General features: G+C 44.9%; 1 protein-coding gene across 2 annotated transcripts; it reads left to right on the plus strand.

Annotated features, from left to right (window-relative positions):
- The first annotated feature begins 482 nt into the window (after nucleotides 1-482).
- On the plus strand, nucleotides 483-109,904 carry GANC (glucosidase alpha, neutral C). Of its 2 annotated transcripts, none has more exons than XM_030214423.1 (24): nucleotides 483-571; nucleotides 2,677-2,739; nucleotides 4,116-4,224; nucleotides 7,246-7,373; nucleotides 13,595-13,777; nucleotides 16,032-16,080; nucleotides 26,297-26,363; nucleotides 26,444-26,540; nucleotides 33,060-33,243; nucleotides 36,421-36,559; nucleotides 38,675-38,910; nucleotides 40,846-40,972; nucleotides 42,055-42,134; nucleotides 50,761-50,904; nucleotides 53,261-53,357; nucleotides 59,676-59,777; nucleotides 65,801-66,044; nucleotides 81,855-81,919; nucleotides 86,972-87,048; nucleotides 91,383-91,457; nucleotides 94,323-94,436; nucleotides 98,689-98,801; nucleotides 107,373-107,476; nucleotides 109,712-109,904. In XM_030214423.1, the coding sequence occupies exons 1-24, from the start codon at nucleotides 519-521 to the stop codon at nucleotides 109,819-109,821; spliced, it is 2,760 nt and encodes a 919-aa protein (XP_030070283.1). In that variant the 5' UTR covers nucleotides 483-518; the 3' UTR covers nucleotides 109,822-109,904. The 2 variants fall into 2 exon arrangements, with proteins under 2 accessions (XP_030070283.1, XP_030070284.1); XM_030214424.1 differs by having other exon boundaries at nucleotides 16,035-16,080.
- The last annotated feature ends 1,624 nt before the right edge of the window (nucleotides 109,905-111,528 follow it).

Raw genomic sequence — 111,528 nt, forward strand, 5'->3', positions numbered from 1 at the left:
AAGTCTGATTGTTAAGTACCTGATTCTCATAACATGATGTCTGTTTTGGTGGCTCTTTACTAGGTGAAAATATCTCTGCATGAATACGGGGAATGCCTATAGCTAGCCCCTCCAAATGACACAATGATTTAAAATGTAGAACAAATTAATACTCTAACCGATTAAACCAATACTTCCTCTGCGAACATCCGTATGCTGCACAAGCCGGCATGTTTGAAAATGCTACCAACAATAAAGAACGACAGCGAGGATGCAGAAGCAGCAGCTCATAGGTTTGCTTGCTTTGTTTAGAGAGTACGGCGATGACGGCAGAGCAGGGGAAGGGGAAACTGAAACTGACCCAATTGGTTTAAACGTTTTGACGTCACTTACTTGGTCTCCCATCTATTAAACCTCCTTGTGTTATAGTGTACAGCTATCTAATGAACTACATTACCCATATACCTCGAGAAAAAGCAGAGGCGGAGGTCAGAGGGTATAAGATCGGGCTGTAAAAAGCTCAAGCTGTGCAGAAAAGCATGTCTGCTCCGGGTCCCGGGGTACAGGCTGTGAGTGCCGGTGAGGGCATCAGGTAAAGGCCGAGTCAGACCCTTGCCCGAATCTCTCTTCTGCTGCTGGCTGCTCTCTCCAGACACTGTGCCTGCGCTATCTTAGCAAATATTGGAAGGGTGCAGATCCTCACCCAGACACTTTCTTGCACGGTTGAATATATTTCATCCAGTACCACTAAATTTAAGAAAAACACAAAAGCTTGCAGGCAGCTCAGAGGCTTGTGACCCATAGAGTGGAAATCTGGAGGGGGTGTCTAAGACTGTCCCCTGCTCCGATTGTGTCTTTTTCAAGCACGTCTAGGAATTTGGACTGCATGAGTGTTAGGATAAGGAAGTTAATTACTTGCTAGTGTTTGCTTCTTGCACTTTTGGACTTCCGGCGGGTTAGTTGTCAGATCTCATCTGGCATTGTGAGCCTTTCATTCGCAACTTCCAATGCTTTGTTTCCTCCTATTGTAAGCCTTTCCTAGTTGTTTTTTTTTTTTTGTCCCATTCATTGGAGCAGCAGTTCTCATCTTGAAGCCTTCTAGGGCTCTTGGGATCCCAGTAATTATGACTTTGTGAACACTTGCAAAACTCTCAAACCCAGATGGTCGGGGGGGGGGGGGGGGGCATTGGAAGACTCTTAAAATGGGGGGGGGGGGGGGCACTGCAGCTAGGCTGGCATGCTACAAACCCATTTTAAAATCAAAACAAAGACAGGACAGCTAGCATTTCTAGTGAAATAGAAAAATATTTTTCAGTTAAAAAATGCTTGTCCTACATTGTGCTGCAAAATCATTTATCTAGTCGTTGCACTGCAGTGGATCTTTACAGTTTTGCCTTTAATCCAGCTACACAGCTTGTAAAGTGTCCGTTGAAGATTGTTTTTGACTGATTTAGCCATAGCAGTGCAGAAACCTGCCCCTCTGGAACATGAAGTTCCATTGTGGTGAAGGAGGAAGTGTGAGGGAGTCTTTGTCACTTCAATTTATGATACAATATTTGCACAATAGTAAAATGACCAAAAGGCATATTTTCAAAGCACTTAGCCTTCCAAAGTTCCATAGGTTTCTATGGAACTTTGGAAGGCTAAGTGCTTTGAAAATATGCCTCCAAGTATAAACATAAATACAGTGAATGAGGTAAACTTGAAAACAGCAAATTGAAGCCTAATAATATGACTACCATGAAACAGGATAAAAAATATACACATTGAACAGCACTGAAATTCAAATACCAGATATATAATACGATGTCAGCATAATACTAATGAAATATCTAATAAGCACATAATTAGAACATTCAAATAACATTGCTATGATACTAATGCTTTTCTACAATACAGCTTACCATATAGCTGAGGAGCCAAATGCAGATGTATAGATGGGGACAAGATGGGTGGTACAGAGGTAGCTGGGATAAATAGATGGGTGGCTAAACTAAAAGGTTTTTTTGCACAGTTAAACAAGATATAAGGAACTGATCTAAGTTACAGTGTGTGTAGCAAGCTAGTCCCGGTGCAGAATGAGTGTATAGCCAGACACCCTATATATTAAAGGTTTGGGAGAAGAGCCAGGCTTTTACCTGCTTCCTGAAGTAGGGGTAGTCTCGAGTTGCATATAGCCCCTTTGGGAATAAATTCCAGGCATGGGTGCTACTCCTGAGAAGGCGCATGGTGGGTATCACATTGTACAATTTCTTTTGATGAGGGTAAAGATAGTGATGCTCCTTGAGAGGACCTTAGATGTATGTAAATGGCTAACTTATTCTTTAAGTACTCTGGCTTATGTTTTTTTTTTAAGGCCAGATAATGTAACATTATACATACTTTTTCACAAGCATGGAAAACTATTTAACTTAAAATGTACTTCTTGAAGGAGGAGGGGCTCTTAAATGTTACAGCTTAAGAGCCACATTACTCCTAAATCTAGCCCTACTGCTTCCCACTTCCTCCCAGTGCTGCCAACTAAAGTCATATCTTCAGGGCAGGGACACTGGAAGTGTGGGGGCCGAGGCAGTCATTCCAATTCCACCCTTCAGGGAACAAGGGTGTTGAATCCTCTCCAGATAAACAGCCCTATTCTCTTAAGTCTCCCCATCAGGTAACTTCCTTGTGTAGTAATAGCCCTGCTGTTTCTTCCAGTATCCTTGATGAAGCTGTGGACAAAAGCAAGTTCAAGACCTGCAGCCAGCTTTCTTTCTACAGGTGAGGCTCTCTGCCTGAATAGTATAGTATATGGGAAGTCAGTCCTGGCTCAAAGGTTTGCAATACCCTGAGCCAACTGTTCCTCTGACACCTCCCCACCCCAGCCCTCTGCCAGCATTGGTGCCCTCCCCACTCCTGCTGATATCAGCTCTATATTACTTTGCTCTGCTCTCATTGCTGTGCTCTCCTCTGCATTTGGCTGCCAGCATGCCATAGGTTTAAACATGAGAACAGTGGCCACACCAAGAAGAGAGCAGAGCAATGAGAGCAAAACACTTGTCGCCAATGTGAACATTGAGCCAGTGAGGCAGGCTGTTGGCGGCCTAAGCCAGTGCCTCACCTGGCTCATGCCTTGAGTTGGCCCTGATGGTAGTCACTCCTGTCCTTTGCTAGGATTTAAAATATAACATCTCTGGAAAAAACAAGTACAACCACTACCTTAGATCTTTTCAATTAATTTTGGTGATCTCCCTGTCCCCTGGTAGCAGGGCTTCTCAATCCAGTCCTTGGGACAGGCCTAGCCAGTCAGGTTTTCAGGATACCCACAATGAGTATGCATGATAAATTTGGCTTGGCTTAATTGAAGGTGGTTTGTCCTTGAAAAAGTATTTTAGGAAACATGAGTCATATCGGACCACTTACCCCTGAGCCGACAAATATAAGTGTTTTACATTCATATTTATGAGACAGAAGTCCGCAGAGGACAATGTTTAATATTTGGAAAAAAAAACCCCAATGTAAATATAAAGACCGACGATGAAGTGAGTGCTTGATGGTATGAGTGGATCCATCGAGTTGCACAGCTGAGGTCTTGATAAATTTATTCAGGATATATATTTGAAACTCCAGTGTATTTCACAGTGTATTTTCACAGAGGTAAGATAGGTGCACTTTTCTCCATTGTTGGCAAATATATCTGAAAAGAAAAAAGTCAGGTGCAATAGCCCCAACAATTGAAATAAAAAGCAGTCTAAAGATGAAGTACCAATAAGTTTACTAAAAGCTATCATGTTTGTTTGGACTGCTTTGTGTTGTATCTTGGTGCAAATCTATCTCATGCATATTCATTGTGGCTATCCTGAACTGGGACTAGCTGGGTGTGTTCTGAGGATTGGGTTGAAAACCTCTGCCTGGGGTGATCTCACTCAGGCAGTTTGCATTGTCGCTATGGTCACATATCCCCTGCAGAAAAGTCACTCAGAACAGCTCTTTTCAGAAAAGTAAATCTGTGCAGCTATGAACGTTTAGGGTCAGGTTTTACAAGGTTTTTGCAAAACATAACACCAGATCGGATTCAGCTGGGGTAAATGTAATTTTTTCCTGTTGGTTAATAACCAGTGTTTCTGAATCCAAGCACTGTCTTTTTATGGCTGTAGGCGCCAGAAACAACTGCTGCCTGGGAAGTCACTCTACAGAGCCCGTTTAGACTCGTTCACCTTACACAACGGCATTGCCAAGCTGCAAATCGTTCATGAGGAGAATAAGGTGAGGGCCAGCACTACTAATGGAGCAGTTCGTTAACTATTCAATCTGCAGCAAGCGTGTACCGGATGTATTATGTGCTCAGAATCCAGAGGCAGTCTCATGAACCATTTTGAGTCTTTCAGATACTCAAAGCACCACACATAGTTAAGATGGTTTTAATTGGGACATTTATGGCAATTTTCTTATCCACCACCTTCCTTTCCCCAAGGGGACCACCATAATGATAAATCCATTGCACGTAATGCAAAGTTCAAGACCAACTGGTGTGATGTTATATCCTATAGTCTTCAAGCAAATGTAATTTCTATCATATTCCATATCCTCTTTTCTTCTCCTTACCTCATGAGCCCTGCTGTTCTGTTATTTTAATTCCTCCCTTTTTTCCTACTCTCTGTCCTTTCTGAATAAATTGTAGCCTGGAATAACTATATCCCAATTTGATTAATTTCTTTGACTCGGTGACCAGAGAGTTGGATCAAGGGAGAGCGCTATATGTGGTGTATTTAGATTTTAGTAAAGCCTTTGACACGGTTCTGCATAGACGACTAATAAATAAACTGAGTGCCTTAGGTATGGGTCCTAAAGAGACTGACTGGCAGTGGCGTTCCTAGGGGGGCGGACACCCGGGGCGGTGCCCCGCCCCCCCCCCGGGTGCAGCACCCCCCCCCCCCCCCGATGCAGCGCGGAACCCCCCCCCCCCCCGGTTGCAGCACCCCCCCCCGATGCAGCGCGGAACCCCCCCCCGGGTGCACGCCGCTGGGGGGGGGTGCCGCAGCGCGCGCCTGCTCAGAGTTCCCTGACTTTGCGCGTTCGCTGGAGCTCCCTCTGACCCGGAACAGGAAGTAACCTGTTCCAGGGCAGGGGGAGCTGCAGCGAACGCGCAAAGTCAGCAAACTCAGAGCAGGCGCGCGCCGCGGCACCCCCCAGCGGCGTGCACCCGGGGCGGACCGCCCCCACCGCCCCCCTCTTGGTACGCCACTGCTGACTGGGTTAGGAACTGGTTGAGTGGAAGACGACAAAGGGTAGTGGTAAATTAAGCTCATTCTGACGAAAAGAATGTTACCAGTGGTGTGCCTCAAGTAGGCTAATTTTCGAAAGAGATGGATGTCCATCTTTCAACATAAATCGGAACATGGACGTCCATCTCCCAGGGACGTCCAAATCAGTATAATCGAAACCCGATTTTGGACGTCTCCAACTGCAGTCTGTCGCAAGGATGTCCAAATTTCAAGGGGGCGTGCCGGAGGCATGGTGAAGGCGGGACTTGGGCGTCTTTGAGCCATAATTGAAAAAAAGCAAAGATGTCCTAAAATGGGTAGTGGGGTTTGGGGGACTCAGCACACAAGGTAAGGGAGCTATGTACCTGGGAGCATTTTATGAAGTCCACTGCAGTGCCCCCTAGGGTTCCCGGTTGGTGTCCTGGCATGTCAGGGGGACCAGTGCACTAGAAATGCTGGCTCCTCCCATGTCCAAATAGCTTGCATTTGGACGTTTTTGACTTGGACGTCTTTGGTTTCGAAAATCGCAGAAAGTCAAAGACGTCTATGTCTAAGGACGTCCAAATTCAAGAACGTCCTTGGTATTTTCAAAATGAAAGATGGATGTCCATCTTTTTTTGAAAATATTGTTTTCCCCGCCCCCGGATTTGGACGTTTTACAAAGACGTCCACATCCAAACATAGGCGTTTCTTTCGAAAATCCCCCTCAAGGTTTGGTTCTTGAGCCTGTTCTTTTTAACATTTATGTAAAGTGATATTGCTGAAGGGCTGTCTGATAAGGTTTGCCTCTTTGCAGACTATATTGATGGTATGGATAACAAGAAGGACGAAGCTAGAGGAATGGTCTGGAATTTGGCAGCTTAGATTTAATGCTAAAAAATGCAGGGTCATGCATTTGGGCTGCAAAACCCCAAGGGAACGGTACAGTTTAGTGGGTGAAGAACTTTTGTGCACAAGAGTAACGGCCTGGGACTTGGTTGTGATCATATGTGATGAGCTTAAGTTGGCCAAACTGGTAGAAAAGGTGATGGTGAAAGCTAGAAGGATGCTTGGGTGCATAGGGAGAGGACTAGCCAGTAGGAAAAAGTAGGCGATGATGCCCCTGTATAAGACTTTGGCGAGACCTCATTTAGAATACTATGTACAATTCTGGAGACCACCTTCATTTCATTTTTGAGTTCTTTCAGTACCCTCGGGTATATACCATCCATTCCAGGTGGTTTACTACTCTTTAGTTTTTCGGTTTGGCTCATTACGTCTTTCAGGCTCACTGAGATTTCTTTCAGTTCCTCTGCATCTTCACCCTTGCAACCCATTTCTGGTACAGGTAGATCTCTTACATTTTCATCCATAGCCTTGTATTCCCTGAGTGCCCCTTTTGCTCCTTGATGATCTGACAGTCCCACGGATTCCCTCACATGCTGTCTGCTTTGCCTCTATTGTATGCAAATAGATCTCTTGCATATTCATTGGGGAAATCCTGAAAACCCGACTGGGTTGTGGCCCTTGAGGACTGAGGTTGCCCACCCCTAATCTAGCACCTAGAGAATGCAGAGGTGAAAAAGGTTTTGAGGGCTGCCTTAAACTGACTGTAGAAAGGTTCTGCTTTAAAGAGTAGGGAAGTATATTCCAGAGGCAAGGTGCTTTGGAGAAAAAAGGAGAAATAAGTACCTGTATACAATATGTAAGCCGCATTGAGCCTGCCATGAGTGGGAAAGCACGGGGTACAAATGTAACAAAAAATAAAGAAATAGCATCGCTTCTTTAATGGAACTGAACGTGCATAGTAAGGAAATTTAGCTAGTACAGTACCTGTTAGTTGACAGTGGCCAATCCAGGTATCTGTGACCTGGATTGGCCATTGCTGGAAGCAGGATACTGGACTAGATGGCTATTCCTATGTTCTTATGACTCCACATTCAAAGCAGACTTGTCATATTCAGGATCAGAGCTGTGACTTTGTGACTGTGGATATCTAAAATAAAGAAACATGTTCTGGTGTTTTCTCTCTGTTTGCTTTCAGGTTCCTCTTCTAGTAGAAATTTATGGAATAGTAGGGAACATATTGAGACTCAGAATTAACGAACTGTCTCCACTAAAACCAAGATATGAAGTCCCTGATGTGTCAGTCACAGAGCCTGCTCTTCATAGGTAAGGTAATGTTTGCTCTTTATGCCTGCCCTAAGGGATACATATTCAGAGGTTATATGGGTAGAGCATAACTATCTTAGCTTCTGTACAAAGCTGAAGGCACATGTATAGATGTGCCTTTAGATCATCAGGTTAGGAAAGGGGATCTTTGAATCATAAGAACATAAGCATCACCATACTGGGCTAGACCGAAGATCCATCAAGCCTAGTATCCTGTTTCCAAAAGTGGCCAATCTAGATCACGAGTATCTGGAAGGATCCCAAAAGAGTAAAATAGATTTCATGCAACTTATTCCCAGGGATAAACAGTGGATTTTCCCCAAGTCCACCTTAATAATGGTTTATAGACTTTTCTTCCAGGAACTTGACCAATCCTTATTTTTTATACCCTGCTAAGCCAACTACTTAGACCTCATTGTCTGGCACATTGAATGAAGAAATATTTCCTATGATTTTTTAAAAATGTATTACTTAGAAGCATCATTACATGCCCCCTAGTTCTTGTGCTTTCTGAAAGAGTAAACAAGTGATTCACATCTACCTGTTCCACTCCACTCAGTATTATATAGACCTCTATTATACCTCCCCTCAGCAGTCTCCTCTCAAAGCTCTTTTATTAAAGGATGATACTCCTATGACTTTTGATGTCGCTGTTGGGGTTTATGTGTTTTTATGTGATTTTACTGTGACTATGGTGCTTATTTTCAAAACATATGGACATCTCAAATGCTGAAACGGGCATCCATGTGCTTGAAATGTCCACATCCCGATTTGCAAAAGCAGGATTTGGACGTCTGACACTGCTGTATGTCCAAATAGCAAAGGGGAATACTGTGGGTGTGTTTGGGCGGGACTAGGGAGGACCCAAAATTAGGCAGGCCTATAGCAGTTACTGAAGAGAAGGAAACATTAAAGTCTAAAAAGGACATCCTTAGTTAGACCTATTTCATTAATTTCTAGGGTACAAAAAGGTGATCTGATCAAGCAGCTGGTCACTGGAGGGATTAAGGCATGACACCTCCTTAATTCCCCAGTGGTTGCTGTCCCCCTCCCTCTCCCTTGAAAGTGAAACTGGAAAGGAATACCAGTCTCTGTGACAGCTTCAGGTATCATGAGCATTCTGAACAAAACAGCATGCAGATCTGAAGAGTAGCCTAACAGTTAGTGTAGTGGACTGTAAACCAAGGGAACTAGGTTCAAATCCCACTTTAACTCTTTTTTTTTTTAATTGTTTGCCATCAAGGAACAGAAAAATACCTACTGTGTCTAAATATATAAGCCACCTGCAAGCCTGAAGGCTATTGAAGTGCTGTACATTCAAGTACAGGGAAACAAACCACCAAAGTGGAGGAACAAAGCCTGCCTAAGGGGTTTTCTGTTGTTACGGTTGTGCCCATGTTTCAGGCTCTCCTTCTTTTCGGCACCTGGTGGCCGGTGGCTGCAATGGACTGTCTGGCTATTGTCACCCATTCCAGATTTCAGCCCAGTCCGGTCTGGATCTTCCGGACTGCCAGACTTGCTTGTTTTGTTTGAACCTACACAGCACCCATAGTTGTCTGATGATTGCTGCATCTGAGTCTCAGTTGCTGCTGGGCTTATTAGCCATTTGGAAACTTTCTGCCTTTGCATCGCCTAAGGCCCTGGTTTGTTGGTGCTTGTTGCTCTCTTGCCTAGTTTGGGTTTTATTCTAGTTCCTTGTCTGATTTCTAGTTAGTCTATGTGTAGTTTAGCTTAGGGTTATTGTTTGTTTCCTAGACTTGTTCCTTGTTTGTCTTTTTGTGTTTAGTTTCTGTTTGTCTGTGTTTCTTGTTCAGTGGCTGCCTGGCAGCTTTCAGTTCTGCCTTTTGTTTTTTCAGTGTTTGTTCCCTGTTTTAGTGGCTGCTTGCAGCTTTCAGTTCTGTCTTTTGTCTGTCTGTGTTTGTGTCACGGCTGTGGCCGTGACCACCCTCATTCTTACCCTGTTTCTGGAAGTCAGTGGCTGTGCTGGCTTCTGCTTGTCTCTGTGTCTGTCTCTGTCTTAATTTCTCTCTGGCTCTGTGTGCTGATTGCCTTACTGGACCTCACCTGTGTGGGCTATGCCTCTTCCAAGATGGCTGCCGACTCCTCTATGCCAGTATCCAAGATGGCTCCCGCTGTTCCTTCCTGTGGGCTGACTTCTCTGTGTGTCAAGCCTCTGTTTGGAGGCAAGGAGATTGCTGCAGCTGTGCCTCTGGTGTTGAAGGGCTTTATTAATTACTTAGAGACTGCAGCCCTTGCCTTTGCATTTCGTCTAAGGGCCCTGGTATGTAGAGTGCTCTGTACACTGCTACATTGTTTGCTCTGTGTATGCTTCTGGTGTATGACTTGTTAGCTTGGGCACAGCTTTGTTTGTTAGCCTGTGTACAGCTTTATTAGTTCCCCTGTGTTTGCTCTGTGTATGTTTCTGGTGTTTGACTTGTTAGCTTGGGCACAGCTTTGTTTGTTAGCCTGTGTACAGCTTTATTAGTTCCCCTGTGTTTGCTCTGTGTATGTTTCTGGTGTTTGACTTGTTAGCTTGGGCACAGCTTTGTTTGTTAGCCTGTGTACAGTTTTACTACTTTCCCTGTGTTTGCTCTGTGTATGTTTCTGGTGTTTGACTTGTTAGCTTGGGCACAGCTTTGTTTGTTAGCCTGTGTACAGCTTTACTAGTTCCCCTGTGTTTGCTATGTGTATGTTTCTGGTGTTTGACTTGTTAGCCTGGACACAGCTTTACTAGTTCCCCTGTGTTTGCTCTGTGTATGTTTCTGGTGTTTGACTTGTTAGCTTGGGCACAGCTTTGCTTGTTAGCTTGTGTTCAGTTTCCTAGTCTTCTCGTGTTTTGCTTTCTGGTTTTCCCTGTGTGTGTTTTCTTTTGCTTCTGGAGCTTCAGCCCTTGTTTTGGCTGTTGCCAGTACTCTTTGATACTGGAGTAGCTGCCTTAGTCTTGCTCCTTGACCTGCCCAGAGAGTTTTGTTTTGAACCTGACTACTGCTTTGCTAGCCGCCAGCCCGGAGACTTTGCTTTGAACCTGACTACTGCTTTGCTAGCCGCCCGCCCTGAGACCTGCTTTGAACCTGCCTACTGCGGGAACCCGGACATTCCTTGCCTGTCTGCCTTGCTTTCGCCTAGGTGCCTGGGGGCACTTCTGTATCCTGATTCCTGCTGTTCCTGCTTGCAAGTTCCAGTTCCGGTTTTTCCTGTAAGTCCTGCCGGCTGCCCGAACCTGAGGGCTCAACCCTCGGGGAAAGGTGGCTAAGCGTAGGTGAAGCCAGTCCAGTGGGTTCCGCTCCAGTGGGTTCCAGTCCAGCGGGCTTCACTCCTATATGTTCCAGTCCAGTGGGTCCACTCCAGTGTGTTCCAGTCCAGCGGGCTCCACTCCAGTGCGCACCCGTCCGGTGCGTTCCAGTCCCGTGTATTCTGGTGTAGGACTCCAGTCCGGGGTTCCGGTCCAGTCTTGTTTCGTCTCTACCTTGAAGGTGATCTTGCCTGCCACTGCTGCTCCACGGTAGTGGCCCAAGGACTCACGAACCCAGTGCTCCCAGGGAAGAAGCCTGACAGTATGCCAAGGTCCTCGGGAACGCGACAGGGAACACAACAGTTTGTTCCTTGATTCAGTGGCTGCTTGCAGCTTCCAGTTCCTGCCCTGTCCTGTAAGTCCTGTCGGCCGCCTGCAGCCAGGGTCTCAACTCCTGGGGAAGGGCGGCTAGTGCAGGTGAAGTCTTGCTGATCCTATTTGAGTTCTGTCTTGTTCCTGGTGTGGGGTGGTTTTGCCTGCCACTGCCGCTCCTCGGCAGTGGCCCAAGGGCTCACAAACCTAGTTCCTGCTTTGGAAAATATGACATCTGTAAATAAGTCTGAAAAGGTACTATTCCATAGTTAGAAGCAAGAAAACATAAGACAGCAATATATTCACCTGCTGACTCTACGCTGTATCTGGCAAAAGCGTGGAAACATTCAAGTACTGTGGGTATTTTTCTGTTTCTGGAGAACTCACAATTACAAAAAAAAAAAAAAAAAAGAGCTAAAGTGGGATATGAACCTGGGTCTCTTGGTTTACAGTAGAGAATGACAAGGGAATGGGGAGCTGCGGTAAACCACAGTAATCCATGGTAAAAGAAAAAACTTTGGCCTGTTTACCGTGGGTGCAGGAGCAAAACTTTTTACCGCCCTGCGGGAATGGTAAAATGCTTTGCTCCCATGGTAAAAAAAAAAAGTTGCAATTACCATTCCCGTGGGTTCGGCGTCTCCGTGTCTGCCTTCCTCCCTCCCTCCTGCAGTAGCTCTACCTTAGACAGCAGCCAGCTGAGCCAAAACTGATCCCCACAGGCTTGCTCCAGGACCTTCTCTCTGCCAGGTCCTGCCTTCTGATGCAACTTCCTGTTTAGTAGAAACAGGAAGCTGTATCAGAAGACAGGTTCCAACAGAGAGAAGGCCCTGGAGCAAGCCTGTGGAGATCGCTGTCGGTAGAGAGCTACTGTGGGAGGAAGGCAAAAGTGCTGGACCTATGGGGGGGGGAGGGGGCTGCTGGACCCACAGAGAGAGGGCACTGGAAATGCAGGAGGGGGGGCTGCTGGTCCCACGGAGAGGGAGGGGGCACTGGAAATGAGGGAGGAGGCTGCTGGACCCAAAGGCGGAGCTGGGGAGATGGGAGAATGGCGCTGGACCATTGGGGGGAGGGAGGGCTGGTTGTTGGGAAGAGAGAGAGAGACGCTGGACCCATGGGAAGGCTGGAGGAAAGTGAGAGAGGTGCTGGGCCTATGGGGGGGGCTGGGGGCAGAGAGAGAAGCACTGGACCCATGGGAGGGGGGCTTCTGAAGGGAAGGGACAGAGGTGCTGGACCCTTGCTCAGCTGCTGGAGGGAAGGGAGAGAGGCACTGGGCCTGCAGAGGGGAAGGCAGAGAAGGGAAGGAGGGGTCACAGAGAGGTAATGCCAGACATGGTAGGGGTTATATGGATATGGACAGAAGATGCTAGACATGAGAGAGAATAGGAACGCAGAAAGGAGATGCTGGACTTATGGGTGGGACACAAGGAGAGAGGAGTGGTGCTGGACATAGGTGGAGGGGATAGGGACATAGAGTGGTGGTGATGAATGCGAAGAGATGGACACAGAGAAGATGCTGGACAGGGAAGTATATGGGACACAGAGAAGAGAGATGGGGAAAGACAGGTACACAGAGATGGAAAATGGATGGTGAGCATGGAGAAAGAAGAAATGTCAAATGGACAGGAATTACTGATGAGTGAGTTGAGAAGCTCAGTTTCACTTAAAGAAGCGTGCAGGACGTTAGGAGGAAGAAAGGGGAGGGAACGCAGCTGCGCCAGAGACTGGCGCTGAAGAATGCTTTGGCTGGCGGGGGTTGGGGACCCCCGACAGCAAAGGTATCTGCTGCTGTGGGGTGCGGAAGGGTGGGGGGGGGGAGTGGCGAGGCGGTGGAGGGGGGGGGGGGCGGCAGACTAAAATGTGCCCCCCACCCACCTTGGGCTCTGGCCGCCTCCCACCACGAGGTCTGGCTACTCCCTGGATGCAAGATGCAGTATATTTTTGAAATGTTGTGTTCTGGGCTCTGATTGGCCTGGAGTTTGAAGTTAACTAGCAGTTACTGGTCTTGAGTTCAGTCTTAGCCAGGAAGAAAAGAGATCAGGATGTCTTTTGCTGAGGCTCAGTAAACAACAGTTATATGCCCTGATCTTCCCAGTTACTTTTCAGAAAGTAAACAAATGTTTAGTTAGTGTTATAATTGATCAGTATTTCAGTTACCTGTTATTGTTTGCTGATTGCACATTTTTTGTTTGTTGTTCTATATATTTTTAAGTCGTAAACAATTGTTTATTGCCTCTGCCTGTCTGGACTGATAAGGAATCCTGGTGGTTTGTGTGTTAGGTCTGTGAGTGCTTTCTGGGAACTGTGGGACCCTGGGAGTATGGCTCCAGTAACCTAGAAAACACTGGGGATAATTTGAGAGCAGGAGACTCGCCCAGTGGTGGTTGTGACCCACTCGGTGGGAGGAGGGTACTAATGTAAAACACGAATGGCAGGTGCAGGTGGACCTGAGCTGTGCTGGGGATAGACACTCTTAAGTGGCCGCGGTGTAACCCCAGGCAGGTGGCTAGGCGTTCGTGACACTGTCTGATTCAATCTAACATTTGAGGGTTTGTGTTTTGAGTTGATGTATATATTGGGTTCCTAGCTGTTTCCTAATATCACTTCTTTCATGACACAGGTTGACTGTCATCCAAGAGGAGGCTGATGTTATAGTACTGGGCTGTGACCAGGGTGACCACAGGGTACATGTCGCAGCCAGTCCATTCCAGATCGATGTGCTTTCTAAGGAAGACACAGTCCTGAGGATTAACTCCCTTGGCCTGTTGTATTTTGAACACCTACAGCCACCACCCAAGGAAAGGTATCACTGAATTGTATTCTGAATCCCAGAGACACAAGTTCTCACTAATTATCGAAATTCCACCAGAAGTTACAACCATCTTACGAAATAAAAATAAAACATTGTCCGACAGTGTACAGTTTGTATTTTAGAATCATACTCCTTTTGTTCACCTTCTGATAAAGGGTACATGATCATTTTTAAACAAGGGAAAGTAACATAACACATTAATGTTACATCTGCACCAGCTGCCTCCCAGTCAACCACAAGTCAAAATACATTGTATTTTAGATTATTGCAAGCCAAAATAGGGCTACCCAAGCATTAGGTTTGCTGATATTAGGTTTTAAGTGATAAACACCAATAAACCACTCCAGTACAAAACAAACAATTTAAATAGATGTTTATTGGGTAAACACTTAAAATGCCACGCCCCCCCCCCCCCCCCCCCCACTGTTCTCTCACCCCTCCTCTTGCTTTTGTGTGCACAATGTATGTATTTGATTCCATTGGGAAAAAAATCCGGCAATGGCATCAGCACTACAAAAACTCTGATAAATAGAGAGAGGTGTGACCAGCAGAAGAAAGAAGGTGTTGATGCCTCAACTGGAGTATTGTGTTCAGTTTTGGAGGCCGTATCTTGCTAAGGATATAAAAAGAGTTGAAGCGGTGCAAAGAAAAGCTACAAGAATGGTGTGGGATTTGCATTACAAGTCGTATGAGGAGAGACTTGCTGACCTGAACATGTATACCCTGGAGGAAAGGAGAAACGGGTGATATGATACAGACGTTCAAATATTTGAAAGGTATTAATCCGCAAACGAACCTTTTCCGTAGATGGGAAGGCGGTAGAACTAGAGGACATGAAATGAGTTTGAAGGGGGGCAGACTCAAGAAAAATGTCAGGAAGTATTTTTTCACAGAGAGAGTGGTGGATGCTTGGAATGTCCTCCTGCGGGAGGTGGTGAAAATGAAAGCGGTAACGGAATTCAAAAATGCGTGGGATAAACATAAAGGAATCCTGTTCAGAAGGAATGGATCCTCAGAAGCTTAGCAGAGATTGGGTGGCAGAGCCGGTGGTGGGAGGCGGGGCTAGTGGTTGGGAGAAGGAGCTAGTGCTGGGCAGACTTCTACGGTCTGTGCCCTGAAAATGGCAGATACAAATCAAAGTCAGCACATGTGTTTATCTTTTTGGGCAGACTAGAAGGACCGTACAGGTCTTTCTCTGCCGTCATCTACTACGTTACTATCCAGCTCATTTTCGAAAGAGACCGCCGGCAGTCAGGGGCATGCCTAGCTGTTTCAAGCCCTGGTTAGAGAATAACCATGAGTTATGTGCCTAGGTATGAGCATTTACATCAGCCATTGAACTAGCGTAGGTGCTTACCCCTACAGTTAGCCACGGAACTGTGGACTTACACTAATATTCTATAAACAGTAATTGCCTGTGCAATTACTGTTGTAGAATTTGTGCATAGGGGCCCTTTTACTAAACCTCAGTAGGCACTAGCACATGCCTACTATGCGGTAAAAAGCACTGCCACGGGACATGCTAAGACGTCCCACAATAGTGTACCCATCAGTGTGCTCTAGTCCTTTGCTAAAAAATAATGTTATTTTTTGGCACGGACGGCGTGTCTATGGGTGGAGAGTAGGCATGTCCTGTGCTAATCGGGTAGTGCGGGTACATTACCACGCACTGCCTGATTAGCATGGGGTTAATACGGGAGCCGTTAGCGCCTTTTAAATAGGTGGTGGTTAGGGCTACTGTGGTAATGGCCATTATAGAAAATTGGCTGCGCTAAAAATGGCCTCAGTGCATGGGAAACCCATGCACTAAAAGTAACATGAGCTACATTTTAGCACAGCTTAGTAAAAGGACAGCTTAGTGCGCATCATCCCAGCACCTAACTTTAGGTGGTCTCCCCCCCCCCCCCCCCCCCCCCCAAGTCTTTCTGTACTTTATAGAAGAGCTTTATAGAAGAGTAGACTTATTGAGGACAAGAGTTCTCAAAAGATCAAGCTTCAGTAAATCTTCTCACCTATGAAGTGCTACCATATTGTGTGTGTTTGTATTGCTACAGAGCAACTCACCTACCCCTCTGGAAGTTATCTCACTGCAGTAAGAGTTGCCTTACAAGAAATGTTTTAGTTTGTGATGGTGTCTGCAGGTGCTGCCGATTTAAGTGGTCAGGTGGGTCGATGCAGAAGTTAACAGCCTGAGAAGACACTTTTAAAATGCTGAGATTGATTGTTTTTTTGCTTGTTTGTTTAGTAGGACTCAAACAGAAGAGAAAAGTGATGCGTCCTCCATTTCTTCTGAGGTAAGCTTAATGATTCTACCTTTTGGATATTAAGAAAAACTCCTGATGAATTAATCTCTGACCTCATGTGCAACTTTCTTTAAATTAGTCACCTGATTTTCTAACTTCTTTAATTCTCTTATCTATCTATACATTAACCTTCTCTCTGACCTCATGTGCAACTTCCTTTAAATTAGTTATCTTACTTTCTAACTCCTGTTACTCTCTTACCTTTGTATATGTTCCATCTTTGCTTATACCCTTCACTGTCAATTAAAATGTTCTATTACGTATTGTGTTGACATTGTAAGTAGTATACTATGAAACTTGTAGGTATTTGCTCTAAAAAAACTTTTTGTGTTACTTGAGCATATATAATTCTAAATACAGGCCTCACAAGCCAAGGGTACCAACTCAGTGGACACGCCCTTGGCTTGTGAGGCCTGTATTTAGAATTATACAAGAAGTAACCTTTAATATATGCTCACGTAATACAAAAAGGTTTTTTAGAGCAAATACCTACAAGTTTCTTGGTTTATTGGTCTAAGCAGATTTGTTAATTTTTTGATACTTCAAGTAGTATACTATTCTAATCCTTGTAATGTATACCACGTGGTATTCAAAACATTCTGCTCCAAACATCCACAGTTGATTGTTGATCACAATTCTTCCGCTTAATAAAATTAAGAATTAAGAATTGTGATCAACAATCAGCTGTGGATGTTTGGAGCAGAATATTTTGAATATCACGTGGTACACATTATAAGGATTAGAATAGAAAACCAGTGGTCCCTATTTTGAGCATATTGTGGTTTAACACAAAGTAGTATACTATGAGGCATATTTTCAAAGCACTTTGGGAGGCTAAGTTCCATAGGTTTCTATGGAACTGTGGGAGGCTAAGTGCTTTGAAAATGAGCCCGTATGTCATACTTTGTATTGTTTGAATATTTTTACTGCTGTAATTGCCTATTGCTCATGTTTGATTTATTCTTACTGTATACTGCCTTGAGTGAATTCCTTCAAAAGGGCAGTAAATAAATCCTAATAAAAATTATTCTCCTTTGTTTAGCTCCTTCCAATGTACTGTAGTGCAATTACTGTAGTGAAAGGTCTTTGTAGGTATCAGCAGGGGTCAAAGCACCAGGGCTCCTAGAACCCTGCAATCATGGAGTTTTAATCCCATTCTGATCCTTGACATCCGCATCATGAATAATGTCACAGTACTGACAAAGCCAGGTAGCCACGTCTTTATATTTATCCAATTCACTGTACATAAGCACATGTTTATACAGCCAAGGTCAGTGCTTCTCAAAACACTCTCCTGGAGGCACACCAGACAGTTGAGGTTTTAGGATTACCACAATGAATATGCATGAAATAAATCTGCATACATTGGAGACCCATTGGATGCAAATTGCTCTCATGCATATTGTTTGTGGGAATCCTGAAACTCTGTCTAGCTAGATGTGCCTCCAGGAAATATGCATCCAGGAGAGCATTGAGAATCAGTGTAGTAGGTGACACTGTTGCACAATACCTATGACACTTTTCCACATATTTATTTATTACATTTGTACCCCGCGCTTTCCCACACATGGCAGGCTCAATGCGGCTTACATAGTAACAGTATAAAGAATTACAAAGTCGTAAAAAGAGTAAGCAATATGTAGTAAACACAATATTAATGGGGTTAACGGATAAGTAAATTAAACATAGGAGGAATTGGGTGCAGATGGAAATGAGCGTTGGGAGCTAGGAGTAAAAAGATGGAGAGGAATGGATATGGGGTAGCAATAAGGATAATGGGAAACATGGTCAATGTATAACAATCGTCAATAAGAATCATGTGGGCAGGGTACATAAGTAATGCCACACTGGGAAAACACCAAGGGTCCTTCGAGCCCAGCATCCTGTCCACGGAAGCGGCCAACCCCTGGCAAGCTATCTTGAAGAGATGGGTCTTCAGTGCTTTTCTGAAGGGCAGAAGGCCATTGATGATACGGATGGGTCTTGGTAAAGCATTCCAAAACTGGCTACCTGAAAAGGAAAAATTGGATGCGTAGAAGGATTTGTACTTAATACCTTTGCAGGAGAGGTCACGTGGTGCCATGATCGGAGTTAGACGCGGGTAAGAGCTGCTCCGTTCCTCGGGGTTCCCCGCTCCCTGTATATCGCACCTCCGCGGATATTTTTCAAACCCAGAAGAAGCGCTGAAGTAGGAGCGTGTAAAAAAAGTTGTTAATATTTCCCGGAGGGGGAAGATGGCAACGAAATCCGCCCAAAAAGAAAAGGCACGAGGGAAAGACAAAATGGCGGTGCCGTCCAGCCCGGCGAACTCCTCGATATCATCTGCTTGGGTAGCAGAAATAACAGCTGAAATGTCGGCGGTATTTGTGACATCATTGGAATGACGATTGGCGCCTATAGATTTGAAATTGGAGACCCTAAGTGGCCAATTTGGTGAGTTTACCAAGGACTTAGTGAGCTGTCAGGAACGAGTGAATGCGGTGGAAGATCGCGCTACAAAATTGGAAGGCGGCCACGAACAGCTGAGGAAAACAGTAGCAGCCTTGGAAGCGAAGGTGGAAGACCTCGAGAACCGCTCGAGGAGGAATAACTTGTGGTTAATTGGTCTGCCTGAAGAGCTGGAAGATAGAGATTTAATATCATTTCTAGAAAGGTGGATTCCTAAAGAACTGGCCCTGGATGGGAACTTCAAGTCTCTGCAGATTGAGAGGGCACATAGAGTGGGTCCACGTGGCACGAGGCTAGAGGCACGGCCCAGAGTGGTTATTGTTCGGCTGTTGAATTTTCGCCAGAAACAGGAGATTTTACAGGCGCTGAGGTCGGGGAAAACACTGATGTATCAGTCAAAAAAAATCCTTTGTTTTCAAGATTATTTGGCCGGGGTGGTGGCACAACGTAAGATGTTTGCACCGATATGTTCACAACTATTCCAGCGGAAAGTGCGGTTTGCTTTAGTATACCCGGCTGTACTGAGAGTGACCTGGAATGGGACAACACGTATCATGCATTCGGTGGAAGAAGCTAAACTTTTTTTGGAGCAACTGAACAGCAGTGGACAAGCTACATGAATAGAACATGAGGATTGGTATGACCGGGGAATATCGGGTGCAAAGTCACAAGTCAGCGGTAGAGGTTGGGGAGAATATGTTTGTGATGGGGTTACTGGGGGTTGTGTGGGAGAGTTTGATGACACCCTGTAGTGGTTAACAATGGGTGCGGGGAATTGGTTTATTGTTTGGTTTCCATTTGAGGGGAGGGGGAACCTGGAGAGGCACTAGATGTGACGTTCCAGATGTGTGTTCTGGAACACGGGAAAGGGAGGAATAAAAGGGGGGGGAGGGGCGGGGGTGATTATTTGATATGTTTGCAAGTGGAGTGTGATGAGTGGAGAATCCGGAGGGGAGTTAGAAAGAGTTGGAGTCTGTATGGGAGGGGGTGGAGGCTGGGCTATCTCCTCCCAAATTCACAGAAAATATATTTTGATATGCTACTTTGGGGTCATTGGCTCATAGTGTGAAGGTGGTAACATGGAATGTGGGTGGCATAAATTCACCCATTAAGCGAACAAAAATATTACAACATTTACACAGGAATCACATTGATATTGCATTTTACAGGAGACCCATTTGGACGCTGGAGAACATGGTAAGCTTAAAACCTGGTGGGTAGGCGATTGCTGGGCTGCGGATGCCATCCATAAAAAAGGAGGAGTAGCCATTTTATGTAAGAAGGGTACTATTGATAGTCATCGGGTGTTATATGTAGACTCAGGGGGGAGATATATAATGGTGGAAGTAACAATAAAAGGTCGCCCCTATTTGCTATGCAACATTTATGCCCCGAATCACTATGACAAGCAGTTCTACAACCGTATAATACAGTTATTATTACAACAAAGGAATTTGGATAAGGTGGTGGGGGGAGATTTCAACGCAGTGTGGGACCCAGAGATGGACAGTACAGGGCGGAGGGCTCCAGAGACATATAGAGGGAATAGAGGTCTTAGGCAGCTGGTCCGTCTGTTTGATTTGGTGGACAGCTGGAGAGCGCTGCACCCCACTGAGAAAGACTATACTCACCTTTCGAGAGCACACTCCTCTCAGGCAAGGATAGATTATCTTCTAATTTCTAGGGGGGTATTTGGGAGGGTGGAGAAAGGGGAGTTGGGACCTTATGTGATATCAGACCACGCTTGGGTGCTAATGGAGTAGTCAGTGGGATTGGCAGATAGTAGACCCAAGAGCTGGCAATTCCCAATTGAATTATACAAAGATGCAAAATTTAGAGCACATATCATTGACTGCTGGCATCAGTATGCGAGTCACAATGAGGAACATACAAATGACCCGATTCTGTATTGGGAGGCCGCAAAGGCAGTTCTCAGGGGGGAAATAATTAACTTCACGTGTAGGAGTAGGAAGATTCGAGATAGGGAGATTTTGAGATTGGGGAGCAGTTGTGTAGGGCTAGGAAGAGATTTGGGGAGGAACAATCGGGGAAGACCAGGCAATTAGTACTCGAGACACAGGTGGCGTTGAACTCATTGCTCCATCAACGAGCAGTAAAGTCTCAAACATATTATAAATATCAGCTATATAAGCATGGTAATAAAACGGGGAGATTGTTGGCCAATTTGTTGAGACCTAGAGCCCGCCCTCAGGGGATACTGCAAATCCAGGAGTCGAGGGGCCATTTAGTCCGTACTGATCGGGAGATTTCTCAGGTATTTCACCGTTACTATACAGAATTATATAAAAGCCCTCCGGACTTAGGTTTGAGGGGGGACGTATATTTGGAGTCCAAGCTACTGCCCTTGATAGATGAGGGAACTAGAGGACAGTTGAATGAACAAATAAGTGTGGAAGAAGTGGAGGGGGCGATAGGGAAAAGTGCGTTGAACAAGGCACCTGGAGCTGACGGGTATAGAGCCGAGTTTTACAAACTAATGGGTACGGAGATCACAACCCCGTTGGCTGCTATGTTTAATAAAATTATAGAATTGGAATCTATGCCGCAGTCCTTAACGGTGGCACAAATAATTGTACTGCCAAAACCTGGTAGGGACCCGTTGTTGCCAGAATCTTATAGGCCGATCTCTTTGCTTAATTTTGAAGCGAAGTTGTTGGCAAAAGTTTTAGCTAATAGAATGGCTAAGGTGCTTCCGGAAATTATACATGAAGCACAGGTAGGATTCGTGAAGGGAAGATCAATCACCAAGAATGTAAGGAGAATTTTGACTTCTTTGGAGCAGAGATCAAAGAGAGGGATACCATCTATCCTAGTAAGTTTTGATGCAGAGAAAGCATTTGATAAGGTGAGATGGGACTTTATGTTTGAAGTATTGAGGGCATATGGCTTTGAGGGTCTCTTTGTTTCAGGAATAAGAGCATTGTATGAGGAGCCACAGGCAACAGTGTTGGTGAATGGAATGTCGTCAGCGATGTTTCCAGTCCTACGGGGTACCCGGCAGGGATGCCCTCTATCGCCGCTTCTTTTTGTGCTGACTTTAGATCCCTTAATTAGAGAGATACTGACAACAGACGATATTCAGGGGGTTCGAGTTGGGGAGGGTTGTTTCAAAGTAGCGGCATTTGCTGATGACATACTGGTACATCTGGAGAGTCCTCGAAGTTCCTTGGCGGCTCTTCTGGAAATCTTTGGTGAGTATGGAGACTTTGCAGGTCTCCAATTAAATTTGGGGAAATCGGAGGCTTTACCTTCCTCAGTCCAAGTGAAGGATGAATGGAGAGAGGGTTTCCCTTTGAGGTGGGCATCAGATTCATTTCGTTATTTGGGGATTAATTTAAGCATGGATGTGACAAATTTATATCAGCTTAATGTGGGGAAACTGATTGAAGATACCAAGGAGAAGTTGGAGCAGTGGCGTTTATTGCCAATTTCTTTAATGGGTAGAATTAATCTGATAAAGATGGTTCAGTTTCCAAAGTGGTTATATGTTCTTCAAATATTGCCTATACGCCTTCTTCAGAAAGATTTGAGATTATTTTATAAATGGGTGAGTGCTTTTTGTTGGGCAGGGAAAAAGCCGAGGCTGAGAATGGCACTATTGATAGGTCAATGGAGGCAAGGTAGTCTGGGACTGCCAGACTTGAAGTTATATAACCAAGCTTGTATGCTTCGGCATGTGGGAGATTGGATTGAGGGGACAACCGTTTACACACCATTATACTTAGAACAGGAACATTTTGCGCCTTATCTTTATTTTCTGTTGCACTGCAAAAAAAGTCAGTTGCCTGAGGGTATAAAGGGGAGTGTGCTCTTGAATTCATTGAGAGAGGGGTGGAAGGTTCTAGTGAGGCGGTTAGGTGGGGACCCTGAGGTGGCGGATCAGTTGCCTATTAGAGGAAATGGAAGGTTTAGATCAGGATGGGATAATGTTTGGTTTAAGAGATGGGAGCAAAAAGGGATATATCTTCTGGAGCACGTAATGGGAGCCACAGGGGAGTTGGAACCGTTAGGAACTTGGGAGGAAGAGTCTTCTGAGGGGTGGGGTGCACAGTTTGCCTACGCACAGCTAACACACTACATAAGGACCTTGGACAGGAATAAGTTGCAATTCAAGCTAGGAGTAGAGCTCAGGTTATTCTTTTCAAAGATTTCTGATAGTGGATTGTCCATCTCTGGGTTAGTGCAGGCCCTTGTTCAGTTATGTCCCGCTAGAAGGTTTGAGGGGATCAAGGCAAAATGGGAGGAGGAATCGGGGGTGGGGCTAGGTACTTGGGAAGTTTTGCAATCTTTAAAAGGAGTTTATACTTTAACATCTGATATGCGGTTGAGGGAATGTGGGGCTCGGGTGATCCTACGGGCATATATGACTAAGGCGATGTTAGCACATGTGGAAGGGGGCCAAGATTCGCAGTGTTCCAAATGTGGTCATCCTAGACATACATACTATCATGCATTTTGGGCTTGCCAGAAAGTGCAAAGTTTTTGGAACCAGGTGGTGCGTTTTTTGGAACGCCTGGTGGATAGATCTCTTCAAGGTTCAATGGAACAATTACTTTTGGATGTGCCTGGAGCATTTCGCAGCTTAAAGGGGCCTGGGCGGCTGCTTTGTAGGAAATTGTGCTTGGTGGCTCGGAAAACAATTTTACAATACTGGGTGGGGTCGGAGACTCCCGCATTGGGGCATTGGAGGAATCAGATACACCAATTGATGGCATGGGAAGCTCGAGATGCGAAAGGCACTTTAAGACGCAAGAAACAGTTTTTGACAATTTGGGTCCCTTATTTACAAATAATGAGCCCAAGAGGTAGGAGTTTCATTATTAACAATTTGTAAACTACCTGGGGTAAGGTTCATAAGAGGTGAAGGATAAGTTGCTCACACTCTAGACAATTGTAAGATGGTTTGGGAAGGGAGGGTAGGGAGGGGGCGAGGGAGAGGTTGGGGGGGAGGGGAATTGCTGTTTAGTAAGTCAAGATAAGGGTTGGTTAAGGAGTGGGGGGAACAGGGGGAGGAAACTAAAGTTTTGTGGAAACATTGTATTTTGGTTCACTGCTGGAGTTCCATGTCCTTTCTGGGGTAGACGGAGGGTATGCATCTTGTTCAATAATAGTGGAAGATACTGGAGTTTTCAGAGGGAGAGGCAGTTATGTGTGTATTAGTACGGACTGATAGACATTATGTTAAAAGTGGGTTTTGGGGATTCTGTTAACAAAAGGTTTAAAACTAAAAGGAGGGGAGGGTGGGGGGAGGGGGGTTGTTTGGGGATAAAAAGAAGAAAATGTTTTGACGTATGTGGATGGATTGATGTCTGTTGTATTAGGTTATTCGCTGAACATTATGTATATATGTTTTATATAATACGTCAATAAACAGATTTAAACATAATACCTTTGCAGTTGGGCAGGTGTAGATTAAGGTAAGTACAGGAAGACGTCAAAATGTTCCTGGTTGGGAGGTCGATAAGGTGATTCATGTAGGTGGGGGCTTCTCCGTGTAATATCTTGTAAATCATTGTGTGGACTTGAAAGTTAATTCTTTCTCTGATTGGGAGCCAGTGAAGCTTCTCTCGAAGAGGTGTTGCACTATCGAATCTTGACTTGCCAAAAATAAGTCTGGCTGCCATGTTTTGGGAAGTCTGGAGCTTTTTCAATATTAGGGACTTACAACCTAAAAAAAACGCTGTTGCAGTAATCTGGGCTTTGCCTCATCAACATTCCTAAATCTGGGGAATGAAAGTCGCATCTTAAAAGCGGATTTCAGGTGAAGGAGCAGTTTTGTTTTTCTTCTTCTTTTCACTTCTGTAGTTATTTTCTGCAGGTGTTTTTTATTTTGTCCTTTTTGTCTATGTGCATGATCCAGGAAGGTAGTTAGGTGCGTGCCCTAGTGCTCCTGCCTAGATTGGGGAGATAATTCGTATAATTTATGAGCTTCTATAAATTAACCCCCAAATTCTATAAAGCTGCACACCCAAATTTATGCCTAGCATGCAAATTTGCATGCACAAGTTATAGAATAAGGGCGGTTGTGCACACTACTTTTTTCATAATTGGAGTTAACAGCCAAATATTGGCTGCTAATGTTGTTAACTGGTGCTAATTGCCACCAATTAGCATTTGCACATACAATTGCTCTTAGTCGTTATTCTAGAAGTTGTGCACACTGATTCCATCACATGCAACTTCTGGGGGATGTGGATATGGGAGGGACCTGGCCAGGTCATGGCGTGCCTAGGAGTTAAACGCGCAGATTACAGAATACTAAGAGTTACACGCCTAACTACTAATAGACGTAAAGAGTTGCACCGGCCTTTGACATGGCATAAGTGTTTGCCCCTAAAGTTAGCATCCCATCACCTACATGTTGGTGCTTTTTCTTGAACCTATCCCTAAATGCTTAAATGTGAGGCCCGACCTAACACTACCCATGTGAACTCCCCCTATCAAAGATATATGCATATTTACAGAATAGTGCATAGTGAGACTTTGGGCATTTATGTGTGTAAATGCTGGGTAAACAATAGTGCTTTGTTTATAGAATTAGTGCCCAAATGCGGGAACGTCAGATGCAGGTTAGGCTGGGATATAGCATGGTATGGGCTGCTCCATGTGCTATTTTGATTATGCTTGTTAAAGCCTGAAATGTAATTCCCACTTTAGAATGGATGTTAAATATTAATGTACCCACAAGCAGGGGTGTAGCTACGTGGGGCCACGGGGGCCTGGGTCCCCATAGATTTGGCCCTGGACCCCCCTGCCAACAACCCTCTCGACCCCCCCCTCCCACCGTCGCCATCTGCTACCTTTGCTGGCAGGGGACCCCAACCCCTGCCAGCCGAGGTCCTCTTCTTCCTTCGTTCTGAGTCTGATGTGCAGGACGTCAGACTCAGAAACAGAACGAAGGAAGAAGAGGACCTCGGCTGGCAGGGGTTGGGGTCCCCCGCCAGCAAAGGTAGGCGGGGGAGGGTTGGCGGCAGGAGGGGGGGGGGTCAAAGTCGGTGGTGGTGGCGGCGGGGGGGGGGGGGGGGTGGCAATGGCCAGGGGGAAGTCGGCGGCGCCGGGGGGGGGGGCTAAAATGTGCCCCATCACCTGGGGGATCTGGACCCCCCTCCCGCCGAAGTCTGGCTACGCCCCTGCCCACAAGGCTTGCATGATAACAGTTAACATTGCACTGGGGGCTCTGTTATTGAGAGCTCCCTCTGATATTACACTGAAGAGACACCTGTGCCTTAATCCTTCATGGGGTCTTCATGCCCCAAAGTAACTCCCTACTCCTTATCCCCTTGGCACCACCAGTAAAGGCCCCAGTGACCTAATGTTTAACCCCCTTCCCTGACTCAACAGGCAAAGCACACCAGTTTTCTAAAACAAACTCCTACCTTGAGCTGCTTAGCATGGGAAATTGTGAAATGGTACTTTCATGAAAAGTACACATTTTCAGGGATCATGTATACTATGCTTGTGTGCCTGCTATAGTGGCAGTTTTCTAGTGAGTGTGCACAAATATTTAGTGCACTGTGCATTCAGCAGTTTTAGCACGTGTGCTAAATTTTTTGGTGCCTGCCACTAAATCCATTCTAGCCTATATTTTAGTGCTTAGGCCAGACAAATTAATGTTAAGACAGTTCATTTCTAGGCAGGTTAATTTTTTAATGTGAACTGTCATGCATTCATGTTTTGAAATTACTGTGTTGCAGAGGATATTTTTGGATGCACAATAAAACCTTATTTTTCTAAACAGACTGGTGAAGAAGATCTTGGCTTCTGGAAAGAACAGTTTGGCAATTTCATAGATTACAAAGCCAGTGGTAAGATGGATTCTAGTTCAACATTCAAATCAACCCCACAGGCTTTTCTCTGCATTTCTGTTTTTGTTTATCATCCTCAGGCCCCAGCTCTGTGGGACTTGATTTTTCTCTGCATGGATATGAACATGTGTATGGACTACCGGAGCGCACAGAGCCACTGCAGCTCCAAAGCACCAGGTAAAGCAGCAGAAATTTTTCTTCCTGCATTTATTTAAACTGGCATAGATTCAGGTGGACTTTGAGGGATAAAAGATAAACATAGAAGAAATGTTTGCTAATTGTATAGAAGAATTAGAGAGGTGTATAGTGCCAAGAACATTTTTGTGAATCCCCTGGGATGGTCTGTATTTTGGCTCAGCTGCAGCTCACAAACAGGTAGTATGACATTCTCCTCTAAAGCATTCAGGCGTAAAGCCGAATTTATGGTATTATCAATGATGCCAGGCTAAACAGCTGATGCAGCAAAGTGGCCTTGTCTCACTGTGGCTGATGCAAGAGTTCATGCATCCACCACCAAAAACGAAAAATACTGTTACACTTAGTTTATTCAACTTGCTATATCACTTGGCTTTATGCAGCATTAGAATGTAGTTGATGGGAAAATAACTCTCTAAAAAAACATTGCTGCCTGTCTCACATTTGTCAAAGAATGCTTAGATGATCCACAAGACTTCTGTAATAATATTCTCTAGATAAGTCAAAAACTGAACTTTTAGGTTACAGTAACTAGTGCTTTGTTTAGCAAAAGCCAAATTCTGCCTTCCAAAGTGAGAGCCTCAGGCATGGTGGTAGAGGTGTCATGATGTGGGACCGCTCTGCTGTATTAGGACCTTGACAGCTTGGCTTCGGGGAAGAAGCGATGAATTTTGCTTTATATGAGAATTCTAGAGAAAAATGTCAGGCAATCTACACAGCAAGGTAACCCCAAACATTCAAGTATATCCAGTACAGAATTGCTAAAGAAAAAGAAATTTTGTGTTTTGGATTGTCCAAGTCAAAGAGTTGTAAGCTTCTTGAAATGTTGTGGCAAAAGTTGAGGTGAGCTAGTCATGTGTGGAAACTATCAATGTGACACAAGTGAAACAGTTCTAGATGGAAGAATGGACAAAAATTCTTCAAGGGCAGCAACCCAATATTCAAAAACACTTGCTACTTGGATCAGTGCCGCTTACTGGGGCTGTCTGCTGATTTTCAGCAGCACTGTCCAGAAAACACTGGGGCAGTGTTTGAAATTGTCTGGATAACTATCCAAACAGCTCAGGACAGAAAAATAGATGTCCTAATGTATCCATATAGTTGTCTAAGTAACAGTACTGAGTATCGCTGTCCAGATCTCTTGCAGTTGGTGTGGTGGTCTATACTCCATTTACCATTAACTTTCTCTTTGCTTCTTGTACAATTTCTCATTCATAAAAGATTTTCTAAATGTTAAACATCCATAGCTATCCCAGAACATTTGATACTGTATTGTAAAGTTGGATTCTTACAACAAATTACTTTCTTATGTATTCTTTATGTATCCTATACTGTTTATTCTAAGCCAAATTGAACTCAAACTTGTTTGGGATAATGTGGGATACAAATGTCACAAATACGGATATTTAGTACTGCTGTTTGGCCAGTGCTGAATATTTCTTTGTTTTTGGTGGTTGATCCTACCCTCTAGAATAAACTCCCCTTGGCGCTCTGTCTAGAACCTTCCTATAAAGGAGATGGGATTTGATATAGCACCTTTCTATGGATACAATCAAAGGGATTTAAATATCATATACAGGTACTTATTTTGTACCTGGGGCAATGGAGGCTTAAGTGATTTGTCCAAAGTCACAAGAAGCTGCAGTGGGAATTGAACCCAATTCCCCTGGTTCTCAGGCCACTGCACTAATCAGTAGGCTACTCCTTCAAGTTAAGGCACAGTTGAAGATTCATCCATCACCTTGGGATGTTAACTCCCCCAACGCTTTTTTTTCTTTTTACAGCCCATAGGACATGTTGATATAGGAGTGTGGTGTGCTGCAGATGCATCAGCAGCATGATTGTTTTTTTTTCTATCCTATGTTAACTGTTTCCTTTCCAGTTCTTCTTTTCTATAACGTTTGCTTTATATTATAAACTGCTTGAAACTTGAAACCAGGGGCGTATCTGGGATTCGGCGGTAGGGGGAGCCAGAGTGGGGGGGGGGCACATTATAGCCCCCCCCCGCCGCCGCCATCACCACCACCCCACTACCGCCGCCAACACCTACCTTTGCTGGCGGGGGACCCCAACCCCCGCCAGTCGAGGTCTGCTTCCTCTAAAAATATTCGTTGAGCTGAGGTCTTTTAAGTTGTTCGGCCTCGCTCCCACTCCTCCGTGCTGCTGTTGAAACTCTCCGGAATCCAGTTTCGGAGTATGTCTGACGTCGCTGCACGTTATACGTCATCCTGCACGTACAACGTGCAGCGACATCAGACAGACTCCGAAACTGGATTCCGGAGAGTTTCAACAGCAGTATGGAGGAGTGGGAGCGAGGACGAACAACTTAAAAGACCTCAGCTCAACGAATATTTTTAGAGGAAGCGGACCTCGGCTGGCGGGGGTTGGGGTCCCCCGTAGCAAAGGTAGGTGTTGGCGGCAGTAGAGGGGTCCAGGGCGAAATCTGCGGGGGCCCAGGCCCCTGTGGCCCCACGCAGATACGCCCCTGCTTGAAACTAAATGCTGCAGCTGGCATTTGTAGGAAGACTTTGCCAGCCAAAAGGTGTGCACAGAGACAGTCCACTTGGTATTCTAGGTTATTGGTGGTGACTAAAGCTAGCTGGTTGATGACAAGGGTCATATGAGGGCTGGCCTTAACCAGCAGGCAAGCTAGGTAAACACCTAGGGCCCCAAAAACCTGCTCTGAAGGAAAAGGGCCTGCTCTGCTACAGTGGGAAAGCAGTGGCATAGCCAAATGTTCAATTTTGGGGAGGACTGAGCCCCAAAGTGGGTGGGCACAAAATTTTGCCCTGCCCCTATTCTCAGCCTGTGCCGTGCTCCCAACACAAATTGTAAATACCAGAATGAAAACTGAGCATGCATGGGGAAGGGTTCTGGTACAGTGGCCCCTCCCCTTCCCAGCCTTAACCCTTTGTCTGCTTGATTCCCCCTCCCCCCGCCCTCCCTATCGTCGCAGGCCATCGGCCCGGTTGTGCCCAGCCTCCCTTTAGGAGGTGTGGCTGGGTTCTTTCCATCTGAAGTCAAGACACACAGGGCCTGTGGGTCTCATGAGGCTACGGAGCCCTGTGCACCTCCTGCTTTACTGGAAAGCAGCAGCCAGCAGAGGAGAACATAATATAACAATAAAATTTATATTCCGCAGTCAACCTTGCGGTTCTAAGCAGATAACAAAAACCAATAAACTGGACAATTACCAGAAAGTACAATAAGTAAATAGCTAACAGCAGAAAACCTAAAAAATTTCTATAATTGAACTCCACAAATCAGCCAGACCCTCTAGAATTCAACACGTCCCGTAAATAAAAAACGTTTTAAGCTGTTTTCTGAAAGACATATACCCACTGTTTACAAAGCCGAGTGGCAATGCCAACATCCCATTCAAAGTGAATGGGCTGTGTCGGCATTACCGCACCAGCAGCCGCTAGCACAGCTTTGTAAGCAGGGAGATGGTTAGCAGTAGACAGTAATAAGGTAGGTACCTCTTTATCTAACCTCGCTGCTTGAAATGACAGTAAAGTATCAATAATGTTAACCTCATCTTGTTTTTTAAAGACGAATAAATGAATGGATTAACATTTCTAGTAGATTTAGTATTTAGTAGATACCAAAAACACAAAATGATCTTATAAATATATGAGAGAGACCATAGATCACCTTATACAACAAGCAACAGAATTTAGAAATGACCCTGGCCTGTATAGGAAGCTAGTGGATTTTTTTTTTGTTTTTTGAGAAATTCTGTGTATGTTATTTATTTTATTTATTTATTGCATTTGTACCCCACATTATCCCACCTTTTTGCAGGCTCAATGTGGCTTACAGGGTGTTAATATGATATAGTCATTACATAATCTTAGATACAGTCCATAATAAGCTGAAGGTAGATGAGGATTTAGATGGAAATGTGTTAGGTAAGGTCGTGTGAGAGGTGTTTTAAAGCACTTGGGTGGTATAAGAAGTGATTTGTTTCATTAAGGATGACTTTTGTAGGCCTTGTTGAAGAGTTTCAGACAAGTTAACAACATGAAACCCCAACAATAGATCCAAGACAGCATCAATACAAAGGATCCAATTTCCTCCCCTTCCCTTCCCTCCATGCAATGAACCATACACACACCAGAGATTAAAAATAAAAACCCAGAAAACCCATATCGAATTTATAATAGCCACTCGGCATCCTCAAGGGACATTGAACATGGTAAGAGAAAAAGCTTAAAAGGTTAAGAATTTGCACACCATTGGTGTCAAGGTGGCCTAAAAGGGTTCCTAGGTTTGACAGAAAACAATGCCCAGGCACAGTGTCTAAGGGTTTGACATTCTATAGACACTTTCCGAATCATGAGGGATCTCCACTGAAGAACCAAAGGTGGCTCAGCCAAAAGCCATACACTTTACCCCTATAAACTCTGGAATTCGTTGCCGGAGAATGTGGTAAAGGCGGTTAACTTAGCGGAGTTTAAAAAAGGTTTGGACGGCTTCCTAAAGGAAAAGTCCGTAGACCATTATTAAATGGGCTTGGGGAAAATCCACTATTTCTGGGATAAGCAGTATAAAATGTTTTGTACTTCTTTGGGACCTTGCCAGGTATTTGTGACCTGGATTGGCCACTGTTGGAAACAAGATGCTGGGCTTGATGGACCTTTAGTCTTTCCCAGTATGGCAATGCTTATGTACTTATGTCAAGGTATCTGAAACGCAAATGGACAAGGGTAATGAAATAATCAGTTTTCCAGGGGCAAATGCTAGAACAATGACAAATAAAATAGAGACAGAACTGAGAACAACCAGGAATGGTCGTTACATCACTGGAAACAGTGAGTCTTGATGGGAGTGGTTCAGTGGCGTTCCTAGGGGCGCTGACACCCGGGGCAGATCGCCGATGCGCCCCCCCCCCCCCGGGTGCAGCGCGACCCCCCGGCGAAAGAACCCCCCCCCCCCCGGGTGCACACCGCTTGGGGGGGGGGGGTGCCGCGTGCCTGTCGGCTCTTCGTTTCCATGTTCCCTCTGCCCCGGAACAGGAAGTAACCTGTTCCGGGGCAGAGGGAGCATGAAAAAAAAGAGCCGACAGGCGCGCGGCACCCCCCCCCCCACCAGCGGCGTGCACCCGGGGCGGACCGCCCCCACCGCCCCCCCCCCCTTAGTACGCCACTGGAGTGGTTTCATTACCGGACAGTAAATATAATGCATTTTGCATTCATTAATGATGTGAATGGTGAAATAGAGGGGTAGAATAAGTTGCCAGGGGATATGGATGTGGAGACGAATATCCCATCCTTCTGAAAGCAATTTAAAAACTTTGAGTTAGAAAGTTTTTGCTAGTGGATGAGTTTTAATACCGTTTAAATGTTATTAACCGCTTTGAATGATTTTTAGTCAATATGGAGGTATATAAGTACTTTTAACAAATGATATGATGTTACAAAAAAGCGGGCATCCTCTGATTTCACCACTTTGAAGGGAAGGAATTTTTCACTGAAAGTGGTGAAATTGTGTAACATTTGATCACTAGAAATAATTATGGCTGCAAAACTAAGTGACCTATTCTATACTCATACCCTATAGTGCAATATAACATTGCACGTAACCAACAAGATTGTATTCACGTCAATGTCCTATTTATAATATTGTATTCACCTCAGCGTTCTAGTTATTGTATCAACTTTTTGTCCCACTGTTGATGTAAACCGCAATGAACCCTAAACAGGGGATATTAGCAGTATATAAGACCTGAAATGAATTGAATAAGAAGAAATCTCCAGATTCTATAAAGGTCACCAAAAGTAGCGCGCCCAAAATTGGGTGCGTTCCTGAGTTGCGTGCACAACTCAATTAGTAACAATTAAGTCAATAATTGTATACTAACAAATTATTGCCATTGAGATTTGTGCACCTAACTTCCTGCGCTCTACTCTGTAACACAGGTTGGTCAAATCCCATAATGCACAACCCAAAAGTGGGCATGACCATGGGAGAAGAAAGGGCGGTCAGGGGCATTCCGAAAAGTTGCTTGCTGTGCTACATAATTAAGCAAAAGTGAACCCAACTTGCATATCAGGATTTACATCAGGTTTCAAGTGGCATAAATCCTCGTGGCCAAGATTGGGTGCAGGAATCGGCAGTCTGCGCGATTCTATAAAAAGAGTTCTCATCCCAGAGCGCCCTTTACAGAATAGCGCTGCATGCTGATTTTTCCCAGTGCCTATTTCTTGGTGCATTTACTGAATCTGGCCCTAAGCCCTTTGTTTGAGTACTAAGAGAGCAAACTATGCAGCAAGGCTTTACCATGCATGTTAAAAGGCATCGAACGAAAATTTGTGAAATAGGGCAGCTAGAGAATTTTTGTATCTATAAAATGCAGTTCAATGTCAGAAGCTGCTGGTCCTGGTGAGACCAGTAACAAGAATTTCTAGATCTTGCTAGAGTGCCTGGGAATGTTTTACATAATATGTTAGTAGACTCTGATAAGTGACAGATGATAAATCCCCAGTTTTTGTGTTTCAGTGGCTCTGATGCATATCGGCTGTATAACTTGGATGTTTTTGGGTATGAGCTCCAGAACAAGAGGGGTCTTTATGGTTTGGTGCCCTTACTTCTGGCACATAAACCAGAGCGGACAATTGGCGTCTTCTGGCTGAATGCCTCTGAAACCTTGGTAGAGCTTAGCACAAAACCTGCTTTCATTGAGGTAAGATGTCTACCGAGCTCCTGGATAGAAGGTGGTAGGGAAGACAACCATTCTGGCATGACCTCAATAGCAACCAGATTTAAATCCATTGCATACGCTAAATATAATTCTTTGTTTCTTTGCCACTGAAACAGTGATGATGACTAAAAACTCCATTCTTGACACAAAGGTCTGAAGTTTCTGGTTTACTCTGAACTTAGAACTTGGAGTAAAATCAGTAAACAGCAAATGGAACTGTTCGCCCAGGATCCTATCCAAGCAAATCCAGGCCACTCTAGCTATACTGATGACTTATCCCCATCTGAGTAAAGAACCATTTCCCCTGCAGAAATGTTTTTGAAGTTTATTCTCTGTCTTTTTTTATGTTTTTTTAAAATTCAAAATCGTTATGTTTTTTAACATTTCAGAATACTAATGATGCAGAGCTAGTTTGCATAAATTGTCTTGCTCAGGTTCCAGAGTGAGATGAACAACTGTTTTATGAATTATAACTGTGTTTTCTCCCTCCCACTCCTCCCTAACCACCCCTGGTCACAGTATTATTTAATTATCTCCTTTTTTAGAAATTCTCAAATGTGTTCTTAATGATAGGAGTTTATTTACTAAGGAGTGCTGTGCAATGATCTGTTATTGTGGGTTATTAACAAATAGGCCCCATTTGGAAATAATTGGACCCACAGTACAAAATGTTAGGTAATACATGTTATCTGCCCCCTGCACCTTAGTAAACATCCTATACAATAATTCTCACCACCAACGTTCTAATTCTAATGTGTCTGCCTGTGTCTGTGGCACCTTCGGAGTTGCTGAGCTAGGCTCCGTAGCCAGGCTGACGTCACAGCTGATTCCCAGGCAGGGGGAGGAGTAGGGAAACACGTGGAGCAAGTGGCAGGGAGCGGCGCATCAAACAACGACCCTCCTCTCCCCTGCCCCCCCCTCCAGCCACCCATGTCCAACTACCCTGCTCTCTCACCTGCCCCTCCTTCATCCACCTAGGTTGTGTAAACAATTCTTCAGGGCAGGCAGGAAAGATCCCCGGTCCTGCCTGCCTGATGCTGGCGCTGACGATCCCCCGCTGCCGAATCGCTGTTCAAAATGGCCGCCGAGACTTCCAATGGCAGTCTCGCGAGTCCGCCATTGGAAGTCTTGGCGGCCATTTTGAACAGCGATCCGGAAGCGGGGGAGCGTCAGCACCAGCGCCAGCAGCGGGCAGGCAGGACCGGGGATCTTTTCTGCCTGCCCCGAAGAATTGTTTACACAACCTAGGTGGATGAAGGAGGGGCAGGTGAGAGAGCAGGGTAGTTGGACATGGGTGGCTGGAGGGGGGGCAGGGGGAGAGTAGGGTTGCTGGACATGGTTGGCTGCAGGGGGGGCAGGGGGAGAGGAGGGTCGCAGCACATGGGTGGCTGCAGGGGGGCAGGGGGAGAGGGGGTGGAAGGGGGGCCTCAGACCATAAAGAGAGGGGGCACTCACTCACTCTCTGTCTCTCACATACACTCTCTATCACTAACTCTCTGTCTATCACACCCTCCATCTCTCACACACACTCTCTCTCTCTCAAACATACACTCCGGGGAAAACCTTGCTAGTGCCTGTTTCATTTCTGACAGAAACGGGCCTTATTTACTAGTTGTTATATAACTACAACAGAACTACCTGTTGGGATTTGCTCTGTACAGAACATTACCCAGTTTAAAAACTGAAAACTAATTTCGTTACTCGGGTATATGGATTACTGGAGTAATGAGGACACTTTTACTATACCTTATGAACTTTTTTTTTTCAGTTTATGGTATTTAACACTGCTGATTGTTTTGATGACATGTCTCATGGTGCGTTGCTTATAATGTATTTCATTATGTATGTAATTTTGTTCCTCACTTAGGGGGTCTTTTACTAAGCCACAGTAGCGTTTGTAGCTCACGGTAGAAATCAGCTGATTTCTACCACAGTAAAAGACCCCCTAAGAATTTTATGATAATGCGGGTTATAAATACATTTTATTATTATACTAGTAAAAAAGCCCCGTTTCTGATGCAAATGAAACGGGGGCTAGCAATGTTTTCTTCTGTGTGCATGTGGGAGTGTGTGTGTCCCTGCCCTCTGGCCTCTCTCCCCTCCCCCCTCTGAGTCCTTCACTGTTACAGAGCCAGCGATTTGATTTCGTGCTCTGCTGTTTTCCTTCACTGACTGTGTTACAGAGAGGGCGGGGAAGACACTCATAGGGAAACCGGATATCTCGCCCCCTTCACACTTCCGGCTGGAGGCTTCATAGAACGTTGGTGTTGCTTTTTATATAGAGAGATTATTATTAAGTTGGAGTTGTTCCTCTTATAGTAACCTGTTTATTAGAGTAGCTTGTCCAGTCCTAAGATGTTCTGATGAGAGAAACACACAGTACAAGGAAGTGGATCTACCTATGGATTCTATAAAGGGTGCCCATATCTGGGAACCCTGAGTTGTGAATGCAATTAAGTTGGCTAATGATCCAATTATTGCCAATAGTTGGGCGCTAGCAATCAATCACTGGTATTAATTGACAACATTTTAGATTTGTGCACACATCTCGCTAAGTGCTATTCTATACACATCCGTGTGCAAATCCTACTGCGCACAACTCAAAAGTGGCCACGGATATTAGAGGGGCATGGGTGGGTAAGGGTCATTCAGTAAAGATACGCATAGTATTACAGAATTCCTGGGATCTGTTCCAGTATTTATACCATGGAAGTACAATAAGTAAATAGCTAAGAGCAAAAAAAACTAAAAAAAAAATGTCTATAATTGAATTACAACACGTTTGAATAGAATAGAGCTCCATGCTGATTTTATTCTGCACCCAAATTTGAGCACCATATTCTGAATCTACCCCCTAGTGTATAATTTGAGGGGAATGGGGTAACTAGTTTCTCCGCCTTTTTTAGAATGAAAACGTAAGTCTTTTTTTTTTTTATTTGGGATCCCTGTTCCCCCTCCCCACCCCAAAATCTGCTGCAGCATCTTTGCCTTTCTAATTCTGCTATCTGATGACATATTTATTACATCTCACTTGAAACACTGAGAAGGCTTCATCCCATATCTGCTTTTTTTCTGACACTCTGAACCCTCAGTTTGCTGTAGGATATGTGATTATAAAATACTTTTTTGATTTTCTATTCCCAACCTGCTTTGCACAAGGCTGCTACAGACATGACTAAGAAAAGAGTAGTGCCTGAAACAGATGTGCGCTGGATGTCTGAAGGTGGAATCATTGATGTCTTCCTCCTCCTGGGACCCTCCCCTTTTGATGTCTTCAGGCAGTACACACAGCTCACAGGTATTTCCTGGGTTGGGGATGGACCTCCAGAGAACCACTGTTTTCCATGGCTTTCAGTTACAAAGCTGGAAACCAGGAGGATGGTTCTTAGCATTGATCCAATTGGATTATGGGGTGCAATGTTCCAGTGTTGGCTCAAGGTCTTGTTGCGCCCTGAGACAATTGTTGGTCTAGGACCCCCCCCCCCCCCTCCCTAATCTGCTTCAGTGCCTCCACCCCTCCCTCCTGCCAATGTTGGCTCTGCCTTTTACATCATGTGATGGCATATTGCTTTGCTCTCACCGCTGTGCTCTCCTCCATGCTCGGCCACTGGCACTGCTCCAGGTTTAAACACAAGATCAGTAAGTACCTGTTCTTTTGTTTAAACTTGTGCAATTCCCTATGGCCATGCAGAGAAGGGAGCACAATGATGAGAACAAAACATGCTCACATGTTGCTGTGAAGGCTGAGCCGGTGAGCTTTTTGAACCCTGAGCCAGTTCCTCACCCAGCTCATGCTTTGAGCCAGCCCTGCGGAGTTCCCTCTGGTGTGGAGGAGTCTATCACCCATAATCTTACCATCAGCAGTAATATCACGGTTTTGGTCGTTTGGGACATGCGAGTTCTACTGGTCTCCCAGGAGACCTGCCTGCTCCATGCTATTGAAACTGTAATATTACTACATTTCCCCCAATACAAACATGAGTGGCAGACTTTAATGCACCTTAAAAGGAAGGTTGATCTGACACTACAGTCTGAAGTGTATCTGTGAGTTCCCAGGGAAACCTAATGTCTCTGGGCCTCTTAGGAGGGTGGTTTTCATACTGCCCACGTTGCTGCAAAGTCCATGGGAGCTTTTTGCCTGTTGATTTTGCACTGGTTTTCAAAGTGAAAGTCCATGTGCGATTTCACATTGCTGAATGAAACAATATCTGCAAATGCATGCTTCTTTTTCTGTGGGTACTTCATCCAACCAAAGCAACACGTGGACTTTTGAAATCACAAAAACATGCACATTGTTGCAGCCCTATCTCTGGGAATTCCTATGCAAAATACAGATAAAGGCACACACATTGTGGAAGAGTGCAGATACATTTATTCACAAACATGGTGGGCAATTTTCAGATAGCCTAGCTGTATGGTTAAAACACTACTTTATCCACAGAAATATCTTGTGAGAATTTCTCTTTTAATGCCAACAGATGGATTAGCATTTATTTATTTGTGACTTTTATATCTCGCATCCCAAAAAAGTTTGAGTTCAACGTGGCTTACAATAAACAGTATAGGATACATAAAGAATGCATGAATAAATACACTCTCAACATCCCTATGGCTTATATCCTGTTACTTAAAATCTTCCAGAATATAAATTGACAAGATATTCTATCTCACCCTATATATAAAGGAGGAAAAGACTTCAGAAGCTCTGGATACCAACATGTTTTCGTTGTTAAGCCAAACCGACTACGAGTTGCTTTGTTTCCTGAGCAGCTTCATGACTAGTCTGAAAAACCTCCATTAATTTGAAAAAGAGTTTTCATTTTTACTTCTTTTTTTTTCAATCCTTATCATAACATCATTATAAAATATTCAAATAATGTTAAATATTCAGAAATCAGGCAACCAATTTTGCTTTGCTGCACGCCAGCTCTACAGAGTGCTACTGTTTTGCTACTGCTTCCTCAGGAGCTTAGCGGTGCTGCCTGTCCTAGAAAGAATAATAATGTGGTGAGAAAACAATCCCAATCAAGGTTCAAGAAAAAGTTCAGTCTCCATTCTTATACTGTGATATCAGGCCCCTCTTTTTTTTGTTTTTTTTTTTTGTTTTGCTTTGGTGCACTCTAGTGTTTCTCAGTTCTAAATCATAAGCCCTAAAGAAGCACAAGTGTTTACAGTACATTACTTTTTGTAACATCAAATTAAATCTGATTTGTCATGCTACTTTGCACAAAGTATTTCCATCTGTAGATAGCAGTGGCCCTGTACCTCTCTTAGTAGTAAATAATTGAGATTTGACCTTCAAGGACAGTACACAGGTCAGCTTTACTGTTGCCAAAGAACCAAGTTTGCATTTGCACCTGTTAGCAGAATCTAAAGAGAATGATCATCTTCGTGTCCCTCTGTCCCTTGCCAGGCACCCAGTGTCTGCCTCCACTGTTCTCCCTGGGCTACCACCAGTGCCGTTGGAACTATGAGGACGAGAAGGACGTGAAAGCGGTCGATGCTGGCTTCGATGATCATGATATCCCCTATGATGTAATTTGGCTTGACATTGAGCACACCGAAGGCAAGCGATACTTTACCTGGGATAAGGAAAAATTCCCCAGCCCCAAGAAAATGCAGGAGTCTCTCCGGAGCAAAAAACGGAAGGTGTGGCATAAGATGGAAAGACAAGAAATTCAAGCAGAATGCTAGCTAGACAGAATACATTAATATCGCATTTGATGACGCCCCTAACTAGTGCTGTCCAATTCGCAATTCAGATTGATTCACTGATTCGTTTTTGACAAATTGATTCGTTTTTCCAAAAAATCAGATAGTTCTATTTCCTGCCATGTACTTTTTAAAACTGTTGTTCTTTGCCGGCAGTGAGCACGAGTAGCTAGTAACACTACTTGCACTGGCCGCACAGCCTTCCCAGTGACACAACTTTCTGTTTCCACAGGGGCGGGACTACACCAGATGGAAGGCTGTGGGGCTCACAGGAGCAGTGTATCAATCATTGGTTGATTCTGTTCGCTGTTGGAGAAGAACAGTTTTAAAAAGTACACGGGGAGGCCTCAAACTGCTGCTTAAAACAAACACATCTGTACACATAGCCATTCCTCACACAACTGCCTAACAGATTTTTTTTCTACTTGCATCACTCTCTCTCTCCTTGTGCTAATGCTTTCCCCCTATAGTTCCATCCATAAGCTGCAGCCACATCAGCCATGCCTTCTTCCAAGTTTCAGCACATCAAATAAAAATATTGTTCCTATTTATTTGTGTATGCCACTATATAAATGAAGTGGGAGCAGGGAAAGAGAGTAGATGCTGGACGGAAGGGGAAGAAGGAGAGCAGATGCTAGATGGAAGGGGGAGAAAAGAATAGCAGACCATGGATGGAAGGAGGAGAGAGAGGGAGAGCAAATGCTGGATAGAAGGGGGAAAGAAGGAGGGCAGACACTGGATGGAAGGGGAGGACAAGAGCAAAGGAAGGGAGATGCTGGTCCAGGGGGAGGAAGGACAGGAGGGGGAACAGGAAAGAAGGAGGGATAATGGGACAAGCTGAACACAAGGAGGGATAGGGACAAAGAGATGTGATGCTGGACATTGGGAGGGGAGTTAGGGACACAGAGAGGTGCTGCTAGACAGAGCAAGAATATAGATACAGGGAGGGGAGATTCTCAATGTGGCAGGGACACAGAGGGGAGCTGAATGATGGACATGGATAGAGAAGAAATACCAAATAGACCAGGAGACCCTGGCAAAAGAGTTAAGAGAAGACAGAGGAAAGCAGAAACCAGTGACTGGGACCAACATGATTACAAAAATTAAAAGACCAGACAACAAAGGTATAAAAATGAAATTTGTTTTCTATTTATTTATAGTAGCCTTAAAGAACAGAATTGAATTGAATTGAATCAAAAAATCGATTCGTATGAGTGAATTGAATCAAAAACATTTTAGCTGAATCGGATAGCACTAATCCCAACTTGCTCTATTCTAGGCCTTGTTAAATCTTTTCTTATGGTATCAAAACTTGAATCATTCCACTTACACAATGAAATCTGCATTGCAATTCAGAATCAGGTTAGATAATAAGAGGAGGGGGACCTGTAAGCTTCCCAAAACTCATTGTTTTATTTATTTTGGATATGTGGTGATGACATACAGTGGTGTTCAGGGTTTTTCTTCTTGTTTGGAGCAAATTTGAGAAGCTGAGCAGTAAAGCAAAGCAATAAATAAGTAAATAGTCTAGGTGTCAGTACCTAGAACAATTTCAGCTTCCCAATAATCAAACATTTCAGGTGATAGGTTCTTTTTATGTTGTGTTTATTTAAGAACATCAGAATAGCCATACTGGGTCAGACCAATGGTCCATCTAGCCCACCAAGTCACAAGTACCTGACAGAATCCCAGATAGTAGCAAGATTCATGATGAAAACATAACTGGTTAAGTGCGATATCCGGCACTTGGCTATGAAGAACCGTGTCAGAGATATTGTTGGAATGATGTCAGAGAGATATTTGATTCGGCATTAATGTGACATTTTCACGATAATATTAATCCTGACACTGGTCTATCTTGGTGATTTGCAGCTTGTTGTCATCTCTGATCCCCACATCAAGATTGATCCCGAATATCCACTGTATTCCCAGGCTAAGGAGAGGGGATATTTTGTGAAGAACAGACAAGGCGAGGATTTTGTGGGTATCTGCTGGCCAGGTAGGAAAAACAATTCTCATCAATAGTGCAAGTCTTGTAGATGTCAGGGGCACTCCAAACATAACATTTGAGATGCTATGAAGGAAATAAAATTAAGGGCTCTATAGTCAAAAAAAAAAAAAGCTGAGCTCCTAAATTTGTGCTCCTATGTTAGCTTCCTAAATTTGTGTCCTATTTTCAGCCAAACTTAGGTGCATAAATTTACAGATGAAAATTCATCTTAGGACCTGAAAATACATTTTGACCTAAAAACAAAGCAGATCAGAGGGAAAACAGCAACACAGTAAATTGTGAATTAATGAAAGGGTTTGAGGCCACAGACCATTCCAGAGGAAGCAGTTTTATTCAAAGACCCTATAAAGTTTGACCTGCCATTGAGAATCAGCGCTAACTCCTGGATTCTGTATAGCATGTCTAGCGTTCCATGCCAAAATCTAAGTGTATTCTATAACACGTGCAACTTAATTGGCTTAAGCCAATCAGCGTTAACAGCACTTAACAAACAATAATGAGCACTAATTGGCAATAATTAGAATTTACGTACACAACTCCCTAAGCGTATTCTGTAATGCACTGCGCCTAAATTTTAATGTGCACAGGCAAAAAGGGGCTTGGTTATGGGTGGGGAAATGGGTGTTTCATGGATACGTGTATTGTTATGGAATATGGCCCTCTGCGCTTAAATCTACATTCCGGGATTTACATCATGTTTTCATTGGTGTAAATGGATGCTCGTAGTTTTAAGTGCTAGGATATCGACTAAGGGTATTGTATATACTGTGCTTAAATCTAGGTGCCACTTATAGAATACACTTAGGTGGAAATGTTTTCTGTGTGGATTTTTTAAGCACCATATATAGAATCTGGCCCTAAGCCCTTAACTTCTTTTCCCCGCCCTGAATCCACTCCTGCCACCCACTTTTTATGCTTCTAAATTTAGGAGTTGAGTGAAATTGTGATGCATAGTATTTTTTTTCAGAAAGGGAGCATAAATCCTTTGAATATTGGGCCCTAACTTTCTGAAATGATAAAATATAAACCTTTCTAGCCAGAATGATTTCAAATCTGTTATGTGCCTGCAGATTCATCCTGTTACCTAGACTTCACCAACCCTGAAGTACGACATTGGTACTCTGATCAGTTCACATTCAGCACATATAGGGTGAGACTTGTATCCTTTCTCTTTCTACATACCAGCCCTCCATGAATAGGAAAAAATGAAGGAAGTATCACTAGGTATACAGTTAGTGGATTAATGAGCTTTCTGTCTTCAAATTTTAGATGTAATATGAAGTTGCATGTTGTGATTATTGATTGGTATTACATATTATTATTTTTGTTTGTTTTGTATTATTGCTGAAGATGCTTTTATTATGTATATTCTGTGTGCTAGATATTACACCACTGTTTTTATATTGGTAGAAGCTCCAGAGCAGCTAGCAGAGCTATGAAAGAAAGTGAGCCTACACTGAGAGTTGTAGTTCCTGGGATTCCTGAATTGACAAGAAATGAGTTCCCAGGGGCGAGCAGTCTGGGATCTATAGTAGTAGAGAAGCAAGGGCTCAGCCCGTAGTTGAAGGCAGTTGGGCACTTGACACTAATTAAGCAGTTGGCTGGTGAGCACAAGAAAAATCTAGACTGTTTGCCGAGAGATGTACATGCAAGGAAGGAGAGCTCCAGTGGCCAATCTATAAAGACAGCATTAGAAGGAAAACCCTTAGGTGGGGAATACTTGAGGTTAAGTTCTCAGAACATGCAATAAGAGAGAATTTGAAATGCTGTTTTTCACATTAAAGATTACCTGCCAAGCATTAACACATGCTTCTAATTTTTGTAGATCACTTCTCCTGCTTTCCACTCTCTCCAAAGTGTCTGCTTTGTTGCCAATCTTCATGTCATCTGCAAAAAAGTGCATACTTTTTCTTCTAATCTTTCAACAATATTGCTCACAAAAATATTGAGTAGAATTGGCCCCAGGAAGGATTCATAAGGCACCACACTCTTCACCTTTCCTTTTTCTGACTGAATTCCATTTACCACCATCCCCTGTTGCCTGTCAATCAACCAATTTTTGATCTAGTGCACTTTGGATCCTATGCTCAAGCTGCTAAATTGATTCACAAGTCTTTTGTGAGGAACAGTATCAAAAGCTTTGCTGAAATCCAAGTAGACCACATCCAGTACATGTCCTTGATCCAGTTCTTTCATCACCTTGTCAAAGAAATCAATAAGATTGGCATGATCTGTCTTTGGTGAAGCATGCATCTCATTGGACTGTAGAAATTCACTATCCTTTTCTTCCATAGCGTCTCCATTGTCTTTCACACCACCAAGGTTAGACTTACTAGCCTGTAGTTTCCCACCTCATCTCTGTTTCCTCTTTTTAAGTTGTAATGGTTTTTATTTAGGATCAAAACAACAGTACAGCAAACTGCTGAACAACAGTAGAAAGAAAAGTCGACAGTAAAATGTGTGATAACCAGTAAACGATTAAATAAGAGTGAGCAAAGCACCATATTACATAAAAAAAACAAAAGGAATATATGATCCCGATTTTATGAACAATCTCCTGCCACCTATCCCCATTACCTGTATCCATTCATAATACAATTTGATGGCCTGTGTCTGGATTCTTATGACTCCATGCCATCTTTACACAGCATGAATATATCAAGGACTTCCCTATCCTCCCATCCCCAGCATCTCCACCCCCCCCCCCCCAGGCAGAGGACCCCATCCCAGCTCATCATTAGGTGATTAAGAAATCAGGCTGTGCTCCGGAATTTATTCAGTACTGCACTTCTTGCCTTATGTGAGAGAGCTTGCAAATAATAGTTCCAAATGGACAAAAAAGCCTTTTATCTTTGTTGGGAACCAAGAGCCGCTAGAGCTTCCCATAACATTAAAGCATGTAATCTGTTCCTCCAATACCAAAAAGATGGAGGCACATCCTCCAACCAATGATTAAGTATTCACTTCTTCCCCAATGCATAGGTCTTACTGAGAAATAAGCGAGAGGCTTTATCAGGAATCCCATAAGCTTCCCATTTAGCCAACAGAACTCACTTCTAAGAAAAAACTATACGTTGGCCAAAAACATTCCCCAGGTATCTATGAAGTATCCTCCAAAAAGCCTGGATACCACTACATCTCCAAAAGGCATGAAAGAAAGTTTTGTCCGTCCGTCCCCCCCCCCCCCACTGACACTTGGAGCATTGGGCAATAGAGGCCTCTAGCTGTGACATATATTCACCCCCTCCAAGTTATACTTAAGATCTATGCTGATTGATCTAAGCTAGTATAATAATATGGTCCTTCTCAGTTAGAGAAAGTCTTTGCTGTAATTCCAAAAAGGAATAAATTGTTCTCTCCTCATTGAGAAGATGCTCAAGCAAAGTGATACCTGAGTCATATTGAGGGGCATAATCGAAAGGGGCGCCTAAGGTTTCCTGAGGACGTCCTCGCAGGACATCCCGGCGAAGGGGCGGGGAAACCTGTATTATCGAAACAAGATGGGCGTCCATCTTTCGTTTTGATACTACGGTTGGGGACGCAAACGCAAAATTTAGGTCATCCTTGGAGATGGTCGTCCCTGATTTTCTGCAATAATGGAAACCGAGGACGCACATCTCAGAAACGACCAAATCCAAGCCCTTTGGTTGTGGGAGGAGCCAGCATTCGTAGTGCACTGGTCCCCCTGACATGCCAGGACACCAACCGGGCACCCTAGGGGGCACTGCAGAAAAAGCTCCCTGGTACATAGCTCCCTCCTTGTGACTCTGGGCAAGTCACTTAACCCTCCATTGCCCATGGTACAAAATAAGTACCTGAATATATGTAAACCACTTTGAATGTAGTTGCAAAAACCTCAGAAAGGCGTAATATCAAGTCCCATTTCCATTTCCCTTACCTTGTGCGCTGAGCCCCCCCAAAACCCACTCCCCACAACTGTACACCACTACCATTGCTCTTATGGGTGAAGGGGGGGGCACCTAGATGTGGGTACAGTGGGTTTGTGGTGGATTTTGAAGGGCTCACATTTACTACTACTACTATTTAGCATTTCTATAGCGCTACAAGGCGTTACACCTCAAGTGTAACAGGTAGGGGGGGAATGGGCCTGGGTACGCCTGCCTGAAGTGCACTGCACCTACTAAAACTGCTCCATGGACCTGCATACTGCTGTCATGGAGCTGGGTATGATATCTGAGGCTGGCATAGAGGCTGGAAAAAATATTAAATTTTTTTTGAGGGTGGGAGGGGGTTAGTGACCACTGGGGGAGTAAGGGGAGGTCATCCGGTCATTTAGGACACTTTTTTGTGGCTTAGTTGTAAGAAAAAAGGACCAGGTAAAGTCGTCCAAATGTTCGTCAGGGACGTCTCTCTTTTTTACATTATCGGCCGAGGACGCCCATATGTTAGGCACGCCCCAGTCCTGCCTTTGCTACGCCTCCGACACGCCCCCGTGAACTTTGGTCGTCCCCTCGATGGAAAGCAGTTGAGGATGCCCAAAATTGGCTTTCGATTATGCCGATTTGTGCGACCCTGTGAGAAGGACGCCCATCTTGCAATTTGTGTCGAAAGATGGGCACCCTTCTCTTTCAAAAATAAGCCTGTCTTCTAAAGAGACCAGAGTCCATTCCCGGTACAAAATCAGCATTTTCCTACATGGCAACATATCACTAACATTAGGATTCTGATTCCAAAAGTGCAAAAGCTCCCTCCAGATATTTCTTAAAGGTTGCAGCAATATACTATTATGGCATGTCAGTGGCAAACTCTCAGTTCAGACCTGCAAAAGAAAATTTAAATGCCACAGGTCAAACAGTGCCTGTTCCCAGTGTACTGGTGTGAATTGATCAGAGACAAATATCCAGTCTTGATGGTGTCTTAATAAACAGGCTTGATTATACCGTTTAATACAGGGTAATCCTAGACCCCCTCGCGACCAGGTATCATAAAGGTAATCCATACGCATTTTCCCATGCCCCTCTAGAAGTTGCGTATGATAGAATTTGCGCACACAGCTTCTAGAATAGCGACTAAGGACAGCTGCAGCCGCTACTGCTAATTGGTCTTCAGATTATGATAAGTTTAGAACTCAAGTTGAGTTTGGTAGTCCTGCGGACAGACTCTGAACTGGTTTTGAGCTTGTTAATGAGACTGAATTAAGAGCTCTTTTCACAAAGTATAGTTTGTCGTATTGTTCACTGGGCAGTTGTCCTCCGTATGTAATTAGGGAGGCTCCACAATTCCTTTTTGTACTATTGAAGCAATGGTTGGATGATCAACTCAAAAATGGTAGTTTTCCACTTAATGGGGGAAACATTGTTCTTACTCCTGTAATTAAGAGCTCTGCGATGGAAGCACATGAGGTCTCTAATTATAGACCCATTGCATCAATACCATTATTCACTAAAATTATGGAGGGTTTGGTGATCTCCCAATTAATAGCACATCTGGATAGATTCAATGTTTTGCATGTTTCACAGTCGGGATTCTGGAAACATCATAGCACTGAGTCAGTAATTGGGGCTATTCTGGCAGAGGGAAAATCAATATTAGGGAAAGGTCAGAAAGCTGTATTACCGTTCGATTTATCTTGTGCCTTTGACCTGGTAGATCATGGTCTTATATTGTCAATATTAAGTTCTGTTGGGATAGAGAGTAAGTTTTACGATGGTTTGAGGGTTTTTTTAAGTCAAAGATCATATATAGTAAGATTTCAGAAATCCCTCTCATCTTCTTGGAAGCCGTCTTTTGCAGTACTGCAACTGTGTTTAATGTGCTTAGGTAATATCAGGGGCGTAGCTATGGGTGGGCCGTCTTTCATGACCCTCCAATCGGTGCTAGTCTGGTTGCCAGGGGCGTAGCCACGAGTGGGCCTGGATGGGCCCAGACCCAGCCACTTTCCCTCCAGGCCCACCCACCCAACACGGACCTGCCAAGTCTCCCGCGAAACACGCGGCACCAGCTCCCATTTCCGGCCACTGCTGCTTCTCCTGTTGAGCAGCAGCAGCTGCTACAAAAACAAAGGAGGTAATTTAAACAAGCAAAAATGTTTTTAAAAAGCAAGCGCGGCACTGCAGGCAGCAATCAGGCAACTCCAGACTTCGCGCCTTCTGTCTCGCTGCACCCTACGTCTGGAATAAACTTCCTGAGCCCCTACGTCTTGCCCCATCCTTGGCCACCTTTAAATCTAGACTGAAAGCCCACCTCTTTAACATTGCTTTTGACTCGTAACCATTTGTAACCACTCGCCTCCACCTACCCTCCTCTCTTCCTTCCCGTTCACATTAATTGATTTGATTTGCTTACTTAATTTTTTTTTTTTTTGTCTATTAGATTGTAAGCTCTTTGAGCAGGGACTGTCTTTCTTCTATGTTTGTGCAGCGCTGCGTACGCCTTGTAGCGCTATAGAAATGTTAAATAGTAGTAGTAGTAGTAGTAGCTCTGCAGCCGCTCCTCTCGCCTCTCACGTCACTGCCCCTGGAGTAAGACCCCGGAGGAGCGCACTGACGTGAGAGGCGAGAGGAGCAGCTGCAGAGCCGACAGCCAATGCCTGATGGCTGCCTGCGGTGCCGCGCTTGCTTTTTAAAAGCATTTTTGCTTGTTTAAATTACCTCTTTTGTTTTTGTAGTGGCCTCTGCTGCTCAACAGGAGAAACAGCAGCGGCCGCTGCTGCTCAACAGGAGAAGCAGCAGTGGTCGGAAATGGGAGCTGGCGCTGCATGTTTCGCGGGAGACTTGGCAGATCTGTGTTGGGCGGGCGGGCCTGGATGGAAAGAATGGGATAGAGAGAGAGACACTGGATGGAAGAATCGGGAGAGGGGGTAGACGGATGGAAGGATGGGGAGAGAAAGAGGGAAAACAGATGGAAGGATGTGGAGAGAAAGACACGATGGAAGGATGGGGAGAGAAAGGGGGAGATGGATGAATGGATACAGAGAGAAAGAGGAGAGATTGGAAGGATGTGGAGAGAGAAGGGACACTGAACAGAAAAGGGTAGAGAGAGAGAGAGAGACACTGGATAGAAGGAGGGGGAGAGAGACACTGGATAGAAGGAGGGGGAGAGAGACACTGGATAGAAGGAGGGGGAGAGAAGACATTAGATGGAAGGATCAGGAGAGAGGGTAGGTGAGTGGATGGAAGGGTAGGGAGAAAGAGGAGATACTGGATGGAAGGATGCAGAAAGAAAGAGGGGAGACGTTGGAAGGATAGTGAGAGAATGAGTGGAGACACTGGAAGGATGGGGAGAGAAAGAGGAGAGCTGCTGGATGGAAAAGGGGAGTAGAGAGAGACTGGAGAATAAGAGGAAGGGGCATGGGGGAGAACAAAGGTGAGAAAAAGATGAAAAGCCATAGGTAGATGAAGGAAATTAAAGAATGGATAGTATGAATTAATTAAATCTGGACAGAGAGAGAGAGAGGCAGAAAAATATTGAAGAAAGTAAAGAAAAAGGAGAGAAAAATGACAAATGGCGCAGAAGAGTTAAGCGAAAATGTAGGAAAGCAGAATCTAGAGACTGGGAGCAACACAATGAGAAAAAGTAAATGGCCATACAACAAAGGTAAAGAAAATAATTTTATTTTTAATTTAGGATCAAGTAATATGGTATCTGTGTTAATAACGATTCAGAGACCAATACTTCCTTAGGTCAGGAGAGGATACCATAACAGCATTATACTGACCTGAGGCAGGAGGTTTTGGCCTCTGAAAGCTCATTGAAAAGGGTGTTAGCAGTGGCGTACCAAGGGGGGGGGGCGGTCCGCCTCGGGTGCACGCCGCTGGGGGGGTGCCGCGCGCCGGGCAGCGTCGTTCGTTTCCATGCTCCCTCTGCCCTGGAACAGGAAGTAACCTGTTCTGGGGCAGAGGGAGCATGGAAACGAACGATTCTGACCGGCGCGCAGCACCCCCCCAGCGGCGTGCACCCAGGGGGTTCCTTCGCCGGGGTGGGGTGTCCCTTCGCCGGGGGGGGTCACGCTGCACGGGGGGCGGGGCCCTGCACCCGGGGGGGGGGGCGGGGCACATTGGCGATCCGCCCCGGGTGTCAGCGCCCCTAGGAACGCCACTGGGTGTTAGGCTATTAAATAAATTATTTTCTGAAACCTGATGCACTGAAAAGCAGCACTTTTCCCCTGTGTGACAAATGCATCTGATTAGTGTGACTAAAGTTTGCTGGGGGGGGGGGGGGTAGAGAGAAAATTTTGTGCCCACCCACTTTGGGTTCAGACCCACCCAAAATTGGCAGTCTGGCTACGCCACTGAGTAATATGCTTTCATCAGCTGGTTATAAGATTCTTACTTACTCAGATGACTTAACCATATTGATACCAGTCAGCGGTACCTACTGTGACCTCGTGTAGTATTATAAATTGTGTTCGACAGCTTGAGAGATGGATAGCATATCATTTCTTAAAATTAAATAAATATAAGACTACATTTTTATTGATTGGTCAGGTTGACCAAATTTGGAATGTATGGCTTAAAATTTAAATCTGAGTCCCAACTTAAAATTTTAGGAGTATTGTTTAATAGTCAGCTTACACCAGTGCTGCAGATATCTTCGTTGCTTTAAAAAATCCTTTCTCTTAATGAAAACGTTGCGTAGAATCAGAAATTTGTTGGATTTTCAGGTTTTTCAACTAGTGGTTCAAAGTTTATTGGTCTCACAACTGAATTACTGTAACTGTTTTATACTGGTAGAACAAAGCTGCTGTTGACAAAATTAAACCATACAAAACATGGCGGCTAGGTTGATTTTTTTCCATCCCATCATTTCAGTAGTCATGCCTCTGCATGGCTCCCTACTGGTACACAAATAGAGTTTAAAATCTGCAGCCTGGTTTACAGAATGTTGTCTGGTCTATCTCCATCTTATTTAAATGTATTATATTTTCTTTGGAGAAAGAAATCTGTAAATCTGCCAGAAATGTTTACTATATTTCTTTCTAATCCGAAACCCTATCGTTCGAAAAGAGCTTACTATTCATTACCAAGTTGTACATATTTGGAATTGTGTGTCGATTACCATAAGGAGAATAGGTTCTTATCTAGCATTTAGAAAATGTTTAAAAACCTATCTTTTTAGGAAATATTTAAACCAAGATATTTAATCTCGCACTATTTTGGTATGTCATAAGGTGATTTGTACTTCATGATGTTTTGCTTCTTATATTGTTATCCGCATTGAACCTTGCAGTATATACAGAAATAAGACTATATTGTATTAAAGCCAATAATAAGGCTGTTAGCTCCAATTAACAACCAATTATTAAATTAAGTTGAGCACACATCTAATCTCATTCTATAAATTATGCATGCAAATTTGTGTGCTAAGCCTAAATTTGAGTGAGCAAGTTTCTAGAATTAGGGGGAGAGCGGTTGATCTTTATCGCTCTTCATGTAACTCTAAGCCCCACCCTTCCCCAACTGAGATAGATAAAAAGATTCTGATTATTCCACAACTTGAACAGCCAGAATTTGTGTTCCACAGCCTGGAAGTTTGGAAGAAAAACACTTATATGGTCGATACCTGCTGCCAACAGCATAAGTAGTTTTGAGTATCAGCCTGCAGAATTATATCTATGTAGCGGCTTTTTTTTTAATGCATGGTGCACGTGTAGTCCAATGAGACTGTCTTGGTTTATACTATCTAGTGCTAACACTCCAGTCAGTTTGGCTAAGTAAGAATTGTGAGAGGGGATGGGGTGCTGGAGGGTACTAGCCAGGGGGTTATTACAGTATCAAAGTATAATTAATTACTTTTAGCAACTTGTTGCACTGTAGGGTTCCACCGACATCCTCTTTGTATGGAATGACATGAATGAGCCTTCTGTCTTCAACGGACCGGAACTGACTATGCCAAAGGACACCGTACACTATGGTGGCTGGGAACACCGAGATCTTCACAATCTGTATGGTTTCTATCAGGTACAGCAGTCTTCCAAAGAGTATACAGGGAGCATTTGACCGGTTAAGTGCTGATATTCAGCTCTTAACCACCACGTAAATAGGGCCAAATAAAAGTCAGTCCTATCTTTATGCACTAACCCATAGCTGAATATTGCACTTAACTGGCTATGCATTAGCCGGCTCCAGAAACCTGGAAATTCAGTGCCAGTGCCCGGACATGGCCTGACATTGAATTTCTGGGTTTAACGCCGATGGCAGTCAGCAGTATACTGATTGCCGTCAGCTGAATATCGGGCCTCAAATGTTTAAGAGGCACTCTCTCGTATGTGCTAATGAGTAGTTCCCAGGCAGGACTATACTGAACTATAGTTGTACTCTGTACGACATGCCCACCCTCACCCCTGCTCTCCCAATGCACCGCCACCAATGAAAGGAGATAGTTTGGCTGTGAGCAGTATTTACGCCCTGTGCACTCACACTGCTCATGCAGCCCTAGTAATGGCGCTTCTCACAAGGCAGATTCCTGTTGATGGCAGAGAGTGTGTGGAGGCGGGGACGGCAGAACCAGAGCCATAAGCGTCCACACAGTTCTGTCTGTTCTCCCCACCCCCTGTGCAGTAGGAGTTGTTAGGTAGTTCTTCTTATGTGCTAGTTTCCTCTACAGTCAGAACCACCTGGGGCAGCATTTGTGCAAGTTTACAAATGTATTAATATTACAATGGAGGACCTGTCAAAAAATGAATTGAGCCCCAGGGCTAGGTGTTCACAGCACAGGTACAGATTACCCATATACTTTGCAGTTGCATTCACACAGGGTTTTTCAAAATTAAATCCCAGTTTGCTTATCCATCCCTGCACCAAACCCTCCCCCATAGTGTCACCCAGCATATATACTCTAATTTAAGCCTTGGCCAGTAATCAAACCCCAAGTATAGACAGAAATACACACGTTTGTCTGTGTTAAAACTTTTGATCACCGTCCCTATGCTTTTTTCACTACACCTAGAATAGGAGAGAATACTTTCCTTACTTTCCTGATTCCCTTTCTTGCCTTGCTATGTGTCAGGAGAGATTAATGGATGTGATGAGCCCATTTTCATACAGAAGGTCTGGGTTTTGGATTGAGATTTGATTTCTCACTCTTTGATGGATAAGAGTTGTGCAGTGTCCATAGCCCTACAGAGAGCAGAGAGGTTCACATGTACCTCTCTATTGCACTCACTAGTGATCAGCAAAAGATGTTGCATGTTCTGCAGAGGATTGTTAGAGATATATCTACTGTGTTTAGAAAGGGGTGGGCTGCTTTCCACTGAGAATGCACAGGGCTCGCCAGTGGCGTAGGAAGGGGGGGCAGTGGGGCGGTTCGCCCCAGGTGCATGCGCTGGGGGGCTGTCGGCTCGCTGGTTCTCTGCTCTTTCTGCCCCGGAACAGGTTACTTCCTGTTCCGGGGCAGAGAAAGCAGGGAAGCAGCAGAGCAGACGCAACTCCCAGTGACGTGCACTGGGGGCGGATCGGCCCTTCCGCCTGCCCCCTGCTGCAAGGTAGGGTGTGTTTCGGGGGGGGGGGTGCGCTCCAGAGGGGGGGCGCCGTGCCCTGCACCCGGGGGGGGGGGGTGCGCAGCGGCGACCCGCCCCGGGTGTCAGGCACCCTCGCTATGGCACTGGGGCTCGCACACTGAGGCCATGGACTCACTGATGTCACAGCCATCTCATATCTGATCCCTGTCACTGATGTTTTTGGGACTGGAAAAGCTCCACTTAAAGCAATAAGGAGCTAAGAATGCCTTCCTGAACTGATGTTTCACATGGTGAGGGGGAATGATTGGCAGTGGTTTAGAGTAATAATCAATGAGACCAGTGTGAAATTGACTAGGTGTTGGAAAAGGGTCAATCCCTTTCCATGCACTCAAAACTCAAGCTGCTAAATTACTGTGAGGCATCCAGAATGTCCTGGGGCTGGTTCAGAAAAAAATTGTTTGTCTAGTTCAGCATGGCAGCTCTTACACCTTAATACCAGTGACAATCCTAGATCGGCTGCCACCCAAGGCGGATCGCCAATGCGCACCCCCCTCCCGGCGCATCAAACCCCCCCCCCCCCCCCCGGGTGCATTTTTAGCTGCTGGAAGCAGCCGCGTGGCTCCCTGCTCCCTCTGCCCCGGAACAGGAAGTAACCTGTTCTGGGGCAGAGGGATCAGGGAACCAGCGGAGCCGACAGATGCGCAGCTGCTCTCTGCACCCCCTCAGCAGCTTGCACCCGGGGCGGATCACCCCCACCGCCCCACCCTTGGTACGCCGCTGCTTAATACTATAAAGAAAACATGATAGGTAGGACTGATTTGATGATTTACCTGTTTATTTTCTCTATAATTTGCAAGCAAATGGCGAGTGCAGAAGGAATAATTCAACGCTCTGGAGGGATAGAGAGACCCTTTGTCCTCACACGGTCTTTCTTTGCTGGCTCGCAGCGCTATGGTGAGCGTCAGTATTCATTACAGTACTGTGCTGAAATGTGTGGATGAGAGACAGGAAGAGACGAATAGTAGATAAGAGGTGACAAAGCAATAGAATTTTATGGTTTGTAATGGGCTAGAAAACCCAGATCATTGTTGAGTCCTGTCTGGTGGGTGTTAAAATATTCCATCATTTTGACTTCAAAGGTCTTATGTTGCTGGATTGTCTTAGTTTCCTTTTAGCATTCTCACCATAAAATCATTGATGCAGTGTTCTGGTTTTTTAAAGTGCTGTCCCACAGAGATGACATCCTGGTTGGCATTGGCATTTTTCATGTTTTGTCTATGTAGATTAAAGCTTCTGAAGTGAAGTGGGAAGAGCAACTGCAGCAGAAAGCCTAAAAGCCAGTCTAGCACTCCTCCATCACGCTGCATGTTAACAAGGCAAGCACTTTGCAGAAATTGGGAGTCATCAACTAGAAGCTACTGCAGCAACTAAGATAAAATACAAGAAAAGCTCAATGGCAAAAATTAATGGCACCTTTGTACAATATTGGAGAGGGCTAAAGCAGTGACCTGGAGGATGCTGGTTCAAACCCCACTGCAGCACTTTGTAATTTTTGGAGGAGTAGCCTAATGGTTAGTGCAGTGAACTGCAATCCTGGGGAACTGCTTGTGACCCTGGGCAAGTCACTTAATCCTCCATTGCCCCAGGTACAAAATCTTAGAAAAGTACTACTACTACTTATCATTTGTATAGCACTACTAGTCGTACGCAGTGCTGTACACTGGGCATGAAGAGACAGTCCCTACTCGACAGACAAACAGGACAAATAAGGGATAAGGGAATTACTAAGGTGGGAATGATAAAACATGGGTACAGAACAAGTGAGTAAGGGTTAGGAGTTAAAAGCTGCATCAAAAAGGTGGGCTTTTAGCCTAGATTTGAAGGCGGCCAGAGATGTAGCTTGACGTACTGGCTCAAGAAGCCTATTCTAGGCATATGGTGCAGCAAGATAAAAGGAACAGAGTCTGGAGTTAGCAGTAGAGGAGAAGGGTGCAGATAAGAGAGATTTACCCAGTGAACGGAGTTCCCGGGGAGTAGTGTAGGGAGAGATAAGAGTGGAGAGGTTCTGAGGAGTTGCAGAGTGGATGCACTTGTAAGTCAATAAGAAGAGTTTGAACTGTACGTGGAAATGGGTAGGGATCCAATGAAGTGACTTGAGAGGGCTAATATGAGCATAGTGACACTGGCGGAATATAAGTCGTGCAGCAGAGTTTTGAACACATTGAAGGGGAGAAAGATGGCTTAGTGGAAAATCTGTGAGAAACAATTTGCAATAGTCTAAGCGAGAGGTGATAAGAGTGTGGATAAGGGTTCTGTTAGTGTGCTGATAAAGGAAAGGACAAATTTGGTGATATTATAGAGAAAGAAGTGACAGGTTTTAGCAGTCCATTGAATATGTACAGAGGAGGAGTCGAAGATGACCCCAAAGTTACGAGCTGATGAGACAGGGAGGATGAGAGTGTTATCCACAGAGTTAGAGAATGGGGGAAGAGGAAAGGTTGGTTTAGGGGGAAAGATAAGAAGCTCAGTCTTGGTCATGTTTAGTTTCAGATGGCAGTGAGACATCCAGGCAGCAATGTCAGATAGGCAGGCTGATACGTTGACCTGGATTTCTGCTGAAATTTCTGGTGTGGAGAGGTAGATCTGGGAGTCATCAACTTAAAGGTGATACTGAAAACTGTGAGATGAGATCAGGGTACCAAGGGAAGAAGGATAATTGAGAAAAGAAGAGGTCCCAGGACAGGTCCCTGAGGTACACCAACTGATAGTGGGATAGAAGTGGAGGAGGATCCACAAGAGAATATACTAAAAGTACAATGGGAGAGATAAGAAAACCAGAAAAGAACAGATCCCTGAAATCTAAGTGAGGACAATGTATCAAGGAGAAGGCAGTGATCAACAGTGTCAAAAGCATCAGATTGAGAAGGATGAGGATAGAATAGAGACCTTTGGATCTGGCCAGAAATAGGTCATTGGAGACTTTAGCAAGTGCTGTTTCAGTTGAATGAAGAGGGCAAAAGCCAGGTTGAAGTGGATCAAGAATAGCTTGAGATGAAAGAAAGTCAAGACAATGGCGGTGAACAGCACAGTCAAGTATCTTGGATAGAAAAGGGAGGAGAGAGATGGGCTGATAGTTGGAAGGACAGGTAGGGTCCAATGAAGGTTTTTTGAGGAGTGTTGTAACTATGGCATGTATGAAGGCATCCGGAACAGTTGCAGTGGAATGTGAAAAATTGAGGATATGACAGCACTACCTCTCCTACTGTTATCCTTTTATCTAAGTAGATGAGTGGAAATAGGATCAGAGGAACAGGTAGTTAGTTTTGAGGAGGAAAGAAAATGTGCAGTCTCCTCTTCACTGATTTCAGAAAAGGAGGAAGGGTTTGAAGGAGGGTTGAGAGAATGGACTAAGGGAAGGAGAGGTAGAGGTGACTTGGATGAGAATTAAAGTTTAATCTTATGAAAGTACTCAGCCAGAGTCTGGGGAGAAAGTGAAGGGGGAGTTGGAGGTGAAGGCACTTTGAGGAGAGAGTTCAGGGTGGCAAAGATATGTTGAGGGTTTCAGCCAAGACAATTTGTTAACTGGATGTAGTAGTCCTGTTTGGCAAGTGAAAGAGCAGACTGGAAGGAGGTCAGCAAGAATTTGAAAAGTATGAAGTTAGCATGGGCAAGGGATTTCAGCCAAAGGCGTTCAGCAGAGCGGACACAGGAATGTAGGTAGTGGATTCTAGAGGTCAGCCAAGGCAGGGGTTTGGTACGCCTTACAGAACGGGGAATGGGAGGAGTGAGATTATCCAGAGTAGAGGAGAGAGTAGTAGTATAGGAAGAGACAGCCTTATTGACAGACTAGGATAGCTTAGTGGTTGAGAAGAGATTTGAAACACTGGAGGACAGAGTAGAAGGGTCAATAGCCTGAAGATTCCTAAATGTATTGGTTGAGATTGGTCTTGACTGGGGGGGGGGGGGGGGGGGTTTAAGTGTGAAAGTTATCAGATGATGTTCAGAGAGGGGGAGAGCTGAGATGCAGAAACTGGAGAGTGAGCAGTTGGAGAAGAAGATAAGATCAAGACAGAAGCCATTCTGGTGAGTGGGGGTAGTGGAGCACAGTTGAAGATTGAAAGAGGATGTTAAATCGAGAAACTGTGAAGCATAAGAGTTAGAAGGATCATTAGCCTGAATGTTAAAATTCCCAAGAATGAGGGAAGGAGATGGAGATTCAAGAAAGAAAGGAAGCCAGGCATCAAAGTCAGTAAGAAAGGAATTTATCAGTGGGTTGATAAATGACTGCTACTCGGAGAGGCGGTGGAGTGAAGACGGATGGAGTGAAGGAAGAAAAGCAGCGAGACTGAGGTGGAGGAAGAGGTTGAAATCTACAGGAGGTTGAAAGTAGTAGCCTGACACCGCCTCCACAGCCAACTGGGTGAAGAGTATGGGGGGGAAAAGGCAACCTCCATGACACAGGGCCGCGGCTGAAGCAGAGTCTTCAGGGTAAAGCCAAGTCTTAGGGCAAGCAGATGGAGAGTACGAGAGATAAAGAGGTCGTAGATGTAGGAACGTTTGTTGCAGACAGAGCGGGCATTCCACAGAGCACATGAGAAAAGCAGGGAAGAAGGGGAACAGAAATTAGATTGGAGACATCACCGTGTGATCTGCACAAATAGGATGCGAGCTGATGTGGAGGACCAGGATAGGATTGATATCCCCAGTGGAGAGCAGGAGAAGGAGCAAGAGAGTACAGAGTAGGAGAGGCATGACAGTGACGAAGGTGAGTTGTACTCAGATAGAATGGAGATGGTTGAATGGAAGGAAGGAAATGTTGAAGGTTGAGAGCTGAGAAGGGAGAAGATAAGAGATGGTGAGATGATAAAAGCAGAAGGTGGGCAATATGTTCTTGCTTATAATATGTACAGTGCTGTGTACATCTAGTAGCACTATAGAAATTATTATTATTATTATTATTAATTTTACTAGTAGTAGTAATAAAGGACCACCAGATAAGGAGGATCCACTTCAGAAGATATGGGATCCAGCAGCTAATTGTGGACCACCTCCTTCATGAGCTGCTTGGGTGGAATTTAGGTTACTGGAAAACTTAATAGGGTTGTTAGGCTAAAGGGAATGTATGGCACAAGGGAAGTAAGGGGATAGGATTTGATACACCACCTTTCTTTTGGTTACTACATGGGAGGCGTCATTTACAGATCCCAAGTTGCTAGGCAACATTCCCCCTTCCCTCTAAGGCAGATTAGCTGTAAAGGTTAACACTATGCTGTAGTAGTACGCATGTATTTGTATCTTCATGCTGTATTTTCTGTATAGCTTTAAACTGGGATTATATCAGGATGTAATAGGCAACACATGTTTCTCTGATTCTGGAGAAATTGTGTAAACTGCCTCTCAGGTTGCAGATTAAATTTGAAATCGTAGTCCTGACACATTATATAAGTCCCTGAACCACCAAAGAACTGCACATTTATCAGATCTGGGTTTTTTGTTTTTTTTACAGTGACATAGCCAATGGCTTATTTAGGGTGGGCTTGAAATTTCGTTGCTGTCCCCGCCATAGGCGGTCGGTGGCCCAACTGTTTGGGGAGGCTAAAGGGGGTGGGGTTAGGGGTGGAGCTTAAATCCATAATTGTCTGATAACACACAGAAAAAATAAATAAAAATAAAAGTCACAATTAATACCTTTTATTAAATTTAGATATTAGATATGTATCATATGTCAAAGAATAAAGTGGTTGCTCAAAGCATATTCTAAGCACAATCGCTCAACTGCAAAACAGTATGCACAACTTTGTGCAAAAACACACTCAGAACCTTACTATACCATAAATATTACACTGGGCGGAACCTAATACACCAATATACCACCCATACGGAAAATGCAGACCGTCAACAATATGAAACAAGGGATCATATCATCACAATTCTCATGAAGAGCCACAAAACACCCTAATTCATGTTTAATGTGGTATAAAATGCCATAAATAAGTAAATAAATATAAACTTTTAATGTTGAGCACCTGATTCTCAAAGTGGACATATTCCAAACACTATAATGAAAATAAAATAATCTTTTCTACCTTTGTTGTCTGGTGACTTTTTTTCTGATCATGCTGGCCCAGTATCTGCTGCTATCTGTTCTCAGTGCAGGTCAGGAAGTCATCCTCGTTAAATATCTCCCTGGCAACACAGGACACCTCCAGCCACCCCCCCCCCCTCCCCTGCTCTCCCAGCAGTAAGGTAAACAAACCATAAACCAATTTCTACAATTGGTTACACAAGGCTAGAGGGCTTTCACTGCAGCTCCTGCTGTGAGGATGGAGGTAAATCAACAATTTAAACCCCTCAGAGCACAGCAGGGGAGGCTTAGCCTGTCCAAGCCCCTTATACCGGGCGCCTATGGTCCCCGCCCTTCTCGCCCCGCAAACTGAAAATAGAAATACCTGAGCTGGTGGGAATCCCAAAGCTCCATCAGTTGAAGACCTACTCCCAGACAGAACAATTCCAATCTGGGCAGCCAGTAGCACTGTCCCAGAACTGCTGCCATCACTGGCCCCTGAGCATGCATAGTTTTTGCCCATGTATACATGCGAGAAAACTGAGCATGTGTTGGGAGGGAGGGGGGAGACAAGGTTGCTGATGGTGGCTGCCCCGGGACAGTGCTGCTAGTTGCACAGGTTGGAAGAATTCTGGCTGAGAGCACCAAATTTGACTGGGCCTGAGCCCTGAACGGGTGGGCCCAGGCCAACCCATAGCTACATCACTGTTTTATCAGCTTGTAGGATCCTTCTGTCTTCCCAAAACCTTCTTTTGGCCATTCAAGCTGGCATCAGTGAGACAGCAGGCATTCATTTTATTTTGTGCCTCTCTAATGAAATATCATTCATTTTTTCAGTTGTCAGGTGACAATCCACCTTCAATCCCAGAAATTCAGGCCTGACTGTTCTTGGAAACTGTTGGGTAAAAGTTGTTGGGTTTTATTTTGAAGTTGGGCTTTTTGTTGTTGTTGTTTTTTTTTGTTTGTTTGTGTGCTCCAATGAAGATATTATTTTGTTACTATCTATGTGCTTGCATTATGAATTGTTTTTAGCACTAACCGCTATGGTCCTCATATGGAGTGGCAGTAGATCAAATTTGTAATAATAAATAAAAAGTAGACCAATGATACAGAAGAATAAATTACAAGATTAGTGAATGTCACAGTAATCTCACCAACTGCTAAAGTCATGCTGTTTAAAGATTTAATTCTCTAATTGGTATTTTCAGGTGCAGTTTGGACCGGGGACAATAAAGCTGAATGGGGTTACCTGAAAATCTCCATCCCAATGCTACTTACGATCAGTATTGCAGGCATTTCCTTTTGTGGGGGTAAGTGGCCTTATACCAGAGACTGTGCTTTCCATATGAAGTTTTTTCCTTTTCGGCTTATTTTTATTAGATATAACTATGAGAGCAAAGTTCCTCATATACATTTCCCTCATGGTTTCATTCACAAAGCTGTTTTCTAATAAATACAGTGTAATAGTGTTCTAGGCTTTGCACCTAGGTTAGCTTTAATTTTGTGTCCAATTTTGTGGGCTCCCTCTACAGAAACAAGTTTTGCATATGAGTCAGCCAGGGCGGCCCAAGGCAGTCTAATGCCTGACACAAGGATGAGAAGGTGCCCCCCCCCCTGCCCAAAATCTCTCCCTTCACACATACACTCTCTCTCTCTCTCTCCCCCCTCCCCCCCCAGCCGCGGTCTGGCATCTCACCCCTTCCTTCCTCAGTCCCCTTCCTCGAGTGTACCTTCTTTTTTTGGTTTTCTAAAAGTTGCAGGCACTGATTTCCATACGCTGCTCTGCTGCTGTCACTGGCTTTTTCTTTCTACTGCGGTCCTCCTCTCTGAAGTAACATCCTGTTTCCTCAGAGGCGGGCCACAGTACAGAGAAGAAGCTGGTGCTGGTGGCAGGGCAGAGTATGGGAATTGCTGACGACGACTTTTGGAAAGAAACAAGGACATCCCTGACGAACACTTGGACGACTTTACCTAGCCATGTTTTTCTCACAACCAAGGCACAAGAAGGCGCCCGAAATGACCAGATGACCACCGGAAGGAATCGGGGATGACCACCCCTTACTCCCCCAGTGGTCACCCCTCCAACCCTTAAAAAACATCTTTAAAAATATTGATTGCCAGCCTCAGATGTCATACTGAGCTCCATCACATCAGTATGCAGGTCCCTGGAGCAGTTTTAGTGGGTGCAGTGCACTTCAGGCAGATGGACCCAGCCCCCCCCCCCTGTTACGTTTGTGGAGGAAACAGCGAGCCCTCCAAAACCCACCACAAACCCACTATACCCACATCTAGGTGTCCCGCTTCACCCGTAATGTCTATGGTAGTGGTGAACAATTGTGGGTAGTGGGTTTTGGGGGGGGGTTGGGTAGTGGGTTTTGGGGCTCAGCACACAAGGTAAGGGAGCTATATTCCTGGGAGCAATTTCTGAAGTCCACTGCACTGCCCCCTAGGGTGCCCGGTTGGTGTCCTGGCATGTCAGGGGGACCAGTGCACTACGAATGCTGGCTCCTCCCACGACCAAAGGGCTTGCATTTGGTCATTTCTGAGATGGACGTTCTTGGTTTCCATTATCGCCGAAAATCAGAAACGACCAAGTCTAGGGACGACCATCTCTAAGGACGACCAAAATTTCAAGATTTGGACGTCCCTGACTGTATTATCGAAACGAAAGATGGACGTCCATCTTGTTTCAATAATACGGGTTCCCCTGCATCGGGACGTTTTGCGAGGACGTCCTCATCAAAACTTGGACGTCCCTTTCGATTATGCCCCTCCATGCCATAGTTTGTATTGCTATTTGAATAGTTCTACTACTGTAATTGTCTACTGCTTATGTTTGTTTATTCTTGCTGTACGCTGCCTTGAGTGAATTCCTTCAAAAAGGTGGTAAATAAATCGTAATAAATCTCTATGGGCCAGATGCATCAACCAAACGTTAAAAAAACCAAAATGTTAAAGTCCCTAACGAATTTTAAAAAACGAAGGATGCACCAAAAAAAAAAGTCGCACATGTTCGGTGCGGTACTGTAAAGTACAATGCATCAAACCTGTGTAATCCCCGTCGGTAATCGGCCCCTAACGCATGCGCAGAGCAGCCAAGCATTATGCTGGCTGCTCTGCGCATGCCAAAAAACGTCAAAAAATGAAAACAAAATTAAAAAAAAGATCGGAAGGGGGCAAAGGCGCTCGTCAGGAGCGTCCTTCATGGACGGCCTTGCCCCCTCCGCCCCCCACCCGAGTTTGCTGCTTCCACCCCGCATCCAAACAGAAATAAATATAAAAAAATCAAAACTTTTAAGGCTGGCCCGAGCCCCCTCCCTTTCTCTCTTTCCCAGCCCCCGCCGCCCAACCCCCTGAGGTTGTCACTGTCATTCCCCCTCTCCACCGGGCCCCCCTCCCTCTTACCGGGCCCGCGCAGTGCCTGTGAGGCAAGAAGAAAAGCAAGAAGAACAGCTCAGTTGATGCCTTCCAGTCTTCGGCGTCTCTCCTGTGCTCGTGGGCCCGCCCCCGTCTGACGTAAGTAATCAACATAGGTTACTTACGTCAGACGAGGGCGGGCACAGGAGCAAAGGAGGGACGTCCTTTCCTCTTGGGCCCGCCCTTGTCTGACGTAAGTAACCTACGTTGATTACTTACGTCAGACGGGGGCGGGCCCAGGAGCACAGGAGAGACGCCGAAGACTGGAAGGCATCAGCTGAGCTGTTCTTGCCTCACAGGCAAGGCCCGGTAGGAGGGAGGGGGCCCGGTGGAGAGGGGGAACGACAGCGACGACCTCAGGGGGGCGGCGGGGGCGGGGCGGAGGATGGCGGGCAGGGCTGGGAAAGAGAGAAAGGGAGGGGGGCTCGGGCCAGCCTCAAAAGTTTTGATTTTTGGATTTTTATCTGTTTGGATGCAGGAGGAAGCGGCGAACGCGGGGGGGGGGGGGGGGGGCAAGGCTGTCCATGAAGGACGCTCCTGATGAGCGCCTTTGCCCCCTCTCGATCTTTTTTTTTTTTTTTTTTTTGCCAGCTTGTTTTGAGGTGCAGGGGGAAGCGGAGAGATGACAGCTCAGGCCTTAACGACAGGTCTGAGCTCACGTAAAATTGTAGACGGTAAATGAATCGTTGCAATCTTCGGTATGGTTAGTGCATTCCAAATTGTCCACATTTCAATGGTAGTTACTATTTTGCATTCCATTTTCGTTAGCTGCAAGCATCTTCGGAAAATGGCCTTTAATGCATGCTACAGTTCAAAATTTCTTCGTTAAGGGGATCGTTACAGGGTCGTTAAGGGTTAGTGCATCTGCCTCTCTGTGACATAAATGGTCAGTCGCTACCTGTGCATTGCATCTTGTTTTGGCAGAGGAAGGGCAGAGGCATGTCCTTAGAGTACAAGGTAAATGGTCAAAATGAGCCAGCGGGGATACTTAAATCTCAAACAAACTTCCAGCTGTATCTAATGTATTATTCTTTTTCAAACTCCGTTCCAAACAGCACAAAAAAATGTTTTTGAATTCTTTAAATGTTTATTTCAACAAAATTCACTGGTTTCGATACATATTCTTGACTTTCACACATGTCTCACTTCTGTAGAAAATACTGTAAAATACTCCAAGGTAAAAGTTCTTCAAATTTATTTTCGCATTTTGCAGAGCACGGACGTCCCTACCTAAATGCGGCATGTTGCGCAGATACTGCCTCAGGGTGTGGTCCGCCAAAACTTTTATACTTGAAGAATCACATGTACTACATCCGTGCCTGCCTTATACTACTGCTGCATGTTGGTGGGGGCACCGTGCTCTGCAAAATGTGAAAATGAATTTGAAGAAGAACTTTTACGTTAGAGTATTTTAAAGTATTTTCTACAGAAGTGAGACGTGTGTGACAATTAATTTTGTTGACATAAACATTTAATGACTTCAAAAACATTTTTGTGCTGTTTGGGAACTGAGTTTGAAGAAGAATAAAACATTAGATACAGCTTAGAGTACAAGGGACATTTTGGGCCTGGTTCACTAAGGCTCCTTTCCTCCTTCCTTAGTGTCCCTTCAGACTGGCCTAAATGGATGGGAAGTACCACAGCAGTGAGAATCAAGGGTGGAACCTTGGAACCCCAATATTCGAGCCCCAAAAGCCACATCTTGACGAGCAAGAACATCTCCGCTACCTACGCTCTTGTGCCCGATCTGAACTCATTTGGCTGCAATCTTGTGCCCATGCTGACTTCATACATTTCAGATTCTTGCTGACCTCCTTCCAGTCTGTTCTTTCACTTGCCAAACAGGACAACTTCATCCACTTGACAAACTCTCTTGGCTCAAACCCTCGACGTCTCTTTGCCACACTGAACTCTTTCCTCGAAGTGCCTTCACCTCCAACCCCTCCTTCATTTTCTCCCCAGACTATGGCTGAGTACTTTCATAAGATTCACAAGATTAACCTTGAGTTCTCATTTAAGTCACCTCCACCTCTCCTTCCCCCCAGTCCGTTCTGTCAACCCTTCTTCAACCCCTGCCTCCTTTTCTTCCTTTTCTGAAATCAGTGAAGAGGAAACTGCACATTTCCTTTTCTCCTCCAAACTGACATGTCCCATAATACATAAAGGAAAATATAAGAATACATTACCCAAAAAGGAAAACAAAACAAATACATGACAATCCTCATTAATTACAGGCCACATCAAGGGAGAAAGTAAGAGCTCAGATTTCAATAGCCAAAATAAAAAGAAAGAGAGAGAAATATACATTTCCCCTACAAACTTGGAGACAATTCACATTTACAGAACTAAAAAACTATCATGCCCATTATACCCATTGTAAAGCACTAGGAGATTAGGTGCAGCTGTGTTGCAAAGCTGCAAAAGATAACCCAGCTGAACAACCCAAAAGCTTTGGGCTTCTAGAAAAGTAAGATATGTTGGTGAGCTGGGAAGCCAAACAGTTGAATAGTCATAAGAACATAAGAATAGCCATGCTGGGTCAGACCAATGGTCCATCTAGCCCAGTATCCTGCTTCCAACAGTGGCCAATCCAGGTCACAAGTACCTGGTAGAAACCCAATTAGTAGCAACATTCCATGCTACCAATCCCGGGGCAAGCAGTGGCTTCCCCAATGTCCATCTCAATAACAGACTATGGATTTTCCTCCAGGAACTTGTCCAAACTTTTTTATAACCCAGATATGCTAACCGCTTTTACCACATCCTCCGGCCTTGAGTTCCAGAGCTTAACTATTCTTTGAGTGAAAAAATATTTGTCTTCTGTCCCTCATCCCAGCACAGAGACGCACTTGTTCTGCCCTATCTTAGGGATTCAGCCTAGCTGTCTTCCGTCCCACTCCCCATTGCTATTTCATTGTTTATCCCGACAGTTTTTAGACCAGAACATTACTATCAAGTGACTCCATCCAGTATGTTTTGTCAAGTAGCTCCCTGAGACAAAGTAAATAAGGTCAGTTCCAATTTTTTTCATATTTTGTAAAACGCATTATTCACTTCCATTCATTTTTAAGCTATATGGGAAATGTCTTGAGCATTTTATAACCATAATTTAAACACAGTACTTTACAACACCGCAATTACTCACACATCTTCCACTCTTGATTGTGTTTTGATGTCTAGGATTTATTCCAAATGTCTCAAGTATACATTAGCGACTTTGTGTCATTTACTCATCTAATTGTATTTTATTGTTTTAATGATTATATATGTTTTTACTGACATGTTTTTTACTATGATGTATAAGTTACATTTTAAATGTCACTAGTATATATTAGCTACTGTATGCTATACTATATTTTGTATGTTGTGACTACATTAGCCCTTTGCCTTTTTTTTGTTAATCATCTACCCATTTTTGTTTTATTACCATTTAATTGTTTTAATAATCATTGACATATGTTTTTAATCAAATGTTTTTATATGTTCTATAAATGTTTTATTTCTATTTAGACTCCTGAGGAAGGCACTTGTAGTGTCGAAACAGGGTACCTTGTAGAGTCTTCAATAAATTGAATTTTGGAATTTGATTGTTTCCTGTCTGTCAGTAAAGAGCCTGGTTCTGTTCCCACTCCTCTTTTTGCTCCTGTGATTACTCGTGGGACATTGGTGTTCTTTGCCTACTTCGGTGGTCTTGTTGTTTCCCCCTATATGCAACATTTAGAAAATCTGTCTCCTTGCCTTCAAAGAACCTAAAGATCCAGTAGTAGATAGATTCAATTAATACCGTTGCCATGTCAGCTCAAAATTGACCCCACTGTATTCACAGTTTTGGACAACTGAGTAAAATACACTGGGTGAATGTTTCTAAATGTGTTTCAATGCTTTTTGTATTTAATTTTTTGTTTACAACAAACAGCCGATGTTGGCGGGTTTACTGGCAATCCAGACCCAGAACTCTTGGTTCGCTGGTACCAAGCTGGAGCATACCAGCCTTTCTTCAGAGGTCATGCCATCATGGACAGCAAACGACGTGAACCCTGGCTCTTTGGAGCAGAGAACACGCGGATCATCCGGGAGGCCATTCGAGAGCGCTATGCCCTTCTGCCTTATTGGTATCTGTTGTTCTATCGGGCACATGTGTCTGCTGAGCCAGTTATGAGGTAAAAAAAAAAAAACAGACCCTAACTTCACAAGGGAATCACGCTTTGAAAAAGATCTTTTCAAAAGTTACAGAACTTGAGCAAGTCCTGCAAAATGCTTACAGTGCTGTGAATAAACATGAAAGAGAATGAAAGCTATTTTCCCTGAAAAAGCTCAAAGTTAGTCTAGCAGGGCAAATTACATTTTTGTAACAGATAATCCAGGATTTCCTATTACAAGTTGCAACCCCAGGAGTAGTTAAGTTCTGGCTGGGTCAGTAATAGGATTTCTTTCCATATAGATTCCGTGCAAGGGATAGTGATGGGAACAGAATAAAGGTAGGGCAGATCCATGTCACAGTTCTGAAGAGTAGAACAATAAAACCAAAACCAGGAAATACCGATGGCTCTACAGAGCTCCGTTTCGTAATCTTCCTCAGGAACCCCGGTATCAAAGAGTAGAAGAGAAACTGAAACTAGAGTCAGATGGCTTTCAAAAATGACACTGGAGATAATGCCAACTCGATTTCCTTCCGAACCAAAATATCCAAGATGACAAATGTATAGAGTGGAATAACATCGCTTGATCTTTGTTCTGTCTATAAAGTTTATTTTAAGTATGATATCATCTTGGGTATTCTCCGAGGACAAGCAGGCTGCTTGTTCTCACTGATGGGTGACGTCCATGGCAGCCCCTCCAATCGGAACACTTTCTAGCAAAGTCCTTTGCTAGCCCTCGCGCACCGATGCGCATGCGCGGCCGTCTTCCCGCCCGAACCGGCTCGTGCCGGCCAGTCTTCTTTTGTCCACGCTCGGTACGGTCGTGTTTTGCCGTTCGTGCCCCGAAAGTTGACCTCGTGCATCGTTTTTTGACTTCGCTTAAAAAAAAAAAAAAAAGGTGTCGGAATGAGACCTTTTCGGTCTGTTCCCCTTCCTGTATTTCTAGTTTTGCCCCGGTAAGTTTTCTTTCGTCATCGGGGTAGGCCTTATTTAGGCCTCGGTTCGAAGTTTTTCTTCTCCCTCTTTTTGTGGTGCCATTTTCGCCATTTCGAGTTTTGATCTCGCCGGCGCGATTTTTCCGCCCATGACATCGAAGTCTTCCAGCGGCTTCAAGAAGTGCACCCAGTGCGCCCAGGTAATCTCGCTCACTGACAGGCACGCGTCGTGTCTTCAGTGTCTGGGGGCTGGGCACCGCCCGCAGGCCTGTAGTCTGTGTTCTCTTTTGCAAAAGCGGACTCAGGTAGCGAGATTGGCCCAGTGGAACGTTTTGTTCTCGGGCTCTTCGTCGGCATCGGCACCGGGAGTAACGACTGCTTCGACGTCGTCGGCGCCCGGACCTTCATCCTCGCCCCCGATTGCATCGAGTGCATTAAGGCATCGGCCCTCTGCATCGGGGCCGAGACATCGGAGGGCTGCGTCGGCGTCGGTGGTACCGAGACCTCCTCGTCTGCTGATGTCGTCGGACGGTGGTGCTTCGTCTGGAGTGCAGGTGAGGGCTGTCCATTCCCCTGCTGGTGGCGGTGAGCCTTCGGGTGGGTCTCCCCCTACCCTGAGGGCTCCTGCGGTACAGCCCCCCCGAGACCGACCTCCTTCGGCCTCGGCCCCGAGGAAGCGACGGCTGGATTCTACGTCCTCCTCGTCGGTGCCGGGAAGCTCCGGTGACATGCTTCGTTCCAAAAAATCGAAGAAGCATCGTCACCAGTCCCCTTCCCGTGTCGGCACCGAGAGCTCTGGGTCGCCGAGGGAGTCGGCACCCAGTAGGCATCGGCACCGAGAGGACCGCTCGCCCTCTGTTCAAGAGGTGTCGGTGCGCTCCCCTTTGGACAGCCCGGAACAGCCTCCACGCCCGGAACAGATTCTGACATCGACACCTGCATCGACTTCCATGTCTTTTTCCACAGCCGCTCTGCACGAGAGTCTCCGGGCCGTTCTCCCAGAGATCCTGGGAGAGCTGTTGCGCCCTACCCCTCCGGTACCAGGGGTGCTTGCGCCACCGGTACCGTCGAGCGAGGCGGAGGCTGGCCCCTTGCCCGGGGTGAGGTCTCCGACGCGGTGCCGCTTGCGGTACCGACTGCGGTAGCCTCCCAGGAAGGCTCCCCGACTACGCCGGCGGAGGGAGCTTCGCCGGTGCGGGCGAGGGAGTCTACCTCTCGACGCTCCCACCGTGGCCGTGGTTCCACGGAGTCGAGCCGGGCACGGCTGCAGACAAAGGTCCGTGAACTTGTGTCTGACACCGATGGTGAGGCCTCGTGGGAAGAGGAAGAGGACATCAGATATTTCTCTGACGAGGAGTCTGAGGGTCTTCCTTCTGATCCCACTCCCTCTCCTGAAAGGCAGCTTTCTCCTCCCGAGAGTCTGTCTTTCGCTTCCTTTGTCCGGGAGATGTCTATGGCCATCCCCTTCCCGGTGGTTGTGGAGGACGAGCCCAGGGCTGAAATGTTTGAGCTCCTGGACTATCCTTCTCCACCTAAGGAAGAGTCCACAGTACCCATGCATCATGTCCTAAAAAAGACATTGCTGGTGAACTGGACTAAGCCATTAAGTAATCCCCACATTCCCAAGAAGATCGAGTCCCAGTACCGGATCCATGGGGACCCAGAGCTGATGCGCACTCAGTTGCCTCACGACTGGAGTTGTGGATTTGGCCCTAAAGAAGGCCAAGAGTTCTAGGGAGCATGCTTCGGCGCCCCCGGGCAAGGACTCTAGAACCTTGGACTCCTTTGGGAGGAAGGCCTACCATTCTTCTATGCTCGTGGCCAAAATTCAGTCCTACCAGCTCTACACGAGCATACACATGCGGAACAATGTGCGGCAGTTGGCGGGCTTGGTGGATAAGCTCCCCCCTGAGCAAGCCAAGCCATTTCAGGAGGTGGTCAGGCAGCTGAAGGCGTGCAGAAAATTCCTGGCCAGAGGGGTGTATGACACCTTTGATGTTGCGTCCAGGGCCGCTGCTCAAGGTGTGGTGATGCGCAGACTCTCATGGCTGCGTGCCTCCGACCTGGAGAATAGAATCCAGCAGCGGATTGCGGACTCGCCTTGCTGTGCGGATAATATTTTTGGAGAGAAAGTCGAGCAGGTGGTAGAGCAGCTCCACCAGCGGGACACCGCTTTCAACAAGTTCTCCCGCCGGCAGCCTTCAGCCTCTACCTCTACAGGTAGAAGATTTTTTGGGGGAAGGAAGACTGTTCCCTACTCTTCTGGCAAGCGTAGGTACAATCCTCCTTCTCGACAGCCTGTGGCCCAGGCTAAGCCCCAGCGCGCTCGCTCTCGTCAGCAGTGTGCGACTCAGCAAGGCCCCTCGGCTCCCCAGCAAAAGCAAGGGACGAGCTTTTGACTGGCTCCAGCAGAGCATAGCCGACATCCAAGTGTCAGTGCCGGGCGACCTGCCAGTCGGAGGGAGGTTGAAAGCTTTTCACCAAAGGTGGCCTCTCATAACCTCCGATCAGTGGGTTCTCCAAATAGTCCGGCAAGGATACACCCTCAATTTGGCCTCAAAACCTCCAAATTGTCCACCGGGAGCTCAGTCTTACAGCTTCCAACACAAGCAGGTACTTGCAGAGGAACTCTCCGCCCTTCTCAGCGCCAATGCGGTCGAGCCCGTGCCATCCGGGCAAGAAGGGCTGGGATTCTATTCCAGGTACTTCCTTGTGGAAAAGAAAACAGGGGGGATGCGTCCCATCCTAGACCTAAGGGCCCTGAACAAATATCTGGTCAAAGAAAAGTTCAGGATGCTTTCCCTGGGCACCCTTCTCCCCATGATTCAGGAAAACAATTGGCTATGCTCTCTGGACTTGAAGGACGCCTACACGCACATCTCGATATTGCCAGCTCACAGACAGTATCTGCGATTTCAGCTGGGCACACGTCACTTCCAGTACTGTGTGCTACCCTTTGGGCTCGCCTCTGCGCCCAGAGTGTTCACGAAGTGCTTGGCTGTAGTAGCAGCGGCACTTCGCAGACTGGGGGTACACGTGTTCCCATATCTCGACGATTGGCTGGTAAAGAACACATCCGAGGCAGGAGCTCTACAGTCCATGCAGATGACTATTCGCCTCCTGGAGCTACTGGGGTTTGTGATAAATTATCCAAAGTCCCACCTTCTCCCAGTGCAGAAACTCGAATTCATAGGAGGTCTGCTGGATTCTCGGATGGCTCGCGCCTATCTCCCAGAGGCGAGAGCCAACAACTTGTTGTCCCTCGTCTCGCGGGTGCGAGCGTCCCAGCAGATCACAGCTCGGCAGATGTTGAGATTGCTGGGCCACATGGCCTCCACAGTTCATGTGACTTCCATGGCCCACCTTCACATGAGATCTGCTCAATGGACCCTAGCTTCCCAGTGGTTTCAGGCTGCTGGGGATCTAGAAGACGTGATCCACCTGTCCACGAGTTTTCTCAAATCCCTGTATTGGTGGACGATTTGGTCCAATTTGACTCTGGGACGTCCGTTCCAAATTCCTCAGCCACAAAAAGTGCTGACCACGGATGCGTCTCTCCTAGGGTGGGGAGCTCATGTCGATGGGCTCCACACCCAAGGAAGCTGGTCCCTCCAGGAACGCGATCTGCAGATCAATCTTCTGGAGTTACGAGCGGTCTGGAACGCTCTGAAGGCTTTCAGAGATCGGCTGTCCCACCAAATTATTCAAATTCAGACGGACAACCAGGTTGCCATGTATTACATCAACAAGCAGGGGGGCACCGGATCTCGCCCCCTGTGTCAGGAAGCCGTCAGCATGTGGCTCTGGGCTCGCCGGCATGGCATGGTGCTCCAAGCCACATATCTGGCAGGCGTAAACAACAGTCTGGCCGAAAGGTTGAGCAGGATTATGCAACCTCACGAGTGGTCGCTCAGTTCCCGTGTAGCGCGACAGATCTTCCAGGTGTGGGGTACCCCCTTGGTAGATCTCTTCGCATCTCGAGCCAACCACAAAGTCCCTCAGTTCTGTTCCAGGCTTCAGGCCCACGGCAGACTGGCATCGGATGCCTTCCTCCTGGACTGAGGGGAGGGTCTGCTGTATGCTTATCCTCCCATTCCTCTGGTGGGGAAGACTTTGTTGAAACTCAAGCAAGACCGAGGCACCATGATTCTGATTGCTCCTTTTTGGCTGCGTCAGATCTGGTTCCCTCTTCTTCTGGAGTTGTCCTCCGAAGAACCGTGGAGATTGGAGTGTTTTCCGACCCTCATCACACAGGACGAAGGGGCGCTTCTGCATCCCAACCTCCGGTCTCTGGCTCTCACGGCCTGGATGTTGAGAGCGTAGACTTTGCCTCTTTGGGTCTGTCAGAGGGTGTCTCCCGCATGTTGCTTGCTTCCAGGAAAGATTCTACTAAGAGGAGTTACTTCTTTCTATGGAGGAGGTTTGCCGTCTGGTGTGACAGCAAGGCCCTAGATCCTCGCTCTTGTCCTACACAGACCCTGCTTGAATACCTTCTGCACTTGTCTGAGTCTGGTCTCAAGACCAACTCTGTAAGGGTTCACCTTAGTGCAATCAGTGCATACCATTACCGTGTGGAAGGTAAGCCGATCTCAGGACAGCCTTTAGTTGTTCGCTTCATGAGAGGTTTGCTTTTGTCAAAGCCCCCTGTCAAACCTCCTACAGTGTCATGGGATCTCAATGTCGTTCTCACCCAGCTGATGAAACCTCCTTTTGAGCCACTGAATTCCTGCCATCTGAAGTACTTGACCTGGAAGGTCATTTTCTTGGTGGCAGTTACTTCAGCTCGTAGAGTCAGTGAGCTTCAGGCCTGGTAGCCCAGGCCCCTTACACCAAATTTCATCATAACAGAGTAGTCCTCCGCACTCACCCTAAGTTCTTGCCAAAGGTTGTGTCGGAGTTCCATCTGAACCAGTCAATTGTCTTGCCAACATTCTTTCCCTGTCCTCATTCCTGCCCTGCTGAACGTCAGCTGCACACATTGGACTGCAAGAGAGCATTGGCCTTCTATCTGGAGCGGACAAAGTCCAACAGACAGTCCGCCCAATTGTTTGTTTCTTTTGATCCCAACAGGAGGGGAGTGGCTGTGGGGAAACGCACCATATCCAATTGGCTAGCAGATTGCATTTCCTTCACTTACGCCCAGGCTGGGCTGGCTCTTGAGGGTCATGTCACGGCTCATAAAGTTAGAGCCATGGCAGCGTCGGTAGCCCACTTGAAGTCAGCCACTATTGAAGAGATTTGCAAAGCTGCAACTTGGTCATCTGTCCACACATTCACATCTCATTACTGCCTGCAGCAGGATACCCGACGCGACAGTCGGTTCGGGCAGTCAGTGCTTCAGAATCTGTTCGGGGTTTAGAATCCAACTCCACCCCCCTAGGCCCATGTTTGTTCTGTTCCAGGCTGCACTCTCAGTTAGTTGGTAAATTTTTTAGGTCAATCTCAGTTATGTCCTCGCCGTTGCGAGGCCCAATTGACCATGTTTGTTGTTTTGAGTGAGCCTGGGGGCTAGGGATACCCCATCAGTGAGAACAAGCAGCCTGCTTGTCCTCGGAGAAAGCGAATGCTACATACCTGTAGAAGGTATTCTCCGAGGACAGCAGGCTGATTGTTCTCACAAACCCGCCCGCCTCCCCTTTGGCGTTGTGTCTTCCCTTCTCTTTGTCTTGCTACATATGAGACTGGCCGGCACGAGCTGGTTCAGGAGGGAAGACGGCCGCGCATGCGCGGTGCGCATCGGCGCGCGAGGGCTAGCAAAGGACTTTGCTAGAAAGTGTTCCGATTGGAGGGGCTGCCATGGACGTCACCCATCAGTGAGAACAATCAGCCTGCTGTCCTCGGAGAATACCTTCTACAGGTATGTAGCATTCGCTTTTTGGTTCGACAGGAAATCGAGCTGGCATTCTCTCTTGTCTCCAGCACCATTTTTAAAAGCCACCTGAATCCAGTTGCAGTATCCCCTCTACTCTTTGATACCGGGGTTCCTGAGGAATATTATGAAACGGAGCTCTGCAGAGCCATCAGTTGGAGAGTTTCACTGCCAGTCTGCTGAGTTTCAGATAAGTACACTTGCAGAGTGACTGTGATGCTACTTTATAGTGACATTTTGTATTTTGGAGTCTTTCAGTTCTTTTGGGGTCAGGGAACATTTATTACCTTTCAGTATGGAATGTTTTATCACTATTGAATTACACTTTCACACATTCACCAATAGTGTACACGAGGATGTATCTGGGCATCAAATGTAAGGCTGACAGTTGCTCAAAAGCGCATGGTTTGGGATAAGGTATCTTTCAAAAATATCACCAAAACAGGGAAGATACGGTATCCTGATAGTGAGGTTGCAAAAGAGAGCATAGTAGATCAGCAGGCTCATTTTCAAAGCACTTAGCCTCCCAAAGTTCCATAGAAACCTATGGAACTTAGCCTCCTAAAGTGCTTTGAAAATATGCCTCCCGGTGTCCTTAAATAAAAATAAAAAACAGACAAAAGATTGCAAATTAATACTGTCAAGTAATGAGCATGATGTAAATAGGAACAACAAACATAGTTTGAAATGTCTATATGCGAATGCCAGGAGCCTAAGAAGATGGGAGAGTTAGAATATATTGCACTAAATGAAAAATTAGATATAATAGGCATCTCTGAGACCTGGTGGAAGGAGGATAACCAGTGGGTACAAATTGTATCGTAGTGATAGGGTGGATCGAATTGTTTTGTTTTTGTTACATTTGTACCCCGCGCTTTCCCACTCATGGCAGGCTCAATGCAGCTTACATGGGGCAATGGAGGGTTAAGTGACTTGCCCAGAGTCACAAGGAGCTGCTTGTGCCTGAAGTGGGAATCGAACTCAGTTCCTCAGTTCCCCAGGACCAAAGTCCACCACCCTAACCACTAGGCCACTCCTCCATTGTATATTAACGAGAGCCTTGACTCAAATGGATTGAAAATTCTGCAGGTAACAAAACACTTCTTGGAATCACTATGGATTGAAATTCCATGTGTAAATGGATAAGTAAAAGGATAGTGATAGGAGTGTACTACTGGTCGCGTGGCCAGGATGAACAGAAGGATGCAGAAATGATAAAGGAAATTAGGGACGCAAACAAACTGGGCAACACAATAATAATGGGTGATTTCAATTACCCCGATATTAACTGGGTAAATGTAACATCGGGGCACGCTAAGGAGGTAAAATTCCTTGATCAAGGACTGCTTTATGGAGCAGCTGGTACAGGAGCCGACGAGAGAAGGAAAAATTCTAGACCTAGTCCTTAGTGGAGCGCATGATCTGGTGCGGGAGGTAATGGTGCTGGGGACGCTTGATAACAGTGATCATAATATGATCGGATTTGATATTAGCTTTGAAGTAAGTATACACAGGAAATCAAATACGTTAGCGTTTAACTTTAAAAAAGGAGACTATGATAAAATGAGAAGAACGGTGAAAAGAAAACATAGAGGAGTGACTGCGAGGGTCAAAAACTTACATCAGGCGTGGATGCTGTTCAAAAACACCATCCTGGAAGCCCAGGCCAAATATATTCCGCGTATTAAAAAAGGACGGAAGACCAAAGGACAGCCAGCGTGGTTAAAAAGTGAGGTGAAGGAAACTATTAGAGCTAAAAGAAAATCCTTCAGAAAATGAAAGAAGGAACTGACTGAAAATAATAAGAAACAGCATAAGGAATGTCAAGTCAAATGCAAAGCGCTGATAAGGAAGGCTAAGAGGGACTTCGAAAAAAAGATTGTGTTAGAGACAAAAACACGTGGAGGGGCATAATCAAACGGGGACGACCATCTCTAAGGTCGTCCATCTCTAAGAACGATCTGCTGAAGGGGCGGGGAAACCCGTATTATCGAAACAAGATGGACGTCCATCTTTCTTTTCGATAATACGGTCGGGGACACCCAAATCTCAACATTTAGGTCAACCTTAGAGATGGTCGACCTAAATGTTGAGATGACCGACCTTAGAGATGGTCGTTCCCGGTTTTCGGCGATAATGGAAACCAAGGACGCCTATCTCAAAAACGACCAAATCCAAGTCATTTGGTCATTGGAGGAGCCAGCATTCGTAGTGCACTGGTCCCCCTCACATGCCAGGACACCAACCGGGAACCCTAGGGGTCACTGCAGCGGACTTCACAAATTGCTCCCAGGTGCATAGCTCCCTTACCTTGGGTGCTGAGCCCCCCTAAAACCCATTCCCCACAACTGTACACCACTATCATAGCCCTTAGGGTTGAAAGGGGGCACCTACATGTGGGTACAGTGGGTTTTGGGTGGGTTTTGGAGGGCTCACATTTACCACCACAAGTGTAATAGGTAGGGGGAATGGGCCTGGGTCCACCTTCCTGAAGTGTACTGCACCCACTAAAACTGCTCCAGGGACCTGCATACTGCTGTGATGGAGCTGGGTATAACATTTGAGGCTGTCATAGAGGCTGGAAAAAATGTTTTTTCATATTATTTTGGGTGGGAGGGGGTTGGTGACCACTGGGGGAGTAAAGGGAGGTCATCCCCGATTCCCTCCGGTGGTCATCTGGTCAGTTCGGGCACCTTTTTGAGGCTTGGTCGTGAAAAAAAAGGGACCAAGTAAAGTCGACCAAATGCTCGTGAGGGACGCCCTTCTTTTTTCCATTATCGGCCGAGGACGTCCATCTCTTAACCACGCCCCCGTCCCGCCTTCAGTGCACTGCCGACACACACCCCCGGGAACTTTGGTCGTCCCCGCGACGGAAAGCAGTTAAGGATGCCCAAAATCGGCTTTCGATTATGCCGAATAGGCGACCCTGAGATAAGGACGTCCATCTCCCGATTTGTGTTGGAAGATGGGCATCCTTCCCTTTCGAAAATAAGCCTGAGAGTAAAAATGTTTTAAGGTATATTAAAAGCAGGAAGCCGGCAAAAGAATTAGTTGGACCGCTAGATGACCGAGGAGTAAAAGGGGTGATCAGGGAAGACAAAGCCGTAGTGGAGAGATTGAATGAATTCTTTGCTTTGGTCTTCACCGAGGAAGATTTGGGTGGGATACCGGTGCCAGAAATGGTATTTGAAGCTGACGAGTTGGAGAAACAATGAATTCTCTGTAAACCTGAAGGTTGTAATGGGGCAGTTCTACAAACTGAAGAGTAGTAAATCTCCTGGACCGGATGGTATTCATTCCAAAGTACTGATAGAACTGAAAAATGAACTTGCAGAGTTATTGTTAGTAATATGTAATTTATCCTTAAAATCGAGCATGGTACCGGAAGATTGGAGGGTGGCCAATGTAACACTGATTTTTAAAAAAGGTTCCAGAGGAGATCCAGGAAATTATAGGCCAGTGAGTCTGACGTTGGTGCCGGGCAAAATGGTAGAGATTATTATCAAGAACAAAATTACAGAACATAGCATGGATTAATGAGCCAAAGTCAACATGGAAACATGGATTTAGTGAAGGGAAATCTTGCCTCACCAATCTACTACATTTCTTTGAAGGGGTGAACAAACATGTGGATAAAGGTGAGCCAGTTGATATTGTGTATCTGGGTTTTCAGAAGGCGTTTGACAAAGTACCTCATGAAAGACTCCAGAGGAAATTGGAGAGTCATGGGATAGGAGATAGTGTTCTATTGTGGATTAAAAACTGGTTAAAAGATAGAAAACAGAGAGTAGGGTTAAATGGTCAGTATTCTGAATGGAGAAGGGTAGTTAGTGGGGGTCCCCAGGGGTCTGTGCTGGACCGCTGCTTTTTAACATATTTATAAATGACCTAGAGATGGGAGTAACTAATGAGGTAATTAAATTTGCTGATGACACAAAGTTATTCAAAGTCGTTAAATCACTGGAGGATTGTGAAAAATTACAAGAGGACCTTATGAGACTGGGAGACTCGGGGTCTAAATACATAGTAACATAGTAGATGACGGCAGAAAAAGACCTGCACGGTCCATCCAGTCTGCCCAACAAGATAACTCATATTTGCTGCTTTTTGTGTATACCCTATTAGATTTGTACCTGTGCTCTTCAGGGCACAGACCGTATAAGTCTGCCCAGCACTATCCCCGCCTCCCAACCACCCGCCCCTCCTCCCAACCACCGGCTCCGGCACAGACCACACAAGTCTGCCCAGCACCATCCCCACCTCCCAACCACCAGCCCCGCCTCCCAACCCCAGCTCCGGCACAGACCGTACAAGTCTGTCCAGCACTATCCCCGCCTCCCAACCACCAGTCCCGCTGCCCACCACCGGCCCTGGCACAGACCGTACAAGTCTGTCCAGCACTATCCCCGCCTCCCAACCACCAGCCCCGCCTCCCGATCCTGACTAAGCTCCTGAGGATCCATTCCTTCGGCACAGGATTCCTTTATGCTTATCCCACGCATGTTTGAATTCAGTTACCGTTTTCATTTCCACCACCTCCCGCGGGAGGGCATTCCAAGCATCCACTACTCTTTCCGTGAAAAAATACTTCCTGACATTTTTCTTGAGTCTGCCCCCCTTCAATCTCATTTCATGTCCTCTCGTTCTACCACCTTACCATTTCCGGAAAAGGTTCGTTTGCGGATTAATACCTTTCAAATATTTGAACGTCTGTATCATATCACCCCTGTTTCTCCTTTCCTCCAGAGTATACATGTTTAGTTCAGCAAGTCTCTCCTCATACGTCTTGTAACGCAAATCCCATACCATTCTCGTAGCTTTTCTTTGCACCGCTTCAATTCTTTTTACATCCTTAACAAGATACGGCCTCCAAAACTGAACACAATACTCCAGGTGGGGCCTCACCAACGACTTATACAGGGGCATCAACACCCCCTTTCTTCTGCTGGTCACACCTCTCTCTATACAGCCTAACAACCTTCTAGCTACGGCCACCGCCTTGTCACACTGTTTCGTCGCCTTCAAATCCTCAGATACTATCACCCCAAGATCCCTTTCTCCGCCCGTACCTATCAGACTCTCCCCGCCTAACGCATACGTCTCCCGTGGATTTCTATTCCCTAAGTGCATTTTTTTTTTATTTCTTCGCATTGAATTTTAATTGCCAAACCTTAGACCATTCTTCTAGCTTCCTCAGATCTTTTTTCATGTTTTCCACTCCCTCCGTGGTGTCCACTCTGTTACAGATCTTAGTATCATCCGCAAATAGGCAAACTTTACCTTCTAACCCTTCGGCAATGTCACTCACAAATATATTGAACAGAATCGGCCCCAGCACCGATCCCTGAGGCACTCCACTACTCACCTTTCCTTCCTCCGAGCGAATTCCATTCACCACCACCCTCTGGCGTCTGTCCGTCAACCAGTTCCTAATCCAGTTCACCACTTCAGGTCCTATCTTCAGCCCCTCCAGTTTATTTAAGAGCCTCCTGTGGGGAACCGTGTCAAAAGCTTTGCTGAAATCTAAGTAGATTACGTCCATAGCTCGTCCCTGATTCAGTTCTCCTGTCACCCAATCAAAGAACTCAATGAGATTCGTTTGGCACGATTTCCCTTTGGTAAAGCCATGTTGTCTCGGATCTTGCAACTTATTGGCTTCCAGAAAATTCACTATCCTTTCCTTCAGCATCGCTTCCATTACTTTTCCAATAACTGAAGTGAGGCTTACCGGCCTGTAGTTTCCAGCTTCTTCCCTATCACCACTTTTGTGAAGAGGGACCACCCTCCGCCGTTCTCCAATCCCTCGGAACCTTTCCCGTCTGCAAGGATATATAAACAAATCTTTAAGAGGACCCGCCAAAACCTCTCTGAGCTCCCTCAATATCCTGGGGTGGATCCCGTCCGGTCCCATGGCTTTGTCCACCTTTAGCTTTTCAAGTTGTTGATACACACTTTCTTCCGTGAACGGTGCTGTATCCACTTCATTCTCAATTGTATTATTTCCAGTCCATCGCGGTCCTTCCCCAGGATTTTCTTCTGTGAAAACAGAACAAAAGTATCTATTTAGCAAATTTGCTTTTTCTTCATCATTTCCACATAGCGTTCGCAGTATCTTTTAGTCTCACAATTCCCTTTTTAGTCATTCTCCTTTCACTAATATACCTGAAGAAATTTTTGTCACCCCTCCTTACATTTCTAGCCATTTGTTCTTCCGCTTGCGCTTTTGCCAGTCGTATCTCTCTCTTGGCTTCTTTCATTTTCATCCGGTAATCCTCCATGTGTTCCTTTTCTTGAGTTTTTCTGTATTTCTGGAACGCCAACTCTTTAGCCTTTATTTTCTCAGCCACTTGCTTGGAGACCCATATTGGTTTCCTTTTTCTCTTGCTTTTATTTACTTTCCTTACATAAAGGTTTGTGGCCCTATTTATAGCTTCTTTCAGCCTGGACCACTGTCTTTCCACTTCTCGTATTTCCTCCCAGCCCATCATCTCCTTCCTCAGGTATTCCCCCATTTTACTAAATGGCAGATGACGTTTAATGTGAGCAAGTGCAAAGTGATGCACGTGGGAAAGAGGAACCCAAATTATAGCTACGACATGCAAGGTTCCACGTTAGGAGTCACAGACCAAGAAAGGGATCTAGGTCACGTCATTGATGATACGTTGAAAACCTTCTGCTCAGTGTGCTGCTGCAGCTAAGAAAGCAAATAGAATGTTAGGTATTATTAGGAAAGGAATGGAAAACAAAAATAAGGATGTTACAAACGCCTTTGTATCGCACCATGGTGCAACCGCACCTTGAATGTTGTGTTCAATTCTGGTTGCCGCATTTCAAAAAAGATATAGTGGAATTAGAAAAGGTACAGAGAAGGATGATAAAAATGATTAGGGGGATGGGACGACTTCCCTATGAGGAAAGGCTAAAGCGGCTAGGGTTCTTCAGCTTGGAGAAAAGGCGGCTGAGGGGAGATATGATTGAGGTCTATAAAATAATGAGTGGAGTGGAACGGGTAGATGTGAAGCGTCTGTTTACGCTTTCCAAAAATACTAGGACTAGGGGGCATGCGATGAAGCTACAATGTAGTAAATTTAAAACGAATCGGAGAAAATATGTCTTCACTCAACATGTAATTAAACTCTGGAATTCGTTGCCAGAGAACGTGGTAGGGGCGGTTAGCTTAGCGGAATTTAAAAAAGGTTTGAATAGCTTCCTAAAGGAAAAGTCCATAGACCATTATTGAATGGACTTGGGGAAAATCCACTATTTTTGGGATAAGCAATATAAAGTGTTTTGTACTTTTTTGGGATCTTGCCAGGTATTTGTGCCCTGGATTGGCCACTGTTGGAAACAGGTTGCTGGGCTTGATGGACCTTTGGTCTTTCCCAGTATGGCAATACTTATGAGCCTTAAATAGAGGGCTTGTTCCCTTAGTGAGCCTTAGACACATGGGAGTCATGGCTTAGATAACTGATAGTCACAATTTCTTTCACGTGATTATATATATTTTTTGCATATTGCTACATCCTCTATATTGTTTATATATTTTTTCTTGGGATGCTATCTTTTTCACAGTTCTGAAGGGTAACATTCCATTTTCTGGGTAGCACTCTAGTATACCTATTCTCATCAACTTGAGTGTAGTATTTTAACTCTTGATTAGCCACAGTGATGAATATCTTTAAAAAAATTCAGAAAACATATTAAAACCCATCAGGGACTAATGCTTTGATTACACAAGCTCCAATTGATTCAGAATGCTGCAGCAAGACTAATAGATGGTTGCTTGCGACGTAACCACATCACACCATTTAAATTTAAAAATCTATGTCTGATCTTCAAGACCCTTAAAGGAAATGGCCCCGAGTACCTGAAGAATAGGATGATCCTCCATACACCTCCAAGGACACTAAGGTCCTCCCAAGGACTATCACTAACCACACTCTCTCCAAAAGACATTACACGATGTGATACGTACAAGCAAGCCATCTCCGGAGTAGTTCCCACACTCTGGAATGCACTCCCTGAAAAGCTTTGCTTAACACAAGACTATCTCTACTTCAGGAAGAAAGTGAAAGCTTGGCTGTTCAATCAGGCCTTTAATGGAAGAAGTAACTAACTTGTTAGTCTCACTCACGCACGCACGCACACACACAAGGAGTTAGACGGGCTACATATACTTAAGCAGTACATGTTTATCCACTTCTACCCTAGCTGAGATAATATTTAACCATCTCTCTGACCTCATGTGCAACTTTCTTTAAATTAGTCATCTTATTTTCTAACTCCTCTTCCTCTCTTTCTTATCTATCTATCTATCTATCTATCTATCTATCTATCTATCTATCTATCTATCTATCTATCTATCTATCTATCTATCTATCTATCTATCTATCTATATTTATTTAATACATTTATATCCCACATTTTCCCGCTAATATATATTAACCATCTCTCTGACCTCAGGTGCAACTTTCTTTAAATTAGTCACCTTACTTTCTAACTTTTACTTTCTTACCCTTGTATATGTTCCATCTTTGCTTATACCCTACACTGTCAATTAAAATGTTCTATTATGTATTGTGTACTATGCCATTCTTTATATTGTTATTTGAATATTTTTACTGCTGTAATTGTCTATTGCTTATGTTTGATGTATTCTTACTGTACACCACCTTGAGTGAATTCCTTGAAAAAGGTGGTAAATAAATCCTAATGATGATAATCAATAAATAAATAAACAGCTTTTAGGGCTCTGGGAGAAAGCGGTAGGATATAAGAAACCCTATCTGTGTAGTAGATCACTTGGTAATAGAGTGTGGCCACAGTTACTCTATGGTGACAGCAAACAACGGCCAGAAGGTAACTGTTAAGGGCGCCTATTTGAGTAGAAAGGAACCCTATATATTAGCTAGCTAATACAAAGGATTATAAATATGGCTTCGAGTTCTATATATTCAATTTTTATGGCTCTTGGTTTACAGGTTAAATGCACAATGATAAAAAAATGTACCTCTTTGCTTTTCACAGGCCGCTCTGGGTGGAATTCCCTCGACAGCTTGAAACATTTGGCATTGAGGATGAATACATGCTGGGTAAGTGTGACCATCAGGGGCATTTTTGAAAGAGAAGGGCGCCCATCTTCCAACACAAATTGGGAGATGGGCGTCCTTCTCTCAGGGTTGCCCAAATCGGCATAATCGAAAGCTGATTTTGGGCGTCCTCAACTGCTTTCCGTCGCGGGGACGACCAAAGTTCACAGGGGCGTATCAGAAGTGTTGTGAAGGCAGGACTGGGGCGTCCTCGACCGATAATGGAAAAAAAAGGGTGTCCTTGACGAGCATTTGGCCGACTTTACTTGGTCCATTTTTTTTCACGACCAAGCCTCAAAAAGGTGTGCAAACTGACCAGATGACCACCGGAGGGAATTGGGGATGACCTCCCCTGACTTCCCCAGTGGTGACTAACCCCCTCCCACCCTGAAAAAAAAAGAACTTTAAGAACTTTTTTTCCAGCCTGAAATGTCATAATCAGGTGCATTGCAGCAGTATGCAGATCCCTGGGAGGGGAGGTATGTGTGTGTCAGCGGAGGCATAGCGAAAGCGTGGACGTCCTTCTTTCAAACATTTTGGACGTCCTGAACTGCCTCCCCCCCCCCCCCCCACAGGGATGGCCAAATTTCAAAGGAGAGGAGTGCCTAGTGGGTTAGAGCACTAGTCCTTGCAATCCAGAGGTGGCCGGTTTCAAATCCCACTGCTGCTACTTGTGATCCAAAATCCAAATAAATGGGGTATCAGAAGCAGAGCAGGCATGAACGTCCTTCTGACAGAAACATCCAGACATGGATGTCCTTCTGACAGAAACATTACACTTTTGACGGGATTGAGGCATAGTGAAGGATGTCCTTCACCCATACTCTAAAAAAAAAAAAAAAAAAAGACATCCCTGATGAGCACTTGGATGCTTTCACCTGGACTTGTATTTTTCTAAGGTTGTAGATGGCAATTTATTTAAGGTTGTAGACAGCTATTATACACGCAGCTTGTCTGCATGTATGAAGCCGTCTTTGGCATGCGCAGAGCAGCCACGCATAATGCCTGGCTGCTCTGCACTGGCTTCCCCTCCTTAGGAAAGAAATCGTGTACAAATGAGCTAACAGTGAGCAGCTCATTTACATGCAATTTCCTTCATGTATGCCCTTTTCCTTTCCAATCGCTAAGGGATCGGTAAGGGAAGGGCTTTTTCCATTCAGTTAGTCCACTACAGTGCCCCCTAGAGTGCCCGGTTGGTGTCCTGGCATCAGGGGGACCAGTGCACTACGAATGCTGGCTCCTCCCACGGCCAAATGAGTTGAATTTGGTTGTTTATGAGATGGGTGTTCTCGGTTTCCATTATGGCCGAAAACCAGGGACTACCATCTCTAAGGTCGACCAAAATGTTGAGATTTGGGCGTCCCCGACCGTATTATCGAAATGAAAGATGGACACCCATCTTGTTTCGATAATACAGGTTTCCCCGCCCCTTCGCCGGGACGTTCTTAGAGATGGGCGCCCTTAGAGATGGTCATCTCCGTTAGATTATGCCCCTCCAGGTGACGCATTCCTTGATTTTCTCTCCCAAGCATTGTGAGAGCCTTCTTGGTCAGCCTTGAGCAGTTTATAAGCTGACAAGACAACAGTACAAAAGAGCTCTGTTTTATTTTTGCATTTGGTACAAAATGTGAAAACAACTTATAGTGCTGCCACAGACCTTGAAAGTTGGAAATGTGCAGGTTTCCCTCTTTCAGTTTCTCTGTGATCAGTGAAGTTGAGGGGAGAAGTGATATTAATAAAGTAGAACAGATAAATGCAGATCGATTGTTTACTCTTTCAAAAACTACAAAGACTAGGGAATACCTCATGAAGTTACTAAGTAATATATTTAAAACAAATCAGGAAAAACATTTTTTCACTCAGTACATAGTTAAGCTCTGGAACTCATTGCCAGAGGATGTGGTAAAAGCAAATAGCGTAGCTGTTTTTTTTTTTTTTAAGTTAAGACAAGATCCTGAAGGAAAAGCATATAAAGTAAGCACTGCTCTTTTCTGGGGGTAAGTAGCAGTGGGCTTGATGGACATTTTACTCCTGGTGAAATTCTATGCAAAAAAAAAAAAATTCTGTACACTATTTTGAAATTCTGCAACTCTTTTTGTCACAATGACTCAGTATAACCACTATCCTTGAGCCATAATTAATTAAAATAGCAAAAAAAGTGTTATTTCTCAAATAGGAAGGATTTTTAAGGATTTAGGGCAGAATTCCTCTAAGAATACCCATCATAACTATATGTCCAAGTTTTTGGGGCTCTTTTTCAATCTGTAGAGCCTGAGGAAAGCTTGGAGTTGCTTAATAATGGCAGTACTTTCACAAAGTCAGTGGATGGTGGCAGCTCAGATCTTCTCTCAGGCTCTATGAATTGATGAATAAAAATCCACACACTCCCTCTTCATTCTCAACTTATGTCCTCACCAGTTTTTTTCCCAGACAGGTAGTAACGCCTACAAGCCAGCCTATTATCCCCAGCCCCTCACCAGTCATACAGCCAGAAACTAATCTGCTGACCCCAAACCAGCCATCCAGCCTCACCTCTCCTTCCTCAAATAGCCTGCCAGCTCTGCCAGTTAAGCCGGCAGTGAGCCTGACTTCTTTCCCCCACCTTCTGACAAGTAGATAGCCAGTATGCTCAAAGGCCCCAGCCTAAAGAAGTGTAAAGTTCCTAGCCAAAGCAGCAAACTGCCAGGATGAGAGCATAAAAGCCTCAGGGCTCCTCACCAGTTCATCTGCTTTCCTCTCACTGCAGCGTGTTCTTTTTAGTGCACCGAATTGCTCTCACTATGTTATATCCATGCAGTGCCTGTATTCTCCAGATGAGCTCTCTTTTCATTCTTGCAAGAATAGAGGGAGACTACAAGCACTGCAAGACTCAAACATACCGAGAGCCGTGCTGTCCCCTACACTAAAAAGAAGGTGCTGTAGAGAGGAAATTGGGGAAAAAATTAAAATGAGCTAGCGAGGAGCCTGGCTGCTTTTATGCTCTTTGATCCCAGCAGCTGGCCAAATTCTGCAGGGAGGAGGAATCCTGCGCAAATTCTGCATTGCGCAGTCACACAGAATTCCACCTGGAAAAACATTTGGTCTGACCCAGTATGGTAGTTCCTAAGTTGTTGAATTTGGATGAGAACAGAGGTCAGTAATGCCATTTTGAACCCAGCGCCGGATGAAGCAGAATCAGAGGGGGGCGGCCGTTCCCGCTCCTTACAACTGGACCACCGGGCCTTACCTCTAGGTAAGTCCTAGAGATGGTTGGAGGATCCAGGGAGTGGGAAGAGGGTTAGGTTAGAGTTGGAGGGGCTGTACTACATGGGGGGTTCGTGGCCTCGGATTTTGAGGGGATTGGGGGATCTGATCAGAGGGGTTGAAGATTGGAAGGGTGATCTGATTGGGGAAGGGGGTTAAATGTTAAGTAGTAGATCAGGGTGGAGGATTGGAAGGGGGCATCTGGTCAGGGGAATGGAGGATCAGAAGAGGGATTTGGGGGGGGGGGGGGGCTGGAGGATTGGATCATGGAGGGATCAGAATAGGTGAGAACTGATTGAGGTTTTGGCCATGGCTGTGTTACCGGCTTGCCAATAGTGGTGCTTTTAACCACCTCCCTTTGAGATGAGATAAGTGCAGATGCACTATTGGCAGTAATGGCATCTGGGACATGTTACTGACCCATACACTAGCTGTCACTGCCAGCCACACTTTTGACCTGCCTTTGGGGGTGTTCTACCAAGCTGCTGGTTTTAACACAAAGCAGTTGTTAGCTTGGGTCTGCGCTAATGTCTATAACATGGTAAAATCTATTAGCTGCTTATCACAACTTAGTAAAGATCCCCAAAAGGGTTGGGGTAACTGGCATGGAGACTCGGGTACAACACTGGCCACCTTTCTGAGCAGATTGGATGGGTCATGCTGATCTTTATCTGCCGTCATTTATTATGGACTTGATATTCAGCTGCTGGCAGGCAACACTTTTGCTGTTTGCTGATGGCATTAAACCCGGGTATTCAATGCCAGGCCATGTCCGGCGACATTTTTTTAAGCCACTAAAAAGTTAGCTGGTTAAGATAATTTTCAGTGCTAACCAGTTAACGTTTTAGCGATTAAAAATAGGCCTGCTATTTATGCTGCATATGTTAACCACTGAACATAGCTAGTTTACTGCTAAATATCTGCGTCTAACTGACTATGTCGTGCAATATAGCCAGTTACAGCATATTTAGCAGGAGATAACCTGTTGAACATCTGTGGTTAGGCGATGATATGCTATTTAGCCGGTCAGTGGCTGTATGTAGCCCGTTAAATAGCTTTGAATATCGGGGGATTTGTTACTATCAGTTATTTAACAGGCCCTATACATGCTGAAGCTGGGTATCAAAATCTAAAATACTGATGCCGTGTAATTTAATTTAATATCAAATCCAACTCTATAGTTTTTGCCATTGACCTATAAGTGCATTCACTCTGCAGCTCCTCAGTATCTCTCCACTCTCATCTCTCCCTACATTCCTCCCCGGGAACACTGTTCACTGGGTAAATCTCTCTTATCTGCACCCTTCTCCTCCACTGCTAACTCCAGACTCAGTTCCTTTTATCTTGCTGCACCATATGCCTGGAATAGACTTCCTGAGCCGGTACGCCAAGCTCCATCTCTGGCCGTCTTCAAATCTAAGCTAAAAGCCCACCTTTTTGATGCTGCTTTTAACTCCTAACCCTTATTCACTTGTTCAGAACCCTTATTTTATCATCCTCACTTTAATATTCCCTTATCTCTTGTTTGTCCTATTTGTCTGTCCTAATTAGATTGTAAGCTCTGTCGAGCAGGGACTGTCTCTTCATGTTCAAGTGTACAGCGCTGCGTACGTCTAGTAGTGCTTTAGAAATGATTAGCAGTAGTAATAAATGAGAATTTGTTTCTCCAGCAGAGGGTATGCCAAGGTAGAGGGGAAAAAAAAAAGATAACACTCCCCTGAAATATTTTCCCATGGTATGATATTTTTAGTACAGCTGGTACTGTAGGATGAAATTATAACTCAAGATTTATTGTATGTTTTTTTCCCAAAGGGAATGCTTTGCTGGTGCATCCAGTCACTGCGCCAGAAGTCACGTCCATTGATGTTTTAGTTCCTGGGCCAGATGAGGTAAATATAATTGAGCATGAAGAGTATGCTCTTGGATAAGCTCAGTGTCAGACTCAATACCCGTAGTGCAATTTTTTCTCCCCTTATGGAAAACACTGTCCTAAATTAAAGGTTCGTCCAACTTATGGTGTACTTGTAATGCTGACTCTCACTTTGCATGCATTCTAGATAGTGGGCTAGTCACCAATAATTTAGTACAGCCAGAAGCCTATGCAAAATTAGTATTTTGTATACATGTTAAAATTTAGCATACAGGCACTAAATTTAATGAAGCGGTGGTAGCTGGCACACTAAAGAAGCCCATCCAGTTCCAATTCCCTCCCCCTACTGAGTCCCTAGGGCACAGAAGCCCCTCACCCCAGAATCTGATTTCACACCTTACCTCTCAAAAAGCAAAAAAGCACCAAGAGCACTTCAAAATCAGGGCACAATTCCTTGCATTGTATAGCTGAAACATCAATCTTCCATAAATGACCCAACACCTCTCAACCAGCACCATAGAGCTTCAACCCTTATTCCCTCACCTCACCCCAATCTGTAACAGAGGAGGAATGACTTACATTTAAAAAAAATCACAATAATATTCTTTTTAAAAAGTCTACAGTAACTCCTCTAGGTTACTCCTAGCACTCTTCTGTTCACATGAAGCGACATTTTAGAAAGGACATACAAATCGGAACCGGGACATCCAGGTTGGGAAGTCTTATCTAGTTTTTTAGCACAGGATTTACTGTTGTAGAGCCTGTTCTAAAATATACAGTGAAATGGACGTTTGTGCACCGGTTATATACAGCAGGAGCATCTGTTTTAGAATCATAAACATCTAAAATATGAATGTGGCAACATGGGCAAATAAACACCTACGTACCAGCACCTACACATTTATCTTATGAAATAGCAATGTCAGCTGTGTGCTGGAACACCTAATCTAAATTGACTCTTTTAACCCGCATATTCCCTAAATAGATTTGAAGCGGCTTAGTCATAAAAATGCATACCATATATTTATAAAAATTATATAATAACCCCCATTCAAATGTCTAAATTCACAAATTTCTTAAATAGATAAGTTTTTAAACCCTTCTGAAACAATGTACAGGAAGGTTGGTACTTAAGACTGAGTGGTAAGTTATTCCAAACCTGAGAGGCCTGGAATGAAAAAGAGGACTCAAATATATATTTTTTAATTTAACTCCTTTAAGTGATGGGCCTACAAAGTCAATCCAGTGGATTGAATGATTAGAACTTAGACTAGGTGAATGTGAAACCAATTGAGTAACCTTGAAATGGTATAAAATCATGCCAAATCTTAAAATTAATATAACAGGCTTTAAATAACATTTGTGTTTGCAAAAATGTTTGTCTTCCATTTTAGAAATATTTGTTTATTTTCCCTAGAGCCTGTATCCCTTGCAAATTTCGCTGGGGGGGAGGGGGGCGGAGGATGGACATCAACCACTGGGTGATTAAGGGAGTGACCTCCCCTAATCCCTCCAGTGGAAGGACAAATTAGACCTTACTTGTAATTTGCTTTCCTTTAGTCCCTCCAGACCGACCTAGAACCTACCCGTATTGTTAGGATCTGGCCTTCTGCATTTTTTGGTAATCTCCATGGGGAATTTGTTTCGGTGTACTTCCTGGGGGGGGGGGGGGGCGGTTTGCTGCCTTTTGAATAGAAGTGTTTTTTTGTTACAATTTAAACAAACAAAACTTCTTAGGTGATAGAGGGGTCCTTTTACGAAGCTGCGGCAAAAGGGGGCCTGCGTTTGCGTCGGTGCGTGTTTTTCACATGCACTGAGGCCCCCCTTTTACCGCAGTGGATAAAAGGCGTGTTTCCCTGTTCTAAAAGAAATGGCCATGCAGAAAATGTGGAAATTGAAGCACTTGCCGCGCGGCAACCTTTGGGGGTGGGGGGGGGAAGCACCCATTGAGGTGGCGGTAAGGGCTCTCACGCTAACCCAGCGGTAACTGGGCAGCATGTGGCACAGCCCGATTACCGCTGGGTACACATTGGCGCTACAAAAATTGAAATATTTTTGCAGCATTGGAAATGGGGTGCGCTGGGGGAGGGAACTACCGCCAGGCTGATTCGGTAGCCCGGCGGTACTTCCCTTTTAACGAGCGGTAAGCCTGCATTGGGCTTACTGCTGCTTTGTAAAAGGGCCCCAGAGAGAGCTGTCTTCATAGAGAATAGAAAGTGAACCAAAGAGTGTTGTACAGCTCGTTTTTGGCAGTGGATTCTCTGTGACTGCTCTTGCTGTTTGATACAGCTGCTTCCTTTGCAGTGCAGCGTTCCTGCACATCATGTGGGATTTTGAAGCCATAGAAGGGATTGTTTTGGGGAGATTTGTTGGTTCTTATTCTATTTGTTAGTTCTTTCTGCTTGTTAAGTTCACACTGACTCTGAGAGAGACTGCACAGCTAACTTATAGGCTTCACCAGAATTCTATAGTTCTCAGTCTCCATCCACCTGCTGGTAGGATTGCATAACCCGTCCATATAGGCCAGTCTGGAGGGACTAAAGGAAAACTTTGTGCCACCTAATTTCTCTTTATTGAATCCACACTGAAGAAAGGGCAATGGCTCATTCAACCACAATCTTGTGGCATAGGAAGATGTGCCCAATTACAAATTAGGTGGCACAAGGAATTGGACACAACATGGCCGTGTTTTGGCAGTAATGCCTGGGTCAGAAGTCATGCAATCCGGTTAATAGTGTCACATGTATGTTGTAGTGAGCTTCTGTCAGTGAAAAACATCAATGTATACAAGGAATTATTATTATTATTTGTACAGCGCTGCGTAAGTCTAGTAGCGCTATAGAAATGTTTAATTGTAGTAGTAGTAGTAGTAGTAGGAATTATCCGTAGCATGTAAACGCAGTGCATTTCAGCAACAAACTCCTTTAGAGAAGGTGATACTAATCAGAGCCAGTGCTGTGGCCATGCAATTATATACACAGTTACTAAGGGATCCTTTTACAAAGCAGTGTTAAAAAATGGCCTGCAGTAGTGTGGGCGCATCTTTTAGGCACGCACTGGGCCATTTTTTACTGCAGCTAGGGAAAAAGGCAATTTTTTAATGGGCTAAAAAATGGGCCTGCACTAATATTAAAACTAGCACGTGCCTATTTACGCCTGAGCCCTTACCGCCACCCATTGACCTAGTGGTAAGGGCTCATGCACTACCCGCGCAGTAACCATGCAGCACGCGCTAACGTGGGTGTACTGCCAGTTACCGCCAGGAATGTCCCCCACGGTAGAAAATAGAAAATTATTTTCTACCGCGGGATTTGGTGTGTGCCAAAATCGGAATTACTGCTGGGCATAAGCGCCACACCGGCGGTAGTGCCGATTGGGTCCTGCACCTTTGTAAAAGGGCTCCTCAAAGAGGTAAATCTTGAATCTTAACTGATGGTCTCAAAGATTGCAGTTATTTATTTTCAGGTTTACAACCCACCTTTCCATATAACATGCAAGCAGTGGCGTTCCCAATGGGGCTGACACCCGGGGCGGATCGCTGATGCGCCCTGCCCCCCGGGTGCAGCGTGACCCTCCCCCCTGGCAAAAGGACCCCCCCCCCCGGCAAAAGACACCGCCCCGGGTGCACGCCGCTGGGGGGGGGGGGTGCCGCGCGCCTGTCCACGTCGTTCGTTTCCATGCTCCCTCTGCCCCGGAACAGGAAGTAACCTGTTCCGGGGCATAGGGAGCACAGAACGAACGTAGCACCCACCGCCCCCCCCCCCCCTTGGTACGCCACTGCATGCAAGTCAAGGAACAATATTCAATAACATCCACATTAGGAACTACTAATAAAAACGTAGACAAAATTGAAAATTACAAAACAATAAATAGTAAACAATTAAGTCATAAGCATAAATTAATAAAACCAAATAAAATCTACACACTTTAAAAGCAAAATAGACATTTTAAGCTATTTGTTCCCCATGATGGGAAAGCATCTAATTCAGTGACTTTTGTTAAGACTGTAAGTCCTGTGGAGAAGGGACTATCTCTAATACATCTTTGTACAGTGGTCCATATGACTAGTAGCACTATAGAAATGGTACACAGTAGTAGCAAACCTTTTTTCTTTGGAGAAGGGATTTAAGGATGAGTGAGCACAGTACATAATCCATTCCTTTCCTACCAGCTGAGCTGATCAAAAAAGACCATTACTCTCCCAGAGAGGTCAGTCAGTCACATTGCTACCCGCATTATTACCTGGGTTGGGGAAAAAAAGCTGCTTATTTAATATTTATATAATCACAAATCAAATAGATTAAAATTTGTTTTCTGATTGGTGTTCTCATGACCTTTGCTCTTCCTTTATAGATTTGGTATAACTTCCACACATTTGAACGGTTTGTGGGTGTCAGCACTTTGAAGGTCCCAGTCACCTTGGATAGTGTAAGTATACAGGTTTTCTCTTTGGCTGCTGACAGAAATAAGCAGTGGATCAACAGACACGTCTAAGTGTGTCTTCATGTACTAAAAAAATATTGCTTCAAGGCTTCTCTTCATAGCACACAGACAAAAGGCGTGATTTTTAACAGAAATCAGAAACTTGTGAACAGTAATGGCAGTTGTCAAGCTCTGCTAAGCTTGAAGTCTTAACAATTAGAACTACTCCTAACTTTCAAATTGCAGCTCATTCATCATTTGTGTACTACAAAAAGAAACCTGGAAAGAATAACATATAGGGGTAGATTTTGAACCTGGTGTCTGATTGGTAACTAAGTGGCAGCTACCTTTTTAGCCTGCTCAAACACATCTGATTTTCAAGTGCAAGGTATCTGCAGGAATCCCTGAGGGAGGAGGGATTCCAAGGGTACACACTAACAGGGGCATTTTTGAAAGAGAAAGGCACCCATCTTCCGACACAAATCGTGAGATGGGCGTCCTTCTCTCAGGGTCGCCCAAATCGGCATAATCGAAAGCCGATTTTGGGCACCCTCAACAGCAGTCCGTCGCAGGGACAACCAAAGTTCACGGGGGCGTGTCAGAGGCGTAGCGAAGGTGGGAATGGGGCGAGCTTAACAGATGGGCGTCCTCGGCCTTTTTACCGCAGCTTGGTAAAAGGGCCCCTTAGTGATATTTTAAGTAAAAATTTATGCACTCAGCTCTAATAAATTTTCAGAGGCCAATACAGGAGCAGAACTTTCAAAGTTAGGAGCATAAATCCTTTGAATATTGCTCCATACTGCAGTCAGGGAGCTGGGTATGACATTTGAGGCTGGCAAAAAATTTAAAAAGATTTTTGTTTTTTAGGGTGGGAGGGAGTTGGTGACCACTGGGGGAGTAAGGGGAGGTCATCCCCGATTCCCTCTGGTGGTCATCTGGTCAGTTTGGGCACCTTTTTGAGGCTTGGTCGTGAAAAAAAAAAGGGATCAAGTAAAGTCGACCAAATGCTCGTCAGGGACGCCCTTCTTTCTTCCATTATCTGCCGAGGATGCCCATCTCTTAAGCATGCCCCAGTCCCGCTTTTGCTACGCCTCCGACACGCCCTTGTGAACTTTGGTCATCCCCGCAATGGACTGCAGTTGAGGGTGCCCAAAATCAGCTTTCGATTATGCCGATTTGGGCGACCCTACTGCTACTACTTATCATTTCTATAGCGCTACAAGGCATACGCAGCGCTGTACACCATACACAAAAAAGACAGTCCCTGCTCAAAGAGCTCACAATCTACAGTAGATAAGACAGGCAGAACAATTAAGGGTAAGGGAATAAAGAGGTGAGGATAAAAAGGACAGGGCAAGTGAGCAGTGGTTAGGAGTCAAAAGCAGTGGTAAAGAGGTGGGCTTTAAGTTTGGACTTGAAAACAGCCAAAGAGGGGGCTAGACGTACAGACTCGGGAAGTTTATTCCAGGCGTGAGGTGCAGCAAGATAAAAGGAACGGAGTCTGGAATTAGCAGTAGAGGAGAAGGGGACAGATAAGTGAGATTTATCAACAGAACGGATTTGTGTCAGAAGATGGCCGCCCTTCTTTTTTGAAAATGCCCTTGATAGGGTTCCTTTTATTACTAAGATGCACTAATGGATTTAGCGAGTGCTAATTTATAAGAAGCCTGTTTTATTCCTATGGGCTTCTTAGAATTTAGCTCATGCTGATCATTAGTGTGCACTAAATCCATTAGCGCACCTTAGTAAAAGGAGCCTTTAAGGCTTTAATTGACTTTTCTTGCACTTGTGGTGTTGCGCCTATTTAGTTTAATTTATTACAATGTGATATATTACCCACGAGAGACATCAAGGTGATTTACAAGCAAATAACAAAAATTAAATAACGACAAGCAGTTTTTGCAGAAAAAAAAGAGAAAATAGCTGTAGAGTTAAGTGAGAACCAGTAGATTGCCAAGGAAATGAGTGAAAGCAAGATAAGAACCAGGGATAGGGAAGTTTGCACGAGATCACCAGCAGGAAGCTGAGTTTCCCCACCTATGACCGTATACACATGTGTATGCTGCAGATCACCAGCTAAAGCAGGAGGCAATCCACTAGGTGGATGAACACAGACTCCCACGAAAAACAAAACTATCTGATAGGGAGTGGGAAGTGGGCCAATGACTTCAGGGAAACAGGACTATGGTGGTAAAAGAAACAACTTTATTCACAGACAGAGTCTGTGAATAAAGTTGTTTCTTTTACCACCATAGTCCTGTTTCCCTGGAGTCATTGGTCCACTTCCCACTCCCTATCAGGCAGATCACCAGCTAGACATGTGTTTCCAGCAATTACATACATGAAAGCCCATGTGATGCTGTTCTTTTTTAGGATTGACAGGTTTGTGAAATTGATGCTTCCACTGCAACAAATACACAGGTATTTGCAGACATCCTCCATGTTTAGCAGAAACCTTTGTAAATTACTTGGGGAATTATCATCCTCCCAGTCTGAATGTCCCAGTTCCTACCTAGACGCCTGTGTGTGATGGAGCTTGTAATGAGCTAGATGAAGAATGAAGGAAACTTTCAGTCAGCAGTGGCATAACTCTAGGTAGGGAGCTGTTACACTTTCCATGGACTGGTCTGTGGACATTGAGCATGCTGCCACAGATAGCTCGAAGCTGAAGGAGTTCAAAGGTTGAATATGGTGACTAAAGGCTATATCATTAGGAGTGCTAAGGAGCTAAGGCTTGCCTTTTCTCTTGCTTCTGTCCCTGAAACACTGTGTAAAATACAGAACTTTTATGATCTGAAAACTCACCCCCCACTCCCCACAGTCCATAAACACACTTGAATTCTTCTGCATTGGCTGTGCTGTTATTTGCAGATCCCGGTTTTCCAGCGTGGTGGAACTGTGGTACCCTTGAAGACAGCAGTTGGAAAATCCACAGAATGGATGAAAGGAATTTCCTATGAACTCCGTATTGCACTGGACTCCAAGGTGCAGTATAACAGGATATTCTTTAGTTTCACAGGGTTAATATTGTCCTAACGCTTCTCTCGGCAACAAACGTGGACAGATTCTCTCCTGTATCTGCAGTGAGCAGAATCCTCCGCCTCTGACATACCTCAGATTGTGAAAATGGCTCTCCCATGTTGTTCATTTCCTGAACTGAAATTCCCTTTTCTGTCACCAACCTTATAAACTAGTTGAAGCTAGAAGTAGTATAATGTTTGCTGGCACACCAAAGAAAGTGGAATTATTGAATAAGTTATTATTTATTTATTTTTGGTGTGTAAGTTTCTGAAGTCAAGTGATCAGATGGACTCTGAGGCCTGTGTCTGCCATTTGAACACTGAGCGAACCACTCACTTTTACTGCTGTTACGAACTGTTGCACATCAGTGCCTTGACTGTAATTACAGTGAGAAGTTCCAATAAGAAAGGTAGGGCAAACTCACTGGTGAAGTTTTAGAATTAGTAAGAGGGTAATTCTATAACAGGTTGCCTAGAATGAGGGGTAAGCTGGTGCCATGTTTCAAGCCTATTCTGTAAAGAAAAATAGGCACCGACATTTCTTTGTGGAATACTAGTGCAGGTGGCAGAAATCATGCTTACATTTATGGCGCGATCACTTACATCAGCCCTATAGCTTATTCTGGATGTGTTCTCCAAATTGCATTCCTGAACATAGCAGTCAAAGTCTTATAGTCTTCATTAAGCTTATCAGCAACTAGCAAAAGAGAAGAGTTCAAATCATGTATGGACCACACAAGGACTATCATCACAACAACTGGTCTAACCAATTTGTCACTACTGACCACTGGGTTCTTACTTACACAGCAAGAACAGCACAACGGGAACAGAGGAAACCAATAAAGCAACAAAAAATAAACAAAGCATGCAAATAGTGAAGAAATAACGCTTTAGCATTTAATACAGAAAAAGGAATAAGTAAAAATCTGCTGTGGTTATCAAGAGGGTAAAATACAGCATAATACAATGTAAATATAATGCAATCAGATAAAATCCAAATAAATAAAGAACAATAATTAGACAAACAGATTGAACTGGACATGGGTAAAATGTGATTCTAGCAGAAGAGGCATCAGGTGCATCCAAACCAAGCAAGAATTTATAATCTCATAAAAATGAGACCTCCTTCTGTAAGGGCCGGATGTACCTGTCCCTGATGAGAGAAGCAAACATTACTCTTCTACTGGAGCTGGTCAGCTATGGGTTTAATTTTAGAAGACATTTCTGTAGCTAAAACTGTGTTTTACACACAAAATGGCATTTTATGGAACTGCCTGGATTACATATTTCCAAGACTAGCTCCGCCCTAGAGGGGTAGTTCTAGGATAGTTAGACCCCTTGGTTTGGCTATGAAAAAAGGGGAAACCTAATGCATTTCATCCAGCATATAATTATGTATCCACATACTGACTCTTGCTATGGCCTTGTCTCACTATGACAGAGCACCCCTGTCGCCTCATCCCTATACATTTCCCCCCACAGGAAACTAAGAGCCCTCTGGAAAAGATGGCCACACCCACTAGTAGTCATGTGTGCCAGCCCCCCCTGAGGGGCCTGGCAAGAGGGGAATGAAGAGTTATGCTAGCCCTTGCTCTCAGTAAAATACAGGCCAATAGCTCATAATAAGAGCTAGGCTTCTTAAAATCAAAATCATCTCTGATACAAAAGAGAGCTAGCTTTGACACAGTTACATTTCACTGTGGCAAGTGCTGAGATGAGGTAAATGAGAGCTGGCAAGGTTGGGGGCAATCTACTCTATAAACAATCCTGAGACTAGCACCTGCAAGACGTCATGAGCAAGATTGCCATGGTTATGTAGAGATAGTACTGGGTCAGCAGCACCCAGGGTGAGAACATCCAAAGGAGGGGGCTAAGGGAAAGTTTGGGGAAAATGCAAAGTCATCTAATAAGATGCGCTCTGAGCATATCTTGTTTATACTTAGAGCTTGATAGTATGTGAAGTCATTTCGATCAACTGATAAGGTCCAAGAACCCTGGTGACAAAGCTAGGGTCCATTGAAATGAATAGAGTGAGAATAGTATAAAAATGGGAGTCAGAAGGGTAAGACAACAGAAGGAAGGCTACAAGAGAAGGAGGGTGACAGACGTGATGTGGACTGCTGTTCAAACCATACGAATACCTGATTTGCCTGTATTATTGTTGGTAAGATTGAAATAAACTATCCTCTTATATCCCAGCGAGTCCTTCTGATTACGGAGTCCGTTAATTCCTGGACTGTGTAAGAGCAGTCTGGGGGAGGATGAGGTCAGAATAGGTGGGGGAACACGCAGAATTATAAACAATATGTCTGTAAGCTTAAGCAGATACAGGCTTTGTACACATGAGTTTAGCTGACCTGAGCAGAGTTGTTTCTGTGGGTGTGGTAGTAGAGATATAATGCTTAAACACGTATTTCATAAAATATGCATGTAAAATAAACTGGAAGATTTGTGTATAGCAAATACATGTAAATACGTATCAGTCTTTCCATGCACTATGGAGGTAATTCTGTAAGGAGCCACTTAGATAGATTTAGACATAAAGAATGCACAGAAATGCCAGTATTCTAGTCATTGACACCCATATGTGATGATGTGCACATATATGATCAATCTGTGATTAAGTTCTATTCTGTAAGTATACACCAATACTCGATGTGTACTTTTCAGGTGATCCTTTACATGGATGGGGTCTGGGTGGGTGCACATTTACCCATGTACATTGTAATGAGTAGATCGTGGCATTTTATAATCTAGGTGTGAGCATTTACACCAGCTCTATAGCTGGTATAGGTTCTTCTGCATAAAATATAGGTGTATATTTGACTTGCCACACTATAGCGCGCAATTCAAAAGGGGGCGTGGCCATGGGAGGTGCAGGAGCAGGTCAAGGTCATTTCTAAATTTTGCACGCAGTGTTGTAGAATACCGGGGATGTGTGCCCAGATTAGGCACCAGGAATTGCACCTGGTTTCAGCAGGCATAAGTCCTAAAATTGGCACTCTAATGGGCTCTCATCTTTGAGTGATCATTATAGGATAGCATTGAGTGCTGATTTGTTTCTGCGCAGATTTTGAGTGCCATGTACAGAATTTCCTTCTTAGGTCCTAAAAATAAGTGCCCTTTTGTAGAATTACCCTCAAAGTCAGTGCTTCTCAACCCAGTCCTTGAGGCCCATCTAGGCCCATCAGGTTTTCAGGATATCCACAATGAATATGCATGAGATACATATGCATACATTGCCTCCTTGGTATGTAAATCTATCTCATGCATATTCATTGTGGATATCCTGAAAACCTGGTGGTACTAGGTGTGCCTCAAGGACTGGGTTGAAAAGCCCTGCTTTAGGTGTATAAATTCCCTTAGAAGACTGGTATCACTTATGTACATACCTGCTGTATAAGTTAGGTGGTCGTTTGTAAAATTAGCCTCTGTGTGGTAGTCCTTGCCCCCATGAGCTGTTGTAAGAGTCACATTTCTTTTCCTTCTTTATTCCCATCCCAAGCCAACCTCCACAGCTATCCAGGAGCTTTCAGTTTATTGAATTTTTCATCCATGGTGTCTTCTGACACTTCTAGATGATCTCCCAGATGTTAATCCACATAATCCTCCTAGTGGCTTTTATAGTAAATCCTTTCTAGGAGCAGGAAAACGAGCTGGAACTTTCCATGCTGGAAAACAGGAGCATAGCGTAACGGGCACTGACATTCCATTATCCTTCCATAGACTGATCAATATATCACAGTTTACCATTTCCAGATGTCTCACCATAAGCTTGCATGTCCCTAGCTGACCCACAGAGGACCTTATATAGACAGGGTTTCTAGATTACTGAATGTAGGAGAGCTTGGTATTTTTGTCTATATTAGGAAAATGGCCGTAGTTTCATCATTAATTTGGTTGGAGCTATCCCTGCAGCTTCAGTTACCTGTGGATTTGATGTATATTTTATTGCCCTTTATGTGGCACTTTCTGATCACAGTTGCAGGACACAACATCTGATGTAGCCTGTTCCCGAGAGGAAATCAGTATTAAGGTGGGTTTTGTATTATGAACTGGGCTTTCACAGGGCAGCTGAGGGGCTAACTGATTGTTTTTTGCGATTGTCATCTATTATGTTAGACTGTAACCCTGACACCTGCCTTTTTCTCTGTGGTCTTTTGAACCTGAGAAGGCCTCATTCCGAGTTAAGTCTGCATTTTTCATTTTCTGCGCAGGGCTCTGCGGCAGGCGAGCTCTACACAGATGATGGACAGTCATTCCAGTATCTCCATGAAGATCAGTTCCTGTACAGAAAGTTCACGTTTCACAAGAATATCCTTTCCTCCAGGTAACAGGAACACCTGTCACAGCTTCATTGTAGCATCAGTAGAAGGTTATTGTTTCGTTTTAGCTATGTAGAAAACTGTAGGTGGGAAGCAATCTGCGTGTGTGTGTGCTGAGGGACGGGAGCAGTATAATATGCAGGTAATATTGCTTTCCTAGTGCTGAAACGTTAGTTTAACAGTTGTATGTTGAACTGTGGCCAAGTACAAATTAGTGAGATGATGGCCCTCGTCGACATTTCTACTTAATATCTGAGGCTTTTACATATTTGAAATATTGTAACAAATTTTCAAGGATCCATTATGTAAAAACATTTGAATGTTTTTACTGCTGTAATTGTCTATTACTTATGTTTGATTTATTTTTGGTGTACACTGCCTTGAGAGAATTCCTTCAAAAAAGGCAGTAAATAAATCCTAATAAATTAAATTAAAACATTTAGGGCCCTGTTTACTAAGCTGCGTTATAGGCACGTTAACATCTTTAGCACGTGTTAACCATGTACGCGCATTAACCATGTACGCGCCTACAGTATCCCTATAGGCACCTACACGGTTAGCGTGCATGCTAATTGTAGGTGCGTTAAAAATGCTAACGCACCTTAGTAAACAGGGCCCTTATTTTTTGAATACTTTGGGGTCCTTTTACAAAGCTGTGATTAAAAAGTGGCCTTAGATCACGTGACACCATGAACAGGAGCGGCTGCTGAAACTCCCGCTCCTGCCGGATTACCCGCTAAACCCTCAAAAACTGGGGAATTAGCTTGCAACGAACCACCAAATCTACACCTACAGCACAGGAACTTACGGTGAAGAGTTTAAGCTGACCAAAACGCAGTGAAATCTTATGGCGGCAAAGAGTCTTCGAAGAGACAAAGAAAAGACGCGAGGTGGCGAGGAGAAAATGGCGGCTCCGCCGAGCCCGCCCGCGCACAGTGTAAGTTCGGTGTGGGTGGCGGAGGTGGTAGCGGAGGTGACGAACGCCATGGAGCCGCTGCTAGATAAGCGCCTGGGGCCCATTGACAACAAACTATCTCTGGTCCAGGAAAACTTGGGACAATTAAACAAGGAGTTGGCGGAATTTCAGCAGAGACACGGGGCCCTGGAGGATAAAGTACAAAAAATAGAGGAAGACAATAAGAAACTCAGAACCCAAGTGGAGGCATACGAAGAGAAGCTGGAGGACCTTGAGAACAGGTCTCGTAGAAACAATTTAAGATTCGTGGGGTTGCCTGAGGCTATAGAAACTACTAACCTAAGAGCTTTTATAGAAAACTGGCTATCAGAACAGCTGCAACTCCCGGAGGATCTCGGAGCCATTCAGGTGGAAAGAGCGCACCGGGTGGGACCCAAGCACTCAGACAATGCGAGGCCGCGAGTGGTGATCTGCTGTTTGCTGAATTTCGTACACAAAGAGGCTATAGTGCAGGCCTTGAGGAAGGATCGGGAGTTACGCTATGGAAACAAGAAAGTGCTTTGTTTTCAGGACTACTCTACGGCAGTGGCGATGCAACGAAGGAAGTTTTCCCCGATTTGCACGAAGCTGTTTGAAAAGAAGATTAGATTTGCCCTACAGTATCCGGCGAAACTGCGTGTAACTTATCAGGCGGAGATAAAAACCTTCACTGCCGTGGAACAAGCGCAAGCCTTTCTGAGTTCGCTAGAGGAACGCTGAACATGAGATACTATGGGATCTATAAATGACCTATGAAGGAGTGATGAAGACCGAACAGCCTTCCAGGGCAAGGATTACAAATTGTTACTGTTAGAAGTTGGATTATTACTGACTGTTATAGCAGCAGAATACTGCATGTTATCTGTTGATTCCAATATGCAGACTCAGCAATTGCTTATACATTAAGAGAGAGAGTGCAATCCACCATTGATTAAAGTAAACCTATCATATGAACACCCCTGGGGGGAGTTAGCATGGAAACTGAGAGACATGAGGAGTTTGCAACTGGGCCTCGCCAAAGAGAATAGACTATCAGTTCTGTGGGGAGCAGATGAGACGACTATAGTTTAAGAGATATGGAATCCGACGGACTGAGATTGCTGGTGGGGACGCAGGACTTTCAAGATACCCGAAAGAAGTGGTTGCTACCCTACAAAGCAGCGGAGATCTGCTGAGGAATCAGATGCAGAGGTTTTGTGATTTGCAAGTTATTAATATATAGGTTATGTGAGCACCTTTTTATCTTCATATATTTCTGTTATAACTGTAAGGGAATATTAAGGTTGGGTGGTTGAGGTGGTAATGGCTTACAAGAGGGTGAGGGGGTAAGAGGCGTTATATGTGATGGTCCCGTTTTGGGGCAGGGGAAGTTCAAAAGGGGGGTTGGGATTAGTGGGGGGGGAGGGGAGTTGTAGGGGTGAGGGTGGGGGGGTTGGAGGCTGGGGGGATGCAGGGACCTGGAGGTTTCGTTTAATAAGGTTTTGGAAAGAAAGAAGATGGAGCATGTTAGAAAAGGGAGAGGGGTGGTGGCTGGGACACCCCTCTTCTAGGCAAGAGAGGTATAGATCTCAAGGACTGGTATCTCATGAGAACTGGGAACCCTGAGAGTTGTGACGTGGAATGTAGGAGGGATCACGTCTCCCATTAAGCGTACTAAAATATTACAACACTTGCAGAGAAACAAAGTAGACATAGCTCTGTTGCAGGAGACCCACTTATCAGCTGTGGAGCATGCCAAATTACGTACCTGGTGGGTGGGGGAATGTGTCTCTGCAGAGGCTCAGGGGAAAAAGGAGGGGTTGCCATCTTGTTCAGAAAAGGGATAGTAGACAAATTGGAAGTACGATTCACTGACCCGGGAGAGAGATTTTTGATATGTGAGGCTACCATAAACCGCCAAACGGTGTTGTTTGGAAATGTATATGCCCCGAACCAATATGACAGGAAGTTTTATAGGATGCTTACCTTAAGATTGTTACGACATAACACGTTACCTATGATACTGGGCGGAGATTTCAACACAGTGATGGATCCTTTGATGGACAGTACAGGGGCCCGGAGGCAGAATCTTGACCAGGAGAATAGGGGGCTGCCCAATCTCTGTCGACAGATGGGGCTGGTAGACGTTTGGCGGACACTTGACCCACAGGGAAGGGATTATACGCATCTATCCCGAGTACATGGAACGCAAGCGCGAATTGATTATTTGCTGATCTCAGAGCAGCTCTTTGGCTCAGTGATGAGCTCGGTTATAGGCGCCACTGTGATCTCGGATCATGCCTGGGTGGAAATGTGCTGGGCACCCGGGGGGGAACAAAGAGGATATGGTAGATGGGCGTTTCCAGTAGAACTCTATCGGGACCCAACTTTTAAGACGTCCATACTTCAAAGTTGGCGGGATTATAAATTACATAATGAAATACATGCTGATGATCCAGTTCTCTACTGGGAGTCAGCCAAGGCAGTACTCCGTGGAGAAATCATCAGCTATATGGCACATAAACGTAAAGCCCGACTTAAAGAAATATTACGACTTAGTCAGCTAGTGTGCAAGGCTCGGAGATGCTATGGTCGCCGGCCCTCCCTAGAGAATAAACAACATTTACTATCCCTGCAAACGGCATTAAATGTAGCCCTTCATCAAAAAGCTGTGAAATCGCAGAATTATTACAAATATCAGCTTTATAAGCACGGCAACAAAGGGGGGCGGCTGTTGGCACGGTTGATAGCGACTAAACAAGGGAAAACTAGGGTTCTCACTATGAAGGGAGGGCAGGGGACAAGAGTCTCCACAGATCAAGGAATTAGTGAGATCTTCTATAACTATTATAAAGAGCTATATGGAATCCCAACAGATGAAGGTCTGTCGGGGGACCTGTATTTAGAGCAGTTACAGCTGCCAAGTCTTTCCCCACAAGAGGAGCAGAAGCTCAACAATCCTATCACATCAGAGGAGGTGTTGCTGGCCATCAATCAAAGCCAGCTGTTTAAAGCACCGGGGGTGGACGGTTACAGGGCGGAATTTTACAAAATAATGGGGGAAGAGATAATAGACCCTTTAACTGCAATGTTCAACACTTTAATAGATCAAGAAAAGGTGCCTCCAGATCTAAACACTGCCTGTATTATTGTAATCCCCAAGAAAGGAAGAGACTCGGAATTAGCAGCATCTTATAGGCCTATTTCACTCCTGAATTTTGAGGTCAAACTAATGGCTAAGATCATGGCGAACAGATTAGCGAGGATTCTGCCGGAATTAATACATGATGCCCAAGTAGGGTTTGTAAAGGGACGGACAATCGCAAAAAATGTCCGCAGAGTGTTGACCTCCTTGGAAGCTAGCAATAGAGGGAACAAACAGTCTGTATTAATAAGCTTTGACGCAGAAAAAGCGTTCGATCGGGTCCATTGGGATTTTTTATACGCGGTCCTTCGAAAATACGGATTCTCAGGGAGATTTTTGTCAGGGATTAAAGCATTATACTCGACACTGAGGGCCCGCATACTGGTTAATGGGTTTGTAACATCAGACTTTGCAATAGGCAGAGGAACGCGACAAGGATGCCCTCTATCGCCCTTATTGTTTGTACTAACGTTAGACCCCTTATTAAGGGACATAATGAGACAGCCTGCAGTAGCAGGAATGGAGATAGGAAAAGAAGCATTTAAGGTGGCAGCTTTTGCCGATGATATTTTGGTTCATTTGACGAATCCGCAAGAATCTTTGAGTGCATTATTGGAGATCGTTTCTGAATATGGAGACTATGCGGGGCTCCGGTTAAATCTTGACAAGTCAGAGGCTTTGGCCTCATCAGAGGAGGTCTGGAGATGTTGGAGAGGAGAATTTCCTCTAAGAAGGGCGCAAACCTCTTTTAAATATTTAGGAATTTTGTTACCCATGGATACTTCTCGTTTACACGAGTTAAATATTAAGTGGTTGCTGGAGGAGACCAGGAAGGTGTTACAGGGTTGGCTGGATCTGCCAGTGTCACTGCTGGGTAGAATAAATCTCATAAAGATGGTACTATTTCCAAAGTGGCTCTATGTCTTGCAGACAATACCAATCTGGTTATATCGGAAAGACCTTCAGAAGTTCTATGCATTAGCGTCGAACTTCTGTTGGAGAGGTAGGAAACCACGGATTCGATTCTCCCACCTGATTGGCAGTTGGAGCCGCGGTGGGATGGGAATGCCTGATCTAGCGCTATATAATCAGGCATGTCAGTTACGTCATCTAGGAGATTGGTTCCTGGGTACACAACGTTATACCCCAATTGCGCTGGAGAAGGCATATTTTGAACCCTACTGGCTTTTTTCATTGCTACATCATAAAACTGGTAATATACCAGAAAGATTACGTAAGAGTGTGATGTTAAGACCACTTCGAGAGGTGTGGAGAAGGCTTGTAAGCAGGCTTGGAGGTGATCCGACGGTGACGGATCAGCTTACTATTTGTGGGAATAGTGAGTTTTTGCCTGGGATGTCGAGCAGACATTTTGCTGATTGGGTGAGTCGGGGGGTAACATGTTTGGCACATCTGGTGGGCGAAGATGGGCAGCCTCTCTCAACTGCGGACTTGTTAAGTAAGGTGGGGGATTCCTGGGGCAATAGATTTGCCATAAGACAAGTACAACATTATATGGCCTCACTACCGGGGGCTTCCTTGTCAGGTCAATTGGGGGGCAAACTTCAAGATTTTTTCAATTCAGTGGGCGAGGGAGAGATCACTGTCTCTTTGCTTTGTAAAATATTAACTAGATGGCAACCCCCCAGAGACTATGGACCAATGAGGCGTGCGTGGGAGAGGGAGCTGGGAATGGCACTGGAGTCTTGGAATATATCAAGGACAGTGGCGCGCATACCCCTGTTGGTATCGGATGCCCGATTGAGAGAATGTGCATACCGATGTATCCATAGGGGGTATGTGACAGCGACCCAATTAGCACATATGGGAGAGGACCGTAGCCCAAATTGTCTTAAGTGTGGAATGAGCCCAGGTACGCTGCTGCATATGTTCTGGAGTTGTCCTGCATTGCAAAGATTTTGGACTCAGGTTCGAGGCTTCTGGGAAGGGCGACTGGGGATTAAGATCCTGGGGAATGTTGAGCAATTAATCTTAGATCTTCCGGGGTCCTTTAGAGGTCAAAATCGCTTTACAACTCTGATGCTTCGTAAGATGTGTTTATTAGCTAGGAAGTGTATTAAAGACCCTCCCGCATACTGGCACTGGAGAAATCAGTTGCATCAGCTGGTTTCTTGGGAGGCTAGCGAGATTAGACTCTCGCAGAGAAAGAGAGTGAAGTTTCTAGCTCTCTGGGGTCCCTATTTACACATCCTAAGCCCTAGAGGTCGGAGTCTACTTTTTAATGCAGGATGAGTTCTTAAATGTGGAATAGGTTAAGATCCTTCAGGTCTCAGGAGAAGGGGGGGGAGGGGGGAGGGGTTAGGATGGGGGGAGGGAGAGGTCGGGAGGCTGGGTAGGGGGGCTTTAGAAGGGTGGAAAGGGCTTTGTTATTGGGAAGGTTCATTTTTGTATGCACTAGACATCTGAATCTTTTATTCATTTTGGTATAATTGATAATTGATGGATTTCTGTTACATCCTTCATAAAATGTTGGGCATAATAATTTGATGACATCATGTACTTATAAGACACGCTAGATGTACTTTGTGGATGTACTTTGGTTATTACCAGATGGTTGTATAGTGAGACTGTAAGGTCTTGTCATCACTAAAAACCGTTGAAATATATATTACAATATTAGCTCATGAGAGGATGTTAACACAGATGTCAAACCACCAGTTGTATGTTTATCAGTTCTCCTTTGTCGTCAATAATATTGAAAACACAAATAGAGGGGTGGGGTGGGGATAAAATGTTAAAAGTTTGATGACGGATAGTATCATTTTGTATTTACTGAGTACATTTTCATAATTGACTATCTGTATATTCATATTGTTGAATGTGTTTCTTTTGAATTGTCATCAATAAAAATGTTGAACTATAAAAAGTGGCCTTAGCACGCTCTTACACCGGACTTTCCTGCATGCTAAGGGCATTTTTAGAACAGCAGTAAAATGACTGATTTTTATCATTTTTTTATTAATGGCCATTAGCGCTTGGCCATTAAAAAAAGATTCGCTCGTGAGCCCTTACTGCGACCTATTTTGTAGGCTCACATGCTAATCCTGCGTGAATCAGTGTGCAGTAATGCAGACCCGCTGATTACTGCAGAAATGCCCACTCTCCACCCCCAGACAGGCCTTCTGAGTATAAGCCCTCCAGGGATAGGAAAACACCTACTGTATCTGAATGTAACTCACCTAGAGCTAGAACTGAAAATAGGCATGAGCAGAATCTGAAAAACCTTCCCTTCCCCCACTGTTCCCTCTAAGCTGAGTGGGAGTCCTCTGTCCACAGTCCTGCTAGTGGGGCTGCTTTTTCACTCTCACATTTTCAGTAGTGAGGGACAGGCAAGTTCTGCAGACTCCAGGGAACCTGCCTGCCCCTAGAGATTAAAAACAAAACATTGGAACACCATCCTCTACTGGTAGCAATGCGGTTGGAGTTGGAGGACACCCACTCAGCTTAGAGGGTACAGTGCCTTCCCCTATAATAAAAATAAAGGGATCATATTTTTAAATGCTGGTTGCTGCAGGCTGAATTGGTCCCATATAGTTGTGTCTTGCCAGATATCTGCTGGGTACCACCAGTATTCCAGTGTTAGTGGAGGAGTGGCCTAGTGGTTAGAGTGGTGGACTTTGGTCCTGGGGAACTGGGTTCGATTCCCACAGCAGACACAGGCAGCTCCTTGTGACCCTCCATTGCCCCAGGTACAAATAAGTACCTAAGCCGCATTGAACCTGACATGAGTGGGAAAGCGCGGGGTACAAATTAAAAAAAAAAAGCTATCCGAGCTACAGATGTGCTCCTGCTTGCCTAGATAGATATCCTGGCACCAGCCATGAATATCAGTGATGTCCAGATAACTTCTGGCCACCACCTGAGCTCTGCCCTCGGACCACCCCGGCACTAGCCAGGTAGTGATGTGGTGGTCACACGATATTTATTTATTTATTTATTTGCTGCATTTGTACCCCACATTTTCCCACCTATTTGCAGGCTCAATGTGGCTTACATTATGTTGCAAAGGCATCACTATTAACAGAGTAAGAAATTCAGCATAATGTTACAGATTCATGTATAAGAATTCAGGTAAATAGGGTCAGAATGATAATACATAACATATAATTGAGAACAGGTTAAGATATAATGATCAATGATGATAATATGATTAAAATAATCAAATTAGAGGGATCAGTCTTAGTTGGTTCTGGTATAGATTGGAATCAGGTCATTAAGGAGGATTCTTTTTGTAAGTCTCTTCGAACAGGTGCGTCTTCAGTAACTTCCAGAAGGTAGTCAAGTTGTGTGCTGCTGTTATAGCATTCGGTAGTTTAATCCATGATATTCAGTTAAATGCCATTGAATGTTATCTGGGGAGTTAGCTGGAAAGGAGCCTTTCCTGTTTGGTTAACTCCCGCTGAATATCGACCCCAGAATGGCTTTGCAGTATTCCTGGATTGCGCTTCTCACTAATCCCCCATGTTTCTTGCATAGCTGCGCAGATGAGAAAGGGCGCTACAGAACAGAGTGTGTGGTTGAAAGGATCCTGATCCTTGGAGTTAGGAAGCAACCTGCATCGATAACCACCATTGAGTCTGGTAAGGGAAAACACACTATTTTGATCACTATAAACTTTTCAACACCTCTGTTTTTACACATAAAAGCAGAGGTGCTGAAATGTTCATTTTGATGTGATGACGCATATCGATCGATGCGGTGGAAGTTTCTGGGATAGTGTCATGGATCAGTTGTCACTGACAACCCTTGCCATGGTGGTCCCTGAACTGTTGCTGATGTGGGACTGATACTTTATAAGGTAGAACTGTGTTTTACCTGCTCAAGTGGGTACTTATAATATTATCCAGGGATATACACACAGGGCTTAATTTCTGGGGCAACAGCCTGGAACACAGTTCTTTTCAGACGCCAGAGCACTGGCAGGGAGGGGGGTGGGAGGAGAGTTCTGCTGCAATCCCTCCCAGGCAACTTGTAGGGAAGTGGAGGGAGAGAGTGAGCCTGGAGCAGAGAACAGTCACCCTGCTCCCTAATCCAGCCCCTCTTCTCCTGTTGCTCCTGCCCCCTCATTGGGCTCCACAGTTTCACTTAACTACAAATTGTACATACATAAAAAGTAGGTGGCCTTAAAACATAGGAAGCAATTCTATAACTGGGCAGTGGCGGCCCTACCATTAGGCCACCTGAGGTAGGGGCCTGAGGCGGCAACTCTCCCCTTATGTTCCTTCCCCAACCCCCTTCCTTGAACTTACCTTTTTTTGTTTTGTTTTGTTTTGTTTTGTTTTTTTAAAAGGCAGTGACGACAGCGGCAGCAGCGATTCCCATAGGTTGCCCTGCCACTGGCCCCGTCCCCTTCTGTCTACTATGGCCAACCTCAGTAGAGAGAAGGTGTCAGAACCTGCAGCAGGGCAGCCTATGAGAATCGCTGGTGCCGCTGTCACCACCACCTTTTAAAAAACGACAACAAAAAAACAGCAACAACAACAAAAAAAGGTAAGTGCGAGTAAGGGGATTGGGGAAGGAATGGAAGGGGGGAGATGTCAGATTGTTAGAGAGGGGGCAGAGGAGGAGCCAGGGCGGCAGCTCATTCCTCGCCTCAGGCGACAGATTGTCTTGGGCCACCCCTGACTGGGCACCACAATTTAGGATTCTAGATGCAGTGTGCTGAACAATTCTGTAACATCTGGGAGCCGAGATTCTGGTATGCAGTACTAGTATAAATTGGTATCAACCTGCTTACATTTAGGCATGCCCATCTATGCCATGTCAACAGTAGGTGTAAATGCACATGTCTAAATGCAGCACTTGAGCATATAACTTACCGTATTCTGTAAGTTACATGCATAAATGTTGGTCGTACCCATGCTCCTCCTGTGTGAATTCCGCCTTTGCTTTACACACTTAGTGGCCCTTTTAAAGCTTAGTGCGCGCTAAATGCTAACAAGCCCACTTTATTACCCATGGACACTTAGCATACTCTAATTCTGTTAGCACGCACTAAGCTTTAGTAAAGGGTCCTAAGTGAGTTATTTATAGAATAGAACTGAGCACTCGGGGCCCCTTTTACAAAGGCAGCGCGTGCTAAAAATAGGCATGCGCTAAATGTTAAGAGACGCTCATATATTTCTGTGGGCGTCTCTAGTGTTTAGCACATGCTAATGAGTGCGCGCTAAAAAACACCAGCGCGCCTTTGTAAAAGACCCCCTCAGTGCTATTCGCTGTTGCTTTGAGATGAAACACTTTTTGATTCTGGTTCAAGCAGTGATTCTCTCTAAATTAGATTATTGTAATGCCTGTAGGGGGAGATTCTATATATGTGCTGAAATCAGTGCCGACTAAGTGTATTCTATAATCAGTGCCTAGATTTAGGCGTAGTATATAGAATACGCTTAGTTGATATCTCAATGCCTAAAACTACGCACATCCATTTACACCAACAAAAATGTGGCGTAAATCCCGGTGTGTAGATTTATGCACGTTGTGCCATATTCTATAACTACACATGTAAATTTCAGAATGCTCACAAAACATCCGTTTCTCCGCCCATAACCATGCCCCTTTTTGCCTAGGCACGTTAGCTGCAAAAGTACTGTATCTGGTAACAGGTGAAGAAATCAACGTCCCTTTTGAGTCCTTACACCTTTTGGTTGATCTTTCTTTCTGTAGATTCAAGTGGACCATCTGGCACTATCTTATTTATCTGTAATGTAATATGTAGAAAAGACTAGGGTGCTAAGAAAAAGGACAGCATGTGCTTGCTCCAGCTGAGAATTTGAACATCTAAACACACTTCTTTTCTTTTTCTCACTGAATTGTAGGAAGAAAAGACCGAAAAGTGACTTTTGTCTACAACCCTAGAACCTGTGTTTTAACAGTGGAAAAACTGTCATTAGGCCTCAGTGCTGACTGGAAGATCCATGTGATGTGAGAGGAGGGACCGAGGCGTCACATCTCAGGCAACCTCTACGACCATCTCTTTTCTTCAGTCATGCAACAAAGTAACATAGAAGATGATGGTAGAAAAAGACCTGCACGGTCCATCCAGTCTGCCCAACAAGACAACTCAAATGTGCTACATTTTGTGTATACCCTACTTTGATTTGTACCTGTGCTCTTGAGGGCACAGACCGTATAAGTCTGCCCAGCACTATCCCCACCTCCCAACCATCAGCCCCGCCTCCCAACCACCGGCTCTGGCACAGACCGTATAAGTCTGCCCAGCACTTTTTTTGTTGGAAAATCTCTGGCTTCTCAGCATCTTCCACACTTAGTCAAGCTGCTCCCTGTTGCATTTGTGTTGGTTGTGTCTTAGTGGGAGTAATTTTATAAGGCATTTTATGAATGTAAAGCAGGTTTTACACATGGAATATAAAATTGCAAATCTGAATATGTGTGTACCAAGGTCGCACATACAGTGGTGGAAATAAGTATTTGATCCCTTGCTGATTTTGTAAGTTTGCCCACTGACAAAGACATGAGCAGCCCATAATTGAAGGGTAGGTTATTGGTAACAGTGAGAGATAGCACATCACAAATTAAATCCGGAAAATCACATTGTGGAAAGTATATGAATTTATTTGCATTCTGCAGAGGGAAATAAGTATTTGATCCCCCACCAACCAGTAAGAGATCTGGCCCCTACAGACCAGGTAGATGCTCCAAATCAACTCGTTACCTGCATGACAGACAGCTGTCGGCAATGGTCACCTGTATGAAAGACACCTGTCCACAGACTCAGTGAATCAGTCAGACTCTAACCTCTACAAAATGGCCAAGAGCAAGGAGCTGTCTAAGGATGTCAGGGACAAGATCATACACCTGCACAAGGCTGGAATGGGCTACAAAACCATCAGTAAGACGCTGGGCGAGAAGGAGACAACTGTTGGTGCCATAGTAAGAAAATGGAAGAAGTACAAAATGACTGTCAATCGACAAAGATCTGGGGCTCCACGCAAAATCTCACCTCGTGGGGTATCCTTGATCATGAGGAAGGTTAGAAATCAGCCTACAACTACAAGGGGGGAACTTGTCAATGATCTCAAGGCAGCTGGGACCACTGTCACCACGAAAACCATTGGTAACACATTACGACATAACGGATTGCAATCCTGCAGTGCCCGCAAGGTCCCCCTGCTCCGGAAGGCACATGTGACGGCCCGTCTGAAGTTTGCCAGTGAACACCTGGATGATGCCGAGAGTGATTGGGAGAAGGTGCTGTGGTCAGATGAGACAAAAATTGAGCTCTTTGGCATGAACTCAACTCGCCGTGTTTGGAGGAAGAGAAATGCTGCCTATGACCCAAAGAACACCGTCCCCACTGTCAAGCATGGAGGTGGAAATGTTATGTTTTGGGGGTGTTTCTCTGCTAAGGGCACAGGACTACTTCACCGCATCAATGGGAGAATGGATGGGGCCATGTACCGTACAATTCTGAGTGACAACCTCCTTCCCTCCGCCAGGGCCTTAAAAATGGGTCGTGGCTGGGTCTTCCAGCACGACAATGACCCAAAACATACAGCCAAGGCAACAAAGGAGTGGCTCAGGAAGAAGCACATTAGGGTCATGGAGTGGCCTAGCCAGTCACCAGACCTTAATCCCATTGAAAACTTATGGAGGGAGCTGAAGCTGCGAGTTG

Source organism: Microcaecilia unicolor, chromosome 9, assembly GCF_901765095.1.
Source record: "Microcaecilia unicolor chromosome 9, aMicUni1.1, whole genome shotgun sequence".
Classification (NCBI taxonomy): Eukaryota; Metazoa; Chordata; class Amphibia; order Gymnophiona; family Siphonopidae; genus Microcaecilia; species Microcaecilia unicolor.

Coding starts and splice junctions, on each gene's coding strand:
- GANC (XM_030214423.1), top strand. CDS start 519: ATGTCTGCTCCGGGTCCCGGGGTACAGGCTGTGAGTGCCGGTGAGGGC. Junction 16,081..26,296: donor CGTCCTCCATTTCTTCTGAG/GTAAGCTTAATG, acceptor TTTTCTAAACAG/ACTGGTGAAGAAGATCTTGG. Junction 66,045..81,854: donor TCTGCTGAGCCAGTTATGAG/GTAAAAAAAAAA, acceptor TGCTTTTCACAG/GCCGCTCTGGGTGGAATTCC.